At 50.4% G+C, this 124762-nt stretch overlaps 2 protein-coding genes across 2 annotated transcripts; one reads left to right on the top strand and one right to left on the bottom strand.

Moving 5' to 3' along the window:
* Window positions 1-18569: 18569 nt before the first annotated feature.
* Window positions 18570-122776, bottom strand: LOC111148548 (tudor domain containing 9). Its single transcript, XM_022505189.1, has 36 exons — window positions 122583-122776; window positions 106134-106267; window positions 98987-99084; window positions 97183-97404; window positions 95761-95883; window positions 92429-92509; window positions 89676-89840; window positions 77923-78026; window positions 70658-70722; window positions 68262-68316; window positions 68019-68103; window positions 66676-66733; window positions 64341-64445; window positions 61217-61314; window positions 60155-60286; window positions 59029-59194; window positions 58879-58942; window positions 58739-58802; window positions 58410-58454; window positions 57670-57723; window positions 53539-53655; window positions 52442-52549; window positions 50500-50600; window positions 47282-47455; window positions 45662-45773; window positions 44462-44674; window positions 44119-44208; window positions 42751-43011; window positions 41090-41245; window positions 40264-40334; window positions 38524-38633; window positions 37902-37998; window positions 31162-31300; window positions 26883-27001; window positions 19934-20006; window positions 18570-18671 (listed from the first exon to the last, which is right to left on the bottom strand). Exons 1-36 carry the CDS (start codon window positions 122774-122776, stop codon window positions 18570-18572), a joined length of 4155 nt encoding a protein of 1384 aa, XP_022360897.1.
* LOC111148555 (retinal degeneration 3-like) lies at window positions 113382-114520 on the top strand. Its single transcript, XM_022505214.1, has 2 exons — window positions 113382-113680; window positions 114019-114520. The coding sequence occupies exons 1-2, from the start codon at window positions 113382-113384 to the stop codon at window positions 114314-114316; spliced, it is 597 nt and encodes a 198-aa protein (XP_022360922.1). The 3' UTR covers window positions 114317-114520.
* Window positions 122777-124762: the final 1986 nt, after the last annotated feature.

The following is a 124762-nucleotide window of genomic DNA, read 5'->3' as shown; positions in this document are numbered from 1 at the left end:
CCCCGCGGGCCCCACCTGAACACCATGCACACGCCCACCAGCCCGAGGAGGAAGAAATCGGTGTGTTTATGCAACGGGAAATGAGAGGGCAAATCGCGGACCGACACGACCCACGAATACCCCTCTGAGGTGTTACACAAGGGTGCCCGCGGCAGGCTGCCGTCTCTAGCGACCTGCCCGGCAGTCACCGCCTGTCCCCAGGGAGATGGGCTGCTCGCCTCGCCGTGGGCGCATCCGGCCCTTCCCTGCAGGTGACTGGACCTCGGACACGCCTCACAGGGAGAAAGGGGCCTCGCACTGAGAGCTCTGCGGGAGTTGAGGAGGGACGCAGGAGAGCCAGCGGCGCCCGGGTCTCGCCTGGTCCCACCTCAGGTCACTCAGGGCCAACCTGAACCGGTGCTCAAGCAGCAGCCCTCGTGGCTCTCTCCAAGGTGCTTGTACACAGGCCTCCCAAACCTGAAGCTCTGTTTTGCTGCGATTTCCCATCACCATGTCCAGCTGTATCTGTCTGCATCGACGAGGCATACGCACTCGGACTAGCTTCCCAGCGGGCATGGACCAGCCGCCAGGGTCGCCTGCAGTTCTGAGCGGGACCACCAGGCGGCGGCGCTTCCCGCAGACGGTTCCCAAGCCAGGAGGGAAACCTGCCACCCCGCCTGCCGGGCGGTGACCCCGCCGCACAGCACGACCTGCAACGGAAGCAAGGGAAGCAAGGACATTTTACGTGAGAGGCAATATGCCGCTTCCTGCTTACGGGTCCTCAAAGCACAGCCGGATCTAACACCCCACTCGTCCGGGCCCACCGTCCTTCGTCATCATGCCACTTCTCGGAGGGTAAAGCATTCCTTTCTTTCGCTTAAAACAATCTTTTCAGGGGCGCCTGGGGGGCTCAGAGGGTTAAGCCTCTGCCTTCGGCTCAGGTCATGATCTCAGGGTCCTGGGATCGAGCCCCACATCGGGCTCTCCGCTCATCGGGGAGCCTGCTTCCTCCTCTCTCTCTGCCTGCCTCTGCCTACTTGTGATCTGTGTCTGTCAAATACATACATAAAATCTTTAAAAAAAAAAAAAAACTTTTCAAGCTGATGTTCTGAAGTAATTGTTCCAATACAAAAGCAAAGTGGTACAGAAGCAGGGAACAATCCAGAACAGCCTACGTGCCCACAGGCAGGGCACGATTTTCTGCCCCACTGCCCCCACCCCCCCCCCCGGAACACGGCTACCCGCTCTGCTGCGGTGCTCCTTTCCCAATGATCTGACTTGCTGGCGACACCAGGTCAGGTGCATCTATCGCGCTCCTTAAAGCAGGAGGGTAGCCCCACGGTGAAGAGAGAGGAGGCTTCGTAATGTCGACGTCCTTGAACTCGGACGATAAAAGGAAGCCTGGACCCTGCAGACCGGTGGGCAGGTGGTCAAGAGTCGCTCTGATCCAGGCAAGTCGGAATGGACAGGCCGGAAGCGGACACTCGCGACCGCAGAAATCTAGGACTCATCTAGAGGTATCCACGTGCCTTGGTCTCTTCTTGTGATTTTTAATATTCCTTCTGCCACTTAGCACTTTGTTATGCACGCTCTTACTTTTTACGTGCTTTTAGCGCACACCACGTCAGACAGGAATGATGTGTGGCTAGTTGTGACACAAGCCGAAGTTAACAGAGTCTTTAAAGAGCCCATGTCTCTCCCACATAAAAGTCGTCTGGAGGCAGGCGGTCCAGCGGGACGGTCCCACGGCGGGCAGTCCCACGGGAAGCCAGGTCCTGCCACTGCGGTGGCTTCCACATCGAGGCGCTCTCGAGGCTGAAGATGGCTGCTCAAGCACCCGTTGTCAGGCCACTGTTCCAGGAGAGCAGCAGGAAGAAACCCCAAAGGGCCTGCATGTCCCATCGCAGATGACGGAGATCACTATGCAGACTGCGTCCGTCCACATACTCCCCCGGTTCTTTAGCTCGCGCAGGCTAAGCACAAACCCACAGCTGTGCGCGCACCGGTCCGTGGCGTTCACCGTTACTCGCTTCCCACATGACGTACTGGGCACAACTCTGCCTCTTCCTTTGCCCACTGGCCATCCCGTGTGGAAATCCCTGCAGGGAAGCGGCTGTAATCCCCGGCCCCTTCCTCTCACCGTGGCACACCCTCCCTTGATGTCCACAGTCCCCCCGATGGGCATTCACGGCTCCTGGTGTTCTCCCGTGACACGGGGAAGTCAAAGGGGGGGAGTGGCCGTTGTCGATTTGCAGATACTGGGGGACTGATTTCCAAAGAAGCCATCCCACTTTCTATCTTACCAGCGTGGGGTATTTTGCCTTCCACCTCTCCGTCCACAGCAAATCATAGTCTCTTGAAAGTTTGGCCAGCCGGTCCGGGGCCACAGAGCTGATTTCTATTTCCCTTACTCCAAAGGAATTTGGGCCCTTTCGTGTTTCTTAGCCATTAGAATTTGCTCTCCTACAGACCTCTTCATGAGATTGTCCTGTTTTTCTGATGGGTGCTCTTTTTGACAACTTTTTAAGAAGTCTCTTCATAGCATGTGTTAATCCTTTATCCTCCACGTCACAAATACCTTTCCAGTCTACAGTCTACCCACTGAATGCTTACGGCATCTCTGCATACAAAGTGTTTTAATGCTTAAGCACATTTATATCTTCTTGAATAGCTTCTGGTCTTGCTATCTGGGTTAACGAGGGTTCCCCTCCATCTGCGGTGGTGTTCTATCCTTGGGCATTTATTCACTCATATAAATTTTAAGATATTTTTATCCAATTCCAAAAACAGACCTCCTTTGGACCCTAACCAGAACTGTATTATGTTTGCATATTAACTCATTTTTATGCTGTAATACCTTCCTAAGTACACTTTCACACCTGTGCAGATGTCTGCAAGATTTCTGTTTTCTTCATGAGTCCTTTATTCTGAAATGTATTTTTTTTTACCACATACATGAAATGTTTGACAGGTTCTTACCACCACAGTGGAGAGAGCAAATGACTTCTGTATCTTGAGCTTGGTTCCAGAAGTCTCACGTGGGCTCGCTGTGCCCACTTGCCGACACAATGTGGTTTATGCCAAACTGGGAATCCGGAGTTTCCGTGCATGCTGGGCAGAGGGTGCCAAGTGAGCAGCCTCCGATAAAGCCCTTGGGCCCTGAGCCTCCGATGAGCTTCCCAGGTGGACACTACTCCACAGACGCGGTGACCACACACGTGACATGCGTCCAGCGGGAGGGGACTCAGATGTTCGCACCTGCTTTTTCTGGACTTTGCCCCCGAGCCGTGCCTACCCCCCACACCGATTTTTCCCTGTGTCCCTTCACCGGGATACATCTCAGCTGTAAGGACAATTACACGCAGAGCTCTGGGAGTCCTTCTAGTGAATGACCAAACCTGAGGTGCTCTTAGGACCCGACACATCGTAGCAGCAAAAACAGCGTTGCCTCTTGTCCACTGTCCTATCACTTACTTCATCCTTCTAGAGTCTTCCTGTGTTTGCTAGAACCTCCATCATTTTAAGCAGTAGTGACAGCAGACATTCCTAATTTTAACTCAAATGGTTTCAAAATTTTGCTATTTAAGAGAACATTTGCTATTGATTTTGATTTTCATACTTTTTTTCCTCAAGAGTGCATGCGTGTGTGCGCACAGGGAGGGAGCAGCAGAGGGAGCGGCAGAGAATCTCAAGCAGGCTCCCAAATGTGACGCCGTTGCCCGGCGGAGACCTGCCCCCGCTTCTCTCTACGCTGGCTACTGTCTACTGACGTTACTTCACGCAGAAACCCACCCTGATCCAGCTCATAAAAGGCAGAGTCTATGATGAGGCTCCTGAACCGCATTACGGAACCCACCCAGGGGCAGGGCTGTGACCGGAAGGACTCAAATGTCCATCGAGGCCACCCACTCCAGCTCCTCCTGTCCCTGCTGCTCTGGGCACAGCGCCTTCAGCCATCACTCTGGCCTTCTCAGCCATACTTACTTTTGGTTTCAGCCAAAAGAGGGAAGGGGGAGAGAAGAAGAGGGAGAAGGGTCCGACACTGACGCCAGCTTACAACCCTGAAGGGAGCACTGCCCCGATGACGGCAGGTGCCCCGTTCTGGATCAGTGCGGGCTCTGCTCCAGAGGCGGCGTAGGAGAAGCAGCGCTCAGAATGGGGTGTGCAGTACCCCGGGTTCTCAGAACGGAGGGCGCAACGGGAACAAGCCGACAAAGCATTAAGTGCTCCCTGCTTCTTCCGTCTCCCCTCTGGCCAATTTTCCTCCCTTTGATCTGAGACCCCAGCCTTCCTGGGCCATTTTCCCTCTGATAGGCAGGTTCTCAGCAGGGCTCCAATGCCCTGTCCGTGCCCCAACCTCCTTTGTCACCCGACTCTCCGAGCTCAGCTGCGATGCCACAGCTCAGGAAACTTCCCAAACAAACCTCCCCACACAGCCCACCTCCTCCGGGTCAAGGCCGGGCCTCTATGAGAGCTCCCGCCACACCGTCTACTTCGAGGACAGCACAGATCCTGTCCCTTCTCAATGGTCTGTGTGTCTGTCTCCCCATGGTACCGTGGGATCGTCTAGGCAGAAATCCTCTTACTTCTGTTTCAGCTGTAGTACCTCTATCTGGGACCAGTAGGTTCTCGAATGTTGAGAAAGCTGTCCTTTCTTAACATGACTTACGTTGATAATGATTTGTTTCTGTACTTCACTGTGAACTGCCGTGACAGCAATGCATAAGCCACCCTTATATCTCCATGTGTCTGTCACCTCCATGGCAGGGAGCCCAGCGACAGAGAAGAAGGGGGCTGCCAGCTGCCTTGAGGGAAGTACACTGAGGCCCACAGGTCAGGGCCACAGGCCACCCAAGTTAGGGGGCCTGGAATACATAAGATCGCCTCCAGATGCCTCTCCTCTCCGGCAGTCACGGGCAGGCCCCCCTGCGCACAGGCCCCTCCCCAGGCCGGTGTGGGCTCCAGTCCAACTGTATTTGAAGACCATCTGTGTATCAGGAATGTCAGATCCGGAGTGAATACAACACAGATCTGACCCTCAAGAGACCTATAACACAACGTGAAACTCCTCTCTTCCGAGGCTTCGCACTTACTCAGGAGGTGGGTTGCTGAATATGAGCCAGAAAAAGCAACCCAACACTGACTGTGGCCTAAATGAACCATTAATTCTGGTGGCATAAGCCAACGTGGGGGTCCCAGGGAAAGAGAAAGTCAATTCTGTCCAGAGATTTGTGGAAAGCCGAGCAGTGGAAGGGATGCCTCCGGGGTAAGGGGAGGATTTCGGGGGGCCGCAGGGGCAGTCATGGGTCCAAGCAGAAGAACGGTGTGTGCAAGGAGGGAAATGTGCAAGGACAGGAATTTTTCAGATGGTGAGAAACAGCCTAGTGCGGCTGGACCCAGGCTATGGGGCCGAACCGCGGCAGGGCCATGGAAGACGGGCCCACGCCGGACCTGGAGAGCCTCCCGGGCCCACAGAGGCTGAGGCACAGAGAGACTGAAGTGAGTCGGCCGGCGGTGGAGGGAAGCGGCAGCAGTTAGAGATCGGGCGGGGACGTGAGCTCCCAGCCACCAGGACTCCGCCAGTGCCCACCCCACCGTCCTAACAGCATCTTGACAAAGTGCGTGCGTGTGTGTGTGTGTGTGTGAACTTGAAGTGTGTTAATTAGCACTGAATTACTAATTCCTCGTTTTCACGGAGAAAGCATTTTTAAAAGTATTCCCCACTCGATTTTCTAAACAAAGTACTTATCTCTCATTAGGTCAGAGGCTGTAGGCGTTGGGGGAAAGTTGGGGAAGCAGGTCCCAACTTCTGCCCCTGTGGACGCTCTGTGGAGTCATGTTTTTCTTCCAGTCTGAAATGTCAAGAGCATGACTATTCTAGTCTTTTTTAGAAAGTAGCAACTGCCGAGGGTGACATTAGGGTCATTCCTACCAATCTCACTTTTTCCAGGTAAACTGTAGCAGTTTTCAAAGTCACCAATTAGATGTAGTTCTTTGGTTGTCTGTGATACGTTTCAACAGCCTCCTGTGTTTCATGTTCAGTGCCCCACCAGCAACACACCCACGCATTCCATCACCGACGAGGCTGTGTCCGCTCTGGCTGGTCACCAGAAGGCTGCAGCAAGGGCCAACAGCAAGGCACGTGTGCCTCTGCGGGACCGGAAACAAGGACACCGCGGAGTCTCAGAACAAGATGGCCGCCACCCCCTCCTTCCCCACAACCAAACAAAAGCCACAACTGGAGAGCAGGGCCTGCCCACCCCTCCTCAAAGGACACACGGTCCCCTCCAGAGAAAAGCAGCGGGAAGCATCTGGCCTCAAAAACGGCAGCTTTTACACAACCCTGAGTCCTTGCCACCAGACAGCTCTGTCAGAGGACGCTGAGGTGCCCGTTCTTCCACAACCGCACCGCTCAGTTTGTAACATCCACATCAGAAACTACCCAAACCAACCGCCGGCCGTAGCACGATGCACAGCCAGGGATCCCGCAAACGAACGACCGTCAGCATCGAAGTCCCAGTCCCCCGGCCTCGGCCTCCCTGCAGAAGGTGGTCTGGAATGGCAGGTTCACGGGGACCGGAGGCAGGACTTTGCTGCTGGTGGAGTAACAGCACACGGAATCAGGGCGGGACACTACTTAGTCACAGTGTACAAACCTCGGAGTGCGTGGTTTCCGTTTGCTACTATTTTGTTGAGGATTTCTGCGACGATATCCATAAGAGCTTTTGGTCTACGCTTTTCTTGTGGTGTCTTGGGCTTCGCTGTCTGGGTAATGCTGGCCTCCTGGAATGTGCGAGGATGTGTTCTCTCCTCTTCATTGTTTGGAAGAGTCTGAGTAGGACCAGTGTGAACTCTCTGCCCATGTTTCATAGAATGTTTGGAAGGGAGCCATCTGTTCCCGAACTCTCCTTTGCTGGGAGGTTTTGATTATCCGATCTCTTTCTTGTCAGAGGTCTGCTGAGATTTCCTCTTTCTTCCTGACTCAGTTTTAGCAACTTGTGTGTTTCTGAAAAGCTGTTACCTAACTTGCTGGTGTGTAACGGTTCACAGTATTACCTCATAAGATTTTTCATTTCTGTAAGGTTGGGAGGAAGGTCCTTGCTTTCATTTCTGATTTGTTACTTGCATCTTCTGTTTTCTCCTAGGCAAGCTAAAGGCTGGCCCCCTGCCTCACTCCACATACAAACATGAGCTCAAAATGGACGGACAACTTAATATGAAAGCAGAACCGACAGAACTTTAGGAGGCGACAGGGGAGTAGATCTTCATGACCCCAGATTTGAGAGGCGTCTTCAACATCAAAATCATGAACAACAAAATAACAGCTACAACCAGAGCTCTTCACAATTTAAACCCTTTTGTGCAGCCAAGGACATTATCAAGAGCTCAGGGAGACAACCACCTGCTCACCATTAACCCCAACAGTTCCTGGCACTGCTCCATGGTGGCCTTACTGTGGCGCCAAGAGTGAATGTCTGTGGAGGGAAGAGCCAAGCCGGCAAAGTAGCGGGCTGAGCCGACATCAGGTAGCAAGAGACCAGCTAGACAGCTCATCACACCATTCCGAACACAGGAGATCTAGGAGAAGAAGAACAGCAATTCTGGAAACAGAAAATCAGCCACTTTCTGAAAGGCAGGACCCACAGAGAAGTGAATCTAAAGCGATGGGAAGATAGACCGTGGGGAGAGGGGCCGGCTCCTGGCAAGCGGCGGAGCAACGGAGCGCAAAATCAGGACTTCTAAAAGTCTGCTCCATAGAGGGACGTCGCTCCAGAGGCTAAGCCAGGGTGAAGCCCACGTGGGGTCAGCGTGGCCCCAGGTCCCGTGGGGTCACAGAAGGATCGGGGGTGTCTTGAGTGTCGCAGAGCTCGCAGGTATCAGAGCGGGGAAGCCGGCTACAGAGACAGAGCCGAGGAGTGAGCTCTCAGCTCGGGGTTACCTTGAACCGTAATCCGTGGCACCATCAGGCCACTGCTCTTTGAGTGGGGACCCCACAAGTGGCAGATCCGGGGAGAGCCCTGGAAGAGCGCAGGGACCTGCTGGGTTCGGAGGCTCCGCTGTGCACCAGAGACAGAGAAACTTGGTCACAGGCCGGGTGAGCTCAGAGCGCGGCCAGAGGCCAGGGAGACGGGAGTGATTGAGCGCTTTTCTCCGAGGGCACACTGAGGAGCAAGGCCAGAGCTCTCGGCTCCTCCCGGCCGGAGGTTGGGAGGCCACAATTTTCATGCCTGTCCTCCAGAACTCTACAGAAAGTGCTCAGGGAACAAAAGCTCCCGAAAGCGAACCAGAGCGGATGACTTAGCCCGGCCCCTGGTAAGGGTGGTGCAACTCCTCCTCGGGCAACACACTTGAGAATCTCTACAACAGGCCCCTCCCCCGGAAGATCAACAAGAACATCCAGCCAAGATGAAGTTCACAGACAAGGAGAACAGCGGAATTCCAGAGGAGGAGGAAGCAAAGCATGGAATTCGTGGCTTTCTCCCCACGATTCTTTAGTCTTGCAAAGTTAAGTAATGTTTTTAATTTTATATTTTTCTTCTGTTAAATTTTTTTTTTTTACTTTTACCCTTTCCTCTTTTAACATTTTTTAATGTCAGTTTATCTTAACAACACCGTTCATTAGAAAAAAATCTTTTTAGAATCTTCATTATTATAGTCATATTTTATCCTTTGTTGTATCTAACTTTATTTTTTGCATACACATAGGGTTTTTTCTTCTAAAAAAATCTGGGATACTTCTAATAGATCAAAATATACCCTAAATCTAGCACAGGGCTTTGTTCTAATCTCCAGCCTGAACAAATTCTCTCCACTTTCTTTTTCTTTATTCTCCCAACCAACTTATTTTACCAACACCTTTTTTAGAAATTAAAAAAAATAATTTTCATCTTTATACTCATATTCCATCCCTTCATTGTGTTTACCCTTATATATGCTTTTCATTGTTTAAAATTTGGGGAGGTAGTTTCTTCTAAGAGACCAAAATACTCCCAAAATTAAGTGGGTGACCCTGTTCTAGTCACCAGTCTAATATATATATTTTTTTTTCTTTAATTTTTTTTTCTGAACTTCTTTTTACCCCCTTTCTTCCCCCCATGATTTGGGGTCTCTTCTGATTTGGATAAAGCACATTTTCCAGGAGTCTTTGCCACCCTTTTAGTATTTTATTCGCTCATTCATATATTCCTATCTGGATAAAATGACAAGGCAGAAAAACTCACCACAGAAAAAAGAACAAGAGGCAGTACCGAAGGCTAGGGACCTAATCAATACGGACATTGGTAATGTGTCAGATCTAGAGTTCAGAATGACGATTCTCAAGGTGCTAGCTGGGCTCAAAAAAGGCATGGAAGATATTAGAGAGACCCTGTCTGGAGAAATAAAAGAACTAAAATCTAACCAAGTTGAAATCAAAAAAGCTATTAATGAGGTGCAATCAAAAATGGAGGCTCTCACTGCTAAGATAAATGAGGCAGAAGAGAGAATTAATGATATAGAAGACCAAATGACAGAGAATAAAGAAGCTGAGCAAAAGAGAGACAAACAACTACTGAGCCATGAGGGGAGAATTCGAGAGATAAGAGATACCATAAGATGAAACAACATTAGAATAATTGGGATTCCAGAAGAAGAGGAAACAGAGAAGGGAGCAGAAGGTATATTGGAGAGAATGATTGGAGAGAATTTCCCCAATATGGCAAAGGGAACAAGCATCAAACTCCACGAGGTGCAGAGAACCCCCCTCAAAATCATTAAGAATAGGACCACACCCCATCATCTAATAGTAAAATTTACAAGTCTTAGCGACAAAGAGAAAATCCTGAAAGCAGCCCGGGAAAAGAAGTCTGTTAACATACAACGGTAAAATTATTAGATTCGCAGCAGACTTATCCACAGAGACCTGGCAGGCCAGAAAGAGCTGGCGTGATATATTCAGAGCACTAAACGAGAAAAACATGCAGCCAAGAATACTCTATCCAGCTAGGCTATCACTGAAAATAGAAGGAGAGATTAAAAGCTTCCAGGACAAACAAAACTAAAAGAATTTGTAAACACCAAACCAGCTCCACAGGAAATATTGAAAGGGGTCCTCTAAGCAAAGAGAGAGCTTAAAAGTAGTAGATCAGAAAGGAACAGAGACAATGCACAGTAACAGTCACCTTATAGGCAATACAGTGGCACTAAATTCATATCTCTCAATACTTACCCTGAATATAAATGGGCTAAATGCCCCAATCAAAAGACACAGGGGAGCACCTGGGTGGCTCAGTGGGTTAAAGCCTCTGCCTTCGGCTCAGGTCATGATCTCAGGGTCTTGGAATCGAGCCCTGCATCGGGCTCTCTGTTCAGTGGGGAGCCTGCTTTCTCCTCTCTCTCTCTCTGTCTCTCTGCCTACCTGTGACCTCTGTCAAGTAAATAAATAAATAAATAAAATCCTAAAAAAAGAGACACAGGGTATCAGAATGGATAAAAAAACAAAACCCATCAATATGCTGTCTACAAGAAACCCATTTTAGACCCGAAGACACCTCCAGATTTAAAGTGAGGGAGTGGAAAACAATTTACCATACTAATGGGCATCAAAAGAAAGCTGGGGTGGTAATCCTTATATCAGATCAATTAGATTTTAATCCAAAGACTATAATAAGAGATGAGGAAGGACACTATATCATACTCAAAGGGTCTGTCCAACAAGAAGATCTAACAATTTTAAATATCTATGCCCCTAACGTGGGAGCAGCCAACTATATAAACCAATTAATAACAAAATCAAAAAAACACATCGACAACAATACAATAATAGAAGGGGACTTTAACACTCCCCTCACTGAAATAGATCATCCAAGCAAAAGATCAAAAAGGAAATAAAGGCCTTAAATGACACATGGAACCAGATGGACATCACAGATATATTCAGAACATTCCATCCCAAAGCAACAGAATACACATTCTTCTCCAGTGCACATGGAACATTCTCCAGAATAGATCACATCCTGGGTCATAAATCAGGTCTCAACTGGTATCAAAAGATTGGGATCATTCCCTGCATATTTTCAGACCACAATGCTGTGAAGCTAGAACTCAATCACAAGAGGAAATTTGGAAAGAACCCAAATATATGGAGACTAAACAACATCCTTCTAAAGAATGAATGGGTCAACCAGGAAATTAAAGAAGAATTGAAAAAATTCATGGAAACAAATGATAATGAGAACACAATGGTTCAAAATCTGTGAGACACAGCAAAAGCAGTCCTGAGAGGAAAATATATAGCGGTACAGGCCTTTCTCAAGAAACAAGAAAGGTCTCAAATACACAACACCTAACCCTACACCTAAAGGAGCTGGAGAAAAACAACAAAGAAAGCCTAAACCCAGAAAAAGAAGAGAAATAATAAAGATCAGAGCAGAAATCAATGAAATAGAAACCAAAATAACAATAGAACAAATCAACAAAACTAGGAGCGAATTCTTTGAAAGAATTAATAAGATTGATAAACCCCTGGCCAGACTTAACAAAAAGAAAAGAGAAAGGACCCAAAGAAATAAAATCATGAATGAAAGAGGAGGGATCACAACCAACACCAAAGAAATACAAACAATTATAAGAACATATTATGAGCAACTATACGCCAGCAAATTTGACAATCTGGAAGAAATGGATGTATTCCTGGAGACCTAAAAACTACCACAACTGAACCAGGAAGAAATAGAAAACCTGAACAGACCCATAACCAGTAAGGAGATTGAAGCAGTCATCAAAAATCCAACAAACAAGAGCCCAAGGTCAAGGCTTCCCAGGGGAATTCTACCAAACATTTAAAGACGAATTCATTCCTATTCTCCTGAAACTGTTCCAAAAAATAGAAATGGAAGGAAAACTTCCAAACTCATTTTATGAGGCGAGCATCACCTTGATCCCAAAACCAGACAAGGATCCCATCAAAAAAGAAAATTACAGACCAATATCCTTGATGAACACAGATGTGAAAATTCTCACCAAAATACTAGCCAATAGGATCCAACAGTACATTAAAAGGATTATTCACCACGACCAAGTGAGATTTATTCCTGGGCTGCAAGTTTGGGTCAACATCCACAAATCAATGTGATACAACACATTAATAAAAGAAAGAACAAGAACCATATGATACTCTCAATAGATGCTGAAAAAGCATTTGACAAAGTACAGTACCCTTTCTTGAGCAAAACTCTTCAAAGTGTAGGGATAGAGGGTACATACCTCAATATCATCAAAGCTATCTATGAAAAACCCACTGCAAATATCATTCTAAATGGAGAAAAACTGAGAGCTTTTCCACTGAGGTCAGGAACATGGCAGGGATGTCCACTATCACCACTGCTATTCAACATAGTACTAGAAGTCCTAGCCTCAGCAATCAGAGAACAAAAACAAATTAAAGGTATCCAAATCAGCAAAGAAGTCAAACTCTCATTCCTTACAGATGATACGATACTTTATATGGAAAACCCAAAAGACTCCACTCCAAATCTGCTAGATCTTGTACAGGAATTCAGTAAACTGTCAGGATATAAAATCAATGCACAGAAATCAGCTGCATTTCTATACACCAACAGCAAGACAGAAGAAAGAGAAATTAAGGAGTCAATCCCATTTACAATTGTACCCAAAACCATAAGATACCTAGGAATAAACCTAACCAAAGAGGCAAAGAATCTATACTCAGAAAACTATAAAGTACTCCTGAAAGAAATTGAGGAAGACACAAAGAAATGGAAAAAGTTCCATGCTCATGGATTGGAAGAACAAATATTGTGAAAATGTCTATGCAACCTAAAGCAATCTACACATTTAATGCAATCACTATCAAAATCCCATCCATTTTTTTTAAAGAAATGGAACAAATAATCCTAAAATTTATATGGAACCAGAAAAGACCTGGAATAGCCAGCAGAATATTGAAAAAGAAAGCCAACGTTGGTGGCATCACAATTGAAAACTTGAAGCTCTATTACAAAGCTGTCATCATCAAGAGAGTATGGTACTGGCACAAAAACAGACACATAGATCAATGGAACAGAATAGAGAGCCCAGAAATAGACTCTCAACTCTATGATCAACTAATCTTCAACAAAGCAGGAAATAATGTCCAATGGAAAAAAGACAGTCTCTTCAACAAATGGTGTTGGGAAAATTGGACAGCCACATGCAGAAAAATGAAACTGGACCATTTACTTAGACCACACATGAAAATAGACTCAAAATGGATGAAGGACCTCAATGTGAGAAAGGAATCCATCAAAATCCTTGAGGAAAACACAGGCAGCAACCTCTTTGACCTCAGCCGCAGCAACTTCTTCCTAGGAACATCACCAAAGGCAAGGGAAGCAAGAGCAAAAATGAACTACTGGGACTTCATCAAAAATGAACTACTGGGACTTCATCAAGCACAGCAAAGGAAACAGTTAACAAAACCAAAAGACAACTGACAGAATGAGAGAAGATATTTGCAAACGACATATCAGATCAAGGGCTAGTATCCAAAATCTATAAAGAACTTACCAAATTCAACACCCAAATAACAAATAATCCAATCAAGAAATGGGCAGAGATTTGCGACGACGTGGATGGAACTAGAGGGTATCATGCTGAGCAAAATAAGTCAATCGGAGAAAGACAACTATCATATGATCTCCCTGATATGAAGAAGTGGAGATGCAACATGGGGGGTTTGGGGGGTGGGAAAAGGATAAATGAAACAAGATGGGATCGGGAGGGAGACAAACCATAAGAGACTCTTAATCTCACAAAACAAACTGAGCTTTGTTGGGGGGGGTGGAGAGGGGGAGGGAGAGGGTGGTAGGGTTAGGGACATTTGGGAGGGTATGTGCTATGGTGAGTGCTGTGAAGTGTGTAAACCTGGAGATTCACAGACCTATACCCCTGGGGCAAATAATACACTATAGGTTTAAAAAAATTTTTTTTAATTAAAAAAAAAAAAGTTCAGGGAGACAACCTACAGAATGGGAGAAAATACTTACAAATCACGCATCTGATAAAGGTTTACCTCTGGGATACATTAAAAACTCCTATAACCCAACAACAAAAAGGCAACCCAACCCAGGGGTGCCTGGGTGGCTCAGTGGGTTAAGCCTCTGCCTTCGGCTCAGGTCATGATCTCAGGGTCCTGGGATTGAGCCCCGCATCAGGCTCACTGCTCAGCGGGGGACCTGCTTCCCCCTCTCTCTCTGCCTGCCTCTCTGCCTACTGTGATCTCTCTCTCTCAACTAAATAAATAAAATCTTTAAAAAGAAAGGACAACCCAATTAACAAACAGGCAAAACACTTGAAAAGACATGGCTCCAAATAAGATATGCAAGTGGCCAATAAGCACATGAGAGGATGCTAAACATCACTGGTCATTCTAGAAGTGCAGATGAAACCTTTCAAAAACTGTTTACTTACCACACGACCCAATAATTTCATTCTGAAGCATTTCCCCTAGAGGAATAAAGTGTGTGTCCTCCTAGAGGTTAATACACAAAGATTCATCACTTTAGTCATAATTAACCCAAACCTGAAAACCACCCAAATGCCCATCAAAAGGTAAATGGACCCATGCAACAGGCCCTGAGCAGCCATACACGGTCCTGCACAGGGACCTCAGGAACCTGCTGAGTGAAGACACCCGGACACGTGGAGGAAAGCCTGTGCGGGTCCACCACGTGAAGTTCTAGAAAGGGGAAATGTCTTCCACAGCTGTGGCACTCAACCAGTATGGCGGTGTCTGGAAGTGCTGCTGCTGTCACAACTGGAGGGTCATGACATCTGGTAGGCGGAGCCAGCAGTGTTGGTGAAAAAGCACATGACAGGCTCCTGCGCGATCACGACAAAGAGCCATCTGGCCCCAAAGGGTGACAGTGAGGAAGCGGGCTCTCTAGTGACAGGAGGAGGCGCGGTGGCAGCCGTGGGCTTTAGAGGGAGTGGGGAACTACCTTGAGCAAGCACAAGGGAGTGTCCGGGGTTGATGAAAATGCTCATGACTGAACTGAGCTAGTGGTCTCTGGAATGTGGACAACAGTGGCCAAGGTCACGCTGCCCACTTAGAATGGTCATGCTGTATTGTATGGGAGTCTGACCTCTATACAGTTAGTTTTCAGAATGAAACCGTCATGGCGCTAGAAACAAGCGTGGGGGACATTTCCAGTAGATCAAACAAGGGGGGGGTCTTTTCAGAAGACAGAGAAGACCCACACACTTGACTTCGTCAAAACAAAAGGCTGTATTTCACACGGTAAGAGGAAAACACGATAAAGTCGGAAGACAATGGGAAATACTAGTAACTCGTATCACGAAGAGCCGATTCCTCACTACAAACAGTTCAGAACAGGACCTCTCACACAGAGACACAGATGTTTCTGTGACAGGAAAAACCAATGGCTTCGGGCGTATGTATCAAGATGCCAGCCTCACTCGTAAGGACACACTCAAAGTAAAATGACGGACCTGCAGAAGCGGTCTCTCCTGCCACCCCGAGCTGTCCGAACACTGCGAGGGGGCGACTGTGGGGGACAGGAGCACCCCCGTGTTGCTGGTGGGAGTGCAGACGTACTGGTACCAACGGGACAGAAGGCAGCATGAGCGACAACATCCACTAACTGAATCCTTTACTAAATACCCTGTAACGCGCAATTTCTACCTTAGGAATTTATTACACATTCTGTAAACATACAAAGACACTCACGGCAACGCTGCGCACAAGGCCAAGACTAGCAACGACCTGAATGTCCACTGTGGGGTTATAAAATCGATGACGAGACAGCAGTAAACTATACCTATACCACGACCCACTTAAAAAGCGTGTGTGCATAGTGATCCGAAGGGGCACGTGCACCCGAATGTTCATAGCAGCAATGTCCACAATAGCCAAACTATGGAAAGAACCTAGATGTCCATCGACAGATGAATGGATAAAGAAGATGTGGTATATATATATGTATAATGGAACACTACTCAGCATTCAAAAGAAATGAGATCTTGCCATTTGCGACAACGTGGATGGAACTAGAGGGTATCATGCTTAGCGAAATAAGTCAATCGGAGAAAGACAACTATCATATGATCTCCCTGATATGAGGAAGTGGAGATGCAACATGGGGGGTTAATGGGGTAGGAGAAGAATAAATGAAACAAGATGGGATCGGGAGGGAGACAAACCATAAGTGACTCTTAATCTCACAAAACAAACTGAGGGTTGCTGGGGGGAGGGGCGTTGGGAGAAGGGGGGTGGGGTTATGGACATTGGGGAGGGTATGTGCTATGGTGAGTGCTGTGAAGTGTGTAAACCTGGCGATTCACAGACCTGTACCCCTGGGGATAAAAATATATGTTTATAAAAAAATTTAAATTTAAATTTAAAATTAAAAAAAAAAAAAAAAAGCGTGTGTGGAGATCAGGAACACGATCCACGCCCAACAGCAAGAGGAAACAATGAGGGACAAAGCAGTGTCTGCGCTGAGCAAACACCCCGGAAAACCGACGGAGCCCGCGTCCGTGTGTCGGAGAGACCATCTCTGGAAAGCTGGGTGAGCTTCTGGGGCCGCCATATCCAGGCCCCACTTGCTGGGGCTTACAGTAACAGAAATGTGTTCTCTCCGGGTTCTAGAAGCCAGGGGCTGAAATCCAGGTGTCGGCAGGGACATGCTCCCTCCAGAGGCACCCCTTTCCAGCTCCAGGGGGGCCGCTGGCACCCCTGGGCTCACGCCACGTCTGTCCAGTCTCCATCTCTGTCTTCACACGGCTTCTACCCGCTGTCTCCTCTGTACCTCTCTTCTAAGGACATGCACTCCTGTCTGTAGGACCACCCTAAATCCGGGATGATTCCCATCTCAAGATCCTTAACCTAACCCCACCTTCAAAGTGGTTTCAGAAGACCCCACACCTTATTTCACAAGTCAGGTCACATACACGGGCAATTCAGGTCAGGACGTGGACATAGCTTCTGAGAGGCCACCATGTGGCCCACAGCACTGGTGGCCCTGAGAAATGTCTTCTCTGGGATTTCTCGAATCTGGCCTGGGTGGCATCCGTTCTCCCACTGGCACACGGCCGAGAGTCGGCACCAGTGTCACCCCGGGCCTCAGCTGCAGAGCGCTGACCCTGAACCTGCGCAGCAGCCAGGACACCCTCTCAAGAAGTCAGTCAAGGCACAGCACAGTCTTGCTCAAAACCCTCGGAGAGCCACCCTCTCAGTCAGTGCGAAGCACAATCCACCCTGTGTCCCCAGACCTTTCCCACGAGGCACTGCTGGAAAGTCAGGCGGAGTGTGGACCGTGAAGCTGGACAAACCTGCGACCGCTCGCGGGCATCGCGGAGAGCGGGGCCGCCGCGTGGCACTCACCCCCGGCCGCAGCTGGGCAGCACATTCCCAGGACGCCCCACCTAGACCTCTTCAGCTCACAGCTCAGCAAGAACCAGGGCACAAGGGAGACACGGGCGACAGCGCGAGGCAGGTCACGACGGCTCACTGTGACACACACACAGCGCTGGTCCCCCAGCGGGCCCACAAGGCCCAACGGAGTGCTGGCTGGGCCCCCAGTTTACAGGAGCTCCCCAGACTGGAGGCTTCCCAGTGCTCCCACATGAGCTCCCAGTCACCACCCCGTGGACCCCCGGCACACATGCTCTTCGGGTCTTCTCACGCGCTTCCAACCGCCCAGCTGGAACCCGCTGGCCGAGGCGGACCGCTTTGCTCACGCTTCCACTCGCCCCTGCGGACCCCCGTGGCAGCACCCCGACGCCCACGCGAGCCGGCAGGGATCTCCTCCTGTGGGCTTCATGGTTGCTGCTGTTTTAAGGCAAGCCCGGCCCTGACCTGACGGGAGTTCACTCTCACCAACAGGCCCGCACTCCTCTTGGTCAGGTCTCTAAATTCTGAGGCTTTAGAATGAAATACACTGTAATGTCCTGGGACTAAAAACTGCCAGAAACAGAAACTTAGTCTAAAGCTTTTATTGCTTTAACATAAATGTACTAGTTACCAGGTAATCAGATTTCCAGAATTTAGACTCAGAATTATAACATAGGTAAAAATCTGAAATACACAAAACTGAAGTTAGTTTTACCGAAATTAAATATTTTCCCTCACAGAAAAAAAAAATCAGAAACTGCCACATGGTTCCAAAAAACAGGCAGCTCTCCTCTGTGGTAAAGTGAGGTTTGGGGGTCACGGATCCCCGTATCACTGTGACAAACAGAACACACTAGCACATACCGGAACCTTACGTGCTCAGCTATCTATGGTATCTGAATAGAGTTAAAGCAAAACAGAGCTCATCTGCCACACAGTCTTCGTTCAGTTTTCCCCAAAATCTTCAACACAGTGATTTCCTGTTTCTAGAAAAGACTAGACTTTCCAATCCTTCCCACCTGAACAGAAACACCACTCTCCAGCCGCCACCCACGCAGGAAGAGGAAGAAGGGTGGAGAACACCTTTCACATGCAGCGGGCCAAGACTGTAACGTTCAGGTGCCAAGAAAAGCCAGTCTGCAGGGGGAGGCTTCATTCAACTGTGTGTGCGGCGGGCCTCGGTGCCTTCGGGAGGAACCTAGGTGCTGAGAACAACCAGTTTGTGGAGCTGGTAGAGAAAGGTGTTCTTCCCTCGGCCACTCTCCCGGTCAGCCTGATCCATGACCAGCTTTGGATCAACCTAGGGACAGACAAAAGGATCAGTCGGACCCTTCTAGAAAATGGACCCTTATGGACATCAAGTAAAATAAGTAAACAAGTGAATAAAATTAGACACAGACACACGGATGTGTAGGACAGGAGTCAGGAGTCTATCAGTCTCCAAGCGTATTTCCCGAATGCTGCCCTTCTCTCCAGCACTGATACTGTACGTCTGACAACTCTCCTTTAACAATACAGTGACCTTTACTTGAGGGTCGCACGCACACCCCCTTCCTGTGTACGTGGGAACTGCGACTTCGTTAAATATGTGTACGTTTTCCAAATCACGTCAACCTCAAAATAAAGTTCTGTTTTCACAGAGCCCACAGGAGAGGCAGCAGGCGCCCTTGCTGTCGCCCGGACAGAGCCCTGTGACACAGGGAGCTGGCTCCAGGGTCCGGTCCTCAGCGCTCTAAGTAGGGATCCCGGTCACATGCACACAGGAGAAGGAGAGCTTCCTCTGGGCTCAGGACGGGAAAACAGCACCCCCAGGGGCATCGTCTCACTTCTACTGCAACTGGTTTATTTACAAAAAAACACCCTTGGCTCTAGAACTAAAGCGGGAAGCCCCTCCCTTAGGGTCCTGCCCCTTGAGTTAAATGTTATGTTTCCAAAACTTGGCATGGAAATGTCCAGGCGCCCCAGATGGGCCCTGCCCTCCTTCCCCACTGCTCTGGACTGACCCGGGCCCCGAATCCATAGGCTGAAGCTCTCATCACTGCTGTAATGGTGTCTGGAGATGGGGCCTTTGGGGGTGAGTGGGGTTACATAAGGTCGCAAGGGGGAGGCCCCCACGATGGGTTTAGAGTCCTTCTCAGAAGAGCCGTGAGGGAGAGATCCCCTCTCTCCACCACGTGAGGACACAGCACGAGGGCGGGTGTCTCCGAGCTGGGAAGGGGGCTCTCACCAGATCCGGGCCCGGCCGTGCCGTCTACAGGCGAAGCCACCTCGGCCGCAGTGCACTGAGAGCCCCAGCAGCCCGGGGCAGCACCGACGTGCCCAGACAGCTCGCCTGGACAGCTCACCCGGACGCTCCCGCTGCTTCTGCCACAGTGGCAGGACTGTCGGCCCGGGCCTCACAGAGAGCACAGCATCCAGACTCAGCCACCCCATGAACCAAAGAGCCGTCCACTCTGCCTGTCCCTTTCTATTCCCTCGGGACTTGCCACAACCCCGGCTCTGCACCTGCCAAGCCCATCACTCCCAGGGCAGGCTGTCCCCATGGCGCTATTTCTCACTCACCTGATTCCACTCATACGGCTTTTCATGCCACTTAGGGACAACTCTCTGTCTTGGCTTCAACTGACAGAACAAACTAAAATTATTAAAAAAAATTAAAAAAATCATGTTGATTATACGTCAGTAACTGAAAACACTATTATTTAAAAAAAGTTATTTATTTTTGTAAAAGAGAGCGAGCGAGCAAGCGCACGAACGGGGAAGCAGCAGCAGAGGGAGAGGGAGAAGCAGGCTCCCTGCTGAGCAGGGAGCCCGACGTGGGGCTCAATCCCAGGACTCTGGGATCATGACCCAAGCTGAAGGCAGACGCTTAACTGACCGAGCCACCGAGGCACCGTAAAAAGAGATTTAAATCCATAATTATAACTGCAGTAAGTTTTTAAAAGGTCAAGATTTACGTAGTTATGACCAGAGAACATTTTAACCCGCTGTCCACGCAGGAGATGCAGAAGACCAACCCATGTCCCCCCCTGCGCCTCCACAGCGAGCAGCGCTGCCCCGTCCCATACACGGCTGCCTGAGGGGACCTCGGTGTGTCACATCTTCTACTCCTAGACACCTGTGTCAGGTGGAAATGCCATGAAAGGCACAGAGAGGCAGAGCCTCCCAGCAACGACAGAACAAAGTCTAGAAATCTCACACCCCCAAACAACTGTAAAATTTGACAAAATTGTCCAAAACCCACAAACCCCCAAACATTTGAAATTCAAGGAAAACAAGTAAGCTGAGAAGCATTCATTCACAGAGCACTCCTGACTGCGGGTGAGACAGCGGCGTCTGGGCTGCGGCTCCTGCGGAGGGCCTCGCTCCTCCCATCCACCAGCTCAGCCTCGGACCCCAGCGCTGCCCGGCCAGATCGGCCGCCGAACCCGGCGCCCTCACTGCCGGACTGAGCTCACTTGATCAGGTGCTGAGAGAAATGCTCCGTCCAGCAGCACCAGCAGCAGAAACAGTAAACCTGGTCAGAAAGAAGGGAAAAGCCCACAGCTCTGCCAGCCTTAGGTCATGGTCGTGCTTGGGCGCAGAGCAGACCGACAATGTCAGAGCCCAAGAGGGAGGTTTGGGAATGAGAGTACCAGAGGCCCACACACCCCCCCCCCCACATCCCCTGGGCAGCTAGAGGGCCACACACAGGCAGACAAGACTCAGACGGCCCTGAGCCAGCCAAGCAGCCCGGGATGACCAGGTAGTGGGTGCGCACAGCAGAGTCGTGGGGGAAAGTAAAAACTGGCAAGAGTCCAAAATAGTCTGAACTGTGGCTGCATTCCCCAAGCCACATACGCATCTCCCGGCAGAGGGCAGGAGCTTAAAGGCTTAGGGACTCAAGCGCAACGTCTGACTAATCACCAACTGAGCACTGCGCGACGCACACACAGGGACGACTCCTGGTGAGCCAGGCTGAAAACAGAAAGGAGAACTGAAACAAAAACAGAACGCAGGCATCAGTGGCCTCACAACACGGCGGAAAGCCTGCCCTGCAGAACCCCGTACGGGGCTTGGTCCCACACTACTACGCGACATCCCAGAAACAGAAGACATGAGCAGACGCTCCTCCAGAAAAGACATCCAAACGGCCAACAGACACACGGATAAGTGCTCAGCATGTCTCGGCATCAGGCAAACACAAATCAGAACCACACTGAGATCCCACCTCACACCAGCCAGAATGGCAAAGTTAACGACTCGGGAGACGACCGGTGTCGGCGAGGATGCGGGGAACAGGGACCCTCGCGCACCGCTGGTGCAAGCTGGAGCAGCCGCTCTGGACACCAGCATGGAGGTTTGTGAAGAAGTGGAAACCAGAGCCACCCTACGGCCCAGCAATCGCACTACTGGGTACTTACTCAAAGAACACAACACAGTGATCCGAAGGGGCACGTGCACCCCAATGTTTATAGCAGCAACGTCCACAACAGCCAAACTGTGGAAGGAAAGAGCTGGAATGTCCGTCAACAGGTGAATGGATAAATACGCTGTGGTCCATGTATACGAGGGACTATCAGTCGCCAGGAAGAATGAAAACTTAGCATTTACATCGACGTGGATGGAACTAGAGGGTAATGTGCTGAGCAAAAGAAGTCAATCAGAGAAAGACAACTATCATACGGTCTCACTCATATATGGAATATAAGAACCAAAACATATAACAAAGAGGAAGGGAGGGAAAAATAAAATGAAATCAGAGAGGGAGGCAAACCATAAGGGACACTGAACTCTAAGAAACTGAGGGCTGCTGGAGGGGAGGGGAATGGGATGGGGTGGCAGGGTGGTGGGCATTAAGGAGGGTGCTTCAGGGGCGCCTGGGTGGCTCAGTGGGTTAAAGCCTCTGCCTTCAACTCAGGTCATGATCCCAGGGTCCTGGGATCGAGCCCCACATTGGGCTCTCTGGGCAGCGGGAAGCCTGCTTCCCCTTCTCTCTCTCTCTGCCTGCCTCTCTGCCTACTTGTGATCTCTGTCTGTCAAATAAATAAATAAAATCTTTAAAAAAATAAAAAAAAAAAAGGAGGGTGCTTCATGGAACGAGCGCTGGGTGTTACAGGAGACTGACGAAACACTAAATTCTACCCCCGAAACTAAAAGAAATTTGAAAAGTAAAAAAATAAAATGGCCACTTTTCAGCAAAAAACTGAGAGACAGTTTGCAAGAAGTAGGAATGTATGACCCTCACCCAGGGGAGAAAAGCAGCCGACAGCGCTAGCAGGCCCGAATGTGGGTTTAGCGCGCAAGACGTCAGAGCCGCCATCGTGAGTACCCACGAAGAATTCAAGCGAACCACTTCTAAATACAGGAAAATATGGCAACGACTCAGAGATAACCGCATTAAGAATTAAAAACTACACAAAAGAAAAACCTGGAAGAGAAATTCTAGAGTTGAAAAGTACAATGACTGGGGCACCTGGGTGGCTCAGTGGGTTAAAGCCTCTGCCTTCGGCTCAGGTCATAATCCCAGGGTCCTGGGATCGAGCCCTGCGTTGGGCTCGCTGCTCGGCGGGGAGCCTGCTTCCTCCTCTGTCTCTGCCTGCCCCTCTGCCTACTTGTGATCTCTGAGTGTCAAATAAATAAATAAAATCTTTAAAAAAAATTTTTTAAAAAAAAGTACAATGACTGAAAACGGAAACGCCCTTACGGCGCACCACACCGGCAGGCCTGAGACAGCAGAGTCGGGCGGCAGTGCCCGTAATACAGACAGAAATCAGTCTGGGGGGCGGCTGGGTTGCTCCGTCGGCTGCGCGGCCAAGTGTTAAGATTTTGGATCAGATCACTGTCTCGGGGTGGTGGGAGGGAGCCCCAGGTTGGGAACCCCCGCTCAGCAGGGGGTCTGCTTGAGACTCTCTCCCCCGACGCGTGCACACGCACACCCGCTCTCTAAAAGTAAACCTTCAGAAAAAGAAAAGGATTACAAAAGAAGATTCTCAACAACTTTCTGTAAATAAACTAGTCAATTCAAATGAACAAATCCCTAAAAGACACAAACTATCAAAACTGACTTAAAAAGAAATAGAAAATCTGAATAGACGTAAAAACAAGAAATTCATTTAGTAACTAAAAATTTCCCCCGCAAAGCAGTCCCGGCTCAGATCGCTTCACTGGAAAATCCTGTCAAATGTTTAAAACGCATTCCTGGAAGCCAGTTTTACCCTGATACCGAACCAAAGACTTCACAAGACAAGGACAAACCAACCGCCCTCATGAGCACAGATGGGAAAATCCTTTAACAAAAAAATGTTGCAAACCATCTACAAATCTATAAAAAGAGATTACACACCATGTGGAATTCAAAACAGAAACATAAGGCTAGTTTGAACACCCCAAAAGCAAGTAATAAAATATACCATATAAATTGGAGGAAAAGAAAGAAAACAAACGTAATTACCTCAAGGACAGAAAAAATATTTGGCAAAATGCAACGTCCCTTCTGACAAAAGCTCTCAGCACACTGCGGGCAGCTGGGGACATGCGCAACCTGGCAAGCCCCCTCTGTGGAGAAGCCACAGCCAACCCCCTCCTAGCGAGTGGCCGAGACCCGCACAAGAGCAAGATTCCGCCACGCCATCTCCACGCCCAGCGCGCTGCGAGCTCCAGCCAGGACGGAGCAGGAGAGAAGTGAGGAGCACACAGGGCAGTGAGGAAGGAGAAAACCTGCCTCACTCACAGGCACGATCCCGTGCATGAGAGAGAGATCCCAGAGAATCTGCAGAAACTACCAGTACTGATAAACCAGCTTATTAGCAAGATCACAGGATACAGATCAGTATGTGAAATCAGTTTATTTCTAGCAACGAACAAGCCAAAAATAAAATAATTTCATTCACAATAGGATCCAAAAGACTAAAATACTTAGAAATAATTTAACAACAGTACAAGATCTGCACGTTGAAAACTATAAAAACAGGTGAAGAAGTAAATGAACAGAGAACTATCAAGCAAGCCCTCTTCGTGGAGCGCACAAGTCAGGACGGCTGAGCTGCTAATTCTCACCAAACTGGCGGTGGATCCAGCAAAATCCCTACTACAGGTTCAGCAGGCCGGCTGCAGACTAACAAGCTGGTCCTAAAACGGATGTGGAGGTCCCGGCTGGCTCAGTAGTGGGACGCAGAGCTCTTCGTCTTGGGGTTGTTGAGTTTGAGCGCCACGTGTGATACAGGGATTACTTAAAAATTTAAAAAAAAAAGAAATAAAATGTATATAAAAAGGATCTAGAATAGCAGGCACAATTTTGAAAAAACAAGAGCCAAACAGGAAGATTAATATTAACCAACCCCAAGACTTGCCATAAAACTACAGCAGCCCAGACGGTACAGGATTGGCATAAGACAGATGTAAACAGGGGCCTGGGGGGCTCAGTGGGTTCAGCCTCTCTCTGTGCCTACTTGTGATCTCTATCAAATAATTAAATAAATAATCTTTTTTTAAAACGACAGACAGAACAAAATAGAAAGTCGAGAAATAAACCTCCACGACATTTGGGGCCACAGATGCCAAAGCAGGTCAGCGGGGGAGAGTCGGGCTTCCCAGCTGATGGGCTTTATAACGAGTTCATCTGTGACAAAACGAACGTAGATTTTCACATCTACACCACACAAGTGAAATCTCAAAACAGACCAAAACCTAAATACACCAAGCAAACATGAGAGTTAAAGGGAAAAAGAGCAGAAAACTTCTATGACCTCGGGCTTCGCAAAGATTTTTCAGATATAACACCAGAAGCATAATCCGTTTTTTAAAGAAGACAAAGCAGATGCCACCCAAACTGAACACCGTGTTCTTCAGGGGACACCAGTAAGACAATGAGGGCGAACCACCGGGACAAGATCCACCAGCGGCACATCCGCGGAGAAGCTTCCAGCCAGGACGCAGGCTTCCACAACTCAATAATGAGACAACTCAACTTAAAAACAGGTAAAAGATTAAAATAAATATTTCACCCAAAAACACATAATCAGTTAACATACAAAGATGCTCTCTATCACCAGTCACTAAGGAAACGCAAACTAAAACTACAGTGAGCACCACGCCTTTGGCAGCCGGTTGACAAGTGCGTGGACGACGGCGTGTGCTGGCAGGACGCGGTGACACCGGAGGCGCCACAGACTGCTGGCGGGGACGTGACAGGGCAGACACGGGAACAACAGTCTGGTTGTTCCTTAAGGAATTAACATGGACTCATCACACGACCTCCCAGGGTTACTCCCAGATCTCTACCCCACCGAGCTGAAAATCCGTGTTCACCCAGAGACGGGATGGCCCGAGGGAGCACCATTCAGCAGAGCCCATACTGGCGACACCCGCACGCCTCACCCACTGGTGAGTACAGACACCGGAGCGTCACCCTGTAATGGAACAGAACGTGCCACCGCACAGAGATACAGCAAACAGGCTAAAAACTTCAGTTTTTTTAAAACAGCCCTTCTGGGGCGCCTGGGTGGCTCAGTGGGTTAAGCCTCTGCCTTCAGCTCAGGTCATGATTCTGGGGTCCTGGGATTGAGTCCTACATCGGGCTCCCTGCTTGATGGGGGGCCTGCTTCCCCCTCTGCCTCTGCTTCTCCCCCTGCTCACACACTCCAACAAATCTTTAAAAAAACACCTTTGTTGAGGGGCGCCTGGGTGGCTCAGTTGGTTAAGGCCTCTGCCTTCGGCTCAGGTCATGATCTCAGGGTCCTGCGATCGAGCCCCGCATCGGGCTCTCTGCTCAGCGGGGAGCCTGCTTCCCTTCCTCTCTCCCTGCCTGCCTCTCTGCCTACTTGTGATCTCTGTCTGTCAAATGGATTAATAAAATCTTTAAAAAAAAAAAACCACCTTTGTTGAGATATCACTTATTACTATCAAATTAATCAACTTTAAGTATACAATTCAAGAGTTTCAGTAAATCTATGCTGTGCAAGCATCACAATTTAGTTTCAAAACACCTGTGTGAACGTTTGAGGCAGATGAAACGTAGGACGGAGTGGCGGTCAGGGTCGGCACAGCTCTACAAACGTACTTACTACCGTCACTGAACTGTGATGTGAAACCCCCTGCCCAAGGCCTAACTCGTCAGGACGCGGTCACTCCTGCTGACAGGGGTTGTGAGGAGCTGAAAAGGAGCATCGGTCGCTGGTCCCTGCAGGCCCGAGGCAGGCTCCCGTGCTGCCAGGACTCAAACTGTGCCGGGCACGGGGCATCTGACCCGCTGGGGACATTCCACACCTTCCCACGGACATTCTGGGTGGATTTCTTTCAGTTTTATAAGGACGCTTCATGTTTTCTAGCATTGTTTCTGACCTGGGTGCCCATGCCTCGGGCAACTACCCTGAGACGGCCTGAGCACATGCCGGTTATCAAACTTCAGTGCAAAGTTCACAGACAAACACTTGCATGTACAGAACTGAAGAGAGAAAACTGAAGTTAGCCTTTCTCACAGTTGCTGAGGCAGCTTCGATATTTAGCACCTTTATAGAAAGGTACAACTTACCCTAGAAGTTTCTGACGAGCATTATCCTGTAACTGTGCAATTCTTTCTGGCCCAAGAAACTTCGACCCATTTGGCCCATCACATACCAGCTTGTTGATAGCAGCCCTGAGAATATTAATCTGTAAATAAAGGACAGCCCAAATATTCATATGGTTGTACTGTAACTGCGTTTCATTCTACATTTAAGTAATTCATAAGCATTCACAGCTGTTCATACTCATCCCTTAAAGATTTTATTTATTCAGAGACAACGCATGCGCACACGTGAACAAGAGTGAGCAGGGGGAGGTGCAGAGGGAGAGGGAGACTGAGAATCTCAGGCAGACTCAGAGCCCAGCATGGGGCTCGATCCCAGGACCCCAAGATCATGCGTGACCTGAGCCAAAATCAAGTCAGATGCTCAACAAACTGGGCCACCGAGATGCCCCCAGTGTTCATATTCTTACAACTATCATCGATACGATTTCTGGAACAAATTATTAAAACACACATAATAGGGGCGCCTGGGTGGCTCAGTGGGTTAAGCCTCTGCCTTCAGCTCAGGGTCCTGGGATCGAGCCCCGCGTCGGGCTCTCTGCTCAGCAGGGAGCCTGCTTCCTCCTCTCTCTCTGCCTGCCTCTCCACCTACTTGTGATTTCTATCTGTCAAATAAATAAATAAAATCTTTAAAAATAAATAAAATAAAACACAAATAACATCAATAACCAGTCCCTAATCTGAGAAACAGTAACCGAACAAAGAAATATAAATCAGCAAGAAAGGTTCAGAGTGTTCAGTCTAATCACCCTTGTTAAACTCGTGGGGGTCACACAGTCCAAAACCTACCTGTATCCTACATACTCCTCTCGCTTCACAACATTTCTGCTGAAGCCCCGGGAGCAGCTCACCACAGAGGTATGACAAGTCATGTTTTGGGACAGTCTCTGTCACAGTTCTGTAAGAAAACTCTCCGTCCTAACGGGAGACCTGCAGCTGCTGCAAAGATGCGCCGGCCAACGAAGCTGCCCCCGCCCAGCCAGGAGGCGCTCGCACCCCCAGCACAAGCGTCTCGCTGAGAAGCCCAGGCTCCATGGGGACTGCCCGGCTTCCCGGCACGTCCCTGCTCCACTCCCGGCTGACCCAGGGCACTGCCCTGCACCCGCGCCATGACTCCCCAGGGCCTCTGATCGAGAGCACTCTCTCAGCCTTCCTTGCTTTTCAGAACTTGACGGCTGTCTAAGGAATTCTGGGCAGGTCTTTCGTGGGATGTCCCCAGTTTGGGTTTGTGCGACACTTTCCCATGGTTAGACTGAGGTGATGGGTTTTGGGGAGAAGCCCCCAGAGGTGAGGTACTTTCCCATCGCATCACACCAAGGCACGGGTGCCACCGCCATGACAGAGGCCTGTGACGCAACCCGTGAGCACCCAGCTGGGGTAGTGTCCACCGACTCTCCCCCTTGAAGGCCGCTCCTCTTCTGCCAGGAAGCATGTTGGTGAGTCCGGTCCGCCCTCCGGATGGCGTCATGACAGATTAAGCTCTGCTCCCGGGAGCAGCGTCTACAGGCATGTCTCTTCATTTGTTTATTGAGTCATTTCGATCCTTGTGGGCATGCAGGCGACCGCAACCACCTGGCACTGAGTCACGGTCTGACACTAAAGCAAGCGGTCCTGGCTCTGGCCGGCATGAGCTCTCAGTCGGCCCCACGTCCCTCTGACGCGCCCCGTCCTTTAGTCTTCTGGGAGCTCCAAGGCTCCTCCTCCGTTCTCCCTGCTCCAACCCTAGAGAAAGCCATTTTTCCAAGGAGCCCTGGTTCCTTTCCTTGGTAAATCCTATCAGGAACACAGTCTGGGTATCAGGTCTGTTCAAGGCTAACAGGGTCGCGGCTCCTAGGCCCTCACACGGCTTGGTGACAGATATCCGTATGTGAAGCCGTCACCTACACACACGATACGCATCTGTGCATGTGTAAGTTAAACAGGAATTCATACTGATGGCTGCCAGGCTCATGCCGTGCCCCGAGGTCCACTCCAGCCCTCCTGTCCTGTGTGCAACTGCTCCGGGGCCTGGCTCCCACGCGTGGGCCCTGGCCGGTTCAGCCCCAGCACCACGGACAGCAGCTGCAGAGCGAAGGAGCGGGACCGTGACGGGGACGGAGTTTACGCGCAGCTGCTTCTGGCGGCAGCTGTACAATCTCCAAAGCTCTTTTCCTCCTTAGTGCAATGGCCCAACGTCTGTGTGTCTGTCTCCATCGGGTACCTTAGCGCTCCTCCTGCATGGGGATCGGTCTGCGGGTTGACCAGCGCGTGGGGTCGTGTATCCAGCACCCGAGCAACCCACAGAGCAGCCCCTCTCTGCAAGAAGCACCAGTCTGCTCGCTGTCCTACGGCCCAGCCTTCCCCAGAGTGTGTCACGTGAAGGGGACCATACAGCGTGTGGCCTCCGCGTCCCGGCTTCTCTCCCACGGAGACGGGCATTTAAGACTTACTCGAATCACTGCTCCTGCTTTTGTGCTGCCTTGCGTGGCCATCGCACATGGTCTCCAAGCATCCCCTTTTGAGAGACATCTCGATTGCTCCCAGTCTCCAGCAAGTACGAATTATGAGTGAAGCCATCAACGTTCACCTGTAGACGTCATGTGGATGTAACTGTTCTGATCTCTTGGATAAACCATTGGAGGTGGGACTCTTAGACCTCATGGTAGATGCATTCAACTTCTACGAATCTTGTCTTCCAAAACAGGAGCTGCGCTCTGCCACCCCCCAGCACCGGGCAGAGTCCCCACTGCCTCACATGCTCACCAGCATCCATTACTGTCAGGTTCCAGACTGAAGCCGCTGGAACAGGCACACAGAGGACTGTCCTCGTGGTCTTGATTTGCATTTCCCAATCAACAGGACGTTGAGCATCTCCTCGTGTTCATTGCTGCCCAGAGTTTCATTTAGTTACTTTTTAAATGACCAGGTCTTCAGACTTTCTTACATATTATGGACAAAAGTCCTTTGTCACATAAATGACCGGCAAGTGTTTTCTCCTGTGAGCGGCCCATCCTTCCATCCTCTTAGCAGGCTCTTGGGCAGAGTGAAGTTTTTAATTTTGACCGAGTCCGGCTTCCCAGTTTTTTCTCCAACAGACCGCGCTTCTGGTGCTGCTTCCACACTCACTGCCAAACCCAAGACCATATGCATCTTCTCCCGTATTTCCTTCCTGAAGTTTTCTCATTTTACATTTTACAGTAACAGTTTACATTTACATCTTTAAGCCAGAAGTACCGGTAAGTGAAAGAGCTGAGTCAGGGACACGGAAGCCGCCCAGTGCTAGGAGCCGTGGCCTCTGGGAGACAGGCGGGCGTGGCCGCCCTCAGCACCGCCTTTTCCCCACGCCCTCCCCCGCGGTGATGCCCGCCGCACCTACTTTGTGCAACTCCTGAGAACAAAGAGGGGCCAGGCACTCTGCAGCAGTGCTGCTCAGATTACGTGAGCTGAGGGCCAGCTTCATTTCTCTCTTTGTGACATGCAATAAAGCTGAATCACCACAATGAAATACAAGAATAAAAGCATATGAATACCAGCCCAAAGTTTTCATTATTAGATTCAAAAGCCATAAAATTACTTTGTCAAGCTGCTTCCTACGTTGCTGAGTGCTTAACCCTAACTGCCGCAGGGTCTTCCACTCACCAGGCCCCCCCCGGGCCCGTGAGCAGGGGCAGGCCCGGCAAGACTTCACTTCCCCTCTCCCACCCCGACCCAGCAAGGATGTGCAGCTGGTCTGGACTGGGCAGGAGACCTGGACAGAGAGTCGCAGCAGTGCTACTGCCCTGGGGTTTACTTCCACTGCCCAGAAAAGCTTACTGTGCCGGGAGAGCCCACGGGAGAAATTCCTAGAGCACCATCTCGGTCAGAGACCGAAGGGAAAAGTGAAATAGGCAGGTGAAGAGAGAGCAAGGACCTCCGGGACCAGAGGCGCAGGTCTGTATGCAGAGCACCGTGTCTGACGCTGTGTTCACTATTAAATGGCCGTGCTAGGGGAGCCCGGGTGACTCAGTGGGTTGAGCCTCTGCCTTCGGCTCAGGTCATGATCTCAGGGTCCTGGGATCGAGTCCCGCATCGGGCTCTCTGCTCAGCAGGGAGCCTGCTTCCCCCTCTCTCTCTGCCTGCCTCTCTGCCTACTTCTACCCACTTGTGATTTCTCTGTCAAATAAATAGATCAATAGTCTTTTTAAAAATAAATAAATAAATTCCTGTGCAAACCAACCACGGGAGAGACACGGCTGCTGCAGCGTGACGGACACACACATCTTACCTCCATGATGTCCTCCACGCTGAGCTGAACGTCAAAGGCTAGCTCGATGTCATGCTCCGGCAGGATAGGGGCACCCGTAGTTGGGTTCCACCCCAAACCACAAAGGACTCCAGTATAGCATTTTCCTTCCCGATCGACCCTAAATGAGAAGTTTTTAGAAAGAGTTACTATCTCAAAGCGATTAAACCACTGCTTTGGTGTCACAGAAATAGGCCAGTACGATCACCCTGAGCTGTGCCGACCCCAGTCCGGCAACTGATTTCATCTTTGCATTTTCTCTTCCAGTTTTCATACTGGAAATAATAGAGGATATTCAGTTATAAGGACAGTAAGTATGTTTATTAATCCATCATTTACATTTCTACATTTCTCACTACGTCAGATAACATAAAGTATATTTTACTGCATCAGTTTTTTCCCCACCTTCAAATTCTTCCCATGAGTTAAATTCTTATTAGTGAGGTTTCTGCAGAAAGGGTGATACACATGTATTTATGGCTGTGAAAGAAGTCTAGCACCTTGTAAAAGCTTACAAGATGTCTGTCCCACCTTCTTACCCTGTTGCAACCATACACCGAACCCTGCCCGCTCCTCTCCAGCACCATGTCCCATCACTTCCATGTTCAAAGTCTCCCTCCATCTCGTGACCCTCTCCACGTCTCGTCAGCACCCACACAGCCACGTTCAGACCCATCTTCCCCACACCGACTCCTGCCTCTCCGAGTGTGGCTCCCACACAGCAAAGACTGTTAGTTTTCAGAACAACTCCAGTCATCATCCTACCCCTTGCTTAAGGGCTTCTGGTGGTTTCCTGCGGCATTCTGAGCAAAACCTGAGCTACTCTGAGCCACAGAGCGTCCAGTCTCTGCTTCGCTCCCCCATGTCATCTCAAATCACGTTCTCCGCCCCCTGTAGCCCTGCGCCAGGCTCCAGCCCCTCTGGCTTCCCTACAGGCCAGTTAGGCTCCTCCAGGGGGGAAACGCTTCCTCCCCCTGCCATGCCCCTAGAGTCCTCTGTCCCCAGGCTCCTTCTCCTGTCCAGGAGTTAAATGCCAGCATCACAGCCCAGAACAGGATCAACAAATAATTATAAAACAAGTAAACAGATATTAACGCTTAATACCTTTTTTAAAAAAGATTTTATTTATTTATCTGACAGACAGAGATCACAAGTAGGCAGAGAGGCAGGCAGAGAGAGAGAGGAGGAAGCAGGCTCCCTGCTGAGCAGAGAGCCCGATGCAGGGCTCGATCCCAGGACCCTGGGATCATGACCTGAGCCGAAGGCAGAGGCTTAACCCACTGAGCCACCCAGGTGCCCGTCACTTAACACCTTCTAAAATATTTTGCTAATTTTCTTTGACTCTTAACTCAGACTTTTCCCCCCATAATCTAGATCAATAAAGTTTTGATGAAAATAATCCAGGCAAACATAGAGCTTTCTTCTTAGCCCTAAAGACACACATACACAAACACACAAACTCCTTTTTCACTTTCATGAAAACGAAAGAGAACCCCACTTTACGTACACTCAGAGAAGAGCTCCAGAAAGAAGAGCACCTTACAAAACAGCCACCAGTGTCTCTCTGAAGAGTATGCTCCCCCCGTTATTTTTAACACGACATAATTTACTCTTATTTCAATTTCTAGAAAATCCTTCCAGAAAAGAAACAATAGCCCCGGGTCACCAATGGTAAGACTAACGGCTTTCAGCATGGTTAATAAAACGCCACATCGCCCCTACCTCACTAACGGCCACTGACACTTACACAGGTCCCCTCACACGTGCTAACAAACGCTTATCAACAAGTATAGTCCCAAAAGATTCAGCCTTGAACTGACCCACAGCAGGACAGTCATTCTCTGTTCATTGGCTCTAAACCTTCAGCCAACAAAGCTAACCAAGCACCGGCTTGAATTCTTTTCTGGGGATCCTAGAAACTCATGTGCAGTAATTAGGACCACAGACATATTCTTCTTTCCTTCATCATACCCATTTTGAACTGTGACGGAGAACTGCCAAAGTCACGCAACGAAAGCCGAGTGTGTTCCGTGAAGATACGGCCCAGGGCATGCCGGAGGCCTAATTCATTCTGAGACAACTTACATAAGGGAACTCAAGCTTACGCAAGCTGACAACCACTGTGCTCGGAAGAGCTAACGTCTCCAGACAATCAGGTTTAAAATAAATACAACAGGGACGCTTGGGTGGCTCAGTTGGTTAGGCAGCTGCCTTCGGCTCGGGTCATGATCCCAGCGTCCCGGGATCGAGTCCCACATCGGGCTCCTTGCTTGGCGGGGAGCCTGCTTCTCCCTCTGCCTCTGCCTGCCATTCTGTCTGCCTGTGCTCGCTCTCTCTCCTTCTCTCTCTCTGATAAATAAATAAAATCTTAAAAAAAAATAAAAAAATAAAAAAATAAAATAAATACAACAGAAGAGCCACCTGCACTGAAAGCTAATAATCTAGAACACTCCCCACGTGAGCCAAGGAGGAAATGCGCTTCCTTAAAACTGAAATGTGAGTCAGTGGGAAACAGCTCAGTTACACGGTCATCATCTACGGAGTTCAGCTGAGCCTTGGACAACACGGTTTAAACTGTGCAGCTCTAGCTACACGTGCATTCTTTTCAATGAATACACCAGAAGATTTCTGGAAACCTGGGAAAATATTTCTTTTTGCTAGCTCACCTAATCACAAGAACGCAACGTAACATACACGTGACCTACAGCGTACGGGTCCACCGACTCGAGGTCCTCAATACGGCCCCCCCCCCAACAGCAGGCTCTGTCGGTCAAGGGACAGCTGCGCGTGTCAGAAATCTACTGGAATTTCCAAATCCCGCTGCAGCCGCTCTGCGAGAAGGACGTGCCCTGCGATGCTGCCCAGAACCGCCCGAGTGGGGTGTACGCCATCACAGCACCGAGCACCTGTAGGGTGCTGTCCGGCCCTGGAGGCTGCACACTCTGCATTGAGGGGAGCCACCCGCCGCCCCGACGGGCCCATGAGCTCCCGACAGCCGTCCCTCGTCCCTCCAGACAGGAGGACCTCTGAGGCGGGAGACCCTGGCCCCGGGGCTGGCAGCACGCGGCGAGCCTGAGAGCCGGGCCAGACACACCTGCTGCCTCAGCCTTCCCAGCAGCCCCGAGCGAGCCCCCTCCTACCACGCTCCCACCTCATGCTCCCAGTACTTAAAGGCACCTCTGCGCTGTTCTCAAGTATTCTAAGGCTTCTTAGAAACAAGAGAGTTAGATGAAGATTTGTTTAAAGAGCAGTACGTGGGGGCACCTGGGTGGCTCAGTGGATTTAAGCCTCTGCCTTCGGCTCAGGTCATGATCTCAGGGTCCTGGGATCGAGCCCCACATCGGGCTCTCTGCTCAGCGGGGAGCCTGCTTCCCCCCCCCCCGCCTGCTTCTCTGCCTACTTATGATCTCTGTCAAATAAATAAATAAATAAAATTAAAAAAAAAAAAAAAAAAGAGCAGTACGTGACTGGCCGTAAACACTTCAGACAGGACGTCACCGGAGAGAAGGGGGCACGCTGTACAGACGGGGGGTCAGGAGCTCCATCCCATGCGCCATTGTCACGATGGCAAGCTGACACTTTCCCGAGACACATGGGGACTGTGGTCCCACAGCCTGGGTCTGGGTAGGACGGGGGCACTTCTGAGGCTGGTCCTAAGAGGCCACAGCTGCCCCCCAGCTCTCTCAGACGCAGACCTTGGGCACCCAGCCACCACACTGGAGGCAGCTCCGGTGAGCCCACGCAGAACCCCCGACAGGGAGGCCCTCGGGAGCCTCGGGGGCAGAAACTGAGGCCTCCAGCCCCAGGCCGGAATCAACCACCAGACACGTGAACAGAGCAGGCGGGACTCCCACCCCTGTGCCGCCAGGGCCTCCTGCTGAAGACCCAGACGGCAAGGAGCAGGGACCAGCTGTCCCTGGGGGACCCCGTCTGAGCTCCTCGCACAGCACCGCAAGGGCCGCTAGAGTAACTGTTGTGCAGCCAACACGGAACAGACGGTAACAAAGCCCAAGCTCCCACGGAAGCCGCTCCGCTGGTTTCCAGCCGCCCGGCCCCTCGGGGCGGGTTACTCTTTTAGGGGATTCCCCCTCCCTTGCTTCCGGGGCTGGAGCGCTGCCCTGAAAAGACACCAGATTGGCTGCCCTCGCCCCACCCCGGCCGCAAGAGCTGAGCCCCGGCGGAAGGACCCGGGTGGGGAGGTAAGGGATGCGTCAGGGCCGCGGACTGGCAGCACCTGCTCCCCAACCCCCACTGCCCCTCCTGCGGACGCCGGGCTTGCTACTATGGAGCGTGTCCCTCTCACCGGGGACACCAGCACCGGGAGCCTGGAGCGGACGCGAGTGGACGTTCAAGGAAGCACATCGGGGAAGGGACCATGGGAGCAGGAGAGCTGAAGCCCGCTGAGGGCTGGGGTGTCGAAGGCCGGCCGGAGGCAACAGTGACAGGAAACCCGTGCCCTTCTTGAGGGCAGAGCTGCTCAGGCTCGGGCCCCCAGCTGGCAGAAAGCAAAGGGAGGGGGCGAGAGGTGCAGAGAAGGGGCAGGGAACGGCGGCCAGCCCGGCCAGTGGTCCCAGGTGCCAGACGGGACCCTGGCCTCCCCGGGGCTCTGCTGGCTGCTGGAGATAGGCAGCCCCGCACCCCCCGCCTCTGCAGACAGTGCGCTGGGGTGGCGGACCTGCCTTCCGGTCTTCAGTTTGCCGTCACTTTTGACAGGACAGTGACAGAGTGGAGCCAGAGGCCGCGCGCTGGGACAGCCCCGTGCTGGGACAGCGGCCTGCCAGCTGCCGCAACCCCATGGCCGCGCCTGGGAGGAAAAGCCGCTGAGGCAGCCGTGGGGGCCTCTCTACCCTGAAGAGCCACTGGGGCCCAGGCCTCGGGTGACAGGAGTGAGCGCGCCCACATCAGGCCCCCTTTCCCTCCAAAGCTCCTCAAATAATGGCCCCTACGGACTCATCAAATTTGAGAAAGCTCACCCAAGTACTCAGAAGCAGACCTGCGAGGACGCAGCCCCAGCCCTACCTTCCCCATCTGCGGACCAGCAAGCTGAGCCTATGCGTCTGGCCACTCAGCGTCACCCACATGATCGCAGAAACTACCCTGCTGGCTCATTTAAACTCAACACACTGAACACAGAGTGTCAGCTACGTGTGAAGCGCTAATACTGTTTCTGCACAAGCCTCTCCTAGTAAGCTTTTGTTCTAGAAAGGGGGCATTTTAAATACCAAATACTTCCACGGTTTTTGAGTGTCTCTAACATAACCACTTGCACTTCGGAGATTTACAAGTAACACAGTGTGTCACGCACGCCGTCCAGAAGATCGTATTCAAAACAAAAGCCCGGCAGGACCTGAGTCCAGTGAGAGAAGCAAGGACAGTGTCAGCAGTGTTGGTCGGGAGGCTGCGATTCACACCGTCACCGAGTCGCCTCCCTACGGCCGCACGGCAGCTTTCTTCCTTGATAGACAGTCTCACGTAGTGTGCTGTTTTTACAAGTTTGTCTCCCCTGTGACGACTCAGAAGATAAATACCGTCAAGATACTCATCATTATTGCAGAATGAGAGAGAAGCCCAATTCCAACATTTAAAGGCACAGTAAATCCCTTCGGGACGAGAGCAGGTCAGAAACAAAAGCGCATGTAAATAAAGTGGGGCAGTGTCTATACAAGCCATTTTATGTCCACTCAGGGCCATACGATGCATTTTAATATTTTACTAAATATTCTACTTACTTATTCTATTTAGTAAACGTTCTATTCTAATAAATTCTATTTTCATGGATATTTACAGACATCATAATGTGAAAATGCTTATATTTGTGGAAAAGACATAATATGACAAAAACCTAAAAACAAAAAATTTATGTAATAATTCTGAAAATACACTAAATGTTTAAAAAATGATTGGGTTTCTTCCCAGTCAGCTTTTTCCAGATTTTTCTAAGCAGGATGTATTTTCAGTGCTAAAAAAGAACATACACAACCGTCTTCTACACCAAGGGCGACCGTGCTCCAGACGCTGAGGGGTGCGCGGAGGGCTGAGCAAGGCGAGGGCCGGGCCGCCGGCCGCCAGCAGCCCCAGCCAGCCACGCAGAGCGGTGAGCTGCCCGGAGACCAGACCTTGTTTCTCTACAGCAGCCCATGGGCGCTTCCCCAGGGTAAATGCTCTGCACGCACCGAGTGTCAAAGACCCGTGGCGCGGCCGTCCCCACGGTTGGGCGCTGCCGAGGACTCTCTTCCCGCTCACACAGTTCCCTGTGCCGAAGCCTTCAGGACAAGTCCCGGTTCCGTCTGGGCACCAGGAAGAGCCACAGCGGGCACAGCGGTCTGCTTTCTCGTCGCCCGGTTCCCATCGCCAGGGGTATGGACGGGCAGCCTGCTGACGCCGGGGGCCAGACGACGGAGTGCCACTTCCACGGCTCCTTAGCGACAGGTTAGCCACCTGCGCGTTGTTCATCCAGAGCTATTCCTGGTTGCTTACCTTCTTCCTCCGGCCCTGCCGTTCCCCAAGCCCCCACGTGGCCCTGTGTGTGTCGGGCAGGTGTGCTGGTGGCAGTGACGTCACCTCGGCCGCACCGAAGCCCGGGGAAGCTCTGCAAGCGGCCACCAGGGCCCCGGCCAGGCGCTCCCTAAGTGTCTCCTCTCCCTCGGGGGGAGGCCGGAGAGGCACCCGCTTCTCCCACCGGGTTCGTACTTCACACAGGCTGGACGGACAGACGGACGAACCTTAACTCGATCACTGGCGCGAACAGCGCACTGAGGAGAGCCGGGAGGCCAGGCACGTGCGGCAGCAGAGACGTCTCTCTCAGCAGCATGGTGGACCCTGTCGGATGGTCAACAGAGGCGACGTCAGGCACGGACTCTACCCTGCAGAGTGCTGCACGCCCCTGCACACTCCTCATCCCCTTCGTGGAGTCTGGCCCGGTGGGGGGGGGGGCGGCCCCCAGCCCCATGCCCCCCCCCCCAGTCCGAGCCCAGGGCCCCACGGCACCCGCCGGGCCGCACGCTGCAGGCCTCGCCCTGCCGGGGAAGGCTGGTGGTTTCCCTTCTCCTCCTCCCCGACGGCCTTTCAGGTTCATCCTGGGGCCAAGAACCCCGGCCGTGTTGACGGAAGGAATCCGACCCAGAACCCAATCCCCACACCCCTGTGCAAAGCGAAGGCCACGTGCACCATTTCTTACACTCGGATCAGCCAAGGCGCTCGGAAGTGCCCTGCAGACACGGCACAGACCCGTGTCCGGCCCGCCGGCTGAGTCGTCCCAGCACCGGGCGGGGCGGGGGTGGGGGAACGGACGGACGGAGGCAGACAGGGCAGGCGAGCGTGGCAACGAGCGTGGCCCCAGCTCACCGGTCGCGTTGACAGAAAGGGAGGCCGCAACCAGCATCCTCTGGTGAAGGTCCTCGGGGGCGTCGCTGATGATGACAGAGTTGATGCTCTCCTTCTCCACCCACACACACCTGGAAGGGGCGCCGTCAGGAGACAGGGCGGACGCGCCCGCCGGGCAGCGCGCTGCGTCCGACCCCCCAGCTCACACGTGCCGGAGCCGTGCGCGACAGGGAAAGCTGTTCCACATCCCCGTGTCCGGCGCGCCTACCCTCGTCGTCCCGACCACCCCTCCCCGCCCTCGCCTCTCTCCTGCTCCCGGGCCTCGCGCCGGCCACACGCTGACAGCGCCCAGACTGCCGCCTCTGCCCCTGACCTCCGGGCCGCGCCCTGCTCCTGACCCGGCGCGCGGGACACCCGCCCCGCCCCTGCACTGCTCAGCAGACGCCGCGCAGAAAGGGCAGCTCCACTCGTCCCCTTCCCGCGTCACTGACTCTAGTCACATGTCACCGTTGACTCCACGGCGGGAGCACTCATAAAGCGTTCTGTGTCTGTACCTCCTGCCCTGGGCACCGTGCGGTCACGACGTCCCCAGCCGGGATGACAGCGGTGACCTGCCTCAGAAGTACGCTGCTACCTGAGGAGCCTTCTCCTCCCAAACCCGACGCATTCTTCACACTGGGGTCTGCCTGCCTCGAGGTGCCTACGGACCACCTGCGGATCTTAGGAAAATGCAGGCTCTCTGCAAAAGGGCCCGGGCTCTGCATTTCTGACGGGCTCCAAGAGACTCCTGGAGGGTTTCCTTGCAGCCAAAGCGATCGTGTAAAATACACGTCAGGCTTTCCAAGGGTCCTCGGATGAACTCGGGATCTTGCTCAAGACTGTCCCCGTCTGCCACAGCGCTGCGGCCCTCCGCTCCCCTCCCGCTCTCCTCTCTCACCTGCTCATTCTGAAGTGCAAAGTCAAACTGAGGCCAGGCCCAGGCCGAGGAACGCCCTCCCGCTGGTCCTCACCGCCCCATTCACTGACCATAGCCAACTCCTCTGCACGTCTCAGGTCCCTCTGGAAACCTCCACGGCCTTTCACGGCCCCAGTGTACTCAGGGCCCCTTGAGATGCTTTCGTAATGTCCCACAGCCCCTTCCACAATGTTCAAGAGCCTCATCAACTCTTCTTCTGAGGACCCATTTCCCTTGCACACCATCCCCACCAGACACCAATCTGGGGAATCACCCTGAGTCTACTTTGTTCACTGTTGTTCCCCTCACACCATACCCTGTTTCCAGAACACAACAGGCATTCACAGGTGTGCTGAATGAAAAACAGTTATAACAAGGACAGAAAAAACAAGGCCCTTGTTGGAAGATACTCAAGAACGTCTTAGACAGGGGCGCCTGGGTGGCTCAGTGGGTTAAGCCTCTGCCTTTGGCTCAGGTCATGATCCCAGGGTCCTGGGACTGAGCCCCACATCGGGCTCTCTGCTCGGCGGGGAGCCTGCTCCTCCCCACCCCTCCTCCGCCAGCCTCTCTGCCTACTTGTGATCTCTGTCAAATAAATAAAATCTTAAAAAAAAAAAAAAGAATGTCTTAGAATGGCTTTCATGTAAGAGAGAAAGAGTATCTCAGATTTGGGACTAGGAGAGGAATGAGAAGGAGCTGGAAAAGAATACATTCCAACAGTTTAAAGAAAGATTAGTTTCCATTAAACTCTGTAAACAGAGGAGCAAAGAAAAAAGAAATCCAAGGGGAACCTAAGTTACTCCTACCTGAACTTGGATATTCTGGTCAGACTATGACACTTCAGTTCATAAGGGTTAAAAGGCCCATGAAGTATCGCCTGTAGGTTAAAACACACACACACGCCACAATGTTACGAACAGGCAAATGATCACTTAATGTACATTTTAAAAATCCAAAAGTTAGCTCATGTGTTGAAAAGGAAGCGGCTACACGTTAGTTGTAACATCCTCAAGACTCAGTGGGGAAAACATGCCTGCGGTGCTTTTCTGGGATGGAGTGATTCTTTCCACCGTTTCACTAACACTCCTCGACAGATACATTTAAGGAAGGGTTTGGACAAAAAAAGGAAATACCGCCCAGTACTTCAGCAGAAGTATCATTCTTTCCATTGCGTCAGACTAATCCGACTGAGTAGTGAGCCCTGAGAGCACAGGGCCACAGGCTAGGGTGGCAAGAGCGGAGCCGCCAACCAGGGGGAGGGCACGCGGCAGCCTCTTCTCAGAAACAGGCCAGTGCACCGACCCCAGTGCTCGCTGGGGCCGGGCCGCCTCCCGGGCTGGGGTGCCTCCACATGGGCCTGGTTCCCGACAGCCCACACACTGCTTCCTCCACCTGCGCAAACCAGCACAGGCTGCCTTGGGAAGGGCTGGTTAAAACAGAAGAACTAGTCTGAGCATTTCTCTACACCAGACCCCAGGTGCTCCCCTCACTAGATAGGCACCATTGTGAAAAAAGTACCGGCCTTGAAAACCAGGACAGAAAAGCCTATCCTGACTGCTAGTTATGACTCAGCATGTAGATAAAACGACTTCAAGTTTTAAGCTGGATTTTAAACCGGCTCCTATCAATTACCTTGCAGTTGGGGGTACCGAGTTTATTAGAAGAAAAGCTCTCTAACAAAACCCGGATCAGGTACTTTTCATCATCCTTCACGGGAGAAGACGTAGAGAGCTCTGCCATGTTTTCCACGGATGTGGAGAAGAGACCCTTGAGAGCTTCGTGGCTTTGCTGAGCAGAATAAACAAAGTTCATTTTGCTTAAAGGAAAAACTGTATTAAAAGTTAATACAGTTGAAGATTTTATAGGCACAACCTTATTCTTACCTGATTACTAGGGTCACTAAGGTCAGGAGAAAATTTTATCAAATAAGTACACTTTAAAACCCAAATTAAAGAAATAAGATAGGAAGCGCCTGGGTGACTCAGTGGGTCAAAGCCTCCGCCTTCAACTCAGGTCATGATCCCGGAGTCCTGGGATCGAGTCCCACATTGGGCTCCTTGCTCAGCAGGGAGCCTGCTTCTCCCTCTGTCTCTGCCTGCCTTTCTGCCTGTGCTCACTCTCTCTGACAAATAAATAAAATCTTTCTTAAAAATAAAATAAAATAAAGAAATAAGATAGGATTCTTTTAAGGCTCTATTCACCAGGGTGCCTGGGTGGCGTGGTTGGTGAAGTGTCTGCCTTCAGCTCAGGTCATGATCCCAGGGCTCCCTGCTCTCCGGGGAGTCTGCTTCTCCCTCTGCCTCTGTCCCCTACCCCGCCCAGGCTTGTATGCTCTCTCTTGCTCACTCAAATAAATTTAAAAAAATCTTTTTTTTTTTAAAGGATCAATTCATCAGCCTCTACTACCTTTCAGTCATCAGAAAACTGAAGAGAGTGAAAAAACAGCTCTTAAAAATACCTTTCTGGGGGCACCTGGGTGGCTCAGTGGGTTAAGCCATTGCCTTCGGCTCAGGTCATGATCTCAGGGTCCTGGGATCAAGTCCCGCATCAGGCTCTCTGCTCAGCAGGGAGCCTGCTTCCCCCCCCCCGCCCGCCTGCCTCTCTGCCTACTCGTGATCTGTCAAATAAATAAATAAATAAATATTTAAAAAAAAAAAACAAAAAACTTTCTGTACACGAAACTTGGACTCCACACCAGGTAACACTACCAGAATCCCAAAAGGGTTCCTCACACCTGGAAACACAAAGGCTGGCTGCTCTCCAGCTACTGTTCTGCCGCCCGTTTCCCTAAACCCTTCACTATCAGCAGAAACCACAGGACAATAAACGGACTTCAACATCTGACTCGCAGGTGGCATCCCTGAAACCTTCAAAGAAAAAGGGCTTCAGAACTGATTTCGAAAGAAAGAGTTGAAAATCATTTCGAAATACCTGAAATACTTGAAACTAGTATCTTATTGTTTTCATTAGGAGCTACGTCTTGGAATCCATTTCAGAAAAAACAACTCCCAGAGAACATTTTTACATCTAATTCTCATTCTAAGAAAAAAATAGCCTAATAAAGGGAAACTTCAACAAAATCAAAACACAGTCACCGAAATGTAGTGTCAAAGAAACCTAGCAGGCATTTCAAGTGTTCCACAACCACCACCTAGCTACTCTCCCAACAGCACCCTGGGAGGACAATGCGCCCCCACTTCTCCACGGCCCCTGCCGCACACGCGCGCACATGCACACGCACGCACACGTACGCACGCACACACACGCACTCCGACAAGGATGAAGGCACGTACCTTGGACTCATAGGGCTCCTCTGAGAGCTCTGCGTAGCCCTCCTTGATGAGGACGTCTCTCACGCTGACAGCGTCCTGGGCCCCCGCACAGCGGTACACGTCCACATGCAGGACACTGTGCACCACAGAGAAGACCCTGACGAGCAGGGCGCAGCCACTCACCAGGGAGGCAAAGCGCCGGCTGGCCGCACCACTCCAGTGCTCACCACACACGAGGGACTTTGCCGACGGGCGCATTTTGCAAATCTTAAATTCCAAGGCCTACAGGACAGAAGAGCATGGCTGAACCGGCTTGGTAAATGAGTGAAACTCTCACCCAAATACTGCTGAAACATGGCCCTGCACATGGGTCTTCACCAACATTCTCCTAAAAATCCTACTAAAAACAATCTTGGTCCATTAACAGATGAGTGGAGAAGGAGGACATGATGTAGACACACAATGGACTGTTACTCAGCCATCAAAAAGGATGTGGTCTTGCCATTTGCAGGATGGAGCTAGACGATATTATGCTAAGTGAAGTAAAAGAAAGACAAACACCGTAGGATTTCCCTTATATGTGGAATCTAGAAAACAAAACAAAAAAAATAAACAAAAAACAGAGAGACAGACCCAAATACAGAGTGGGCTGCCAGAAGGGAGAAGGGCAAAACGGGTGAAGAGGCGTAGGGCATTGAGGCCTCCAGTCCTGGAGCGAACAAGTGCTGGGAGCAAGAGGTGATTGCACGCGGAATGTGGTCGGTGGGACCGTACTCACGCTGCGGGGTCACAGACGGACGGCAGCTACCCCTGTGTGAGCAGAGCTCAGAGTAGAGTTGTGGAATCACTATGCTGAATGTCTGAAACTAACGTCCTATTCTGTGCCAACTATAATAAATACATAAATGATTATATGTATTTTAAAAAAACAATTTGGGGGGTAGATTTCACAAAGTGAGGATGTCATAGGTGAAGAAATTCGACGTTGCTTTTCAACCCGAACAGAAGCTTGGAACGCCTTCTGGACTGTGTCCACACTGACAGAGGCGCGCCGGTACATCTAGCTTGCCCAAGTTCTAGCTGTTTACAACACAACCAAAAATCTCAGAAACAGTGTTTGGAATTAAATTCACTTAAACAGCTACTTTTTTGCTAAGTGTGAAACCACACTCCATATATTTTTAACTCATTCCCCAAACAATATTGACAAAAATATCTGTGGCAATACATTTTTGGAAAAAAGCAGAAATCAAACTTGGCCTGTGTGACCAGGAAAGTCCCTTCTCACTCTGAGACCTGGCCCCTATCCATGCACTGAGGGCAGGCCATGTGACCTCTAGGATCGTTTCTAGCCTCCACGTTCACACCACAGCAGCCTCCCTACCTTACCTGAAATGGGAGTTCAAGAAGTTGACAGGGCATCTCCATCAAAAGATCCAGATCTACATGAGATCTATTACCATAGTCTACAAAGAACACCTAGAGAATAGGGAAAGGACACACTTTAATACGGGGTCAGAATCACACGCCACCCGGCCGGTGGCCTCATGAGGCTCTCTCTAGCTTCGAAACCTGGCAGTCTTACGACAGCAGCTAACATCCACACAGCAGTGCTGGAAGTAATTTTTTACAAGACTAGTTTTCTAACTGAAAGGATTCCACTGAAAATTAGAAAAGGTTTTCCATAAACTGCTCGTTTCCTTCGAGCAACTGGTTACAGAGAAACACGTACCTCGGCAGAATTCCCAGAAACATAAAGGATTTGAGCTCTGAAGTAGCTTTCTTTATCAGAATCAGCAAAAGGAGCCAGACAGACCAGGTCTGGGTGCGGGCGGACAGGCAAGGGCAGCAGGTCCAGCTGGTTGATTTCAGTGGTGAGCTTTCTCAGAATCCCCGAGTTCTTTTCATCAATCCTATATCCCCAAAAGTGTCCCACCTCGACGACCTAAAAAAGAAGGGGAAGAAGCAGAGACGAAATCCAGAAAGGATTTCGATGTGCAGGTTACCAGACGCTCACGCTGCGGGACTGACACTGCATACCGCGCTTCGCAAACTGGATTCCCCAGAACTCAAGTAATTCTACAGGCTTTAACACGTGCTTAAAAACAAGGGGGTTCCCTGGTCCCCACAGTGAGGAAACACATGTCCCAGACCCCTCTCTCGGAGGTATGAGACTTGCCAGCCCACGAACACAGGACAGGCTCTGAAAGGGCACAGAAGGCCGGACTGTGAGACCGTCTGACTGGCGACGGGCCCCAGGGGGTGAGCCCAGCCCACAGACTGCAGGCGCGTGACAGCAGCAAAGGCAGGTCCGGTGTGAATGCAGCCCCGGAAAGAACAGTGACAAGTGGGAGAAGGAGGAGCAGGTGTTCCGTGGAAAAGGGCCTCACTGAGCACCTCCCACCCACGATGCTGGGCCGCTGTGCGGACCCAGGCCGGCTGCAGTCTCCCAATCGGCCGGAGCCCAAGCTTCCGGGTAAAGCCACTGGTGAGTGTAGTCACAGATTCACCAGGAAGCAGGGCTGTATTTGCACTGACACTGTATCTGAATGAGTAAAAGCCACACCTTAAAGAGTAACGAGGCCGAGGCCAGCTCTGCTGACGTGAACTGAATCACACGGCCATACTTCACTAGGCCAGTTAGAACGTTCACGTGTATTATGCTGCCGAAACTAAGGTTTTAGCATTTTAAACGGTACCTAACATTTTAAAAATTATGTTCTGATTCTAGAATGAGATTTGCTTCATTTTGTGTTGTAGCCACATTTCAATTTAACAAGTACAGTAATTCAAACCCACCCACCTTGCCTCGATCACGAAGGTGCTCAGGCTGTGTGAGCACAGGTATACGTGACTAGCTTCACGTCCTCAACCTGACAGTGCTCGATTAAGAAGACAGAAAAGCTCTAACGACTCAACCACAGCATCTCACCTCTGTGACATCAACAGTCAGGAGGAGATCTGTAATTGTCCGGGATCTGTCTAATGTGTTAAAGGAGACTTGCATAGGATCTACTGTCTGCTTCTGGAAGTCCACATTCACCCTAGTTAAACATGATTTAAAAAAAAAAAATAAAAACAAAAATCAGGTATTGAAAGAAAACATGCTTACATATGTGAAGTTAGTGCCCCAACTATTCCATTGCTAATACAAGAAAAGAACATTTTAAGAAAATACCTAACCTGGAGATGACTGATTTGATTTCCTCTCAAATTTTGAGTTTTCAGTGGCTTCCAGAGCTGCCCTGGAGGTCTGTGCACCCCCAGAGTTACACACTCCCCTTCAACAGTGGATTCTAAAAGTCAAGACTCCTGACAGCAGACTGACTTCTAAGGGTACACATTCTAGATCTAACACCAGCAGTGTTTCCTGATTTCCGGCTTCAGAGGGGGCCTTGACCTTTCGGCAAGCACCAGAATCCATGCCCAGCTCAATGCTATTAGAAAAGACATGCATGATTTTCTAATAAACCAAGGGGTTAATCATTCATCTCTTAAAATAATAACATAGTGGGACGCCTGCGTGGCTCAGTGGGTTAAAGCCTCTGCCTTCAGCTCGAGTCATGATCCCAGGGTCCTGGGATGGAGCCCCACATCGGGCTCTCTGCTCCATGGGGAGCTTGCCTCCCCCTCTCTGCCTACTTGTGATCTCTGTCAAATAAATAAATAAAATCTTTAAAAAAAACAATTAAAAGGAGAACCACCATACAATGCAGCAATTCTACTTCCGAGTATGTATCTACGGCGACAAGAACACTACCTCAGAAAGACCCTGCGTATGGCAGCATCAGGTCCAATAACCGAGACACGGAACAACTCCAGCATCCGTCACTGCACGACTGGATAAAGCAGCTGTGCTACACAGGCACTAGAGTATCATTCAGCCATAAAAACAAGAAAGCTACCATTCGCGACAACATGGATAGATCTCGAAGGCAATATGCTAAGTGAAGTAAGTCCGACAAAGACAAACACTGTGTGGTCTCACTTACGTGTGGAATCTAGTTAAAAAAAAAAAAAAAAAAAAAAAACTCCTAGAAAAAGAGATCAGACTTGTGGTACCAGAGGCGGAGGGTGGGAGAAGGGGGTGCAGGAGGAAGACGGTCAAAGATACAAACTTCCAGTTCTGTGGTAACAAGTCCTAGGGACAGACTGTGCAACATGGTGCCTACCGCTACCACTGCTGTAAGACATACAGGACAGTCATTAGGAGAACACTGAGCGTCCTCATCACACGGAGAAGTTTCTGTGTTAGCGGAATACACTGTGCTGGTCATTTCACAGCGTAGGGAAATAAAACCACCTCCTGAACACCTGAAACTTTCACAGCGACAGACGGGGATTACTTTGCAACAGAGCTGAAAAAGCACACAAATGAAAAGAGCACCAAGGTTCAGAGAGGCCGAGGATGTGCTTAAGTACACACAGCCAGGAGGTGAGGAAACCAGGGCCCGGGCTGCGTGTGTGAGCACAAGCGAGGCGCAGGTGAACACGGCCTCTGACCCCATGAGAGCAGGCGGCCAGGGCCCCACGCGGCCGGCCCCCGGGGTACCTGGCGCTTCTGAGCTGCGAGACAGCCCCGCCTTGCACCTTCCCTTCGATCTCCTCTGCGGAGTGCACGTTCAGCTCCAGGGAGACTTTCAGCTGAGACATCTTAATGGCCATATACACTGCAGGAAGGGTTTTAAACCTCTCTGTTGGGTTACGTGAAAACTCCACAAAGGCTCTGCTCCACAAAGAGAAAGAAAAAAATTAGTTGATCGGGCATCTGGGAAAAAGGAACTAAGTGCACATTAATCTCTCTCAAGACTAGCTGGAAATTTTTAGCTCTACCTCCCCTTGAAATACCAGTAATTCTTCATTCTATAATTAACCAAGAAGGGTTTCCCTAAATGAAATTACTTAAGAGAAATGAAAATTACAATGATGCACCATTAGAGTAAAACCAGGGATCAGCCTTCTACAAAGGCGGGTAACGCAGAATAAACACCAACACTAATGAGATTTTCAGCTACAGAATCTTAATTCTCAAAATGAACACAGGAAGACAGCTTTTTGAGTTTTGAGGGTTTTTCTACTTTACTTTAAAATAAAACACAGAAAGACAAAAGCACACAAGTGAGGTCAGTGATCTCTGTGGTCTCCCTCTATAAACCCCATCAAGTTTACCACCAGTCGTGCTGATGACGCCCCACGCCACCCCCCAGATCCCTTTCTCTGGGAGATGAGAACCAAGCAGGCACGGGGTGTCTGCTGGGCATTTCCCGGTATAAAGAAAGCAAGCTTCAAGTTCACATTTGCTTGTACATGAACGCTCCTGGGTCAAAACATCACACTCACGCAAACAGACCTATGACTCCGACAAGCACCGGCATGGAAATGTGTACCCTGAGCCCTGGAAAGGACACACCCCGTGAAGAGCGTCCAGCAGGTCAGAGAGGCAGCCCGGCCCCTAACTGTTCCGGCCTACCGGTGTGTGTGTCCCTGCGCCTCACTTCTCTGCAGGGACCTCGGGCTCTCCTCTGCCCTCCGCCCTCCTAAACCCGCCCCCTGGTGGACTCCCTGTTGAGCGTGCGCACCTTCCCCGGGTCTGTGCCCAGCCTGCTCACGCACCCCCACCCCATCATGTCAGCCTTCTCTAGAGGGCTCCTAAGCCCCTCCTCAGAAGCAGTTTCTATTGCACTCAAGACCCCACTTCCATAGTGCTCAGCTTGCAGCAGAACCCCGAAGTCCCGCTGGGACCCCCCATACCTCCCCCCACCCCGGAGTGGGCTCCTCCCAGCCCTTCTCTGGACAATGCAGTCTCGAAGACCTGCCCTCCTGGGCCCTCCTCTCTTCTTTGTCCTGCACAGGCCATCAACAGCCAAACCCAAGAGAGCTCGGTCTCACCTGTCACCTCCTTTGTTTCCAATGTTGCCTCTGGTTTAGGTGACCACGTCGTTTAGATAACTCATCGTTCCCTGACCAAGTACCACAAAACAGCACAGCTCGGAACACTCGGGGGTCTCCACACACCCATCTACTCATGCCCACACTGATCAGGCAGCTATGAAGGACCCCCACCACCCAGACCTAACACAAAGCCAGCCACTGGCAAAAAGGCCTCCGGCTGTGCCTCGCACACAACCCACACTCTCCAAAGTCACAACTGGGTTCACGCTGGGCTCCTACAGGGTCAGCACCCCCTCCTGCCCCGCCAGCCCCTCTGCTGTCCACCTCACACACCTCCTTAGGAAGTCCCAGTGAATGCTACTGCTCCTGAGGCCAGGAAAGAAGGTACTCTGACCACCTGGGCCTCTCCCACGACATTTCACGACAGGCCATCATCTACAGCACCCCACAACAGGGTCGAAACTTCATATGGGAGGAAACGGTACATCCTTATACTTGCTACCTGTGCTCGGATGCCCTTCACACCTGACACAGGCTCCCTGCTCCCGCAGGCCCTGCATGGTCCCAGAAGGAACACAGCCTTTACTCCATCCAACAGCGACCCACGTCACTGCCTTTGAACGCTCGGTGTGCGAGAACTGCTCCTGGCACGCCCAGAACAACACCGCTCCTTCTCCAGGGAGCTGCCAGGACATTGCCGCGCTGACTAAAAAGCCAGAAATACAAGGAACCATGCAAAATAGATTCGAAATCCCTCCAACAAAGGCTTAGACAGGAAGCACGTGAAACAAACACAGGATCTACCCCACGATGCAGATCCGCAAGAGACCAGACTGCCGGCCGCTCGAGCCGTCAGAGCACGCCCGCCGCGACGGGAACCTCAGCAGCCCAGGCAGACAGACTTGCAGCGTTCGGCAAAGAGAACTTCACCATGAGTCCAGTGTCAAAGAAGTGATTTTGTAAATGTGATCAAGAATTTCCATGTAATCTGTATTAGGATATTTGAAAAAATAGAGACATTATAAGCTTAATTAGTTCAATCGGTAACAGTTGTTAAAAGAACTTAGGAAGACTTCCTCAGGCTGTGACTTTGCCATGCGAGCACACACGGGGCCGGGGAAACACACGCAGCGTACCAAGAACATCAAATATCAAATCATAGGAACAGAACTTAAAATGTCTGAGGAAATTAACCCAAATAGAAAAGGGACTGAATATGCTCCGCGTGCATTACTGGACATCGGTCAAGACAAGAATGCACGTGTTTCTTACTCCCTAGATTTACAAAGTCTTATAAATGAAATAGTTTATAGAACATCAGAACAAAGTTTCTAACTGAAAACTAAAATTCAATTTAAAACTGTAAATAGTCCTTTCTGCACATCAGCAGTCCCTCTTGGAAATAAAAATTCAAAGTGATACTTCAAAACATGCCATCTCGTCTCCCGTATCTGCAACTAAAACACATGCGATGCGACTGGGTTTTCGCAGGAGTTGTCTTCCAGAAATGCGAGCAGATAAACCCTACTCTGGGGCGTCTCTATGACCAAGAATGTGACATAGCGCTAAGGACACCCCATGAAAACCTAAGGACAGGCTCACGCTCCAAGCACCCGCCCCAGCACCACACGGCACCACCGAGCCTTCCTGTATCAGACCACCAAGCTCCCAGCTTAGCTCCTCTAGGAGCTCCCTTGGTTGAAAAAAAGGATACATCAGTGCAGACAAGATAAACCCAAGCTGTGTTGTGAGGCCATGCGGAGTGGCCTGGATAGGGACCCATCTCCGCAAGCACTCGGTGTTAAGATTTAGTTCCTGCAAACACCGAACACGTGATGGCCTTTCATAATGGCAGCTGCTACGAAACACGCGACTTACTTTGCACCATCGAAGACGATGGATTTGACTTGACCACACTGTCGGAAGAGAGACTGCAGCTGTTTGTAGTAGAGAAATCCGTAGGGCGGGATGTGCTTCAGCTGTAACACATGGGGCAGCGTTCGTCAGAGCAGACATCGCAGCGAACACAGAACACAACAGCGAACCCAATAGTTACAGTGTCCGTGAGCTAAGGCAGCTGCACATTAGCTCACAAAAACGAAATCCACGGTCTGTAACCCTAAGACGGAGACTCTATGGTTAGGTATATTAAATGACTGAAGACCTTTACGTTATAACTAAATTTTAATGACAAGTATATGTTAAATAAAAGATAATTCTTTCTCTGTTAAAATAATCCAAAATCCAACACAGAAAAACAAAGAGCTGTGTTTTATTTGAGCTTCAAGTAAGCAAGCTGACTAAATGCAACTCTTTAAAAGAATCTTTCTGCGTAAGGAGTAGGGGTTCTAGGGGGAGCACAGGTCAGGGACGGGGCGCGCCCACCATCACAGCCGGAAATGAAGCGCACTGAGCCTCAGCAGACCCTCCCAGCCCCCAAGGCTCGCTCTCTGCCTTCTGTCCCAGTGACTCCTTTCCAGGCTCTGGCAGAAAACCTGAGGCCCCGGCCCCACGAGAGAGGCTCTGAGCTGTCTTGGCGAGTCTCCCGAGACAAAGGACGGAGCCGCCCTGGGACTCAACCCCCCGCAGAAATAAGCTGATGGTAAACCCCCGCCGCGCCCCGCCTCGAGGGGTCAGTGCGAGGCTCAGAGAAGCACATCACAGAGGGCATCTCAGGCAAGCGCTGGGTCAGTACCAGCTCCAGTCTGGCTTCTACTCACAGGGGAGACAAGTTTGTGGCCCCCAGAGCGCCTAGCGAGCAGGCAGCCTCGTGGATGACAGAAACAAGCACGGCTCCGGGTCTGAGGAGAATCCTGAGGATCCTTCTCCAGCGGCACAGGGCAGCGGAGAGCACCACGAGGGCTTCGAGGAAGCCAAGCAAAGGAGCCTGGTCGGCCCTGAAGGTCACAGGGCAGGGTCCCCAGCAGCGATACAAGGCCAACGACCACCTTGTAAACGAAACCCCCGCCCCTGGATTGTGAGGCGCATCTCCGCGGCTGGTCTCCAGCCTGAGCGCCAGCAGCTTCGAGGCCCTTCAAAGATCTGCACAGCGCACAGGTCATCCGCGACCCCCGACCCGTGCACCCCGACCCACGCACCCCCTCTCCTCGGGAACCGTGGGCACTTCCACAACGACAGGGAAAGCTGGCACATGGGGCGCTTACTGCACGCCAGCCCGTCTGCCGAGGGCTTCCCCTGCCGCTGTCAGGGACACCAAGGGAACCGAGAAGACGGACAGAAGCGCAGGCCCCACACGCTTCGTTCCGGGTGTGTGTCCTGAGGTCGACGTGCGCTCAGGTTTACACGAACGCCTGTGGCGGATCAGAGTCACTGAAAACACGTGTTCTCTGAATACTCCTTTCCAGGCCATTCCTTCTAGTCCAGACTCTGGGGCACGGGGCCCTCACATATGAATTTAAAAATACCCACTCTCTAGCCAATTCTACTAGAATACGTTCAAGCCTGGGGATGACAGTTTAAATCCCAGTACAAAGCTGCCAACCGGTAACACTGTACTTTGTGTGAAAGGAAATTGTTAGCTCAAAGTTCTTAAACTCAGGGAGAAGTGTCCTAAATCCTTCAAAACAGCACATGATCAATCGGCATTGGTCACAAATATTTAATTTCTCAAGGCTTTCTTTCAAGGGCAGGTCTGCAAAATAGGAAGCCAAACTGAGGAGCAAGTAGATGTCTGTGAAAAGGTCAAATGAGCCATAATATTCACTTTAGGGGGAAGAAAAACCCACCAGGTCCCTATAAAAGTGGGATCCCCGGAAGGGATATGGCGCTCGCGACAGCCACACAGAAGGGGAGCCCCTACCACGACAGTGGTCTTCGGGTCTTTGCCGGCCAGCTCCCTCACCGCCATCTCCTCGTCAGGCTGCCCGAACGCGAAGTAATTGGGGTAGAAAGCGCCGGCCAACACCACCTGGGGGAGGAGTAGACTTTCATGAAGCGGCAACATGACTTGTGGGTCTGTCTCAGCGGTCCGCTGACCTCTTCCCAGAACGACGTCCCAAACATCTGGAAGCTGAGGAGGATTTATATAAATACGCTAGAGCTTCCGCAAATCAAGCGGAAGGTCACAATTCTGATTATCTCACCGTCACCAACAGAAGCACTCCGGACATGTCCCTCCTTGAGGAGCCCGTCTCAAGGGAAGCTTAGGAAGCAGTGGCGAGCTGAGTGACAGCACGAGTGACGGCACACGCTCTCCCACCCGCTGTGTGACACACTCACCTCTGCGGGCCGGCGCCTCCCCAGACTCCGAGCGGCACACCCAGTGCGCACTTCCACACAGCATTCTGCAAACAGTCCCTCCTCCGTCAAAACACACCCTCCTGCACATACACTCAGGGACGACTCTCCCCAGCCGCAAAGCAACTTGACATCCAGAAAACACCATCCTCCAGCACCAGTTCGTTCACAGACACCCGCCTGCGACCCAATGCCGCCTGCTACTGTGGACAGACAGGGTCCTGCTCGGAACCCGGAAGCAGAAGCCCCTTCGTGGGACATGCTTCCCTCTACACAATCCCTATAAGGTCCCATCCAACAAGCTGGCCTGATCCCACCCTCTAAAGTTAGTATTTCCAGTGTAAGAGAAGAGCTACATATGCTGAGTTATATTAAGAACATTCTTAGTATCTTAAAAGCCAGAACGCAAGGATGTGTCCTAAAGCACATCAGCAGCTGGTGGGCTACAGAATGCGCCCCTGCGGACAGCACTGGGCTGGAGGGCCAGCTCCGGGACGTGCTGAACTTGAACTATGCTCTCCCCCAACGCAGCGTGAACATCATGGGCCTAAGATCTCTCGAGGCCTGACTCGCAACAGAAAGAAGGCATGGGCACTTTTACCACCATGGCGGTGGGCGAAGAGAAAGGATGAGAACAGACGTCCAGTGGCCCCAGCGCACCTGCAAGATGAACCGCTGCTTGTACGTGTACTCCTGGTCCATGACGGGCCGCCGGGGCTCAACGTGCATGTTGAACTGGGAGACCCTGTTCTTCAGCTCTTCATACAACTCGGCCACCTAAGGAAACATGCCGAAATGGGGTATCTCAAAGGCCTTGAGCCACGCAGAGTAATGAACACACTGGAAAACAAGTGCACAAGGGGAAGACACACGTTTACAGGATTCAACACTGTATTTATTAAGAGTCACCTTATTAAAGGTGAATGAGTAAGAAATGGAAAGGATCTGGGTGCCTGGGGGGCTCAGTCGGTTAAGTGTCTGCCTCCAGCTCAGGTCATGATCTCGGGTCCGGGGATCGAGTCCCACGTCAGGCTCCCTGCTCAGCAGGGAGCCTGCTTCTCCCTCTCCCACTCCCCGCCTGCTTGTGTTCCCTCTCTTGTTGTCTCTGTCAAATAAATAACTAAAATCTTTAAAAAAACAAAAAGGAAATGGAAAGGACGCTCAGTGTGACACTAACAGAAAATACCAGGACACACGGCAGTGCGCACTCCACGGCCCCGTCTGTAAGTGCAGGCGCGCACGTGCACACACACACACACACACACACACACACACACACGCTACAAACACGTACCCACAATGCCTCTGGGCATCACAAGAGCAAGTGACTAGAACATACCCTCTGCTTTTAAGTCCTTTACACACCTCAAAACCCCCTCCCGGACATGTCCTGCTGCTGTGATTAAAAACAAGCCGAGAACAGGAGCACCCGAGTGGCACAGTCAGTTCAGTGTCCGACTCTTGATTTTGGCTCAGGTCACGGTCTCACGGTCGTGAGATGGAGCCCCACATCAGGCCCCACAATCAGCGCACAGTCTGCTGCGAAGCCTTCCTCTCCCTCTGCCCCTCCCCACATGTTCTCTCTCCCACAAATGAACAAAATCTTAAAACAAAACAAAACCAAAAAAAACAAGCTGAGAGCAAACCGGGCTGCTGGAGGAACATGGGTAGGGGGTGGGCACTGCAGAGCGCACTGTTGGGATGAGCACCCGGTGGCGAGTGATCACTAAATTCTACTCCTGAAACCAATATTACGTTGGGTGTTAACTAACAAGAATCCAAATAAAAAACAAAAACAAAAAAACCCAAGCCCAAGTGACCAAACGTTCAACAGCTGCTCTGAACAAAATCCCCCAGTTGCAATAAAAACCATTTCCCACAAAACCTCAAACTTCATAGCATACATAAGAGCACACAACCCCCAACACCTATAAATTGTTCATAAACTAATTTACCACAAAATTATCTCAATAAACTAAAGTAAAAACCCTACAAGCCACAGGTGTGACCATTAACTGGAAAACAACTAAAAAGAACTGGAAAGACAGAAAAATTTATTTTTTTTAAAGATTTTATTTATTTAATCACTTCTCGGCCTTTTGGCTAAGATCAAGTGAAGATTTTATTTACGTGACAGAGATCACGAGCAGGCAGAGAGGCAGGTAGAGAGAGAGGAGGAAGCAGGCTCCCCGCTGAGCAGAAAACCCGATGTGGGGCTCGATCCCAGGACCATGCTCCGAGCCGAAGGCAGAGGTTTAACCCACTGAGCCACCCAGGCGCCCCAAGACAGAAAAATTTAAAAGCCATGACCTCGGAGGAGGTGGGGAAAACCGGGAACATGAAGGAAGGGCCAAGACTGTCACCCACATGTCAGCCTGTGCACTTCCGTGTGCCTGAAACCTTTCTTAAGGCTGTTGTCACATAGGACTTCTCTAGTTAAAAATCAGTTTAAAAGTATGCAAGTCAATTTTTCTTATCAAAATGCAAAAAATCTGAAATGAACCACAGAACAAGATATCTAAAAATAAAAATATTTCTAAGTGAAAACTCAAATATCCTACTTAAAAACTCTTCAGTCAAGGAGGAAACAGACACTAAAAAGAGACAGGAGTAACAATGATCCCTACTTACCAAAATCAATGGGATGTGACCCCATTGTGCACAAGAAAATACATAGCTTTAAATGCTTTTAACTAGAAAAACTGGGAAATATTAACGGTTTAAATATTCATCTCAGGAAGACTAAAATACTAAGCCAAGAGACAAAGAACTAATTAACAGAAACAAGCAAAAATCAATTAAAATCCTCTCCCTTTCCCTTCCCCCAAGAAACCCTACATCGGAGACCAATGAAGCCAAGAGCCAGCCCTCTGAACCAGAGCAGGCACGCACCGGAGCACGTACGCACCGGAGCACGCATGCACCGGAGCACTGCACGCACCGGAGCAGGCACGCACCGGAGCACGCAGCCAAGGGCCAACCCAGCAGGCCCGGCTGTCCACAGCGGCACAGTCCACGGCCAGGTTCCAGGTCTGGTTGCCGGGATACAGCCTCTCAGGCCCTGGAACACGGCAGCACAGAAGAGTGTCCTGGCGGCTGAGGCCTTGGGGCTGACTCGCAGCAGGCGGCAGCGGCAGGATTTAGGGTGGAGGCCCGGCGCCACCCTGAGCCAGCACGAGTTCTCCAGGAGCGGACAACCACGTAACTGGGGTCAGCTCTGCGGGCACCCCAGGCCTACATAACCACCCCCCAGTAAAACCCTGGACACCAAGGCCCGAGTGGGCCTCCCCGGCAAGCAATACCGCATGTCGGCTGTCACCATGGCTGCTGGCAGAGCTGGCCACACCCGCAAACCCACAGGGGAGACAATGGAAGCCTTGCATGTGTGTCATCTGGACGTCTCCCCGTGTGCCTTTCTCTTTTTTAAGATTTTACTTATTTGACAGAAAGAGAGACAGCGAGAGAGGGAACACAAGCAGGGGGAGAGGGAGAAGCAGGCCTCCGGACGAACAGGGAGCCCGATGTGGGGCTCGATCCCAGGACCCTGGGCTCATGACCTGAGCTGAAGGCAGACGCTTAATGACTGAGCCACCCAGGCGCCCTCCCCTTGTGCCTTTCACCTTTGCTCATTTTAACCTGTATCCCTTAGCTCTAATAAACTATAACCGGGAGTAGAAAAGCTTTTCTGAGATCTGAAAGTCTTTCTAGCCAATCACTGAGCCGAGGGTGGTCTCGGGGAACCCCTGAACACACAAATCTAATCAAGAATCTGAGAGGGCACAAGTACACAATATTCAGAATGAGCAAATGATTTTATCACTTTTGAAATTATAAAAACACGTGTACTCTATATCATACTTAAACACGCATATTCATAACAGCTAAAATTAACAAGTCAGGAAACGACAGATGCTGGCGAAGATGTGGAGAAAGGGGAGCCCTCCTGCACTGTTGGTGGGAATGCAAGCTGGTGTGGCCAGTCTGGAAAACAGCATGGAGGTTCCTCAAAAAGTTGAAAATAGAGCTACCCTACCACCCCACAATCGCACTACTGGGTATTTACCTTAAAGATACAAACGTAATGATCCTAAGGGGAACGTGCACCCGAATGTTTATAGCAGCAAAGTCCACAATAGCCAAACTATGGAAAGAACCTAGATGTCCATCAACAGATGAATGGATACAGAAGAGGTGGTATATATACACAATGGAATACTATGCAGCCATCAAAAGAAATGAAATCTTGGCATTTGTGATGACGTGGATGGAACTAGAGGGTATTATGCTGAGTGAAGTAAGTCAAGTGGAGAAAGACAATTATTATATGATCTCCCTGATATAAAGAAGTGGAGATGCAACGTGGGGGGCTTGGGGGGTAGGAAAAGAATAAATGAAACAAGATGGGATCGGGAGGGAGACAAACCATAACAGACTCTTAATCTCACAAAACAAACTGAGGGGGGCCGGGGGGAGGGGGGTAGGGAGAGGATGGTTGGGTTATGGACACTGGGGAGGGTATGTGCTATGGTCAGTGCTGTGAAGTGTGTAAACCTGGCGATTCACAGACCCGTACCCCTGGGGCTAGTAATACATTATATATTAATTTTAAAAATTAAAAAAAAATACATACATTTGCATAAAAAGCAAAAAATGCATATTCATGAATTGCATACCATGAAAACTGCATCATGAACACGTGCCACGGACACAGACCCCACAGGAGGTGGCGCGCTCACCACCATGCTGCCCGGCCCGGGCACTGCACAAATACCCACAGAACTCACGACTCACCTCTCGGATTCTCTTGATCTGAATGTAATTTAACCGCCCCCAGTCAAGTTCATCCTTTAAATAAAGGCACAACACAATGTTAATGAACAAATTATAGTGAAATGTGGCTACCATAACACATCTACGTCATCAGAATTGTAAGTCAAAAAGAACATGGACACCAACCAGAGAAAAACCATGGCTGACTTTTTAAAAGGAAGCTTTAACCTTAACATAAGTAGCTATTCTAATGGTACCTCTAGACTTGGCAAATCTAAACACACAAACCCATCAACAGTCTTTTGGAACTAATCAGTTTAGAAGGAGAACAAAACCTGACCCAAAAAAAGGAGGCCTACATGTTGAATTCTCTAAAACTGAGCTGACAGCACCAAAAGTAAAGGCTTCAGAGTTCTCAGCTGGGAACGGATGCCCCGAGGTCCACACCCACAGGCACGAAGCACTGGCAGCCAAGGGGGCTCCTGACCCTACGGAGGACCACGGGGGCTTGGAGGCGGAAGGCCAACCACACAGCCGGCCTCAGCCGCAGGCCCCAGGAGCCGCCCCTGCGAGGGTCCACTGCCGGCAAAGCAGGCTCTTTGCCCTTGGACGGCCTGTGCACTGCTACAGCCTTGCCCTTCTGAGGACAGGCTTGGCGCTCTCCTGTGTCCCCTGCGGGGATCAGGCCAAGAAAAGAACCCTTGGAGAGTCTCCCCGGGTCACTTACAACCGGCTACAAGTGAAGGAAACAGCTAACCAACCTTCGGGTGCCGCAGCTCTCCTCTCTGTCTGCAAGTCTGCCAAGCCTAAAAACCAATGACCCCATTGCAGAAACAATTTATTATTAGCTGATTAAAAATTTTTAAAGTCTCATTTCAACACATTTTGACCGCAGAAAACTTACAAATTTAATTTTTTCCAATCAATTTCATAAAATCGGACTCTCACCCCCATTTACTTCTTCCAACATGGTCTTTCATGTTGGACAGCAGCAAGCCTCACAGTGTTTTCAGCAGAGACAGGGCGAGGGCAGGAAAATGGACTAACAACCCGTGGCTGGCGTTTCCGCGCTCACACCGAGATTACTTACTTTAAACGCTTCAACGAGTGCAATACAGTCGCTCTTACTATTGCCAGAGAAATTCACCTTGTTCCTACAAAGAGATAACAAACAGCGTCATGCGATACCGTTAGAACAAACTGACTTTAAAAAATACGAATTTTACGTACCTGTATCCATCAAGATGCTGCCTAAACGGCATTGCAAAAAAATTCTTCAAAGAAAGAGCTGCCGCTAGCAACAGAAAAACAAAGACGAGGCGAGGTCGTTGGAGTGGCACTCCAGCCCCTTCCAGCAAGCTCCCATGGGCTCACACTTACCTATAATAAGACATTCGTCCAGACATCCAAATACGTGTCCGAGGACTATGAGTTTACCGAGCTGCTGATTAACAGGAAGCTGGGCTAGAACTCTTCCCAAGAAGGTCAGTTCCCCGTCATGGGGGTTCTCATCTTCTCTCTGCCCACTCACGGCCAGCGCCCCAACCTTGACGAAATAAATTAGCCTTGTTAGCAAGCACTGATGACTTCTTGCTCTTTTTTCCCTTAAGGCAGGGAGTCTAAACAGGGAATGAAGACCAAATTCTGGTGATTAAGATTCTAAAAGATATCTAAATTGACTTATGAAAACTTAATGCTACCAAAAAGTTCTTTTAATTTACTCTTAGGAGGTTAGAATACATCTCATTATTTTTTAAAAGGGTGACGCCGCGAGGTGACACTACTCGCACTGTAACACACATGGCCTGCACCATACGGAACCAAACGCCTAACTCCGCACCGTGGTCGCTCACGATGCCACGGTGGGGAGCAACTTCCTTAACGTGACGAAGTCTATTTCACAGAAACCCACACAGGAATCAAAATAAAGGCAAATGCCAGAGCAGCCCAACTTCGAGGCCAATGCAGGGGAGGCAATGCAGTTTCCAGCAAGGGAAGGAGACGGAACCGCAGGGAGAGAGCGCAGAAGCTGACGGCCCCACAGGCAGACGCCGCCTGCCCCAGGAATCCCCGGGCATCTGCCTATAACCACTCCGCTCAGACCCTCAGCACGCGGCCTCCGCAGAAGAGAGGCACAGACAGCGTTTGGCAGCAATGACTCCGATGCACAGGGAGGTGGATTCCAGAGAGCCGTTGAGCAGCAGCGCACGGGTCTCCCCCCCACACACACACTCGCGGGAACCCTGCGCACAGCCAGCGGGGAGGGGGGAAGCCACAGAAGGCTGAGAGCCTTGAGCCTCGGCAGGACAGCTAACAAACCTGGAGCAGACAGCAGGTGTGGAGTCTGTAACCACCAAGCGGCATCACAACACGTGCTTTTCCTAGCAAAGGCCTACTATTCACGACAACCAAAATACTTTAAAGATCTCCACATCACAAAACTTCTAAAATTTACCCAACAAAATCTTAGCTTTTCCCAACACTGATGTACATCAGACAGACGTACCTCCTTTAGCAGAAGGATGGTTCGTTCGATGTCACTCAGACTCGGCGGAGAAAGGGCAGTTGCCAGCAAAGCTCTTGGTTCACCCATGTCCAACAATTTCACTTTCAATATTGTGCTTCCCAATGGACAACGCTGAAAAGAGCAAAATTTAGAAATAATAAAATAACAAAATAATTAATCTACCCGCATGACTTCAGACACAGAAGCAGAAGAGAGGAGGAGAGAAAAATAAGAAAAACCGAAGATGGAGAGAGAGGGGACGAGAGAAGAAGAAAGAGCAGGAGAGAGACAAGAGGAGGAGACAGACAGAGGGGAGGGAGACGAGTGGGAGAGACATGGAGGGGAGCTGGCAGAGACTTAGTAGGAAGAGGGAGGAGACACAGACGGGGAGGGAGAAGAGTGGGGAGACAGACAGATGTGGGAGGAAGAAAAGTGGGAGAGAGACAGATGGAGGAGGGAGATGGGGAGAGAAACAGACGGGGTGGGGAGAGGAAGGAGAGAGATAGACAGGAGGGAGAAGTGGGGGAGAGACAGATGGGGGAGGGAGATGATGGGGGACAGAGTAGATGGGGAAAGAGACAGGGCTACGGGGGAGAAGAGGAAGGAGAGAGAAAGACAGGGGAGGGAAAAGAGCGGGGAGAAAGATGGAGGAGGGAGAAGAGGTGGGAGAGAGACAGGGGTGGGCAGGGGAGAAGAGAAATGGGGGAAGGGGTGGGAAGAGAAAAGGCAGAGAAAGACGAAGCAGAGAAGGATGGAGAGAGGAGAGGAGAGACAGAGAAAAGGAAGCAAGCAGCCAATCCCACGTCCGTGAGCTATACGCGGGCTGTGGAGCCCAGAGGCGCGAGGAACCACTCCTCCCATGAGAAACGGAACCTGCATGTAAAGTCCTAGCATAGTGCCCAGGGCTAAGTGCATGGCCAGCCAGCACTGTGATTAGAGACTGGTTTGGTCAGATGACTTTTCTGGAGTCAAAATTATAGAACACCTAAGATTATATTACTTAGACGATTCAGTAAAGCTCTGTCTACAAAAAATAAACTTTGAAAATGACCAGAGTATTACCAGCATCTCCGGAACGACGTGGTCGGGGATGGAGCTGTCCCAGAAATCCTTGTGAACCAGCCGGTAACAGTACCCTTTGGATACTCGCCCTGCGCGGCCTGCAAAGGGGACGCATCCAAGCACCATGTGACATGAATCACTTGAACATTAGCCTAAATATGTAAGAATAACTACGAAATATTAAAGAAAACCTCTGTTATCTCCTAGCAGACCAGGTCAGTTAGTGCTTTGGAATAAATCGGTGTCACAAGGCCTCCTACAGGAAGATTGCGTGCGGACGTCAACTCTACAGCGTAAGATCCAATGCGTATCTCTAAACCAGCGTCGGTTCCGATACGCAATGGAAATCAAAACATCTCAAATACAAGACGCTTCCTTCCAATGCCAAGCTCATAGTAAGAAGTCCAAGCTGGAGGGAGCGGGTGCAGCCCCCCCCAACCCCCGAGTGGCAGGGCTGGGCTATGCCTTGGGCTCTCCGCGATGGCCATCTGTCCCTCAGGCCCGAGAAAAGGCAACTGTCACGACAGCTGCTTCACACGAGATGAGGGATCCCAGCCACACAGCTCAGAGCCAGGCCTGGCCCTCACACGCCACCATTCCATGACTCTTCTCTTACCGTTGTATTGCTTATGGAGTAAAAACTCCTTTATCCCAAAACATAGTAAAATCTGCCAAGGAGACAGAACGGGTTCAGGGGGAGGGGTGTCCCGAATACATCTCCAGCTTGAAAAAACGGGGCAGCGCAGAAAGGCGCTTTCTTTCCCCACGTGGAGTCAGGAAAGATGGAGGGGGCGTGTGGGCTCCTGCCCCCATCTATCGGGGTAGGTCCCCTCCCCGCCCGGGAACTCGAGTGGAGAGCCCAGACTTCGGCACTGCCACCACCCCCGGCCTGCACCTAGCTGCACACGCAGGACCCTCTAAGAAGAAAACTCCAAGGTAATGACCAAAAACAAAAGCAAAAACAACTCCTAGAACCAATTAATGACTTTGGCAAAGTCACAGAATAGAAGATTGACACACAAAAGTCGATCACATTTCTACACCTCGGTAATGAACATGTAAAAACCGAAATTAAAAATGCAATGCTGGGCACCTGGGGGCTCAGTCAGTCCAGCATCTACCGATACAGCCCCAAGTCCACGGCCCATCGAGCTCCCTGCTCAGCGGGGACTCTGCTTCTCCCTCTCCCTCTGCCCCCCTCCCCCGCTCCTGCTCTCTCTCAGATAAATCAATGAACTCTTTTTTAAAAAGGCAATGCCATTTACAATCATCACTCTGGGTAAAATTAAACACTTGGGATCTCTATGCTGGAAACAAGGCATCGCTCAGTAAAGACACCGAAGACGACCTCCATATACGGAGACACGCGCACTGCGCTCACGGCGGGAAGACCCCACAGAACAAATCCGCCCCTTTCTGCACGACCCGACCCACGGGTGTAACAGAGCTGCCAGCAAACTCACAGGACGGCACTTCTGGAGACCTAGACAAGCACACTCTAAAATCCATACAGAGGACAAAGTAGAACAAGCCCAATGGTCTTAAAAGTAAAGAATAAAGCAGGAGGAACCCGTCACTTTTAGGCGAGTCCCACTTTGAGCAGTGCTGCCGACAGGGAGACGCGTACGCTGGGGTCCCACAGGACGGACAGCCACAAGCGTGCCCCGGGAACCTCATCAGGTGCAGAAGCCACTCCGTGGGGAAATTCCGTGGCGCTGAAACCAGTGGACATCCACAGGCAAAGACATGAACCTCACCCCAAACCTCACAGAGTAATTACAAAATGATTCAAATGGGTCACGGCCCTAAACACAGAGCATGCAGCTGGAAGGCGCAGAGCAGCAAAGCGGGGGAGCCCCTGGCACGCCGGGCGAGGGGGGCTCCGGGCTGGGCGCCCGCGCACACGCTGCAGACGCCGGCCAAGCGCTCGAAGGCTCTCTGAACTCGGCCTGCAGCTTCTCGGAGGACAAAGAATTTTTAGTACAGAAATTTTGAAAACACAGAAAAGCAGACCAAGGCCAAAACTCCTATAATCTCAAGACTTCCCCAACGACAATCCCTCCCACATCTCCATGTGTTTCTTTCTAGTCATTTCTTCTGTGCGTGGGTTTTCGTCCAGGGGGGCAGTTCTGGGTGGGGAGGGGTGTAACTCCACTTGCGGCTTTCCCACGGTGCCCAAGCAGATGCTGCTCCTGCCCAGACGCGGGGGCGTGCCGTCCCAGGGGCGGCAGCAGGGGCGCATATTCCCGACGCGGCCGGAGCACCCCCTGTCCGTGGGCCAGGGCAGCCCAGACAGCCGCTCCTCTGGGTCTCAGCTGCGCCACTGGACACGAGGGTGTCAGCCCGGACTACGTCACAGGGCGGGACGAGGACCAAACGGGGTCACATCAAACACTCAGAACCGTGCCCGGCACCTGGTAAGCACTCAGTAACTGTCCCTCTCCTGCATCTGTGACGCAGAAGCGTCACTGCCCCACAGGTATTAGGGGCTGGCCCATCACCCACCCTCCCAGGACGTTCTCCAACAAAACACAAGCCACTGCTCGGTCCCTGCCAAGAACTCTGTCCCCTGGAACCCGCCCCCTCCGCCCAGGAGACAGCAGCAACCTGTCCAAGCGCATCACAGCTGCACGTCCACTGTGGCTAAAGCCCTCCTGCCCCGGAGAGACAGATGTGTCCGCACCCTCGGCCCCCAGGGAAGCAGCACGCCCACGCCACACAGACACTGAGCCCACTGCGGAACTGGTTTATGAAAAACATCCAGAGAAGGATCCAAACTCAGAGAGAAGTCAAAGGAAGGATTCCCAGAAGTTCATTAAAAATTATAAAAATTAACTCAGTCTCCGTAAGTCTTCCCCAAACACTTTTGCATTCGCTGCAAAAAACCAGTAGTGCTGGGATGAGCAGATGCTTCTCCGCTGCATACAAACCCTGGCACCTCATTCCAAGGACGAACGGAGAGCCGCAGGTTTAAAGGAGGAGTCTGACGCGCTGTCAGTATTGCTTAAAAGTTAGAACCGGTTCCGGTCAAGAAAGTATCAGCGTAAGAGTGAAAAGGACAAAGACCAAACACGTTCAAAGACACGGGAATGTGCCCCCATTCGTTTGAGCGCGAACACCTTACCTTTCCTCTGGTCGCAGCTGGTTTTGGAGGCCCAACTCAACCGCAGACTCTGATAATTCGTATCTTCATCGCAAACCAGAGTTCTAGTCAAACAAAAATCTATAACTGTCATTTTAAAAAAAGGAATGTAAACATCATGCTGACACAAAATGCACGTCATAATCACAATACACAGTGAGAAAGCAACACAAAACGCGCAGTCTTTAGAATCCGTGCACGTACGGAAGCCTCTGGAAATGCGCGGGCCACTCCCACCGCCCAGGCTCACGTTCTTTCCTCTAGGGACTGGGAGCCTTCAGAGAGAAAGGACGAGAGCCCCGTGGATCCAGCGCGCCATGCAAGAGCCCGTCTGGACGGCACCCACTAGAGCGTGGCCAAAAGGACACAGGACAACAGCACCGGGGTGCAGGGGCTCAAATCTGGACCGAAGGGGCAGCTGCTCAGCTTCTCGGCCTTCGGCGTCCTCATCTGTGAGACCCAACTGATGGAAGCCCCTCCAAGCCCCCCGGCCACAGCCTCCGGGTCCTGACTGTCTCCAGCTGCCGTCCAGCTCCCGCCCTGTTTCCCTGCTCCCCTCTACAGCAGAACGCCTCACGAGTGCTGCCTTCGTGGCCTCCAATGCCTCTCTCCTCCCACCCTCTGTGACCCCCAGCGAAACTGCTCTGATCAAGGTCACCAATGACATGCATGTTGCTAAATCCATAGCCAATTTCCAGTCTTCTTCAAACCTGACCAATCATCAGCGTGACATGCTTGTCCATCCCGTCTTCCTCCAAACTTTCTGATTTGGTTTCCAGGACTTTGCTGGCTGCCCCTGCAGCAGCTCATCACTGCCTGCCCTGAGACACCAGCAACACCTTCCCCATGGGCACTCGCTGGGGAGCACGGCCCCCACAGCCCCGCTGGCCTCTAGGCCACACGGCCCACTGCTCTGGACATGCAAGAGGTGTCCCCACCTTACGTCTGTGTCTCCCACAGCCCATCAGACCCCCCAGCACACCTCCCCGAACTGGTATCCTCCCACCAACATCGCACCGCAAAACACCACCACTTCTTGCCCGCACCAGTCAAACCCTCCTCACGCAACGCCCCCACTCCCCTCTGCTCCACTGTAGTCTGTCCCTGGATTAACTGTAGGCGATGTCATCCCTACGCTCAGAACTCACTAACATGCCCTAGAAGGCCTTGCACCACCTGGTACCCCACCGATTTACCTCCCTGACCTCTTCCTCCAACCGCTTCCTTCCGGCTCACCTGGTCCGGCTCTCCCGGCCTCCCTGTTTCCTGCACTTGCTCGCAGACTTTGCACACTCTGTTCCTCCTACGAACACTCTCCCTCAAACCTCCACCCCTTCCCCGGCCACTCCATCGACAACTTCAGTCGCCCTTCCCCACTACTCCCTGCACCCCCCACCCCACAAATACCATCAGTTCACATCCTACACGTCTCTCTTTTGTCTTTCAATTACCCGCCCCTGAAGCTATCTGAGAACAAAGACTCTTTGCCTGTTTACTATTTCTCCAGCACCTAGAATCATCCCTGGCACAGGGACAAGGCACAGTCACTCCCCCAAGTTCACGTGTTTATCTGTCCAGGCACACTGTCTTCTTCAATCGTCTTGCTTCTCTTCAAACCCGCTCCCTAAGCCCAAACCACGTCTTTTCCATGGCTCATTCCTCATTCGATTCAAGTCTTGTTCAAATACAACTTCCTTAGCGAGGTGTTCCCATACCACGCTGTCTCCAAGATCACTTTTCCCAACAGCTGTAACCCTCTGTCTGATGTACTGTCCTGCCAGCTTTCCCTGCAATGACACCTATGTCTGCCTGGTAATCGTCCGTCTCTCCCATGAGAGAGGGCCACCATGAGACAGGGCTGCGGCTTATCCATCACTGTTCCTCCAGCATGGAGACAGTGCCTGGCCCACGTCAGCCTTCCAACTATGAATTAAGGAACTTAGAAGACACAGTCATCACGGACATACACGGAGAATACCACATCATGAGTAGTTTCCCTCCGAGTTGACACGGTAACCCACTAAGCTACCCTGAGTGACCGAGATCAGCCAAGCTCCTGCCCACACCCCGCCCCCTCCAGCCACAGAGCCCCACCTGGGGCAGCCCCAGGCCCTCCTGCCCGTAAGAGCCTCAAAAGGCCCCGAAAGGAGGAGATGTGGTAAAGTCTAAGTACAGAGAAACTGTATGAGGCTACTTTTCTCAAGTCTCTCTTCCAAAGAGTGGAAGAGACAGGGAGGAGGAAGACGGATTCCTGAGGGGCTGATAGGCCTACAAACACTACAGCTGGTGTTTTGGGGCAAACGCAGGGGCGCCGTACCGTATTTGACATCCGGAACTGTGACGGAGCTCTCTGCGATGTTGGTGGACAGGATAATCTATCAAACATCAAAAACAAAGCATCTGACATTCCTACTGTCTACGGGAAACATTAGGCAAAGAAAAAAAAAAGCTCAAAAATTATTTAAAAGCTTTTTAACGTAAACACTGGACTCCAGTTTTAAAATTAATAGTTTTTCTATTTTCAACAAGCTACACTGCTCAAGGGGCCAGGAGAAGGGTGGAGGGACTTGGAGCAGGGCGACCCCAGCTCTGCCCTACACCGGGCTGCGCCGCTGGGCCAGCTGCTGACCTTGTGGTTCCCAGACACCCTGAGCACGGAACGAGGACGCCCGCCCCAACAGGGCTGTTGTGACCATCACAGGAGTTATCAAGGGCAAAGTGCTTAGAACTGTTGCTGGCTCAAACCGTGATCAACAAACAGATCCACCTCCTCATACGGCTCGCACCCGGGCACTGAGCCGCTACAGGGGTCAGTCTGGACACACACTCCTACAATTCACCATCTGAACGCTCCGGCATTCAACCAATTAAAGTCTCAGAGAGGCGATCTGCTCACAGTCCCATGACGACAGGTGACAGGGCCCTGGCTCTGTCCAGCTCTCTGTCCACATCCACACACACCACCCCTCTCCCCGATGTGATCCCGCACGCACAAAGCCCAGCACCACAGCAGTGCTTTAGAACAACAGGCAAGAAGCCAGGCAAAGACAGCTGTCCCATACCTGAGACATGGGACTGCAGGGGTGCCGGGACTGCCCCGAGGCAAAAAGCACAACCAAGCTGACACACAGACGCAGGGCTGGGCCTGTGACCGCACTGGGATGCCAGGCCAGGTCCCAGCTACCCCGAGTCAGGACACCTATACTGGACACAAGGGGGCTGTTCACAGTGCACGCGACGTTCCTGACCATCTCGGGATGGTCTAAGCACATCTCGGGATGTGCTAAGACACTGCCATGGTGCACACGTTAACCGGAGAGTAAAGAAATCTTCTTTAACCAGGACTGAGAATGTGGGTCCTAACCCAAGTCGCCAGAGCAGTCCCACAGCTTGAGAAAGACCAGCAAGTAAAAGGCATCAAAATCCACCAGCAACAATGCCCAAAAGTTGAGGAAACTTAAAAACGTCAGCAACCGACTTACAAAATGAAAGACAAAATTAAACAACATACCTGGCTCATAGGGCACTTAGCTGCTTAGCGGGTAACCACCAGCGACAGAACACAGGGTACAAGTCAGCGGGGATGTGAGCGCTCGCCGCTGGCAGAGTCTCTAAGGAAAATGTACCTGAAGTGCTTGCAACTTGCCTCCCGGTTCCTACCTTTCTGTACCCAGGAACTGGGCTTAAAAACACATTATTCTGTTCTTCTAGAGTCACACTTGAATGGAGTGGGTAAACCTGTAACCTGGGGAACAGATTAATGAGATAAAATGTCCATGAAGAGTAGATGCATGTGAGAACACACCAAAATGACTGACTTCACGGAGACGACCAGAATTATTTAAGGCAGAAACGATACAATAGCTTATCGCTAAAAACAAAGCTGCATCGTGTGAAACCCACCTTTTGTGAACCATGTTTGTGAGAAGTTCGTGCATATAGTTGATTTCACCCAGGCCTGGGAAGAAAGGCAAGTGGAGGGGGAGAACGTGTATTTATTACAAAATACCAAAAAACAAAAACGACAACAACAAAAACCTTTAAATTAATATGACATCTTTTGTAAAAAAGGCCCAACCGATTCATTGTATTTGACTTTTTTACCCTCTTTGCCCAGCGACATCACAATTATAGATAAAACTGTACAATGACATTGACCACTAGTAACTCAAAAATACGGGGAAAACCCCACATTCTTCCAGTGTTTCGCTTTCCGCAACAGGGCCTGCAAGTCTGGCCATCTGAACAATTTTACATGTCTTTTTTATTCCCCACTGACTTTTCCAAATTTCCTATGATAAACATGCAACATTTTACAATCAAAAAAAAAAAAAACAGTTTTTTAAAAAGTCTTGGTCCCAGAGATATGCTAAATTATTTTCATTATGTTTAAGTGACGTCTATAAACCGGGGCACCTGGGTGGCTCAGTTAAGCGTCTGCCTTTGGCTCGGGTCATGATCCCAGGGTCCTGGTATCGAACCCCGTGTCACGCTCCCTGCTCATTGGGAGGCCTGCTTCTCCCTCTCCCACTCCCCCTGCTTCTGTTCCCTCTCTCGCTTTGTCTCTGTCAAATAAATGAATAAAATCTTTAAAAAAAAAAGAGAGAGAGAAAGAAAGAAAGAAATGTCTATTGATAATGTAAAACTTTCACATGCTTTTCTGTCATCCCGAATTATCAACTCTAGAATGGGTTGAACTGTGTCCCCCCCAGAGACGTTCAAGTCCCAGCCCCAGTACCTGAGAACATGGTTTTATTTTCAAACAGTCTCACTGCAGACATAATGAGCTAAGGTGAGATCATACTGCAGAAGACAGGCACTCACTCCAGTATGACTAGTGTTCCCTTCAGAGGGAGGGAGAGAGACAGGCACAGAGCGTGTGCGCCATGCTAACAAGGGAGGCAGGGACAGGAGGGACGCCAGGAAGGGATGGAAGTTGGCCACCAGAAGCTGGCAGAGGCAAGGGGGGGCTGTACCCAGAGCCCCAGAGGGAGCAGGGCCCTGCCAAAAGCCTGATTTTGGACTCCTCATCTCCAGAACAGTAAGAGAATAATTTTGTAGTTTGAAGACATACAGTTTGTAGCCCTTTGTCACAGCAGCCCTACAGAATGAGTACAGAACCATTCCAGAAAGATCGTAATGAAATAAACATATTCTAAACCTGCATTCACATAAACACAGGACAGCCAAGTGAACTGTGAAAGAGCATTTGTTAACATTTTACATTTTCTGCAGACAATGTTTAGTGCTTACAAGGGATTCACCTCACTCTGAGGTATCCTTAGGCTCAAACCACCATGGCTCTGCTCTGGTCGGTCTCCCCTGACCGCTGTTAACACGCGCAGCAGGCTGCGACAAACGCTTACTGGGGTGAACACAAGTCCACCCCACGGTCAGCCAGTGGCTGCTTCCTGGGGACAAAACTAATCCAGATCAACTAAGCAAGACAGGACCCAAGCTGTAAGCTCAAATGCTGTACTGCAAAATTAAGAGTTAGTTACTTTTATTCAGGTTTTTGTTCTCCAAATCTACCAGCACAAATACTCGTATGCTATTACCTTGGGCAACAAAAAAAAGTGAATTATTGTCATGTTTCACCAAACGATACCACTTAATTAAGAAAAATCAAAAACATCATTTTGGGGTGCCTGGGTGGCTCAGTCAGTTAAGCAACAGCCTTCGGCTCAGGTCATGATCCCAGAGTCCCCGGATCGAGTCCCACATCGGGACTGCAGCTCCATGGAGGTTCTGCCTCTCCCACAGAACTTCTCCCCTCTCATGCTCTCTCTCTCTCTCCCTCTTAAATAAATAAAATCTTTATTAAAAAATTTTTAAAAACGTCATTTTGAAAAAGTGCAATTTAACATAAATTAATCTTTTCAGATATCTGAGGGCCAGTTTTCTCAAATACCAAGAACGGGACAGAAGGACCCTCCCGAGGACTCCCGTGGTGTCTAGTAACCAACCGCGCTCTCGCTAAGACATCTTCGGGCGCACACCGATCGCCCCTGTACCTCGCACTTGTACATGAAACAGCTGGTTTAAGAAAGCCAATCGCTTCACTGGAAATTGTGAAGGGGGCAAGACCGCCTTCAAAAACCCAAACTCTTCGTGACCAACTGCTTTAGCAACACGAAGGCTGCAGTGAGAGCTCAAACCGCGAGTCGCAGTTGTTTGGGTTCCCGGGGTCCAGGAACCACTAAACTCACACGGCGGGTACCACGCTTCACCGTACAGGCTGGGCGCGCGCAGCCTCCATCCAGGACACGGTACCTCCAGGCCGCAGGTGTGGCGCTCACCTGGCAAGAACACCAGCACGCTGCTCCGCTCCAGCACAAACTGGGCCCCCGACCAGCTCTTGCTCCTGTTGCGAACGGGAAGGCACAAACGTTACTCCCGGGAGCACAGCCACTGCTGGCCCGAGCCCCAGCGGGCCAGGCTCTGATCACGAAAATCTCTTACAGACCGTTGCTGTAATGTTCCTTTTCGCATATAAGAAATCACAGAGGCCCCAGGACATGGCCCCACAATCACTAGGGGCCCTAAGGCCCTCAGCTCCCAGTTTTCTCCTATAAAGACTCATTATCTGCCAGAGTTTCCCTTGAAATTTAGCGACTGTAATCCAGATTCTCAAAATACAAAATTTTAAAAACAACTACAAGTAAAACTTAAACTCAAACCACCAGCTCGCCTTCCTGCTCCCATCAAAATACTTCATGTGAAATCAGAACTTCCGTTCTCTGCGCCGTGAGCTCTCCTCTGCAGGCAGGTAAAGTGGTAACAAGACAGATAAGGTCCCTGCTCTTTGGAGCTCACATTCTAGCTGGAGAGACAGACCAGAGACAGGCGAGCACATCAGGTGCCTTGGGCTGAGCGGGCAGACGGCCAGCAGGAAGAGATGGGAGCCAGAGCCGATGCGTCACAGTCCCCAGCCCACCCGCACGCGCCTTCTCCTCCTCCGCAGGTATCATTCCCAGGCACGGCCGGGACTGTTGTTGCTTGGCTCCTCCAAGAGATGACAAAGACCGGGGCGCTGGGGGGGCTCAGTGGGTTAAGCCTCTGTCTTCAGCTCGGGTCATGATCTCGGGGTCCTCGGGTGGAGCCCCGCATCGGGCTCTCTGCTCAGCGGGGAGCCTGCTTCCCCCGCCCTCTCTGCCTGCCTCTCTGCCTACTTGTGATCTGTCAAATAAGTAAATAAAATCTTAAAAAAAAAAATGATAAAGACTAGAGTGAAAACTAATAAAATAGAGAAGTAAAACAACAGAGAAAAATCAACAAGAGCCAAACCTGGGTCTCTGAAAAAAAAAAAATAAAATGGACAAATCTTTACCTAGTTTGACCAAGAGAAAAAGAGAGAAGATTCAAAATACCAGATAGAATCAGAAATGAAAGAGAGGGCATTCCTACTGACTTTACGGAAATGAGAAAGATTACATACAGGAACACTATGGACAGCTGTACACCCACCACGTACACGGTTGACATGAAATGGACACAAACTACTAAAACTGACCCAAGGAAGGAATGATCTGAAGAGATGCACAACCGAAGAAGAGAGATTTCGTTCAAGACCCCCATAAAGAAAGCCCAGAGCTGAATTCTACCAAACACTCAAAGAACTGATAACAATTCTTCACAAACTTCCAAAAAACAAAACATTTCCCAACTTATTTTATGAGGCCAGTATTACTCAGACACCAAAACCAGGGATATCACAAGAAAATCATTGTATTCTGAAGATTTCTTATAAATACGAATGCAGAAATCCTCAGCAAAAACTAGCCAACCAAGTCAAGAAGCAGCACATGGAATGAATTATACACCATGACCAAGTGGCATTTATCGGAAGAAAGCAAAGTTGATTTAACGTCTAAAAATCAATTAATACAATACATTATGTCAACAGAAGAAAAAAATTCACATCGTTATCTCAACAGACACAGTAAAAGCATTGAACAAAATCTAATACTCTTTCATTAAAAGTTTAAAAAAAATCAAGCTAGAAATTAAAAAGTCCCCAAACTGGAACCAGAAGTGAGCTCCCTCAGCCTGGTAACGGTCGCCCACAAGAGCGCAGAGCAAACCCTGCACTTCACGGAGAGAAACGGGATGTCTTCCCCCTCAGATCAGGACCGGGGATGTCTGCTCCCCCACTTCTACTGAGCACTACACGCTGGACGTTCTAGGACTTCAGGCAAAAGGAAGAAATCCAGGTTGGAAAAGAAGAAATAAGACTATCTCTGTTCATAAGTGACATGCGCTTGTGTACAGAAGACACCAAGAAACCCTGTGAGCCCTGGGAGAGGACTTCAGCAGGTTGCAGGACGGAAGAGCAATAGACAAAACTCTGCTGTCGTTTCTAGACCCTTGCAATGAACTATCCAGAAATGAAAGGACGGAAAATAATTTCATTTTGACAACATCAAAAAGAATAAAACACAGGAAGAAGTTGAACAAGATAACTGCAAAACCTACACTTTGAAAATTGCTAAGTTACTGAACTAAGCTAAATTACTAAGTTAAAAAAATTATTTTCAAGGGCACCTGGGTGGCTCAGTGGGTTAAGCGTGTGCCTTCAACTCAGTTCATGATCCCAGGGTCCTGGGATCGAGTCCCACATCAGGCTCCCTGCTCAGTGGGGAGCCTGCTTCCCCCTCTACCCCTCCTGCCCCAGCTCGTGATCTCTCTCTCTCTCTCACACACACACACACACACACTCACTCTCTCTCTCTCTCTCTCTCAAATAAAATCTTTTTTAAAAAATGATTTTCAAAAATCCAAAGAAACAGAAAAACATCCCATACTGGAAGACTTAACATGGTAATAGTTAAGATGGTAATACTCCCCCCAAACTGACCTATAGACTCTATACAATCTCCTTCACAGTCCTGCCTTCTCTGGAGAAACGGAGAGGCTGATTCTAAAATTCACACGGAATTATAAGAGACTCAGTACAGCCACAGCAATCCTCAATAAGAAAAAGTTAGGAAGACCCGTACTCCTAATTTCAAAGTTACTTCAAAGCATTGGTAATCAAGATAGTGTAGTACTAGCCCAAGGACAGATATATAGATCAACAAAATAGAATTTAGAGTCTAGAAATCAACCCATACGTCTATGGGCAACTCATTTCCAACAAGGAAGCCAACGCCGTGCAACGGGGAAAGAGGAGTTTTGTAAACAGCAGTGCTGGGACAAACGGACAGAACACATGCTAGAGAACGAAGCTGGACTCTCACCTCACACCACGTGAAAATTAACTCAACGACCTCAGACCCAAACAAAGGATCCAAAACTATAAAGCTCTCAGGAGAAAACACGGGGATAAATCTTCCTCAGCCTGAACTTGGCAACGGATCCTTAGCTACGTCACCAGAAGTATGAGCAACAAAAGAAAACGTAGACAAATCAGACTTTACCAAAATTAAAAATTTTTTGTGCTTCAAAAGACACCAGCAAGGAAATAAAAACACAATCTACAGAGTGTGTGAAAATATTTGCAAATCATGAATCTGGTAAAGGGCTTGTACTGGCATATATAAAGATCTCTTACAATTCAACAATAAAAGGATAATCCAATAAAAGATGGACAAAGAACTTATGTCTCTATAAATACGTATATCTTTAAAGAGGATATACACATGGCCAATAAGCTCATAAAAAGGATGTGCAACATCAGCAGTCATTAGGGAAATGTAAATCGAAACCACGTTGTGACACCACCACACACCCACTAGGAAGGCTTCAAGCAAAGGTCAGACCTCGACCAGGAGAGGTCAGGATATGGAGAATCGGGCCCCTCCCAAGGTGCTGGCGGAAATGGAAACTGATACGGATGCTCTGGAAACCAGTCTGGCACTTCGTCAAATGGTCACACAGTGACCATATGACCCAGCAATTCCACTTGTGGGTGCAGATGCGCAAGAAGAGTGAGCGTGCGTCCACACAGGTCCCTGCGCATGGCTTTCACAGCAGCATCATTCACAAGAGCCAGAGGAGAAAGCCAACCCAACTCGCCATCCGCACACATGTGGCTGAACAAACTGTGGGGTACAGACCCCCCGCCATGGAGTATTACACGTCCGTAAAAAGGAGTAAAACACTGATGTGTGCTACAACATGGACGAACCTTGAAAACTTAGACTCAGGGGCGCCTGGGTGGCTCAGTGGGTTAAAGCCTCTGCCTTCAGCTCAGGTCATGATCTCAGAGTTCTGGGATCGAGCCCCACATCGGGCTCTCTGCTCAGCAGGGAGCCTGCTTCCTCCTCTATCTCTCTGCCTGCTTCTCTGCCTACTTGTGGTTTCTGTCAAATAAATAAATAAAATCTTTAAAAAAAAAAAAAAAAAAAACTTAGACTCAGTGAAGAAGTCAGCCACCCAAGACCAGACTCCACTCACACGAAGGTCAAGAACAGGGAAACCCACAGAGATAGGAAGTTGACTAGTGGTGAGCTGGGGGGGAAGGGGAAGGATGAGGAAAGAGAGCAAAGGGTCATGGTTTCGTTCTGAGATGATGCAAACGTTCCAGAACGGACTATGGTGTGGGGCGCCCAGGCGGCTCCGTCAGCCGAGTGTCCGGCTCTGCGTTTGGATCCAGGTCGTGAACCTGCAGTCTCGAGCCCGAGCCCCTCGTCGGGCTCTGCACTCAGGGAAGACATGCTTCAGAGTCTCTCTCCCTCTGCTCCTTTCCCCTGCCTGAGGGCTCTCAAATAAATAATACATACATACATAAATTTTTTAAAAGAATGGAAATAAAGAGATTGCAAAGGTTTTAGAGGCAAAAATAAAAAGCAGGGGTTGTGATCTTAAAACACGACAGAGTAAAATTGAGCCCCCAGCATTAAGCAAGACCAAGAAGGGGACAATATAATGCCAAAGGTCAGAATTCACAGCAGCACTGACGGAACCAACAGCCGCAAGCCCAGAAAATAGGGAGCAGCCAAAATCCAGAGCTCGGGCAAAACCGGATGCCGGTGAGGATGTGCAGCAACAGGGCCTCCCATGCTTTTGCTGTGGGGAAGGTGGAATGGAACAGCCGCTCTGGAAGACGTTCAAGGTTTGTTTTGTTTTGCCTGAGATTTCGTTTATTTGAGAGCACGCACAAGCAGGGGGCGGGGCAAAAGGAGAGGGAGAAGCAAGCTTCCCGCTGAGCAGGGAGTCCCACTTGGGCTCAATCGTAAGACCCCGGGATCATGACCTGAGCTGAAGGCAGACATTTCACCCACTGAGCCACCCCGGCGCCCCGCCTGGGTGACTCTGTACAAACCAGACAACTCACATGGCACGATCCAACAATCGTGCTCCCTGGTGCTTACCCAGAGGAAGTGAAAACATACATCCCCACACACTCTGCACACAGACATTTACAACAGCTTTACTCAAACTGCCCAAACTTGGAAACGACCAAGATGTCCTTTAGTAGGTGAACGGAGAAATAAACCGTGGTCCATCCTGATGAAGGAAGGCTGCTCAGCGCTAACAAGGAGCCATCGAGCCATAAAAAGACACGGAGGAAAGGTCAGTGCCGCCAGGGGAACAAAGGCGACCTCAAAAGACTGCATATGTATGATTTCCAACTACAGGACATCCTGAAAAAGGCAGAACCACGGTGATGTTAAGAAGGTTGTCATGGACAAGAAAAAAAAAAAAGGTCGTCCTGGGTTACAGGGGCGAGTGGGACGACAGGCAGGGCTCAGGCGATCTCAGGGCAGTGAGCCATTCTGCATGGGACAATGCTGGCCAGGCGTCGTCATACGCTTGTCAAAACCCACGAAACGGGCAACACTAGCAGTGAGCCCTAAAGCAAACCAGGGCCTGCGGGCGACAATGGTGTGTCCGTTAACACAGAGGTGCAGCCGCAGTGCAAGGTGCGGACGGCGTGGGGCCGGAGGAGAGCACAGACATGGGAACTCTGTGTGATTTTCTCCCCAATATTGCTGGAACCTACAACTACTCTAAAAAATAAAGTCTACTTAAAAGGGAAAAAAAAACAATCCATAAGTCCATTGTGACATTAAAAGAGAGCGAGAGGAGGCGGGTAATGAAAGGGGAATTCCTCTTTACAGAATAACCCCAGGGAGTAAGAACAAACGACTACATGGGGCCACTAGCCACGCAGCAGGGCCATCGGGACCGCCCACACCGCTGGATGAGAGGCGGCCAGGCAGCATCAGAAACACTGATGTCCGCACTCCTCGAGCCTGCCAAATCTCAGGCAAGATCAACGATGAGTAACCCCCACCTGCTCACGTTAGTCACGCCAGTGGTCCCCCAAGACTAATGGGGTCGCTGAAAGTCAGCTGGAGCCAAACGGCAGAGATTCCTAAAAGGAGGGATCAGACCATAAAGCTGACTTCTCGCTGCAGTGACAGACTCTGCAGAGACATCATCAAAATGCAGGAGGAAAAATAAAAATGTTGCATCTCATGCAAATTACATCTCACTAAAGTTACTTAAATGAAAAAAATAGAAAAAGCAGAAACAGGGAAGGAACCACCTACACTCTACAACCACACAAAACTATGTCAAGAGAAAAAGTGAAATAAAGACATTTTCAGCAAAATAAAAACTGAGAACATCTAACAAGAGACTCTTTAAAAAGCTTTTGAAGGATGTGCTTTAGGAAGAATGAAAACGATCTTCGGAAAGTCTGAGAAGCAAGACAGAGTGACGAGTAAATACACTGATAGACACTGAGTCACTGCAAACACAGATGATACAGAAATAACAACTGGTGGGAGCGCAGAAACGCAGCGAAAATACCACACGGCCACACGCAGGCTGGAGGGGTCGGAGCCTGGATTCCGGCCGACTCACCAGTCAGACCTTGAGTAACTCTACACCGCAGGTGTTCACACCGGGCAACTAACGATCACAGGAGAGACGCGGGAGCGATGGCGGGGTGTCAGGCCAAAAGGACCCACAGCTACCCACATTCACTCTCTGGTTGTCGTGACGAGGGGACTCTACGTCCTCCATGTCTGCTGTTCCAACAGATGAATTCTGTTTATGAACTGTAGTAAAATGAGCGCAGAAAGGCTCATAAAACAGTTCATGTTTTCAATCGCAGGCTCTACCCACCCCTTACAACCTGCCGCTCTTCCTAAGGGAAACTGTGTTCCAGGTTTGAAAGGCCCAGCTCCGCGCAAGAGCGGAAGAATGGACGACAAGGAGCCCACTGTCGGGGGCCTATGTTCCCAACAAACACGAACCCCGGCAGAGAAAGGCTCTCAACGGCTTCTCCCAGCCTGGTCCCTTCCATTTTGCCTCAGACTAGGAGTCATAGGACTCAGCACGTCTGGAAACCACTCTCTCCTCAGGCTGTGGTTCTTGGCTTTTAAAACTGTCCGTCTTAAAACTGTACTTGGTTTTAACTACTTTAAGTGGAAATTTCCAGTAAAAACAAGCGCAATGTACTAACATTATTTTAAAATACACACAGCAGCTACTGGGAAGAGTTATCTACATCCTCTCACCGTTGTAACAACACTAGCGGCCATCTAAACGAATCACTGCATTTTTACAGATCCTACTTCGAGCACATGCCACGTCCAGTGGGTCTTACCCTCTCTCTTTCATGTCCAAGTTATCGAACATCTGGATCAGGGAGACAGCGACTTCGTAGATGTCCTTAGTGATCACCGGCTCCTCCAGGACACGAGGAGGAAGCTAAACACAGAAAAGGGAAAGGCTGAAATAGCAGAGCAGGGCTGCAAGGGGACCTGGGGGCCGCAAGGGCGACTCTCTTTAGTCTAGCAGTGACACGGGAACGAATACCCCAGGGAAAAGAACATCCTGCAGCCAGGATGTGACACTGCTGGCGTCGGGCTCTCCTCAAGGCTCCCACAGCCTCAGTACCTGCTAGGACGTCCCTGACCTTGGCCCTGGAGCAAGGATGGAGTCAGGGCCAAACACACAAAGCTGACATGTCTGTCGGGAAGGCCGGTGTGCAGACGGAGCAAGCCGCTCTAAGCGTGCAGGGAACCCAGAGTTTCTGATCCCGGCAGCAGCGCTCGCCCCCGTCAACAAGCCCGAGCTGCCAACACCATCCCAATCACAAGGACCAGGGACAGGTAAGAGCCCACACACCTCTGCCAACTGACGGTCAGAATATAACCACGCCATCCAGCTGCCAAAGGTCAGAGGGTCACTGACTACTTTTATGTTTTGTTTTAATTTAGGTTCAATTAATTAACGTACACTGTTACCGATTTCAGAGGTAGCATTTAGTGATTCATCGGTCTTCTAGAACACCCAGTGCTCATTACATCACGTGCCCTCCTTAATACCCATCACCCTGTTACCCTCTCCCCCCCCCCCCCACCTCCCCTCCAGCAACCCTCAGTTTGTTTCCTCTGATTAAGAGTCTCTTATGAGGGCGCCTGGGTGGCTCAGTAGGTTAAGCCTCCACCTTCGGCTCAGGTCATGATCCCAGGGAACTGGGATTGAGCCCCCCATCAGGCTCCCTGCTCAGTAGGGAGCCTGCTCCCCACCCCCGCTCTCTGCCTATCTCCCTACTTGTGATCTCTGTCAAATAAATAAATACAGTATTTTTTAAAAAATAAAAAGGAGTCTCTTATGGTAGGTCTCCCTCTCTGATTTCATCTTATTTTCCCTCTCTTACCCATGATCCTGTTTTGTTTCTTAAATTCTGCATGTCAGAGAAATCCTAAAACTGTCTTCTCTGACTACTTCACTCGGCATAACACCCTCTAGTTCCACCCACATTGACAGAAACGGTAAGGAGTCCTTCTGACTGCTGAGCAGCAGTCCACTGCGTAAATACACCACAATCTTCTTTACCCATTCACCTACAGCAGGGCATCTCGGCTCTTTCCATACTGTGTATTAAAACAAACCCCAAGTGAGCCCACCTAATTGAAAACCACCCTCCAGGCACCTCCGCACAATGCTGGGCTCAGCCACAGCTGCAAACCCCCCAGAGGAGCGGGCCCCGCGGGCCTGAGCCGTGGGCTTCGTGGGGCCGAGGCCGCCACTACAGAAGAGTCTCTCTACAACGGCCGACACGGCAGCGTCGCACAGAATCAACCCGTAGCCGCACTGGGATTCCTGCACCGGGAGTGAGAAGGCTTCTTAATTTAACCATTGTACTTATCAAGTGCTATGTTCAAGGTGTTGTATCTGACTTTGTGGAGGACACTTTGTGGAGGACACATCAGAAGTCTCCTTAGCCACAACTGCAAACTTTCTTCCCCAATTTTTAGAGTAAATTAAGTCAAATAGCAATAAACCACTTTTCATTATTACAATCCTATTAATGTAAGTATGACAAAGTTTTATTTAATCAGTAATTGTGAAGAAGCGTGCCTAATAAATCCGTTCTTGTCCAACCTTTACCTGAAATTTTCTACTTTATCCAAACAATAACTGTAACAAAATTGTACAAAACAGAAATAGAAAAAAGTACAATTTTCATAAATTCCAACGTGGCATTCAGATCCATCTAGAACGGTTTTCCTACACACAAACCACAGCAAAGATGTGCCGTCAAAAGTATTCGCAGAGTTCTAGAAGCCAAGCCCAAAAAGCGCTGCTTACACTCCACGCTAAGATACCAAACAGCCACACGTTCTCCAAGCTGGCTTCCCACAGGCCACAAAGGAAATACAAGTAGGCAGGTCAGGGCCGACCTATCCACGGTGGAATCCGGCCCCCTCCACGCGCAGGAGTCAGAGGCACACGACAGCCAAGGCCGCCGCTTTCCTGGACGGCACCGTGCGGCAGTCAGACTGCCGGGCAGCTGGTCAGACGGGAAGCTCTGGCAAAGGCCACGTGGGGGAACAGGGACAGAAATGTGGAGGAAAGCCCTTTGATTCCCGCAGGTGGAACTGGGGACACTCGTTCCTCCCCGGCGGAGGACCCTGTCAACAGAAGGAGTCAGAGCCCGTGCTGCTGCCCCACCCGTCTGCCGCCACCGCGCAGGCCGGCCGTGCCCGGGCAGTCAGCTCGTCCCAGGAGGCGGGCGGGAGGCGGGCGAGGATGGGCCTGCGGGTGGTAGGGACCAATGGCCAAGGCAGCCAGGAGCCCAGACGGAGCAAGAAGCGCATTTCCACCTGCCTCCCCGCAGCCCCGCCAGCCCCTCCCACGATCACGGCAGCCCGGGGACCAGGAGGCCCGGCCACGGGACGCAGGCCGGAGCAGCGTGGTTCCAAACCCCACGCGGGGAGCTGCGGGCCGGGCCGCGCTCTGCAGGTCACGGAGGCCCCGCCACAGCCTCACCAGAGTGCGCAACTACCTTTTCTGTACTCTGCCAAGGGTGGGGAGGGTTCGCTAAAAAAAACAAACAAAAACAGTTGAAAACAAATAATAAAAAGGACTCGAGCGTCGTTGAAGAGGCAAGTCAGAGTCGACAACAGGAGGACCAGAAGGGCACCGCTGGCCTCGGGGGAGGGATGGCTTCCAAGAAAGTCAACGTGGCCAACCGTGCTGTTACAGTTCAGGGCTGCGGGCTCCTGACTTAACGAAGGTCCCTATTGGTTCTGGCAGATGCCACCTCAGACCAGGGGCCCTGGGGGCCAGACCACAATGAACGTGAGCCAGAGAAAACCCTGACGCTTTGACAAAGTTTGGCAGAAGCTGTGAGAAACATGGGACTAAAGAGGGAACTTTTTAAGATGAAAGACACTTAGTTCTGTTGAAACGAGGACAAGATGATCCCAGCTTTGTAACACAGCTTGAGGTGGGGTTGGGGTGCCACCCGCTTTTTCTTTTTCAACATTCCTCTGGCTATTTGGGATCTCTTCCGGTTCCATACAATGTTAGGATTATTTGCTCCAGCTCTGTGGAAAAAGCCGATGGTATTTTGACAGGAACTGTACTGAATTTGTGTAGTCTGCCCTAGGTAGCATCGACACTTTAACGATATTTGTTCTTCCAACCCATGAGCATGGAACGTTCTTCCATTTGTGTCTTCCTCAATTTCCTTCACGAGTGTTCTACAGTTTCCTGAGTACAGATCCTTGCCTCTTCGGTCAGGTTTATTCCCAGGTCTCTAATGGTTCTGGATGCCACTGTAAATGGGATCGACTCCCTCGCTTCTCTACCTTCTCTATCGTTGTTGGTGCACAGAAATGCAACAGATTCTGTGCATTGATTTTCTATCTTGCCACTTTGCTCAATTCCTGTAGGAGTTACAATACTGGGGTGGGAGTCTTTTGGGTTTTCCACAGAGTATCATGTCATCTGCAAAGAGTGACAGTCTGACTTCTTTGCCAATTCGGACACCTTCTATTTCTTTTTGTTGTCTGATTTCTGCAGCTGGGACCTCCAGCACTATTAGAACAAACGGTGGTGAGAGCAGGCATCCCCGTCGTGTCCCCGACCTTAGGGAAGAGCTCGGTTTTTCCCCACTGAGAATGGTATTCACTGTGGGCTTTTCAAACATGACTTTTATGATATTGAGGTATGTTCCCTTTATCCCTACACTGTGAAGAATTATAATCAAGAAAGGATGCTGTGCTTTTGTCAAGTGCTTTTTCTGCATCTACTGAGAGGATCATTAAGGTTCTTGTCCTTTCTTTTATTAATGTATGTGGGTACTGAACCACCCCTGCAGCCCAGGAATAAATCCCACTTGGTCGTGGTGAACCATCCTTCTAATGTATTCTTGGATCCCACTGGCTAGTATCTTGGTGAGAATTTTTGCATCCATATTCATCAAGGATATTGGTCTATTAATTCTTTCTGGTGGGGTCTCTGGTTTGGGGATCAAGGTACTGCTGGCCTCATTTCCCTTCCATTTCTGTTTTTTGAAACAGCTTCAGAAGAATAGGTATTAATTATTCTTTAAATGTTTGATAGAATTCCCCTGGGAAGGCATCTGGCCCAGGGATGTTGTTTTGGGGAGATTTTTGATGACTGCTTCAATTTCCTTGCTGGTTATGGGTCTGTTCAGGTTTTCTATTTCTTCCTGGTTCATTTGTGGTAATTTATATGTCTCTAGGAATGCATCCATTTCTTCCAGATTGTCAGATTTGCACGTGTACAGGTGCTCATAATATCTTCTTACAATTATTTGTATTTCTTTGGTGTTAAGTTGTGATCTCTCCTCTTTCATTCATGAATTTATTTGGGTCCTTTCTCTTTTCTACATCTTTTTAAAGATTTTGCTTATTTGAGAGAGAGACAGAAAGCATGAGACGGGGGACAGTCAGAGGGAGAAAAAGATTCCCCGTGGAGCTGGGAGCCCAGTGCAGGACTCGGTCCCAGGACTCTGGGATCATGACCTGAGCCAAAGGCAGTCAATTAACCAACAGAGCCACCCGGGCACCCTTTCTGTTTTCTTTTTGATAAGTGTGGCCAGGAGTTTATCAATCTTATTAATTCTTTCAAAGAACCAATTCCTAGTTTCATTGCTCTGTTCTGTTCTTTTGGTTTCTATTTCATTGGTTTCTGCTCTGATCTTAATTAATTCCCTTCTCCTGCTGTGTTTAGGCTTTATTTGCTGTTCTAGCCCCAGCTCCTTTAGGTAGAGGGTTAGGCTGTGTATTTGAGATCTTTCTTGCTTCTTAAGAAAGGCTTGTATTGCTATATACTTCCCTCTTACGACTGTCTTTGCTGCATCCCAAAGGTTTTTAAACACTGTGTTCTCATTTCCATGAGCTTTTTCAATTCTTCCATTTCCTGGCTGACCCACTCACTCTTTAGCCTCCATGAAGGAGTTCCTTCCAAATTTCCCCTTGTGACTGAGCTCCAGTTTCAAAGCACTGTCATCTAAAAACCATGCATGGAATGAGCCCAATCTTTTGGTACCAGTTGAGACCCGATTTGTGAAGCAGGATGTTATCAATTTTGGAGAACATTCCATGTGCACTAGAGAAGTGTGTGTATTCTGCTGCTTTAGGATGAAATTCTCTGAATGAACTGTGATGTCCATCGGGTCCAGTGTGTCATTCAAAGCCCTTGTTTCCTTATTGATCATCTGCTTAGATGATCAGTCCGTTTCAGTGGGGCGGGTGTTACAGTCCCCGACTATTGTATTATTATCAATGTGTTTCTTTAATTTTGTTATTAATTGGTTTATATAGTTGGCTGCTCCCATGTTAGTGGCATATTTACAACTTAGATCTTTCTGTTGGACAGACCCTTTAATTATGATATAGAGTCCTTCTTTATCTCTGATTAGTCTTTGATATAAGGATTGCCACTCCAGCTTTCTTCTGATGTCCATTAGCATGGTAAATAGTGTTCCACCTCCTCACTTTAAATGTGGAGGGGTCTCTGGGTCTAACATGATTCTCCTGCAGACAGCATATGGATGGGTCTTGCTTTTTTATCCATTCTGATGGATAAAAATGTCTTTTAATTGGGGCATTTAGCCCATTCACATTCAGAGTAACTACTGAAATATATTAATTTAGTGCCACTGTATTACCTATAAGTTGACTGTTACTGTATATTGTCTCTGTTCCTTTCTGGTCTGTTACTTTTGGACTTTCTCTTTGCTTAAAGGGTCACTTTTAAAATTTCTTATATGGCTGGTTTACTGATCACAAATTCTTTTAGTTTGTCCTGGAAGCTTTATTATCTCTCTTATTTTGAATGAGAGCTTAGGTGGATCAAGTATTCTCAGCTGCACATTTTTCTCACTTAGCACCCTGAATACATCCTGCCAGTCCTTTCTGGCCTGCCAGGTCTCTGTGGATAGGTCTGCTGCCAATCTATATTTCTACCATTGTACGCTACAGGCCTCCTGTCCCAAGCTACTTTGGCGATTTTCTCTTTGTCTCTGAGATTTACAAGTTTTAAGATCATACATCAAGGTGTTGACCCATCTTCACTGATTTTGAGGGGGGTTCTCTTGTGCCTCCTGGAGTTGGATGCCCATCTCCTTCCCCAGATTAGGGAAGTTCTCCACTATTATTTGCTCCAATGTACCTTCTGCCCCTCTTTCCTCTTCTTCTGGGATCCGAATTATTCTAATATTTTTTCACTTTATGGTATCACTTATCTCTCAAATTCTCCCCTCATGATCCAGTAGTTGTTTATCTTTTTCTCAGCTTCTTTATTCCCATCATTTTGCCTTCTATATCACTAATTCTCTCTTCTGCCTCATTTATCCTAGCAGTTAGAGCCTCCATTTTTTACTGCATCTCATTAGTAGACTGATTCCGACTTGATTAGATTTTGGTTCTTTTACTTCTCCAGAAAGTGATTCTCTAGTGTCTTCTATGCTTTTTTCATGCCCAGCCAGTATCTCCATAATCGTTATTCTAAACTCTAGTTCCGACATCTTACTTATATTCATACTGACTAGGTCCCTGGCAGTCTGTTCTGCCTCTTGTTCCCTTTTTTTTGAGGTGAGTTTTTCCATCTTGTCATCTGTGTGGAAAGTGGAAGCTTTTCTCATTGTAATCATCAAGACAGTATGGTACTGGCACAAAAACAGACACAGTGATCAACAGGACACAACAGACCCCAGAAATAGACCCTCAACTCTATGGTCAACTGATCTTCAACAAAGCAGGAAAGAATGTCCAACAGAGAACAGTCTCTTCAACAAACGGTGTTGGGAAAACTGGACAGCCGCATGCAGAAGAATGAAACTAGACTGTTCCCTTACACCACACGCAAAAATACACTCAAAATGGATGAAAGACCTCAATGTGGGACAGGAACCCATCAATGTCCTAGAGAACACAGGCAGCAACCCCCTAGACACGTCTCCAAAGGCAAGGCAAAGGCAAAAATGAACTACTGGGACTTCATCAAGATCAAAATCTTTTGCACAGCAAAGGAAACAGTTAACAAAACTGAAAGACAAGCGACAGAATGGGAGAAGAATTTGCAAATGACATATCAGATAAAGGGCTAGTATCCAAAATCTATAAAGAACTTATCAAACTCAACACCCAAAGAACACATAATCCAATCAAGAAATGGGCAGAAGACATGAATTTTTTTTAAGATTTTATTTGTCAGAGCGAGCGAGCGCATGAGCGAGAGAGCGCGTGCAAAAGCAGGCAGAATGAGAAGCACACTCCCCACTGAGCAAGGAGCCTGATGCAGGACTCGATCCCAGGATCCTGGGATCACAACCTGAGCCAAAGGCAGTGGCTTAACCGACTGAGCCACCCAGGTGTCCCTGAACAGACATTCCTGCAAAGAAGACGTCCAGATGGCCAAAAGACACATGGAAAAAATGCTCAACATCACTCGGCATCAGGGAAATACAAATCAAAACCACACTGAAATGCCACCTCACACCAGTCAGAGTGGCTAAAATTAACAAGTCAGGAAACAACAGAGGCTGGCAAGGATGCAGAGAAAGGGGAACCTTCTACACCATTGGTGGGAATGCAAGCTGTTGCAGCCACTCTGGAAAACAGCATGGAGATTCCTCGAAGAGTTGAAAATAGAGCTACCCTACGACCCAGCAATTGCACTAGTGGGTATTTACCCCAAAGATACAATTGTAGTGATCTGAAGGGGCATGTGCTCCCGACTGTCTATAGCAGCAACGTCCAAACTATGAAAAGAGCCCAGATGTCCATCAACAGATGAACAGAAAAGATGTGGGACACACACACACACAACGGAATATTACGCAGTCATCGAAAACCGGTATCTCACCATGTGCAATAATGTGGATGGAACCAGAGGGTATTGTGCTAAATGAAATAAGTCAATCAGAGAAAGACAATTATTGTATGATTCCACTCATATGTGGAATTTAAGAAACAAAACAGGAGCACAGGAGAGAGGAAAAAAATAAAGCAAGTCAAAATCAGGGAGGAGACAAACCATAAAAACTCTTAATCACAGGAAATAAACTGAGGGCTGCTGGAGGGGAAGAGGGTGGAGGGATGGGGTGACTGGGTGATGGACATTAAGGAGGGCCCGTGATATAGTGAGTACTGGGCATTACACAAGACTGATGAATCACTGATCTCTGTCTCTGAAACTAATAATACAGCATATATTAATTAACTGAATTTAAATTTTTTTTAAAAATTTTTTAAATAAATAAATGGGGACAAGAAAGGGACAGGAGAGAAGGAGCTAGTTAGGGTAAAGTAAGGAGGGGGAAACAGTGAATCAGAAAAGGTCCCTAAGAAGACAGGAAGGTGAAAGCCTGGGTGCTTCTCCTAGTGACATTAGATAGTACACCCAGATAATATGATGGCAAGAGTAACAATAAAATGAGAATTATAACCAAAGTCCTCTGACCTCAAAAACCATCCAGCAGAATCTATACAAAACACAACTTTAGTAAGGCTTAAAGTTAATATCTAGTTAGGTCTTAAGTTTCCATTCATAGAAATATTTACTGAGCACCTATAAGCACCGCGCTATTTGGTATAGAACACTAAGACCCGGTGTTCTCCAGCCTGTGGAACACAAGCCACTGGCTGGTGAGAGGCCCTGGCCGTCCACATCGTGTAGACTCAGAGGGCAAATGCTCAGGCCTAACCCAGCTTCTCTGCACATCCCGGAGTAATCATCTAAGTGATTCCAACACTTAGCAGCCAATTAAAGAGAGACTTGCAAACCACTGCTATTCTCACATGCCAAAATGGGTCAGAAAATGCAAAGAAAAAAAAAATCTAAGAAAAGGAAAATTTTTAAATATGACAAATCAGTGCCCTCTCCCCTCCCCCCTGAATATGGGCTGCACTTAGCACCTTGTTCCCAAAGAGCAAAGAAAAGAACATGTCCCTCCGTACCCTGCTTACATCTCACCAGGGTGACAGGCAAAGAGCAAAGAAACAAACCACACATGTACACAGTGTGCGCACACGCGCACACACACACGAGAAACAAAGGGGCAGTGGCGTTACAGGGGAGAAGCCTGGCAAATACCTCCTTGGCCAGAAGGTCAAGGCCAGCATCGCTGGGGATGACCCATGTCGTGGTCACGGCCTGACAATACCAGACCTCGCCCTTGGGGGCTTCCTCCGCGGACACACAGCCCCAAGTGCACTCTTGAGAAAAACATCAGAAAAATTCTCATAGCCGGGGCACCTGGGTGGCTCAGTGGGTTAAAGCCTCTGTCTTTGACTCAGGTCATGATCTCAGGGTCCTGGGATCGAGCCCTGCATTGGGCTCTCTGCTCAGTGGGGAGCCTGCTTCCCCCCCTCTCTGCCTGCCTCTCTGCACGTGTCCTCTCTCTCTCTGTGTCAATAAATAAATAAAATATTTTAAAAACTAAAAATAAAAATAAAAATAAATTTCTCAAAGCGGGTGTCCTACGAAAACCTAAGTAGAACTCCTAAATACTACAAGGTCCTCAAAAATAAGAAACATCTGAGAAACCCTCAGCCCAGAGGAGCCTAAGGACACATGACAAGTCTTAGCGATGTGCGACCCTAGGACAGAAATAGGAAACTGGGGGAAAACCATTAAAATCTAAATAAATACAAGTTCAGTTATAGCAATATAACAGTTTCTTCACTCTGACCGGTCTTCAATGCTACGAACTAAACGTGGCCCATAGAAGCCCGGTGACAGGTATGGAGGGGTTCGTTCTAAAATTCTTTTGACTCTCCTGGTTTTTGAAGCAGGTCCTTCAGAAAGCTGGAAAAACAAGACGTGCGACATGTCGGTGCCCGCCACCGGCCTCAGCCCACGCAATCAGATTTGACAAGCGGCATCTTCTTACATTAGGTGGAGCCCAGTGAGCCGACTCAGCTGCGGTCCAGCTACGGCCCACGTCCGCACCACAAGGGTCTGTAACGAAAGTCACACTCTTCCATGGGCCAGTCCGGCCCACCCGTGGGAATTACAGACGCCCAAACCAGCCGACCCAGCAATGCCACCTCCGGGAACTGATCTTCTAGGAAGGCCTCACCTACACAGGGGTCTTCCACGCGGGCGGCTTACTCCCCAGGGATGGTCTGCAAACGTTTTTGGTTGTCACAGTGGGGGGCTGCTTGCTTCTAGTGGGTCAAAGCTAGAAGTGCCGCTAAGCATCCCACAGTGAATGCACAGGGCACCCCCACCACACACCACACAGAAGTGGCCTAAAATGTCACCAGGGCCCCTGAGGCTACGAGAGCCTGGCCTCTAAGACACACTGTCGCATGCGCAGAGCTGTTCTCCCGCAGCACTGTCGCTAGTAAGAGAAGTCCAAGGGCCCCGGGGCGGCTCAGTCGGTCAAGGGGCAGACTCGGTTTCAGCACAGGTCGGGATCCCCAGGTCCTGGGATGGAGCCCTGCACCCAGCTCTGCCCTCAGAGAGGAGTTGGCTCCCTCTCCTGCTGCCCCTGCCCCCTCTCTAAATAAATCAATAAATCAATCTTTTAAAAAAAAAAAAAAGCCCAGAAACACCAGAAACGAGTGAGATAGAGAAGGGCATATGCACTGGAAAGAACACAGCTCTAGAAAGAGAATGAAGAAACTACACACGGACAAGAAAAAACGTGAAAAGCTGAGCGAGATCGCAGGCGCCTGCAGAAGGAGCCCGCCCTTTCCGTGCAGGGAAGCAGCACATTTGCGTGGGCTCGTGCAGGCGTGTCAATTGTTTTTTTGTTTTGTTTTGTTTTTATCGTTTCCTAAGAAATCAGTACAGGTTTCCTGTTGCCGGCAGAGAAGCTGGGCAGAGGACAGCAGCCAGAAGGAGACAGTTTACACCTGCTCATACTTTCTGATTTTCAAATCCTGTGAACGTCTTGCCCCCGTGAAAATCACGCAGACTCAGTTGCAGCGGTTCATGGGAACACGCGGCCGGGTTCTTCCCTGCAACCACACGCCCCTCCTCCAGGCCACGGCAGTGCATTTTGTATTAAAAGAAGCAGTTTAGGGGCGCCTGGGGGGCTCAGTCATTCAAGCGGCTGCCTTTGCCCAGATCATGATCCCGGCGTCCCGGGACCAGCCTTCCTGCTCAGAAAGGAGCCTGCTCCTCCCTCTGCCACCGCAGCTCCCCGCTCCACGCGTGCTATCCTTTCTCGTTCACTCTGCTGTCTCACGCAAATACATAAATAATCTTTTAAAATTTAAAAAAAAAAAGCAGTTCAATCAAAATAAAATTTGAAATACAATTACTTCCCACCCCCAACTGAATCTACATCTTTGTAGACGACCAAAATCTGACATTTTTCATCAACAAAGTAGAAAGCCAGTCCAATGACTTTCACCAGAACATACAATTTGAGTGTTCACACACTCACAGTTTACAAGAAAGGCAGGAGGTTCCTTCCACTTATTCTTCTCCAGTGCGCCCCCCCCGGCCCCTGCCCAGCATCTCCCAGCTCGGACTCAAGCTCAGCTACGGTCGGTCGGAACAACCACAGCTGATGAACGGGTTTGACCAAACACAAGATTCCATTCACTGTAAAAGAAACTACGCACTCCAGCGCACCCTGCCGTGATGCGCGTGCCCCAAATCATCGAGGTAATACTCTTCAATTGAATGGGGCTTTCCTTCCACTTCAAAAACATATGCAGGGTTCATCTTGTTCTGAACAGGAACAGCAAAGTAGTCTGCAAACTCCTTACAATTGATGGTGGCCGACATCAGGATTACCTACAGAATAAGAGAAACTTGTTAAATAAAGTCGTCATAATAACAACGGAAATGAAATACTGTCACAACGCCAAGCTTGTCTCAAAACCTTAGCAGAACACGCTGATTCCTCTCCAGTGTAATACGAATCACTACAATTGGAAGACCGCTCGGAGACTCCGCCCCCTCGGAGACTCCACCTTTTATTACTGAAATTATTTATGACCTTAAATAATTTTATCAAGTGAGAAACTACATGTCCAATAAAGCTAAATTATGCCCATGTATATAAAAGGAAACTAACAGAAAACAAAAGTAAAACGGGGTACATTACTAGATGAGGTGTTACAGAAAAGTGAGGGAGCAGAGCAGCAAAGGCAGACACGGAGTCAGAAAACCCTGCTTCTAAGCCAAGAGGAACCAGACCAGACATGAGCAGGACACAGAGGTTTGGGCACTCACCACAGGTGCTGGTTTTGCCAGAAAGCCAGTATGAGACAGCACCTTTAAGAAACTCAGCCGTGAAGACCAGGAGCAGCCCCCACAGGACATCACACGTGCCCTAGACAAGGCGGGGGCTCCACGAAGGATGTCCACCACCCACCAGCCTCAGAAACGCTCACCAGAGGTAAACACAGCTCCGCCGGCCGCTGACTGCCCACCTGGTCCTGGCAAGCAGGATCTCCCTGCACATCTCAGCAGAAAAGTAGCGACTTTCTACAAGCGCTATCAGCAGTTAGTGGGCACACAAGCCATGCCTGTTTTCTCCTTTGACATTAGGTCGAAAGGGTAAAAAGCTATTAACCAGAATTCACTTTAAGAAGAGATGCCTGATGTTGCAAGAAAGGCTCAGAGGAGCCACTCGGCTGTAAGAGTGGCCCCCACAGCACTCCGAGGCACAGGTGATCTCTGCACGGTCCACCGGCGCACAGTGAGGCTAACGACATGCAGGACCTTGGTTCCGCTGAGGCGGCGTGAGGACATCAGGCAAAATCGGACTGCTCAGGGCAACCAAGATTCCACACTGCCACAAGTCTCTCCTCCGAGAGACAACATGGCGGCCCAAGACACTTGCTGGTCCCGGGTGGGACTGGGCTGAGCATGGTCAGCAGCTTCAGGGACAGCACAGAGCCAGGAACCTCGATGGGTCTGTGTGGCAGAAGGGGAGACCTTCAGGCCTGTCTGCTCACAATCCTGAACTAAGTATCTGACAGCAGCTCCCTTTGTAAAAATACAAAAAGAATTTTTGAACATTTCAAAAAACTTGGAACAATGCAATCTAGAACTTGACTTCTAATTTCTAGGCCCAGAAAATATTCTGCTTCATGTTTCTTAATAAATCAAGAAAATATTGAAACCAATGGTTTCCTATGATTTATATGATGGGTACCAAATTCCTGACCACCAGTCTCCGCACTGTGGTAGGCTTTTCAAATCCACTAGTAATCTTCGTTCTCTTTCCTACTGAGAACTTTAAAAGAATATAATTAATATCTAAAAGTAGAAAGGAAAAGTCTTCAGATGACAACCAAAAAAGGCCCCAATTTGTTCAGTAATCTTTAATGCCATCTTTTAAGAGTCCAAAAAGGAATAAGACACCCCAATTCCTGCTTTGTTTTTACAATCTCCTTGAGCAGTAAGACAATCCTGTGCAAATGTCAGGTTCCATTCCTTCAGCGCCCACGGCAGGAGCGGCCGGCGGCCCATCCTGGGGGCAGGCCAAGGAGAAGCAGCGCTCCCTCAGCAAAGGCAGAGACGACCCAGCAGAAGACAAGGCACAGGGTTAGAAAGCAGCTTGCTCTCCAACAGCAGCAAATGCTGTCACCGGCTGCCCTTCGGGAACCGGTCCCCACATACAGGGATGGCCTGGGTCCACAACGCACAACTGTCATAATCGCTCCTTATCTGGGTCCGGGTCACACCTCACTCCTCTTAGCTCACGTAAGACGCAAACAAAGCTCACACCGCACCGACTCTGTTAGCTCAAGACCTAGAGTCTGCGGGACGGCGGCGCCCGCAACCGCACTCAGGCTTCCTGTGCTCGTACTGTGCGCCGAGCAGAGCGCAGACGTGGTCACACGCCTTCACACCGCGGTCACTTTCCACACAAGCGCTGCCACGCGCAGCCCTTCATCGCGGTCAGCCGCTCGCACATCATTTCCTGCCGGGAGAGAACGTCAGAACTGGATGCAACATAACGACCGAAAAGCGCTTCATACTCCCTCCTAAGAGAACGGCCCTGTGGGGCGCCTGGGCGGCTCAGTGGGTTAAGCCGCTGCCTTCGGCTCAGGTCATGATCCCAGTGACTTGGGATCGAGTCCCGCCTCAGGCTCCTTGCTCAGCAGGGAGCCTGCTTCTCTCTCTCCCTCTGCCTGCCTCTCTGCCTGCTTGTCCCTCTTTCTCTCTCTCTGAGAAATAAATAAATAAATAAAATCTTAAAAAAAGAAAACGCCCCTGAGCCGGCTTCCTAGCAAGACATGGAGACACATACGTGACAACAAATTTTAAGAGTCACTGCTTTCAATTCTTTCTATAAAAATAAAGAGAAATACAGCTAAATAGTAAACCTCAACCCCACATATTTCTGTTACTCATAAAATCAAATTTACCTTCACAAAACGAGAATTTGTTCTTAAAAGCTTGCGGACTACCAACAGCAGGAAATCCATTTCTTCGGTTCGCTCGTGGACCTACAAAACACAAAAGCGGGGCGCCCCCCACGTGAAGCCACACACGCCGGACCGCCCAGCGAAGGGGAGCGAAGGCGGGTCGTGGTTTCGATGGCGCACCCAGAGCCTGGGCACAAACCCGCTCTCTCCGCCAAACACACTTCCTTGGGACTGATGCGCCCCGGTGAGAGGACGCCAGGAACACGGGCCACCAACGGGAGGACACAGAAGAGGCGTGTGGGTCCCAGTCTGCCCGCTCCCCGCCCCCCACCCTGTCCCCCAGCTTCTCTCTGAGGCCTTGCTGGCAGAGAAACGTCTCGCACCCTGGGCCTGGCCCTTCAGTGCCGGTCCTGCCCTGGTCACTCTAACAAGCTCACCCGCCCCCACACCCGCGCAGAGAACCACGGCCCGCCGCCCCGGCCGCCCCCGCCAGGCGCACTCCTCGGCCTCCGTCTGCGCGGGTCGCAGCAGCTCAGCTCAGCGGCCCGGCAGGAGCGTGTCCCTCCTCGCCGCGCAGAGCCGGGGACGCCGGGGGGGCCCTGAATGGTCCCGTCCGCCAAAAGTGGGGAAAGCAAACCGGTGTCAAGGGGGTCACCCCTGGGTGGGTCCCCAAAGCTCCACCGCTCAGGGAAAGCAGCTGCATCCACTCCGTCAGGGGCGCCTAGAAGCAGAGCCCCCAAGGCCCCAGGGAACCCCCGGCCCCGTTCGGCGACCCCAGGAGCAGCGGGCAGCAAAGCGCGGCCCCGTGGGGCCGGTTCTCCGCCAGAGCCCGTGGCTTGGTCACTTAGCCGGGATCCCGCGCAGCCTCAGGGACACAAGACTCTATTCGGGCCGTCCGGCCGCAGCGGAGCAATGAGCCACCACGCCTGAGACGGGCCGCTCCCCCCCCCCCTCCACAGCGCCAGGCCCGCCCTTCCTCGAGGCCTCTGAAGGCGGAGGCCGGGAGGACGGAGGAAATGGAACAAGCACAAAACAGCCGCGGGAAAGTACTGAACGCTCGCGCCCACGGCTGCAAACCCGAGAAACACCGAGAAAAACGGATCCCTGCCGCGCTCTCCCGCCACACTCCGGAGCAGCTCCCGACACGCGCGCCCTCGTCGGTGAGGAGCCCCCGCCCCGTCTCCTCACGTTCAGCTCCCGTGGCGCCCGCACGCTGCCTCTAAGCACAGTCCCCGGGCCCCCGAGGCCACCCCGCTGCCTCCTCCCCCTCTCTGAGGACCCCACTCGCCCCCCGCGCCGGGATGCCCACGGCCCCTCCGCGCTGCAGCGGGAACCGCCCCCGGGACTCACCCCGCTTTGTGGCCTTGGCCCCACGAGGCCAGAGCTGGAAAAACGCTTCCTGAATGAGCTGCTCACCCAAAACCAGTTCGTTGTTTTTCAAGAGCTGAGAAGTCATAAACACCATCAGCCCGTGTTCAGCCGCCGGGCTACCCCCAGCCTCTGCTCTCAGGTTTCCTGTGACATTCGGTCACCCCCACGGCAGGAACGGCACCGCTGATCGCCCTAAAACTTCAAGTACAAGCCAATCTCATCTCGGCTGAAGCAAATACTTATCAGCCGCCCGTCAGGTGCCGGGGCTACGGGACTGCGGGAAGCTGCTGTAACGGTGACAACAGTCCTCTGCGAGAGGCCAGGCCCCTGCAGGGCGAGACCCTGCCACAAGTGGCCAACTGCTGTTCAGCTGCGATGACGCGGCTTCAGGAAAGGAGCAGGTCAGTGCCACGGGAGGCTGGGGGTGTCTGCCCCGCACACGTATGTGCACACAAGAAGCCACCGGGACGGTCAGAAAACACACGTGCCAGCAGGAGGGCTCCAGAGCAAACTGCGCAGGGCGAACCTGCAGCGCATTTGCTGGGCAGAGCCCGGACTGGGAGGCTCAGTAAGCGGCCACTTCTGGGAACCTGGCCATGCCACCTTCGAGTACACCGCACCATGAAATCTGCGTTTGCTCTCTATCCAACCCAAAGACACTCAAAAATCATAAAGTCCTGAAACGTACTACATGTCACGCTATTTTGCAAAGAACAAGAGATCACTTTCCTACCTCCAACTCTCCCAAACACTCCCTAGTAACTTAAAACCACGTTTAGGGGCGCCTGGGTGGCTCAGTGGGTTAAGCACCTGCCTTCGGCTCAGGTCACAATCCAGAGGTCCTGCAATGGAGCCCCGCACTGGGCTCCCTGCTGAGGGGGGCCTGCTTCTCCCTCTGCCTCTGCCCCTCCCCCACACTCATGCACGCCCTCGCTCTCTTCTCTCAAATAGAATCTTTAATAAACATAGTAAAACCCTAACAGTACACAAGTTAGCACATGCACCCACTCAGCTCTCCCACCCTGAAGTATGCATCAGTGTTATTAATGGTCACACACATTTCCAGAGAGGCGAGAGGCCTGACCCTCCATGCCCACCCGGATGGCTTCATTTCAGCTTCTGTCTTCAGCCCCATCTCAACCTTCCATGAATCTCTTTGCTGATGCTTCTCATGCCTCAAGAAGTAAAGTTCGTAAGGCATAATTAAGTTTAAAACTCAAGAATTTGGGGTGGAGGCATTTCCAAAACTCCTAGGAAAACGGTCTGAATATAATATCCTCCCCACTCAACAAACTCTTGTTTAAAATATGAACAAATTCAATTAACTGTCCCATCCTAAGCAAAGCCCAGAAAGGTGAGACTAGCACAAAGATTCTTTACTGGGTGAGGTTTGGGTTTTTTTTTTAAGGAATATATCAGTATCTTGTATATACTTTATTGGTTTTGTTAAAAGACACTATTCTCCTTGTTTTACCAGACAGAAAATACCTGTGATGCATACAAAATACCTACGTGCAACGTCTGATGGGGCTAACACTCTAAACCAGGGCCAGCAGACTGTCCCCGCAAAAGGCAGACAGTGACGATGCCCAGCTTTGCAGACGTCAGCTTGCGGACGCAGCCACGCGCTCTCCCTCCGCAGTGCAGCAGCACCCGTAAACAAGGAAAACATGTTCCAATGAAACTCTGTTTACAAAGACAGGTGCCAGATTTGGCCAGGGAGCTGGGGTCCGCCAACCCCACCCTAAACAAGGAATGTGGTCACAGTCCCCAACCTCCAAGCCTGCACTTTAGAACTAAGAGCAAAACAAAAAATCAACATCACGAATAGAATAAGACAAATACAGACCCACAGTGCTTTATGACCCTTCACAAGTAGGGCACGTTTACGGTAACCTGCCCTGTTCTCTTCTACAACGGGAGCACGAGTATCGGCAGAGCGGCGTGAAAGAAGTACTTACTTCATCAATGAAGACATGGGTGAATTCCATCAAACTCTTAGCGCTAACAATTTTCTGAAGGAGGACCCCTGTTGTCATATAAATTAACTTTGTGTCCTCTGTTGCTATTTTCTCTAACCCTACCTAAAAGTAGGGAAGAAAAAGAGAAAGGAGAAAACTTTCAGGTTTAAATGGTTTGCATTTACCTACCCAAAAAGACTATATCCAGTTATTACTGGAGAGAAGCAAGAAAAGGAGTAAAAAATACAAAACTTAAAACTATTGTTCTTAGAGTGCCTGGGTGGCTCGGTTGAGCATCTGACTCTTACTCTCAAGCTCAGGTCTCGATCTCAGGGTTATGAGTTCAAGCCCCACGTTAGGCTCCATGCTGGGTGTGGAACCTACTTTAAACAAAAACAAAAACTGCTCAAGTTGATGTTTTCCTTCTCTTCTTCAGGGGTGACGGAATATGGCTTCTCTACTCCTATCTCATCTGTATCATTTTTACATTAAGACAACAGCGTATGGGGGCACCCGGGTGGCTCAATGGGTTAAAGCCTCTGCCTTCCGCTCGGGTGGTGATCCCCGGGGTCCTGGGATCGCGTCCCGAGTCGAGCTCTCTGCTCAGCGGGGAGCCTGCTTTCCCCTCTCTCTCTCTGCCTGCCTCCCTGCCTACTTGCGATCTCTGTCTCTCAAATAAATAAATAAATAAATAAATCTTTAAAAAAAAAAGACAACAGCATATGAAGACATCTATATTCAAAGAAAAACTACAAAAGCCATGAGTCTGAGAATTCTCACTTCTTTCCTGCTCAACTGAGAAACAAATTATTATCAAGAAATTCAGTTTCAGGGCACCTCGGGGGCTCAGAGGGTTAAGTCTCTGCCTTCGGCTCAGGTCATGATCTCAGGGTCCTTGGATTGAGCCCCATCGGGCTCTCTGCTCAGCAGGGAGCCTGCTTTCTCCTCTCTCTCTCTGCCTGTCTCTCTGCCTACTTGTAACCTGTTTGTCAAATAAATAAAATCTTTAAAAAAAAAAACTCAGTTTCACTGCTTTTGGGGGACCCTGGGTGGCCCAGTCAGCTGAGAGTCCAGCTCTCGGTTTCAGATCAGGCCGTGATCTTCGAGGTCCTGAAAACCAGCCACGTCGTCCAGCTTCACGCTCAGCACAGAGTCTGCTCGTCCCCCTTCCCTCTACTCTCCCCCCATTCGCACGTGCACTCACTCACGCCCACTCCCTCTCACTCTGTTTGAAATGAATAGATACAATATTTAAAAGAAAGTTGTTAAAAGATTCAGTTTCACTATTTTTTTTACTTACACCACAGTTCTGCTCTTTAAATAATTGGTTTCATTTCCATTTCCAGGAAAAAATGACACCCTATCATCAACTTATATGGAATAAAGAATTCACAAGGAGGCAGACAGCTTGCTCAGTCTCACCTGATAGCCCACCAGCCCGCCCAGCGTCCAGGCTCGCTCTTTACTGATCCACCTGGCGATACTGCTGGCCCCGATCTTGCGAGGCTGCGTCACGACAATGTTGCAGTAGGCAGAGCGCTGAGTGTAGTGGTCCAGGACGTACTGTGGGAGCTGAGTACTTTTCCCACTGCCCGTGGCACCATGTATAATCACCACAGAATTACTCTCTATCAGAGAAATAACCTAGAATTTTAAAAAAATCCTTCTGAGGTTGCCACAAAATTAACGATGACATACACTATTGCCTATAAGAAGTTTGTCTTCAGAGGATGTTCAACATTTATCTTCCTTTCATCTTTGAAAGTTAAATCATTATCTAACCATCTAGATACCACAGATAAGAGCAAGAAGGCCACCAAATGGCTGCTGCTGTGGAAACCAATCCGACCACTGAGCACGGGAACTGTCCACAGGCCAGCAAGCCAGGCAGGTCAGCCACAGCGCTCCGGCCTCCACGTCTCCAGCTGAAAATGAAAACACCTGGGCACCTGGGTGGCTCAGTCGCTTGAGCAGCTGCCTTCAGCTCGGGCATGATCCCGAGGTGCAGGGATCGAGCCCAGCATCGGGCTCCCGGCTCAGCAGGAGTCTGCTTCTCCCTCTCCCCTCCCCCTGCTTGTGTTGACGAACTCTCTCTCTCTAATAAATAAATAAAAGCTTTTAAAAAATTGAAAACACACTCAAGGATTTCTATAGGTCTTGCTAAGTCTAAAGGTCTATTATTTTAAAATTGTGTAATGAATCTTACGTAATTCTCCTGAGAAACGTGAAAGCACTGCTGTTATTACCCTCAGGTGGTTTAAAAAAAAACTTTTTAAAGATTTTCTTTCTTTTTGAGAGAGAGCAGCAAGCAAGCCCGAGCGGGGGGATGGGCAGAGGCAGAACTAGACTCCCCACTGAGCAGGAAGCCTGACTCAGCGCTCGGTCCCAGGACCCTGGGACCATGACCCGAGCTGAAGGCAGACGCTTAACCCACTGAGCCAGCCAGGCTCTGGTCTCAAAATTTCACTGGAAAACCTGCAGATTCATCTCTGCTGCTGCACTCACAGACCTTACGGAGCATTTTCAAACCGCAGTCTGACTCCCACCGCCACCCACCGATTCCACCCTCCGCTCTGCTCTCTCTGGCAACTGCTGCGGTCAGGGAACACGAATTAATTCGCATATAGGCCTCTGAAAATTAATGAAGGATATCTACCCTACAAAAGCTTCTGGCTCACTAAAATAAAACAAAACTTAAATTTGGAACATTTATGGTTTAGTTTTACCTGTAACGGACCCTTCTACTAGTATATTTAAGGTTCCAACACTCTCATTTCTGACCTAGTTTAATAATGTGTAATTAATGAAAAGTGTAATCAGCCTGCTCCAATATCTGGCCCAGCACTGTTTAAAAAATGGTATATTAATGACTGATCAAATCAATTAACAGGCCAGCAGAACGCTAGAGAGGGCTGTGGCCCGGAGCACTATTAAGATTTGGCAGGGAGCTTCCCCCCAAGCAGCTCTGCTGGGGATGACAGAGGCGCCTCCAACCAGCCCAGCGATCTCCACGGAGGGAGGCTGAACCAACGAAAGCGCAGCTGAAAGGGAGGCCACAGACACAGAGACTAAGAGGCCCAGGCACGTGCTCCTATGGGCCCCAGAGTCCGTCGCAAACCGGGTGTGCTTGCTGGGCGCCTTGTCACATTCAAACTATAAACCAAAATGTTGGGCCGCAGACATTTACTCAAACAGCAGAATTATTATCAGACAAAAATAATTTTACCTCTTCCTTACACCGATTTATAGGCAAATCAGGATATTTATAACTGGTCTCTGGGATGCATGTCACATTGCTTAATTTAGCCGAGGATGGCCTTGGACCTGTGTTCAGACAGAATACAATGCTATTAAGTATCTGAAAAAGGAAGACGTAAACAATCCAACATCATGTCCATCTACACACACAGCATGTGAACATTCACACACACAAACGCAGAAGTACATGCTACAAGCTAACAACACAAGCAGGTAACCAGGAAATTCCCTTCGTACCCTCCATGCCACAGTCCCTTCCCACCGGATACACACATTCTCAGCTTCATAACTAATGTAATAATAATTAAAATATAACTATTATTCTATATTTGAATCGAGGTATGTACTACTTATTCCAAATTTTAAAAACAGAGAAGCCAGACCTGTTACAATCTCTCCAAACAAAGGTAGCCTTTCTACAGCCAGCAGCGCTCTTCCTAGGGCTCCAGGGGCCACAGCCACAGGAGAACTCTGCAAACCCTGCTCTCCACTCTCCGACCTTCTGGTCAGACTCTCAAAAACATGCATTCTTCTTCCATTCTCCTGTCTCGCTTTCCTCCCATCAATCTGCTCAGCTTTTAAAGAACCCCACCACCAACGCCACCCTGTTTTCCCAAGTGTACCCCTACCGCTGGTCTCACCCCTCTTACCCATGGTCCTCTCAACTAAGGACTCCTTAGAATTAACCACACTACCTGCCAAAATTGAGTTGGAGCAAAATTCGATGCCTGGACAGTTCCTCATTTAAAACTGGTTCCAACAGTTCATTAAATTATTTTGAACTATGAATGGTGGCTGGGTATCCAGGTCAACCCACAAATGTAAGAACTCATATATTTACAAAAATGGGGAGAAAATAAACACATTCCCCCATACTTGATGCTGGTAGGTTTATCAATCAGTAAAAGGCCTCTTTTTTTTTTTTTCTTTTTTAATTTATTTGACAGAGATCACAAGTAGGCAGAGAGGCAGGCAGAGAGAGAGGGGGAAGCAGGCTCCCTGCTGAGCAGAGAGCCCGATGTGGGGCTCGATCCCAGGACTCTGAGATCATGACCTGAGCCAAAGGCAGAGGCTTTAACCCACTGAGCCACCCAGGTGCCCCAAACGGCCTCTTTTAACTAACAGAGAAGAAGGATAAGAATCCACACAGCAGCGGGAGCTCCTGAGCTGGGACACCACTGCTGGACAGAACACGTGCTGTGCATAGCGTGGGACTGAGAAATGCAGGAGGAACTCGGCAAAGAGGTGCCAAAGTTGGAAAAGACTCAGAATTATAGGCGCGCCTGGGTGGCTCAGTGGGTTAAGCCTCTGCCTTTGGCTCAGGTCATGATCCCGGGGTCCTGGGACTGAGCCCCACATCAGGCTCCCTGCTCAGAGAGAAGCCTGCTTCTCCCTCTCCCACTCCTCCCACTTGTGCTCCCTCTCTCGCTGTGTCTCTCTCTGTGTCAAATATATAAATAAAAAATCTTAAAAAATAAAAATTTAAAAAATGTTGTTAAAAAAACTCAGCGTTACAAGAAGGCAGCAGCTAGGCTGTTTGCTAAGACTTTAAGACGTAGTTCACTGTGCTGCGAACAGAGCCATTACTCGGACAACACAGATGTGACTGACTTTCCTTCATCACGTGCATCTTGAAGGTTGCTACTTAAAGACAGAAATCTTACAAGAAAAAAATACTCAAGTCTTGACTCTGTTGTCTGAAGCCTAGCCCTCCCTCCTCGGAACCCAAACACGGTTGGGCGTTTCCAGGTCACTGGCTGAAGCACGCCCAGCACAAATCAAGTCCTGTCCCCGCGGCCACCGCCAGAGGAGACAGGAAACCAAACAGGACAATGTCCACGGCCACCTGGCTCTTTCATCTGTGCAGCAGCAACAAAGGCAAAGGGAGGCGACCAGGAAAAGCATCACTCGTTAAGTTCTCAAAGAAAAGAAAATGGATGATTTAGGGAAAAATCAGCAAACTACAAAAGGCAAAGGGTAATCCAAAAGTGCCATGAGAAATACGTCTAGCTCAAAATTCACTAATTCTCCTGTTATCTTTTTCTCCTCAGTTATTAACATTAAAATATTTTACATGAACTGGGAAAAAAAGGAAACCATAAAACCTGTTAGCTTGTCTTGATGAAGCCACCCCACCATATTCTCATCAAGCATATGTAAAAGTCTAAGCAAAAAATTCAGCAGTTAGGGGTTCCTACAGTATATAATGGATTCGAACTGGAGAATATAGCATTTCTTTACTTAAATTTTAGACACTGTACATTACAGAAATAAGTTTAATTACCGCATCACCAATTAAAAATCTTCAAAATAAGTCATTATACATCACTCTTTCAAGTACGGAATGGCATTCTGAATACAAAATTAAACCTGACGCGTTTCCCTTTGGAGTCAGTCTATATTCCACACACTCCATTTTCTTAAAGGCAAAAAAAAAAAAAAAAAGCCCTGAGTGGGATGGAAACAGCTAAAAATATCACCACATGAAAAGGGCAGCAGCATTTAATCACAAGCCGAAGACTCCATCCCAGGACAAATTCAAAGCCATTACAGGAAAGCATACAGGGGCACGGGGCAGCTCGGTCAGTTAAATGTCTGCCTTCAGCTCAGGTCATGGTCTCAGCGTCCTGGGATCGAGTCTCCCATCGGGCTCCCTGCTCCACGGAGAGTCTGCTTCTCCCTCTGCCTGCTGCTCCCCCTGCTTGGGCTCTCTCTGTGTCAAATAAATAAAATCTTTTAAAGGGGGAGGCAACATAAATGCTGCAGGAGTCCACAATTTGGGACCAGGCTCAATCAATCAGAAATGCCATTAGATCTCAATTTTTTTAAAAATGATTTACCTTTAACTGTATAAAACAATTCTAGTACAATTTATAGAAACTCACTGAGTGTGCAATCAGGATTATTTAGAAATAATTTTTAATTTAAATTCAATTAATTAACATAGAATACATTATTAGAAACTGATGCAGTTGCATGTAACCCCCAGGGCTCATCACATCACGTGCCCTCCTTCATGCCCGTCCCCCCACCCACTCCCCTCCAGCAACCCTAAGTTTCCCAGAGTTAAGAGTCTCATGGAGAGTCCTTACGGTATGATTATATAAATTTCCAGGAAACACAAATCTGTAGGAAAAGATCACATTACCTTAGGACATGAGCAGGAGTGTGTTGCGGGGTGAGGGGTGGGGAGAGGCAGGAGCGACAGATTCTAAACGAACATGAAGACACTTTCAGGGTGATGAGTACGCTTGCTATCTTGTGCTGATGGTCTCATGAATGTGTACATGCCTCAAAACTTACCAAATTGTACTCTTTTGTATATAGTTTATTGTGTGTTGGTTATACCTTATTACAGCTATTTTTAAATAAAAAAATATTTTTTAAAAAGAGTCTCTCGTGGTTTGTCTCCCTCTCTGATGACTTTCCATTCAGTGTTCCCACCCTTCCCCGATGACCCTCTGTGCAGTTTCTTATATTCTACATGAGGGAAACCATATGATGATTCTTTCTCTGACTTACTTTGCTCAGCATGCTACCCTCCGGTTCTACCCACGTCGACGTAAATGGTAAGTAAGCACTCCTCCTGTTGACTGACTAATGTTCTGTTGTGCGTATGGACCACAGCATCTTTATCCACTCATCTGTGGATGGACGTCTGGGCTCTTTCCACAGTCTGGCTATTGTGGATGTTGCTGCTATAAACATTGTGGTGCACGTGCCCCTTCAGGTCACTGCACCTATAGCTCTGAGGTAAATACCCAGTAGTGCGATTGCTGGGTCGCAGGGCAGCTCTATTTCCAACTTTCTGAGGACCCTCCACGCTGTTTTCCAGAACGGCTCCACCGGCCTGCATTCCCACCAGCAGTGTAGGAGGCTCCCCTACAAATAATTTTTAAAACCACTTACATAAGGGCACCTGGGTGGCCCAGTGGGTTAAGCCTCTGCCTTCGGCTCAGGTCATGATCTCAGAGTCCTGGGATCGAGCCCCACATCTGGCTCTCTGCTCAAGAGGGAGCCTGCCTCCTCCTCCTCTCTCTCTCTCTGCCTGCCTCTCTGCCTACTTGTGATCTCTGTCAAATAAATAAATAAAATCTTAAAAAAAAAAAACCACTTATGTAGATCAAATAATATCTGTATCACAGCAAGATCAAAAGTACTAGGAAACGAGGTATTTTGTAACTGGATATAACCTGTGGTGCAGGACTGGGACTGGAGGTATGGGTGTGAGCTTCTGGCTGTGACAGAGACCAGCCCGGAGATAGGCAGGAACAGCTATGTGTACACACATGCGCATGCACATACGTTAACCTCATCGCTCTTCCCCAGGGATCCAGAGGCACCTCAAAACGTGGCGCCACACCCTCCTGCCTCCCGTGGCCTTCTCCTCGCTTGCCCGGGATCCAACCCATCACCACGCCCTGCGCAGTCCTTCCCATGTCTGCCCCTCCTCCCCTGCTGTCATCAGGACCGAGTCTCCCCTGGGCAGGACCATCCCTCCTAACTCTCCTTGGTCTGTTCTGACCCCCCAACAGGACAAAGGTGGTCTTCCCAAAACACAGCTCTCATCATACAACATCCCCCTCCTCCTCTCACGCTCATCCCAGGATTAACCTAGAACCTTTAATGGCTTCCCACTACTCCGAGTATCAAGACCAAAATTCCTAGCTATGGCCCACAGCCTCTGCCATCAGCCGTGCCTCTCTCATCCAGCCCCATCCAGTACAGCTGCAAGGGTTCCCTACTGCTCCCGCAATAAACTAAAGGGCTTAAAACAACACAGTCTCACAGTACAGGAAGTCCCAAGTACCAAATCCACCTCACTGGGCTAAGCTCAAGGCACTGCATGGATGGCTGCTGCCTGGATAGTTCCGGATGGATGGTTCCGGATGGACGGTTCCAGGAAAAATCTGTTCCCGTACCCGTTCAGCTTCTGGACGTGCCTGCATTCCTTGGTCTGTGGGCGCCTTCCTCAAATCACTCCAAACTAACCATGGCTTCCACCATCACATCTCCTCCGACGAACTCTGATCCTCCCGCCTTTCTTGGGGAAGAACCCTGCGATGACACTGGGGACCCCCGGGCAATCACGCCATCCCAGCTCTTTAACGTCATCCCAGCTGCCAGGTTCCTTTTACCCTGGAAGGTACCAAAGTCACAGGTTCAAGGGACTGCGATGACCTCTTGTGGGGGTATTATCCAGCCCACCACTGACCGTGCCCAGGCCTGCCCACCTCCACTCTCGACTCTCAGCAACAATGCCTGGTTCCAGGCTGGAGCCCCAGGCCTCCCCATCACAGACTGCACACGTTCCCTCCACCCTGACCCCCGCCCCACCCCGGTACCTCCTATCACCCTTCAGCTCCAAGCTCAACTCTTACAGAACCCTTGTCTCGGGCCCCTGCAGTGCTGTCTTTCAGAGCATTTATCACCAAAAGCGTGTGTCTGGGTGACTACACGATGAAATGGTAATCTCCTGGGGAGGGCGGCCCCGGTCTTATTACTCAGTACACCTCCATGGCCCCGTACGGCCCTTGAGCAATCCTCGTCGCTGAATGAATCCTCTGGATGTAGTCAAAGCTGTCATTTATGTGACTGCCTAGTGAAAAACTCCAAACATATAAGGAGGCCAGGGACAGAGAAAACAAACAGCTGCTCCAAATACTAAATATTAACCCAAATCAAAAGTTACTAGAGCAGACATTTCCAATTACAGGCGCTCACTGGAACCCAGCTAGCTCAGACAGTGGTGCTCCCATGGGGCCGGCTCCAGGACTAGCAGCCAGTACGCCCCAGGGTCAGTATATATAGTGGAACCAGAAGGATCACATCACAGTCACCTGAAAACTAATAAGCTTCCCCAAACGGAAAGAGGAGATGATGGGTATCTTTGCACGACAGGACATGGCTCTTCCAGGCTTCTACGGAAGCTGTGTCACAGGCCAGAACACATTCCCTGTGCACTGGCAGTTAAGAGACCCCCAAGGCTTCCCACAGGCATGCAGGAAGCAATCGGCCTTCTCACACGTACAGATCTGTACTTCCCTTAGCGTGAGTAAGAACTGATCAAGGTGCACACACGTTTTGAGCCACCCTTTCTGGTGACAGTCCGCTAGACTTGTCCGACAAATATTCCTCCTCAGGGCAACTGAGGGCAGTAGAGGAAATACGCGAAGGGCACCTGGCAGCGGGGCCCGCAGTAGGGAAGCCCACGGTGCGGCCACAACCCAGGGATGAAGGAACAGGACCCCATGCGCTCCTGCTGTACGCCAAAACCCAGGCAATGGGAAGGTGACCCGGATACAGTACAGGGACCCACACAACGAGAAAACAGAACTAAGTGAGACACTGCGGCACAGACAATGGCTCAGGACTTTTTCATAACTGGGGAAAGATGCCAACATTCTGCACCGTCAAGAAGCCCGAGCAAATCCCAAGGAGGACACAGGTGAATGTGCTGTCACATATGCACTGAATTTTGCAGTTTTTGAGAAGGAAATGACTCTAACCCCCACTTCTGCCCCTAAGTACCAGGAGGTGCGTACAAAGGGTAGAAGGAAAGGAGAAGAGCTTCTTCTTGAGCTGACCAAGTCTGTGAGAAAGCAACACATCGAACGCTTACTTCTGTCACACAAGCTGGGCCCGGGGCTGACCAGCCACCAGCTGAGAAGGCGACACCGTGCACTCCCAGAAAGTGAGCAGCTTAACCCGGACTCGCCAGCTACAGCCAAGTGGGGAGAAGGTGTTCAGAAGAAACTTTCACTTTATACAGTTAAACATTACTTAAATTTGTTTTAATATGTTTGTTGTTTTAAAAAACTGTAGTCATTTTTAAATGAAAATTTTAGGCAGTTCTGGAGGGTGCCCAGTTGGCTCTGTCGGTGCCGTGAGCAACTCCTGATCTTGGGGCTCAGCACCCGTCCTTCCAAAAAATAGACTATTTAGAAACTATGTCTAAAAGAAAAAAAAAAAAGATTTACAACCCAATATACACTCACCCTGAATTAACTAACAATATGGATTCTTTCTTGAGCAAAACAGTACATTTCTTAAAGACTTTAAGACTGCGATGCTTTATTTGTAACTAATTTTTCCACATTCAAAGACGCACTCACCTGGCCCGCGGGCGGGCTGAGCACCGCCGCACTCGTCCAGCTCTCGCGCTTCCAGCTGCCGGAACTCGTTGATATACTCCACTTCCGAGCCCCTCCGGGTAAGCGGCCTGCGAAGAACACGCAGAGTCAGTGCGCTGCGTCTGCGAAGCCAAGAAACCCACGTGCCCCGGGTTCCTGAATAGTCCTTCCGCCTTACGTCACCGAAGCAAGCGGCGACGGCCCACCAGCGACTGCGCACGCGCGCTCCACGCCTGCTTCCTCCTTCGGAGTGACGAAGAGGAGCATTCTCCGGTCACAGCGGAGCGGGGAGTGGGGAAGAGCATCCGCCTTCCTGAGCGGCGATCTGCCCGGCGATCTGCCCGTGTTGCGGGCACACCTCCCCCCGGGGCTTCGGCGAGCGGCGGGGGGGACGCGGCAGATGGGCGCCGCGGCAGAGGAGCGCCGCAGGCACAGCGCTACTCACCCGGCTCCCAAACGCCCAGCTCCGGCGAGGCCCGGCCTGGACACAAGACATGCAGGAAACAAAACGACGTCCTCGCCCTCAACGACGGGTCCCTCCAGTGGAGGAGCCGTAACAGACACAACATCCTCGTTAGTGACAGGGGCATTTAAAGGGCAAGGGCATGAAGGCCACTCCAGGGAGGAAGGGCCCAAACACGAGGAAAGGAAGGAACTTTCTGCAGTATCTGTAACGTCCGGCAGAGAGCCGAGCTCGGCCACGGCGCGCTCCTACTTGCTACACATCTTTCCAAGGACTGCCATAGCGGTTTCCATACCAGCAGGTAAAAATGTCCAAGATGTTAAGAAAAAAAAAAAGACAACTGCAATACGATATGCAAGACACTATCAGTTATATTATCAGTATTTCATGCCCCTACTGTCACAGAGAAGACTGTAGAATACCAATTCTTGAAATAGAAGATTTACTTTAAAAAGATGCTACTTGCATTATTAAATTCTACTTTCGGCCTGACATTCACGGCTAACAGCGACATTCTTTTGGTTAGCATTTACCTGACACTCATTAATCAAATTAGTAATTCAGGGCTGACTCCACGCCAGGCACTGTCGTAAGCTCTTAGGATAAGGCAGCCCCAGGGACGCCTGGGGGCCTCCATCAGTTTAGCGATGACTCGATTTCCGCTCGGTTCACAATCTCAGGGTGGTGGCACCGGGCCCCACACTGAGCCCCACACTGGGCTCCACACTGGGCACGGAGCCTGCTGAAGAGTGTCTCTCCCTCTTCCACCACTCCTCCCCCCACCCCCAAAAAGCAGCTAGCAGACCGTCCTCATGGAGCTTCCGGTCTAGTCAGGAAAAAAAAAAATAAAGGAAAACACAGTACGTTAGCGAGAAGTCCACAGAGAGAAGTCCAGCCAGGAGAGGAGACGGGTGGGGCGGCTGCCACGTAACTGATGGTAAGCTGACATCAGAGCGGAGATCAGCAGCGAGAGGAGGGCCGTGCACCCCAAGGAGGGGAGAGGGCTCCTGAGGGAGAGCGGCGGGAAGCCGGAGCCTGGGCCAAGCGTGCCACCGGAGTCCGGACGCAGAGGAAGCCAGAAGCAGCGGGGGAGCCCAGAGGTACGGGAAAGTGGGGTGTTTCCCAGGGACGGCAGGGGCAGGCTGCTGGCAGGCGCTGATGACAAAGAGTGTGACTCCTGCTCTGAGGGCGACGGGTTCTAAGCGGGGACGGAGAAACAGCAATACCGAACTCCTGTTCGAGCGGGCCGGCTCGTGGCCACAGAAGCCGGGTGAGGTGGCCCAGGACGATGCAGCCAGAGCGGGGACAGCACCGGACACCCTCGCTCAACAGCCCAGGCCAGAGACAGGCAGCGGGGACCAGAGCGGCGGCAGGTGAGGGGAGCCGCGGATGCTGGTGAACTAGGTCTGGATGCGAAAAAGCAAGAGTCAAGAACAACCCCCTGGTCGGCGCTGCTGGGAAGACCAGACGCGCAGGCTGCACCCGTGCCCGTAGGATGAGGCTGCCGAGCCCACCCGGAACTCGAGGGCTGGGACTGGAGCCTCTGGAAGCACAGCCACGGACAGACGGGGAGCCAGACCAGCGTCCCGAGCACCGGCAGGCCACCAGTGGTGCACCTGCCACCGTTTAATTCTGCTGTCCCCTGAGCTGAACTCACCGCAGGACCCAATCCAGACACAGGTCCTGGCATAGACAGAGCACCCCAGAAGTGCTCTTGTGCCTTGGGGAGCAAAGGGACTCCAAATGCTCAAAGTGCTGGCAGTCCCCAATTTTTCTCTCTTCTCCTTTCTCTATGTTCCAGGGCTCAGCAAGAACCTCAGACTCTAAGGAGGGGAAACCCCATCTCCCAGAGGATAGCGAAGACCCTCACTCCTCCCGGGTCCTCCCACTGCTTGACCCCAGAGGTGAACGCAGGCAGCTGCCCTGGCAGGAAGCACGGGGTGGAGCGGAGATGAAAGACCGAAAAGGGGAGCTGCCTCAGGGACAGGAGAGCACCTGGGAAATGGAGACCCACACCCGAAGTCTGTCCATAAGCTAGTGGGCTCACCCCGAGGCTGCACGAGCATGCGCAGACCGCCACGGCCCCCACGGACTGAGGACCCAGGGCTGAACTACACAACGGCCAGCAGGTGGCACCACGCGGGACAGACACAACGGAACCCTCGAACCCCGCAGCTGGGAGAACTCGGGCACAGAGCTGCCCAGCTGCACTCGCCAGACGATTTAAACAAACCCCAGGGCCCATCACATCAAAACACCCAGGACACACGCAACTACTCGGCATGCGGAGAATATGGAAAATCTGCAGAATGAAGCAATGACCACTCGGTTTAGATACCGGCTCTCCAGTTTGGGAACCCTACACCTCACACCAACCTCAGATCAATTCCAAACAGATTCAAACCCCAGGTACTTATGGTTTTAAGCCTGGAAAGCTAATGTTCTCCAACATTCGAGAACTTTGGAGTAGAGAAGGCCTTCCTGAACAGCGGCACAAAAAGGCAAAAAGACCATATCAACAAACTAAATGCCATATAAACTGATGAACGACGAGATTTTATTTATTTATTTGACAGAGAGAGATCACAAGTAGGCAGAGAGGCAGGCAGAGAGAGAGGGGGAAGCAGGCTCCCCGCTGAGCAGAGAGCCCGATATGGGGCTCGATCCCAGGACCCTGGGATCATGACCTGAACCGAAGGCAGAGGCTTTAACCCACTGAGCCACCCAAGCGCCCTGCGACTTTTAACTTTAAAAAGTGTATGCATCCGTGTATTTTTAAAATATTAAAAGAAAAAAATACCGGGAAAAAAAAATTTAAGACAGGTTAGTGTCTCCTTAAAAATTAACTGCATCTTGGGCACCTGGGTGGCTCAGTCATTAAGCGTCTTGCCTTCAGCTCAGGTCATGATCCCAGGAGGCCTGCTTCTCCCTCTCCCACTCCCCCTGCTTATGTTCCCTCTCTCGCTGTGTCTCTCCTCTGTCAAATAAATAAATAAAATCTTTAAATATTAAAAAATATTAACTGCATCTTTTTTTCAAAGACATATTTATTTACTTATTATTTATTTATTTATTTATTGGGGCAGAGGGGCAGAGAGAGAGGGTCCCTGCTGAGCATGGAGCCGGATGCTGAGCTTGATTATCAACCCTGTTATCATGACCTGAGCCGAAACTAGGCCCCTTAACCGCATCTTTACCAGCCGATAATCCAGAACTTTAAATCCAGTAGCAAAGGAATTTTTTTTTTAAATGCTATCAGTGTCCTTACAGTGGTAAATCTTCCTTTCATTGCTATCAAATGCTGCTGGACACCATGTGAGAAGGCAAAGACAAAGGTCTTTGTCAAGACCAAAAAAGAAACTGACCAGCTTCATAGTTTTAAGTTGTATGTCTTCCACACAAAATATCCTAAGGTAGTAATTCATTAGAAACAACTCATTTATTCAACTTACTAAAATGTTTAAAATCCAAGTTAATCTGATCATAGCCTAACAAACAGAAAGGAGCAACACAAAGGCGCTCTCTTACCCTGATCTACAAATATTTATACTCCCCATCTCCGTCGTATGGCAGGAGTGTGACCAGAATATTTGGGCTATATTTCAATCAAACGATCTCGGGATCTAGGACAGAAAAAATACAATGGGTAATACGATACCAGTAGCGTACCTGGAGTACGAGAAACACAGGTTTCTACAAGCAACACATCAGAGGAAGGTGTCCCGAATGTGAGCTGACTGGTAAGAAAAGCTCTGCGAGGATCAGACGTGAGCAGTCGTCCCAATGGCAAGACAGGTGCTAACTAAGAGGGAGGCAGTCTTAAAGAAGCTCTCTGTGTAGTAGCTCACTTCTCTTCAAATCTCCAGTCAAAGGACACCCTCTCCCCAGAAAGGTCTCCCCTGACCTCCACATGGAACTGGGATGGGCCTCCAGTGGGTTCAATAGCCCCCCATCTGCGATCAGCTTACTGACAACTCATGTGCTCCTACTTGTCCCCCCACTGGAAGGTGGGCTCCGCAAGGGAAGAGACTAGGTCTTCCAGTCTCCCTGGGTCCCGAGCCAGCATCAGGCCACCGCACAGGCACCAAGCACATGCTGCGTGACAGGAAGCCAGCAATTCCAGTGGAGGGCGGAGCACAACCTGATCAGGAAGTAGAAACCAGGTAGGAGAGCGAACAAGAACACAGACCAACCTTGCTGTAAGTTCAAAGGAACACTAGAACCAAGGAAAACAGGCTGCTGTCTTCCCTCAGACGAAAGAAAAACATAGGTGGATTTAAACTGGGTGCTGGAAAAAAGAATTATGATGCGGGTAAATGGAAAAGAGAAAGAAAATAAACATCTCAAAAGACAGAGTCAGGGGCGCCTGGGTGGCTCAGTGGGTTAAGCCGCTGCCTTCGGCTCAGGTCATGATCTCAGGGTCCTGGGATCGAGTCCCACATCGGGCTCTCTGCTCAGCGGGGAGCCTGCTTCCCTCTCTCTCTCTGCCTGCCTCTCTGCCTACTTGTGATCTCTGTCAAATAAATAAATAAAATCTTAAAAAAAAAAAAAGACAGAGTCAGTGTGAGGCCCTGTGACAGTCCGCGTGGGCACGGGAGGCGTCAGGACACGCTCCAGGGCAGAGCGGCCCGGAACGCCGGGCAGAGGGAGGGACAACGCAAGACTGCACGGAGCCCCGAAAAGAAACTGGGTTTATGTTCCATATCCGATGTATGTCCGACAGCTGTTTCTTACCACCTCAGAGACCAAAATTTTAGGAATTAAAGCAGTAACAAGGAGGTTATTCAAAGGGAGACATGTCAGGATTCTTTGTGACTTTGGTAGAAAGTCTGGTAGGACACTTGTGTCGTGATAAACTTTCCTCTCCTCTCCTTTTCATACTCTCCACAATGTGATGTGAAATCCTTCTCGTTGACGAGAACACGGGCTGACACCGACTTTTTCTCACATGCAAGCAGCAGCAGCTCCAGGCTGACCACACGCGTCAGTCCTGATCAGGCATGACATTCGGGTCTGATATAAACCCTGGCTATTCTTCATGGTTCACTTGTCGGAAAAGGCAACCGAGAAACAAATGTTATAAAAGGAAAAGCCACTATGTAGTCACTTAACAGGGAACTGGAGGGCGAGAGACCTGTCCGCTCCTGAGCGACACCACACGCCCCTGAACTGAGCACAGCCGGGCTAGAGCGTTCCGCCCGCCGGCACCCGCCCAAGCAGTAAGTACAAGCGTCTCACCTTCAGTTCCAGAAGAGAGCCCCGGAATGTTAGATCTGCTGTACTGAATCATAAGACTTTGTTTTCAACTCTGTACGTTCTTAGATCTCTAAGTTTTCCCTAACCTTAATCTACTACTGCTATGTTTTTAAAGAAATTATAAAGTATATTTCAGAGTCACCTACTTCAGCATTTATGTCCTCTGGCATTACGACTTGCTTAAATACATAAATTTAACTACTATTTAGAAAAAGAAACAGAATGAGTATAAAAAATAACCTTTACTAAACGTTTCACAAGGCAGATACCAGCATTCTTTCATTTTTTAAAGATTTTATTTGACAGAGACACAGAACACAAGCAGTGGGAGCAGGAGAGGGAGAAGGAGGTTCCCCGCTGAGCAGAGAGCCGGATGTGGGGCTTGGTCCCAGGACCCTGAGATCATGACATGAGCCAAAGGCAGACACTTAACCCACTGAGCCGCCCAGGCGCCCCCAGATATAATAAGCCTTCTTTGCCTACTTTGCTCAATTATAACAAATGTTCACAAAACGGGTATTTCGCAAATCAAGACTGATCTGTTTTTCCTGCTTTCATGGGAGGGGACAGTGACCTGGCTTCTAGATGGCCCGCGAGTTAAGCTGAAGAATAAAGGCAGCGGGGTTATTTTTAGCGCTCTACAGGCATAAAAATACAGCATGAAACTGTGACCTACAGCTACGCACGGCACAGCAGCGCACCACGCGACCGTCTCCCCGTAGCCGGGAGCGCATCCGTGCTGCCCCGCACTGTCACTCCGCTTCATTACCAAACAGAAGTCGGAGGCATTTAGGACGGAGCCCACTGCCGCTGGCATCTTTCTCAAACAGACGGAGCTACATTCAGAAGGTAGACCGTTCTGTAATTCGTGCAGAAGAGTAAGTTATTTTTGTCATTTCGTCTAGCTTACAAGGTGAATTAATGAGCATTCTCCCTAAATGAAGACATCACAACCTCATTTCTAACACAGAAACTTATTTATTTCAAATACAGCTTCAGTGGGTAAATAAGGAGGCTCACTCCTTCCAACAGGGGCCACAGCCAGGAGCCCAGCGCACGCCCGAGTAACCACCGCTTCGCCACTAAGTCAAGCAGAGCCGCTGGCAGACCCAACGTACCAGGTACGCCCAAAACCCTTTCGGCACCAAACCTCAGTCCGAGGGGCGCTTCCAGATAGCACTTCCTCTCCGTTAATGTTTTAAAGCCTCCTGAGAACTTTTAATAGCAAGTGTCCATGTTATTTTCAGAGAATGTTCAGTCCCAAGACCATCTCTGACTTGGTAGATTTCGTTCCTGCTTCGCCACGTAAATCTATCTTCAAAGCTTGGTTTTTGGTACTGACCTAGTTAGAAAACGAAAAGCTTTAATCCATGCTCTAATCTCATTCTGACCTGCATACCTAACCAGTGAAAAACTCACACACTTTTCTGGCAAATTTATTTGCCATTTGCTCATCAGAACCACAACGTTTGGTGCAAATAAACAAGTGAGAATATTTCCACAGGCTAAAAATGCCACTTTTTGGCTGGATGAAGTGGCCAAAATATGATTCCTACAAACCCACACGCTACCCCGGCTCAGAAGCCGTGACGAAGACTCTGCTTCGGGAACTGAAGTGGCATCTGCAGGAGCGAGAGAGATTAATACAAGAGATCGAAAATGAACAGAAAGTGAGAAAAACAGGTGTGGATTACAGCTGGCTGAGAAACTACCAGAATCCCCACACGACCATCCCTGCTACCGAACAAAGACAACTTGAAGTCCTTTGCTCCCAAGTTCAGCCTTGTCAAACTGGAACTATTCTCAGCAGGTAAAAATACTATGTTCTCTTTTGTGGTATTTTGCTACTGTCGAGTCTAAGTTCCTCATACAGCTAGACGGGAAACTGTATTGTATCATGTAAATTCTTTAATCGTGGGTATCAGAAACCTGGAGCCAAAATCCCCAAGGACAGGCTGGCTAGGAAATATTTTTAAGTCATATGCAGAATTTCTTTACTAAGATGCATAATTTTAAAGGAATATGCAGATTATGCAAAACAGCGAGCAACTACTATAGGATCACGGTATTTAGGCTGTATTTTGCAGATACAAAGAAACGACAAAAGAAAGTTTCTGAACTGAATATTCATTACTGGTTTCCCAACAGATTTCGAGAAGTTTTAGCAGAAAACGATGTACTGCCATGGGAAATAGTCTACATCTTCAAGCAAGTTCTGAAAGACTTCCTAACCAGTCCTAGCAAAGGTAACCAGCAAGAAGGCCCAGAAGAGTCAGGGAACACAGACTGTCCCATTCCGTCTGTGATCCTGGGGACAAGCTCCAGGAGTTCCGATAAAGATGAAATACCCACGATTTCCAGCTACGTGGACAAAACCACAAAGAACAGGTTCCCAGCGTTCTCACATAGAATATGGAACCTACCCTATTATTACCCATCGAGTTAAGTTACTTATAACCGGAAGAGTTTTTATGGCCATCTTTAGAATTCTTAGTACTAAGAATATGAAAAAGTAATGTGATTTCACGTTTCTCTGTTGCAAAGTCAGATGTTAAGTAGTTTTTAACTATGCATCCGATGTTTTAAATAGTGTCCCTTTTTTATCCACTCTAAAAATGCAATGTTTTATTGAACTGTATACTTTTAATTACAATGATTCCTAAACATTTTGAAAAAAATGTTTGAAGTATTTTCTTATACTTCAAACATCTCACAGGAACAAGTATGGAATTGGACAAATTCTGTGTGAAAATTAGACATTAAGCTGACTTTTATTCTGAAGCTATGCAGAGAATAAAACAAGTGACTGATGTGAATCGGACTTTTACGCTATAACACAGAACTGACTCGAGCTCAGTCATTCTCAGCAGGGAAGGGGAAGATGGGCTGTGACAGAGGAAATAATGTGCAGATTAAAGACTAAATTAGGTGTTTTACTCCAACATTCAGATTTGTTACAAATTACATTTTTAATCCCAATTAACATTATGGGAAAGTAAAAAAAAAAAAAGAGCTCTATATGGTATCAATAAAAAGAAAGAGAGTGGGTTCATTAAAAATAGCAAATATTCTGGGGGGCCTGGGTGGCTCAGTCCACTAAGCCTCCGACTCTTGATTTCAGCTCAGGTCATGATCTCAGGGTCATGGAATCAAGCCCCAGGTCAGGCTCCCTGCCGGGCATGGAGCCTGCTTAAGATTCTCTCCCCCCGCCCCCCGCCCCTCCAGTTCTCTCTGAAAATATAGCAAATATTCAGTATACAAAATTCAGTATTTCATAATTTCATTAAAGTAGGGAAACTAATCATTGGATTTACTTTTTTTTTTATGAAGTCTGAGAATCTTTATCATTCTTAAAAATTAAGTCCAAGGTACCCAATATTTACAACTTTATATTTGAGGAGATTTGTTTTTCCCCCTCTAAAAGGAAAACTATTCAAGACTAGAATTCAATATCTGCTCCCAAAAAGCCCTTCTGACTTGTTTGCTCCTGGGCTCTTTGCCAACCCCGACACCATTCTGAAAGGGCCTCAGTTTGGCCTTTAACCCTGTGTCATAAATGGTGCCAGCCGGACCAGAGTTTAGCAAGACAAGGTAAGCGGAGACACAGCCCGAAAGAGATCTAAAATAAAGACACGTCTCGCTCCTCCTCCCTTTTGATTGTTTTCATGAGCTAACTATGACTCTCTAATCACTATAAAAGCCTCAGAGTAGAAACTTTGTGGGAGAGCCAAGTACCCCCAGAAGCCCATAACTGCTTACTGTCCAGTGAACACAAGATAAACAAGAGTTTTATTATTACTGCCTCAATGGTGGTAACAAAATTTCTGCTTTAAACAACAGGGAGGGGACGCCTGGGTGGCTCAGTTGGTTAAGCGGCTGCCTTCGGCTCAGGTCATGATCCCAGTGTCCTGGGATCGAGTCCTACATCGGGCGCCTTGCTCAGCGGGGAGCCTGCTTCTCCCTTTGCCTCTGCCTGCCTGTGCACTCGCTCTCTCTCTCTCTCTGACAAATAAACAAAATCTTTAAAAAATAAATAAATAAACAACAGGGAATCTGTCTGTCACATGTGGCACTAGAACTGTCCACCTCACTCCACCCCATTAGTGAACACACACCACAAAAAGGCCCCAAACAGTCCATTCTCCCCACAAAGCACCCCCATCAGCCACCACACAAAAGACCACCAATCCCACCACCCTTCTGAGAGGACCCAGTCTCCCTGTCCCGCCGGGAAGAAGAGGACTTTCTTAGGTCCCTCCCGTCCAAAGCTTCCTGCAGCTGCAAAGCGGCAGACAGCTGCGCGACCCACCAGCCCGGGAGGAGCACGACCCCCACGCTGCTCCAAGTCCCCATGACACAGTCGCTCAGTTCCACAACCAGACATTCAGGGCAGCGGAAGAAATGCACGGCATCGTGGTATGCAAAGCCTCCATCTCTCACTTTACTCTGGCAATAACCTAATAACCACATTTCCTGCGAGAGCACGGGGGTAATTTAAAACTACAGTTGTTCCGAGAAAATCTACAAACCAAATAGGAATTTTAACACAAGTGACTTCCAGAATATTAACAGCTCCCGCTCTACATGCTGGGCTGCTTAGTCGGTAAAGCTGGCAAGAAGATGAAGGTCAAAAACATAGCGGGGGTGGGCGGCGGTGAGGACGGGGAAGAACAACGCAGCAGAGCTTCAGGCCTGTTCTATAGAGAGAGAGACTGGCTCAGGGGCTAAAAGCCTGAGCTAGGAAACCATTAGCACCCCCTACCCCCCGGGCAAGCACCCACGCAGGGGACACACGGCGAGCTCCGGAGAGTCCGCATCTGCAGGAAGCCCGGCCGTCTAACCGCGAAGTCACTCGGCCACCAGCCTGGCACTGTGTGGAGCGCGGCACGCAGCCCCTCATCCAGTGACAGCGCGTGATGTTATTCCCACTTGACAGATGAACAAGCAGCCTTGGACGCATCCGCCGGCCTGTCCGGTGTCGGGAACACCAGGCGGGGATGTGCATCTCTCTGTCAGGCCCTGGCACGCCTCCAGCCCCGACTTCCCCTCTGAGCTCCAAAGGCGGTCAAGGGCCCACCTGACACCTCCTCTGGGATGGCCACAGGCAAGCAAAGACGCAGAGGTTTGTTTTCTGGAAGGATAAATAAAAACCAAGAAAGAAACAAAGGAATTAAAACACACGCACACAAATGAAAACGCGGCTCTTCAAAACCTTCAGCTCGGAGGGAGCCGCCAGCGCCGAGCCATGCGGCTCTCTGCGCCAGAAACCTCGGCACCGTCCTGCGGGTGGGGGGCCGAGAGCTCCTCACTCACAAGACAGACCCGGGGCACGTGGAAGTGCTTCAGAGGAGGAAAAAATGTTGAAAGAGATTGGAGAGGCGGAGAGAGGTGCGGGAGAGTCTGTGAGAAGCAAGGCGGGCACGGGGCCGGCAGGAGGCAGTGAGTCGCGGGAAGACCCGGGGCGGGGCGGGGGGCGCTCCGGGTAGAGGGGCACGTGCGGAAGCCGCGAGGCAGAAATGAGCTCCGCGTCCTCCAGACACAGGAAAAACGCCCGCGCGGCCCGAGTGCAGCGGGAGACAGGCGGACGCCAGACGGAGGAAGGCCGGCCGGGCCGTGACAGTCTGCGCCTCCGTGTGACGGCAACTGTCCACAGAGAGCTGCACGCCGACCCGAGGACGCTGAGCGACGAAGGTTTACTCGAGAATGCGTGCGCTCCACAGCCGGTGACCGCGCGCCGACCGCGCGGCAGGTCCTGTCCGAGCTGCTGGATGAGCCGCTGGGGGCGAGAACGGAGGCGGCTTCCGCCATGGCCCGGGCAACGGGGGCCGCGGTTCGTGCAGTGGCCAAAGCATGAGCGGGGAAGGCTCCTCTTATTCCGGAAACATTTCACAGCGCAGTTGCCAGGATACTGTGATTTTCACCAGCTTGCTCGCCCGCGCACACGCGCACACGCACACACGCACCCCCCTCCTAGGGAAGTCGGCCGTGGTCAAAGCAGGAAGGCGGACCGCGTGGCTCGGGGCAGGGGTGGGCAGGAGCCGCGCTCACCTGCAGCGCATCCCAGTCGACAACCGCGGGTCACCAAGGCAGGTCGTTCATGCAAACAAGTGTCTGCGCTCCTACCCCATGTCAGGCCCGGCGCTAGAAGTGGGGACTTGGTGATAATCTGTTCCCTCAGGAAGCTCTTACGTGGGGAAAACAGCATAAAGCAGTTCCACACAAGTACTAAGGGACGCACACAGGGGTACTAAGCAAACTTGTTTACTTAGAGGAAGGGTCACCCGCTTGGTTTTCCTCTGAGCTTTCAGGCGGTCCCTTCTCTCCCTCCTTTGTTCGTTTCATCTTGTCAGTCTCTGCATGTTCAAGGGCTCCCGGCCCGGGTCCTTGGACCTCGTCTCCCTCAGCACTCACCCACTAGGACGCACCACCCGCAGTCTGGATGAGCTCACTGGTCTCAAAGCCTTAAACGGCCAAGAACCGGGCTCCAGCCAGGTTTCTGTCCTCGCCGCCAGAATGCCTGCACTTACTGTCACCTACTAGTAACGTCACGTCCAAGCGCGCAGATCAAACTCCTACGGCAGCCCCACACAGCAGCTCCTCCTGCAGCCCTGCCTTTCTCAGAAGACGGCAGCATGTCACAGCTGCTCAGCCAGAGACCTTGGTGTCGTCCGTGACCGCTTCCCCACTCCCGTTCCGTGTCTGATCCAGACGCAAAGCCCTCGCCTCCGCTGAGGAATCCACGCAGACCACACGCCTGCTTACCGCCCCCACTGTCCCAGTTCCGCTCTGACCCGCCACGCTCTCTCTGCTTGGAATATGTGTTAGTGAGCGTCTCCGAAGAAACAAACCAACAAGACGTGCACGTACACAGACAGAGAGATTCGTTTTAAAGAATCAGCTGAGCCAGCAGCCTGGAACCCCAGGAAGGGCGGCAGTCGGAGTCTAAAGAGACTCGGCAGAGTTCCTTCTTGCTTCAGGAGGTCTTCCCTCTAGCCAGGTCTTCAACTGATTTGATAAGGCCCACCCAATCTGGAAGGTAATCTGCTTTACTAAAAATCCATCAACTTAAAGGTTAATTTCATCCAAAAAACACCTTCACGGAAATATCCAGGATCATGTTGGCCCAAATACAGGCATGATGGACCAGCCAAGCCGACACATAGAGGAGATGTCACAGATGATACCAAGAGACTCTTCCCTGATGTCCCTGTTTCTGCCCTAGGCCTTCTCTCGTCTATTCCACACAGCAGGGATCATTAGAGCCCTAAGTCGTGTCACAGCTCTGCTCAAAACCCCAGATGCCCTCCAGCGGTTCTCAGTAGCCTCAGATGAAGCAGTGAAGTCCTCCCTAATTTCAGGGACAGTTCCAGACCCAGCTCCGCTCCTTCTCGGAGCCCCCCATTCTCTCTCACAGCCACTCCACTCCGGCTGCACACAGACACTGAACACTCTAATGGCAAGGGAACCTACCAATTTAAACCTGCTAAACAGGCAATAAGGTCTTTAAAAAACCATGGCCTCTATGAGGGAAGAGAAAATAGGAACCCCTGGAGAATAACACATCGTTAACATCTGTGCAAAGCCTACGCTCTGAGAAGCAACAAGGCAAAAAGGGAAAAGTAAGATACTCTGGAGTCAAACACATCCATCCTCACAACACAGTAACCCAGCGGATGGGTAACTTTCTCAACCGGTTATCCGGCCCTCAGCTATACCGTGCAACTCCCCTGTCAGAAGGACCAAGACTGTTGTGTGCCCGTGTCCCCTGACACAAAGCTCAACACAGCAAGCACTAAATCCACGTACCAAGAAGGAAACATTGAGTTCCGTAAAAAGGAACCGCCAGATACACTGATTTGAAACGGTGAGTTTCTACAGGAAAGTTTTCTCTGAGACAAAGGACACTTTAAGGTGTTAAAGGGCCTGATATGTTCTATTTCTCTCCTTTTAAAGCTGGTGGTCACCACTCACATGACCTGTAAAGCTGATTTAACAATGCTCGTGTGGACTGAACCCCAGAGACTGAACACAAGCCACTCTTGCACTGTCCTCTCACACCCGGCTTCACTGTGGGACAGCCTGGGCCCGTAAAGCCGGTCTTCCTCTCCGCCAAGTGTTTTCTCACCAATGTCAAAACCTCCCTCAAACTCTCCTTTCTGGAAAGACATCAGACAACCAGCCAGTCACTGTGGTTGAGGCTGGTTTGCAGGTCAGCTCCCCCTAAATCAATCCCAGCTCTACCACTGTATTCGTTTCCCGGGGATGCCCTAACCTCGGCAATCCGGCAGTTCAGAACAACACACACTTGTCACCTCACAGTTTCTGTAAATCACAACTTCAGTAGGACTCAACTAGGTCCTCTGCTTAAGGTCCCATGAGGCCAAAATCAAGATGTTGGCTGGGTGGCTCAGCCGGTTAAGCCTCTGTCTCTTGATTTCAGCTCAGGTCATGATCTCAGGGTCCTGAGACTGAGCCCCACATCCGGCTCCACACTGATCATGGAGCCTGCTTAAGATTCCCTCTCCCTCTGTCCCCCACCCTTACCCCTGCACCCTCTCCCTCTCTCTCTCTCAAGAAGAAGAAAATAAACGTTGGCAAGGCTGTGTTCACTACACGAGTCTCATTCAGCTCGTTGGTCAAATTCAGTTCCCTTAAGTGGTAAGACGGAGGTCCCCATTTCCCTAATGGCTGTCAGCTGGGACTCCGTCTGTGCTCCCAGCTGTCCACATTCTCCTCCTGTCTCCTTTGTGGCCCAGTCCAGCAGCAACTGGTCAAGTCCGGCTCACGTATCAAACCCCGCTTATACAGCTCATGTGATTAGACAATTCAGGTACTCTCCCTCTATTTTACTTAGTTACATCAGCAAAATCCCTTCTGCCATCTAATATAAGGCAATGACAGGTCCCAGTGTTATCTTTGTTGGGGGGCGGGTAAACATTCTACCTACCAAGACTGTTTATCACAAGACGTTAAGAAAGGCACTTTACCACACAAGTCTGTTCCTTTCGGATTTCTGTAAAATCAAGATAATGCCATCCATCTCAACGGGTTATTTTGAAGTTTCAGTAATATAACTATCTGAATGCCTCCTACACGGAAGCACTCTGGCATTAGGCATGTGGCAGGGGCCCAGGACGGACTTCCAGAAGTACTCCTCAGACTCAGAGCACCGTACAGACAAGCGAACCTCAACGTTTAAGTCCATCTCTAGTTGTTTGCCTGTTTCCAGTTACCTACAGAAGTTGAAATGTTTATGGCAATTTTACAAAATAATTTTACATGTTGACTATTTTAGATGGGACTTATATTTTGTCCGTTTTCATTCCATTACTCTGAAATTTCGTTTTTATTGATATTTCAAACTCTCGGACCCTGAAGGATTAGAAATTTGAAAAACTGATCCTTAGTGGTGAGAAGAATATTTAAATCTGTAATTTCCGTTTCTAAAAAGGTCAATAATTTACTTCCACTACCCCAGCGGGTTATTTGAAAGCAATACTGCTCTGCCTGTTACCAGCAAGGGGGAGAGAGGGAGGGGACAGCCTATGGGGTCCCTCGCCAGAGTAATCCAAGCAAAGTGTGCAAAACCAGAAACAAAACAGCCACTCTCAACCTTCACAAGGATCTCCTTGTCCCCTCCCTGTATCCAAGGAAAAAATTCACCAAAGATCCCAAGTTGCCCTTGACTGTACACGGGCCTCAAGGCTGCCTACAGATCTTGAAACAAACCTATGAAAACTCGATGGGGCCAAAAAACAAGAAGAACTCTGTTGAAAAGTAAAGAACGAGAGCATCTCCGCTGTAAACGGTGTGAATCGCGGGGAGGGGGCCCCAAGCGCCGACGCAGAGGCTCCGACACGGAGGTACCGAGCCCGCTTCACAGCGGGCGCAGCTGTTTGCACGCCCCGGAGCCGAGTCTGCAACACGGAAGGCCTCCTCTTGCCTGCGTCCCCGGAAAGCGAACAGATGAACCGACAGCAGCTGCTTCTGTCGAAGACAGAGGGAGGGTGGTCGCCAATCCCACCGAAGGTCCAGCTCTCCCGCCGCTCGACAGCCACCCGAACCGCCAGAGAACTTCCGACCCACGGAAACCGCACGGAAACGCCCACCACGGCGTCACGCATAACCGCCAAGACGCGGGAGCCCCGCGGCACGCTCCCGCAGCTGAACGCAGAGCCCGCGGGACCCCCCCCGCGCAGCGTGGACCACCAGGCCACGGGAACCACGAACCACGGGGGAAGCTCAAGTGCACGCGGCGAAACCACAGCAGCCGGCCCCCAGCCACGAGACCGCGGAAACGCCGCGCAGGTGCAGGACCCGGTGCAGGACCAGCGGCGGCCAGAGCGGGGCTAGGGCTCGGCAGGGACACGCGCGCAGCCCTCGCCCAAGCAGCTCCAGGAGGGAGCGCCCCCGCGCGGGTCGGTCTGTCCCAACACTCGCCCACCCCGCGGGGAACTGTGGGCCGGGCGAGGCGGGAACAAGGCACGCGGGGCTTCGCCTGACTCCCCCGGAACCCCGCCGGCTCTCACGGCCGAGGCCGGTCCCCGGACCCCGAGACACGGGACCGGCGTCTGGGGTGGCTCGGCCTCCAGCAGGCGCAACTTCCCCGGGCCGGGGCCCGCCAGCTCGCTCTGCGGCGGCCGGGGGGGGGGGGGGCAGGGACGGGGTCGCGCGGCGTCGACGGAGGCCGCGCACCCACGGCCGCCTCCTACCTCAGGGACGCCACGGGCGGCGGCTGGGGCTGAGCCGCGGCGCCCACAGCGGGGCCCGCGTCCCGGCGCTGTGCCTCGTCCCTGGTGGCCTCGGCCGGAAAGGCGGGCGGCGAGCCCAGCAGCTCCACATCCGCCACGGCCTTGCCGATCGTGAACCAGTCGTTGATCTGGTCGACGGTGAGCTTGCGCAGCATGCCGCCCGCCGCATTGACGCCGCCTCAACTGCCCCACAGAGCGGCGGGAGCAGAAGCCGGCGGGAACGCGACGGCGCAACGTGGAGACGTCGGGCGCGCGGCCCCGCCCCGCCCGGGGCCCTCCAATCAGAACGCGCCGGCGCCCTTGCGCCGCGAGTCTCGTGCCTCCGGCCCCGCCCCGCCCAAGCCCTCCAATCAGATCGCGCCGGCGCCCACGCGCCACGAGTCTCGTGCCTCCAGTCCCGCCCCGCCCGAGCCCTCCAATCAGAACGCGCCGGCGCCCACACGGCCGGGACCTCGTGCTGCCAGCACTGCCCCTCCGCGCGGGGGCAGACGTACGCCCCCGCTGCCGTCCCAGAGTCAGCCCCGCGGACACTCTGGCGGCCCCGGGCAGCAGCCCCCAGTGGGTGCAAGAACTAAGTCTGGACTCGCTCTCCACCTGTGTCTCTAGGATCGGGTCCGCGGCGTCGCGCTGCAGGCCGACAGGGACATGCTCTGAACACCTGCTGTGAGCCAGGCCCGGTGCAGAGCTGCGGGGGCGCCTGCTGCGGTACACCAGTGCGGGGGGACGGAAGGCACACCGGGAAAGGGGTGAGTGCGTACCGTCGAGGTGTGCAGCTGGCTGCAGCCCTGGGTCACCTCGCACCTGTCCTGGGGGCGGCAGCAAGAAGGTCGGAAAAGACTTGTGGGAGAAGAGGACACGTAAGTGGACGCGTGCGGGGTAACCGGGAACGAGGCAGCCGAAGGGCGACGGGTGGGAACGAGCCCCAGGGAAGGGTACGCCACGGACGAAGGCCGGGACAGAGAGCCCGGAATTCTGTGGGGTCGCGGCAGGAGTAAATGGGATTCATCTTCTCCCCTAAATCCGCATGGCACGGGCACCGCCCTCCACGCAGCTAGAGGGAAAGCAACAGCGAGAGGCACGGATTGGGCGGTCGTGGGCGAGTGGAAGGTGGCAAGACGCTGAGAGCAGCTGAAATGGCGCAGGCTGAGCTCCAGAAGAGTGAAGGCGGGGGCCGAACCGCAGCAAAGAGGCTGGGAGATGAGGCCGGTGTGGAGGAAGGCCGCGGGGACACGCGAAGGAAGGAGCACAGCCGGGAGAACGAGGAGTCGCCCGCCAGCCCGCCTACTGTCAGCGTCCAGCCCAGCACCACGTGGACGCTGGGAAAGACGGTGAAAGAGTGCGGGAGGGATCGGAGTGTGGCGCTGACCAACCTTGGGAAGGCTGGCTAGGGCCTGGAAAATGCTCCGAGAGCCGCAAGCAAGAGGTCCGCTTTGGGACAGCGCGGACAGAAGGCAGCCGGGGCGGGGGGCTGGGGGTGTTCTCCGTGTTTCACAGAAAAATGAGTCCAGCCTGGTTCGGGCCCAGGGGTCCCAGGTCCCGAGCCTGACCACACCTCTGGTTTCTATTCCGGGCTCTGGCCCTTCTGCTCTGACTTGTCCGAAAACCGCAGCCGGCAGAAGGGTCCCTCACACACACATCCTCTGGCGACGGGAAGCAACCTGTTCTGCAATAAATGAAAATGTGATCATGGAGTCACGGAGAATCTCGGTATGTCATTCAGCATTGACTGAAAATACCGTAAGCTGATACTTTGTGTGAAGGCCAGCACATGTTCTAAATGTCCCAAAATACATCGAAACCACTTCACACAACTGCAAAACTCACATTTGTGTGTCCACACCGCATCGTCCCTTGTCAGCGTCAGAGCACCTTTTCAGGTGGCAGCTGTTTTTCTAAAGAGTTCTGCTTTCCCGAGGAGACTCTCCAGGGGGCTTGTTCTGTTCTTATTGGAGTAGAGTTGATGCACAATGTTACAGTAGTTTCAGGTGTGTGACACAGTGATTCCACGTCTAGATGTGACGCCATTCCCACCACACGTGCAGCTGCCGTCTGTCACCACGGGACACTATGACAGCATCATCGACTATATTCCCTGCACTGTTTGCCTTTTACTCCCGTGACGTATTCATTCCCTCACTGGA

The sequence above is a fragment of the Enhydra lutris genome, unplaced genomic scaffold (assembly GCF_002288905.1).
Source record: "Enhydra lutris kenyoni isolate GAN:26980312 unplaced genomic scaffold, ASM228890v2 scaffoldscaffold20, whole genome shotgun sequence".
NCBI lineage: Eukaryota > Metazoa > Chordata > Mammalia > Carnivora > Mustelidae > Enhydra > Enhydra lutris.
Note: the sequence above shows the minus strand (reverse complement) of the source record. Positions and strands in the feature narration are given on the sequence as shown.

What these genes read in the sequence shown, in the direction of transcription:
- LOC111148555 (XM_022505214.1), top strand. Translation starts at nt 113,382, where the DNA reads ATGCCACTTTTTGGCTGGATGAAGTGGCCAAAATATGATTCCTACAAA. An exon ending in ACTGGAACTATTCTCAGCAG is followed by an intron (nt 113,681 to 114,018) that starts GTAAAAATACTA and finishes GTTTCCCAACAG; the next exon opens with ATTTCGAGAAGTTTTAGCAG.
- LOC111148548 (XM_022505189.1), bottom strand. Translation starts at nt 122,776, where the DNA reads ATGCTGCGCAAGCTCACCGTCGACCAGATCAACGACTGGTTCACGATC. An exon ending in CAGCTGCGACCAGAGGAAAG is followed by an intron (nt 61,315 to 64,340) that starts GTAAGGTGTTCG and finishes TCCCCTTTGCAG; the next exon opens with GCCGCGCAGGGCGAGTATCC. An exon ending in ACGTCGTTCCGGAGATGCTG is followed by an intron (nt 60,287 to 61,216) that starts GTAATACTCTGG and finishes TGCTCTTTTCAG; the next exon opens with CGTTGTCCATTGGGAAGCAC.